We start from the raw sequence: 144,179 nt of genomic DNA, 5'->3' as shown, positions 1-144,179 counted from the left end.
ATGAAGTTTGCTTTCTTGCATTATATGCCTCTACTACTGCTAATTTCTTCTAAGCTGCTTTGGTGACTTGTTACTGTAGGTTTCTGTGTGCCCTGCGAGAAACATAGAGTAGATAAAAATCAATCATCTCATATAAATCTATCATTCCACGCATTTTTCCTCTGACACTAGTCTCCCCAATTCATCTGACAACTATTTACGTCTAAATCTTGAACAATATCTGTTCCCAAAATGTGGTAGCGGAATGGTAATTTAAATAAACGAGGAGAGCCTTTATACATTTCCTAATGAAAGGTCAATACCAGGGATTTTACAACAGTAACTGTAGCCAACTGCATGGAGAGGAGGAGAATGCGAGGCAGTGAGGTACAAAATCGAGAACTTCTAACCAGTACACAATTGGGCAACTGGCGTTTAGTATAACACACGCAAGAATTATTAGAATAAAATAAAAAATTAGGATTTAAAGTATCCGTAAGTTTGGATACACTTGGAGTTCATAAATTTTTAAGTTGCAAAATAAACTTCTCACACCTCGAGTAACAACATAGCAACAGATAATGATTATTATCTAACTCGTCTCACGATGTTTTTACGAAATACCATTCCGGTTCACTTTCTTTAAATAAGGCAGTCATAAATCTAACATCCATTTCACACAAACGTTCCCCTTTGCCTGTACCTGCTTTCAAATAACCTACAACTCCTCCAGTTGCAACTGCAGCAGCAAAAGTAGCAGTAACGGGATCAAATTTTATAGAACTACCCATAATTTTGAAAAAAATCAAATTTAATACCGAACCAAGTATCAAAGAGACACCTACACACAAATATAACTTTACATTATGCAATCCCGATCAAGCGATGATTATACAATAATTAAAATAAATATAATTTTAGTTACAATTAATTAGTATTAGTATTAAAATAGCCAAATGTAAGGAAGTGAGCTTTTTATGCATCTGCCAAAACACAATAACACAATGAAATATAATAAAATAAAATTAAATCCTCAATCACTCACTCTTTCCTAGTTGCTAAAAATTGACCATCTAATTACACTTTAAATTTAAACAGCTTCAGCCTCCACCACCTTGACAAGCATTTTATTTCAATTAACGGTAACTTTGACGGATGGTAAACTTCATTAGATACAGTTCTATTACTTGCTAAGACTAGAGATGTGTAAATGTATCCATAGATCACAAGGAGTGGAGGGAAAATCAAACGGTGATATGCACTACCGTAGCTACCCTTTTTCGGGCCAGGAGACAAACAACATGTTCGGGTCCCTACTTAATTAATGAAAACTGCAAAAAACAGGAGACAGCCAAAGACTCCGGGAACCTAAAGACTCCGGGAACCTAAAACAGCCAAAGACTCCGGGAACCTGGAGGCAATTGCCTGCCTACATGGTGGCTACGCCACTGGTGATATCAATAATTACGGACCTGTTAGCCAAACTCCTGTACCAGGGAAAATAATGGAGACACATTTTAAAGAAGTAATGCATGACCATCTACAAAGGAATGTGTTTATGCTGCAATCCCTGCATACATTTATTAAAGGGCGATCTTGTCTGACTAATCTGATTCGCAATAACAAAGGAACTGGATGCGAAAAATAATTTCGAAATCATATAGAGTGTATGTAGATTTCAGAAAAGCATTCATGGTGTTGCGCGTAAAAGATACTCTACAAATTGGAGCAGTACGGCATTAAGGACAAGTGACTGCTATGGACAAAGGGATAGTTTAGTGCGAGAAGAAGAGAGTGGTTATCAGTGGTCACTGCTCTTCTTGAACTAATGTTATTAGTGGACTAATGTTAATACCCACAAGGCTCATTGCTGGGCCCATCGTTGTTTTATATATTTATTAATAATATTGATTAAGGCTTATCATGCTTAAAGTCTAAGTATGCCGATGATACGAAGGTTGGAAGGGCGGATGGGCTGAGAAGTGGCAACTGAAGTTTAACATTGACAAATGTAATGCACATTGGTAGCATCAATGCCAAATTAAGAGCCAACTGTGTGATACCACATTCAGAGTAGGTGACAATGAATAAGAACTGTAGAAACTTTTGAAACGAATGGGTGGGTGAAATGGGAAGGTTTATTTTTCATTTTATCTTTGATTTATTATTTTTTTATTTTATTTTTCATTTTATCATTTTTTTCTGATGCAGTATAAGCTTGCTTTCTTCCATCATATGCCTCTACTAATGCTAATGCTAATGCTAAGATCTGGGGTAATTGTGCGGTCAGATATGAAGTTCTCTGTGCAGACAGGCTGCCAGCACGGCTCATGAGGTTTTGTTAATGGCATACAGGAATTTTGCAAGCAAGGATAAGGAAATGATTATACCATATCATCAGTAATGCATACAGGTCTAGAAGAGACGTTTTAGGATGTGATTTTTTTGGAATGGGTGCAGAGAATAGTAACGAGGTTAGGGAGAGGAACAAAAGGGTGATCGTACCAGGAAAGTCATCATTTCTGCAAATTGAAGCGTCTGGAAACTAGACACTTTTGAGGAGATCTGATTGAAAATGTTTTGAATGAATTGAGCAAGCTCAATCTTGATGGAATCCTTTCTTGCTCACACTACACACAAAAGGACAAAAATTCAAATTGAATAAGGATGGCTGTTGGATAGATGCATTCCTTCACCAAGCAGGTAGTTGGCTGTTGAAACAAATTTACACCTGGTGTTTTAGAAGTGGGTAGTTTGAATAAATTCAAACTTGATGTACTATTAGATTTTTTGGACAGTTGATATGGGATGGGTTTTTTTGGCTGATGCTATGCTAATACTGCACTGTTCTACAAAATTAACATAATACATGTTGATTTTGTCGTGCAGCTTGCAATGAAGCGGGACAACATTAGGTATGGTGGTGGTGGTGGTGTACCATAGAATAACGATGAAAGCAGGAGACAGCGAGAAACATCGAACAGATATAACGGACATTTATAGGGGTTGTATGGGAATTATCAATAAGGTCACATCACAGAAGTCGATATAAGATGCTTGCAAATATGACTTCCAACGACTAAACAGACCTGAAGTAATGAACCATGCTCGATATAAGGATATCTACAAGATTCTGTTGTAGCAAGTTCCATTCTTCCACCAGCGCAGATCTTAGCCCAGTGACTGAGGAGTTGGCCGACAGGATGAAACGCGACGTCCTAGGGCGTCCTACACAAGTTCGATCCGATTTAAGTCTGCTTATCGTGCTGGCCACGGCAGTCGTTGGATATCTTCAGTTTGAAGATATTCCTTCACTGGCGTTGCTGTACATGAAAGAAAATCAGGGACAACTGCATCCCTAAAAATCGCACATAAGGTTCGAGTATCTGCTCTCAGTACCTTTGTGCAGTTATGGTACTCTATCAAAAACATGAAGTGGGAGACAAAATCATGCAATCGTCGCCTGAGACCAACTAACTCAGCCATTTTGTGAAAACGGCCCATAAAAATTCCTCCCGCCATCGACAGGACTTGAATCAGGTCTTTTCCACCTGGTGTGGGGAGGACGGCGATCCTATCTATCATTGATAGATAGGTTATTTATCGATGATATTGATGAAGGTATATCAGGCTTAGTGTCAAAATTTGCAGATGATACAAAGGTTGGCAGGGTTGTTAATGACAGTAATGGCAGTGTGCTACTGCAACAGGATCTAGAAAATTTGGGCAGATGGGCTGAGAAGTGGCAACTGAAGTTTAATATTGGCAAATGCAAAGTACTGCATATGGGTAGAAGTAACCCCAGAGAAACATACCAACTGTGTGGTACTACACTTAAGGTGGTAGAAAATGAAAAAGACCTGGGAGTAATTGTGCAGTCAGATATGAAGTTTTCTGGGCAATGCAGACAGGCTGCCAGGAAAGGTCATGGGGTTTTGTCAATGATATACAGGAATTTTGCTAGGAGGGAAAAGGAAGTAATTGTCCCTCTGTATAAGGCAATGGTCAGGCCACGCCTTGAGTACTGCGTACAGGTCTGAAGGCCTCATTTTAGGAAGGATGTAAATTTGCTTGAGCGTGTACAGAGAAGGAAGGGCAACAAGATTGGTGAGGGGAATGAAGGGATCCTCTTACCAAGAGAGGCTTAAGTTCTGCAAATTGTAGCAGCTGGAGACTAGGTGCCTGTGAGGTGATCTGATTGAGGTGTATAAGGCCTTGAATGGGTTGAGCACGCTGAATTCTGATGGGATTCTTCCACTTGTTCAGATTACGAACCTAAGGGGGGCATAAATTCAAATTGAGAAAAGATAGATTTTGAATAGATGTGCGGAAATTTGCCTTTAGCCAGCGGGTGGTTAATTGCTGGAACAAACTTCCATCTGTCGTTGTGGAAGTTGATAGGTTAAATAATTTTAAGGAGGAACTGGACAGGCATTTGGAGGAAACGGTGTGATTTTTTTTTTTTTTTTTTTGACTGATGCTGCATAAGCTCATACACTTGCTTTCTTGCATCACATGCCACTACTACTATCAACTGTGCTACCAACGAGGATCCCTTTCTCTGATGTTGGTGGGATGGTACCGCATTCCTCGTTGTTTCAAGATGAGACAACGTTTAGAATCTCTGTTTGTAGGCTAAAACGGGACTTATCCCTGAACAGGACTGTACCCCATTTATCAGAGCTCCAAGTCACATATTAATGACACCAGTTTAGATGAGCTCTGCAGTGGTATGGGGTTAGTGGGATACAAACCACTGTCTTCCTTGCGTAGAGTCCACATGAGTTGAGCCTTCTTAACACAGATTGATTTCTATTAGATATTCGAAATTTTCATGCCAGGATGCCTACTATATCAAGTATTTGCCTTCGGCGACACTGTTCGCTTTAAAATATTCATGAAAAACATTTTATTCTGTTAATTTTGTCAAGCAGTGTAATATTTTATATTTGTGACCTCTAGTTCTTGTCTCTCTTGCCAATTAAAATATATGAAGGAAGTATATTTTCACGTGGCAAGACAGACAGTGATTTCCACCAGGGCCATATACACAGATAGGCTGATAGGTTTTGATGCTGTTGGCTCCCAACAATATTTGCTCCATCTAAAGCATTTATCATACTATGACTTTTTCGATCATCCAAATTGCTGCTAAATCAGGCAGTGATCGACGCCAGGCTGCCTTGTCCATTTCGCCCTCTGTCAATATACCTTAATGAAGTCCACCCAAGATGCTTAGTAGACAAACTTTGCATTTTTCGCACATTCTAACTCATTCTTCGCATGGACCTCGATTATTATATCGCGCTAGTCTCGATAAGTTTGCCCTTCTTCGAATCCTCTCTCTCTCTCTCTCTTCTTCTGCACCAGACCTGAATACAATATTCTAAATACTGTCTCACCATCGCCTTATGCAGAAGGACAATGATATCCTTCTCCCTACTTGCAAAGGCTCTATAAATTGTGAACAGGACATTAGTTGCCTACCTCTCCGCCTGTTTACGCTGCATGATAAATTGACATCTGATTGTACCATAAACTCTTAGTATTTTTCATCCTGAATCACTTTTATCCACTCTTGCCATAGCTGATAATTGCCTATTATAGAAATGGAGTTAAAAGACCAATTTGAAAAATCGTAAGACTCTTTGCAAAATGTGTGTGCTGTAAAAAAATATGTAGGTATCCATTAAAATACTAAGCAAATTACAGAACATAAAAAGACATATTTGCCTTATACACTGTCCACTGAAAACATTATGACCACACGTGTTTTTACAATCAGTCGTTTCTCCATGAATGCCTGATGCCACATGTGCCACTGAGAACCGGTAAACGTAAAATGTTGGTTCAGGCCATACGGTCCATACGAAGTACCTGATCGAGATCAACATGGGCAATGGACGTGATTTGACAAACTTCGAGAAAGGATGATTGTCATATACCGGTTGAAGGGTGGCGGTATTGCGCGAATTGAGGTCATCTCGGGGTTCGCAATTCTCCAAATTGCGAACCATGTGGACTGCTGTTCGCTTAGTGCTATAGTTAAGGTATTCGAAGAGTGCACAGAAAGTGAACCAATGACGGAGGTTCGTGCCTCATCGATGACCACAGTGAATGTAGGCTTTCATGCCTTGTACGAGCAGATAGATGGAAAATGGTGGAATGGCTGACCATAGATTTTGAGGTCCCCACGTGTAGCGCAGTAGTTATAATTACTATCCTCCCCTACGTCGAAAAGGCTCGGATTAGAATCCCGTCAATGACTCAAGGAACCTTTATGGACTTTTTTTTTCATAAAGTAGCTGAATTAGTCAGTCCCAGATGATGGCTGGTTTTTCATTCAGCAAACAGGCTAATCAACCATAGAACGTAAGAAATTTACTAAAAAATACGAAAACTTGTTGGAAAATCAACCATAGAACAAACAAAATTTGTTGTTGATGATGTATGGGTTTTAGGCGCATCAGCGCTTAACAAGCAACAGCAATGACATATATATATATATCAGAGCTTAAACCCCTGTATCAACAACAACAATAGCAATGACCTAAAAGCAAAGGTAAATGAAAATGAAGCTCGAATTTAGCTTGAATTTTGATAATATTAAAAGGATATTACTAGATATAATTAAATTGAAAAACTCAAGTGTATAAATTAATGGTCGGAAATGTAGTAATGTACAAGGAGAGTTAAGATTTAACTGTGAATTATTACAGAAATAAAGAATTTTCTAGGTCTAAAGGATACAATCAAAAATTAAAAGTAAAACCAGTATGAGAACCAACTTCAGCAGACTACAGCCGTCCTTCGAACCTCCTTATCAACGTAGACAATGTACGGTATAAAGTTGATAAGGATTGGTTAAACAAAGAATTTAGCAGATCAACATAGATAAGGAGGATAGTCCAGACATTTATGTGAATGATAGTCAATTTTAATTTATTAGATAATGACTAAAATGAAACTGAATACACACAACAAGATAAGTTGAAATGCATAATAATATGTCAATATAATTGAAATGTTAAACAAGACTAATTAAATAGAAACCTGGTAGCGGTGGAAGTGGAGGAAAGGAGAAACGAATCAATAAAGGTAAAATAAAGTAAAGAAAAGGACAGTAAAGAAAATGGTATTGTAAACTACGCTAAAAGTGTTAAAAAATGACAGAAAACTTCTAAAAAAAGATATGAACCCCTGAGTCTTACTTAACACAATATTGACGAAATATGATAAATAGCACCAAAAAAAGTGATTCCGTTTATAAGCTTTTCATAAGCACTTCAAGTGCTTGTTCTTTAGGGTTAGTCCCTTTGAAAGCGCTATAACAGTGTTTATATAGGAGATCACCTGTCTGAGGACTATTTTCATATTTTGTCAATACTTTGGTAGATATCGATTTTTCAGTTTCTTTTTTTTTTTCTTTTTTTTTTTTTTTTTTTTTTTTGTTGTGATTTTTGTTCGGCAAGTTTTTGTTAAGCAATAGTTAATAAATAAGTTGAAAATCTGTACGCTTAATGCATTACGTAATTGTAATGTTTTATATTTTCATACATTTTTTTCTGAAAAAATTTCGAATAATTTTAATAAATTCAACTGAACATATCTTGAATATTGTAAATATGATGCATGATAAATGTAGAAATCGCATAATAATAATAATGCTGCTCTCATTAATGAAATTTATTGATTCCATACAGAACACACACACTGATTACGGTGCAAGACAAGGAAAGTTGACGAATAATTTAAAACAAAACAAAAAGCTGAGAAAAGCATATGACTGCAATAATAAACGCCCAGACACCGAGTAGAAAAGAGGGACCTGGTTATCTTCAAAGCTTCCAGTTAAGCGTAAGCAAGCACAAGCTTCCTTACACTTAACTGGAAAGCGTCCAAATGAGGAATTTTTTGGGTCTGTTGACTGAGTTCGTTGGTCTCAGGCGCGGGTAGCATGGTTTTTATCTCCCAGAAACTTGAGTTTTTCGTTAGCAAACAGGCAAATCAGCCACAGGCAACGTGCAATTTACAGTAATAATATATACGGCATAATATTGCATAAGTTACTGATGCACATAAACCCTACAACAAATCAAAACAAAATGGATGTAAGGTGTACTTGAGTGCTATACTAGATAGTGCAAGGAAGCTACAGGCTCTTGTTGCCCTGGTCAAAAAAAAAAAAAAAAAAAAAAGAAAGAAAGAAAATGCAAATTATGCGCTTCCCTCCTCAAGTAGTAACTATCTAGTTGATCTTTGAATTTATTCAAACTTTCACTCTGACCTACCTATGTAGGCAACTTGTTTGAGTAATGAACAGCTCGTTCGCTAAAAGAAAATTTCGTACAATCTAGTCTAAACCTCAAACCCTGTAATTTGAATTTATGGCTCCTAGTTCTTTATAACAGTGAAAATTCCGCCTTCATTCATTTTACGAACCCCTTTCCGAACCTTATAAACCTCAATCAGGTCCCCTGTAAGGTGACTGGCTGCCAAGCGCTGTAGCCCAAATAATCGAAGTCTTTTCTCGTACGGTCACCCTTCTGCCGATCTCACCTTGCGAGTTGCCCGTCTTTGTACCCTTTCAAGAAGCTCAATGTCTTTTTTCAGATGAGATCTCCGTATTTGGACACGGTGTTCCAAATGCGGTCTTACAATTTCCTCATACAGTGAGGAAATTGAGGAGATTATGATGTCCCTATCTCTACAGGATATTTTTCGATAAATCATCGATAGAACACAATGGGCTTTCCTGGCCGCCTGTTTACACTGCTCAGAAAACTTCTGAACTTCTGCTCTTATCGTAATTCACAAATCTTTTCTTCTAATACTGTTTTTAATTCACCCTCACCAAGTGTATAAGTTATTTTGGGATTGCTATTTCCCAAGTGTCCAAATTGGACCAAGAGATCGTCCAAGTACTTTATAAGGCAGCGAAGAGCACGCGTTTGCCGTTTTTTTTTTTTTTTTATTTAACTTTTGTAAGTTTATAGGCAAGACATCTAATGGTTAAATTTATTATTGCAGTCCCTTATTAGTTGTTTAAGGAGCCTAGAAAGCGTCAGTAGCATTCCTATAAATTGTGCATATTTAGGCTGGGCATGTATGTAGGAGTCAAAAGCTGGAATTTTCAGCAGGAAAGCGGTCTCTGCTGGAGATCGTGTAATGGTATTCCTTTAAATAGCCTTTGTAAAAGATTCTTTCATTCTTCCGATCCTTAACGCTAATCAAAACTCGAACCTTTTACAAATCGGTGGCAGGAAGATGTGTCTACTGCACTGCACTGCGGTGAAGGAGCTCTTTTCTTGTTGCATAATAGAAATAAATTTATCTCAGCAGAATTATGAATCGTTAAAGTTTAAAATATGACATTTATTGTTGTACAGTAAAAGCCATTTACAGCCTCAATGGCAAGTGTCTCTCATTAACAGGATACTTTTTTTCAAGTTTGTCAAGATAATGAGAAAAATTCTCATATTAGGGTTATCCTAGAACAACTTCATCCACTCATGTTTATTATGTCCATAAATTGTGTGTACTCTCTGGTCTGTTTGCTTGTTTTAGCTGGACAAACAACCTGAGGTTTCGGGAAAAAAAACTTTGTGTCCTCGTTTGTGCCCGACTAACTCAGCCACGGTGTGAAAAAAACGCCAAAAGCCTATAAAAGATCCTTGCGTCATCGATAGGATTCGAACTCAGACCTTTTACACCTGTTGAACGAAGGACGTGAGTCTAACCACCGTGCTACTCGCGAGGACAGGATAGAGCATTGAATCGATTCAATCGAACAGGAAGAAACATTTCTAACAAATAAGAAAAGGAATTCTAGATTAAGGAAAGAAGCAGAAGAAGCAAAAAATGTTTTTCCTTTAAGACAAAAAAGAATCCTGGAGAACGTTATGATGACAGTTGTCGACCAGTTTGGTTGTTTTGCTTTGAGAATCAACGCTGTTGGTTTCCATTATATGGATTGTTATAGTACTTTTCTTCTGTACTGACAATCTTATATGAATTTTTGAGGTGATTTCCGGAGTGTACACGAATATTTGGTATGGGAGGAAAGGCTGGTTTTCTCAAATGTACTACTGTATGTGGAAAACGTTTGGCTCAAAATGAAATAAGAGAGATGTTCCAGTGGTATATATGCCGGGGTAATGGAGTGTTAATGGTTCCTCGAATCATTTTGATGAGCGAGAGAGAGAGATTAGTATGAGCTATGAAGTATGTTTAGGCCATTTATGTTTGAATGACACTCAGCGAAGGGACCCGTAATGTTTTGGAAAAAAAAATTGCCTGATGTTGTTTATGGGAACAGTAAATACCCATAGTTTAGCTGTAGAGAGCTAATGGTAATGATACAAACAGACTTCCTTCGCATTTATGCTCTATCGCTATAGTGCTTGTTTAGCATTGTTTTAACTGACTTTTAATTATAATTATTGAATTATTACATTAACCGGTTAACTGGTATTTATACTGATGCTTTAATATTAATACTTTAAATTATTAAGTAAACTTTGCAAATTGAATAAAATTTCACACTGCACTTAGCCCCTCTGCTCCTTGTTTTAAGCTCTTTGAGTTGTTATATTTGAAGTAGAGGAGGTCGTCACCAACTTTTCTAAGTTAAATTTGGAAATTTCACTTGCAATTGTTCAAGTAAAATTATCAAATGGTCGGTAAGGTGATTGCTAATAATTTTCTAATAGTCTTTTCAAAAAAAAAAAAAAAGCTTGCTCTGTACTTTATTACTAATACTGTACTTTGTCATTCGTAATTATCAATTACTGCCATCTGTTCTCTTCGAGCTGCATATTGAAGATATCGAATTGGATACCTCAAGATATGATCATAAAATATCTCAAGTGTGTCAAGAAGTCCAATACCAGGAGAATTTTTTTTTTTTCTGGCGCATTTGCTGAGCGTGAATAATCTGCATGTGCCATATTCTCAGGTAGCCCGATAATCATATCAACATGATAAATTTTTAAGCAACAGGTTCACACGTTCACCACCCACTTAACTGTGTTATAAAATAGAAGGAAGGCATACACTCTTTTTCCTTCGTGTCTGGTAAGTAACACGGTGTAGTAGTTTAGTGATTACTGTACTTAAACTATACTATTCTGAGGGTTTTAAATATCAAAATGATAAAATATTCGAGATGTCATTTTGAAAATGCTTGCTAAGAACTGTAAATGTTTGTAGGCAAACATTTACAGTCGAGCCGATAGGAGAGGCAAAAAGGCGACCGCCTAGGAACCATTTTTGAAAGGCACCGGCTCTTTACTATTTAATTATAAATAATATATTATAAAAAGCGCAAAACTCACACCTCACCTTAAAGAACATATATATAAGGGACGCCATTTCGTATATCTCCTCAAGCGACAAAATGTCTGTGCTCAGCTCTGCATAGAAGACTGGAAATCTGGTCGAGAGGATTTCGATCAGATTTCCTTCCTATAGGATTTAAAAATTTTTGGCTCCTTTTCTTTGTCTGATTGAAATAGTAGGTCAAATCAAGTTCAGTGGTCCTGATTACCGATAGAGGCCACGAAAATAAAGATTAGACAGATAAAAGGCATACTTTAATCTCTCTGTATTAGATAAGCAAGCTGTGTTTACGCAATAAATAAAAGATGTCTGAAATCTGAGAATTTAAATGTTACCTCGGGAGTCCTAGCAGATGGAAATCATCATCATCCTATTCTTTATTTTCTGCATCATTCACTGCTTGATATTATTTTATAAAAGTCTTAAACGTAGTTCTTAATGATTAGCTTTAAAAATCTAAGCTCATCTCATGGCATTGTTCAAGGATTTTGTTTCTCTGTTGAGGTCAAATGATTCTTATGGATCGATATCTGCCGGTCTCGAAAATTAAAACGAAATTTGTTCATCAACCACGGTTTGTGAGCAGCTTACATTTTATTTATTTATTTAATTATTTATTTATTTAGTTAGTTAGTTATCTATTATTATTTGTTTTCTTTTATTTTCGGGCTTCGTGGGTAGCACATTTGGTAGAACCGCCGTCCTTCCCACACTGGAAAAGACCTGAGTTCGAGTTCTGTCGATAACGTGAAGAAATTTTATGCTTTTTCACAAAGTGGCTGAATTAGTCGGTCTCAGTTGATGATGTTTTCTAAAGCAAAACAGAAAATGGACCACAGAACACAGAGACAGTATATAAGGAGCAATATGGCCTTAGTCGAGGATGCTCCTAAAACCCTATAATAACAACTACTTCCACTTTTGGTACTCTAGAATCTCCTATATAAAGGCGTCATTATGTCTTTCCTCATCTGAGGTTAAAAAAAAAAAAAATGATATTAGGCCACTCGTGAATTACCTCATCTACCCGTGTGTATTATGTCCGTAAATTGAGTGTGTTCCTAGTCGGTTTGCCTCTATTGCTGGACGAACCCGAGTTCCATAGAGAAAAAACCTTGCTATCCTCATCTGATTTTAATCATCCACTGAATGAAAAAAGCCCATGAAAGTTCCTCGCATCCTTGACGTGATTCGAACCAACGCCTTTTCCATGCGGTGTAATCCTTTTCCATAATGGAAAAGGTTTAATGGAAACGTGGTGTAATCCTTTCCCATAATGGAAAAGGATTATCATCAGCCATTTTCAATCCACTGCAGGATGAAGGCCTCTCCAGCAACTTTCCAGTTCCTTCTGTTTTGAGCACTGGCCATCCATTTACTACCCACAAACTCATGAATTTCATCTATCCATCTCCGCCTTTGTCTTCCAGGTTTTCTTCTAGCTCCTCTTGGGTACCATTCTGTTATTTTCTTAGTCCATCTGTCATCATGTCTTCGAGCTATGTGTCCTGCCCAAGACCATTTTAGTTCTTTAGTTTTGATAAGAATGTCCTTTACTTGAGTTTGCTGCCTAATCCATGTGTTTCTCTTCTTATCTAACAGTCTGATTCTCAATATAATTCGTTCCATTCTTCGCTGTGTAGTTCTCAGCTTCTCTTCCATTCTTTTGGTGAGTGCCCAAGTTTCACTTCCATAAGTCATGGTGGGGAGTATACATTGGTACATTATTTTACGTTTCAGACAAACTGGGACATTGCTCTTCAGTATGTGACTATATTTCCTGAATGCTATCCATCCAAAATTTATTCTTCTCTTGACTTCCAGCCATTTATCATTATTACAGCTAATAACTTCTCCCAGATAAGTATATGACTCCACCTTTTCAATTACTGCTCCTTCAATCATTATTTCCCTTTCCGTGGCATACTTGTTCATCATTACTTTTGTTTTAGCCATATTCATCTTTAGTCCAAAATCCTTACTAACTGTGCATAACTGATTAAGATTTTCCTCTAATTCTTTGGGATCGTGGCTTATAACCACAATGTCATCTGCAAATCGTAAATGGTTTAGGTACTCTCCGTTCACATTGACTCCTTTCTGCGACCAGTCTAATCTTCTGAAAGCTTCCTCAAGGGCAGCAGTAAACAGCTTCGGAGATATTGTGTCTCCTTTTCGAACTCCTTTCTCGATTTTAAATTTGCTACTGTCTTTGTCTAGTCTAATAAAGGAGGTAGCACTCTCATATATTTTCTTCAAAATCATAATATATGGGGAATCTATGCCATGTCTTTCCAGTGCCCGAAACATTGCCTTATGCTGTATAGAGTCAAATGCCTTTTCATAATCCAGAAATGCCAGGCATAATGGTGTTTTATATTCATTTGCTTTCTCCATTAGCTGTGATATTACATGAAGGTGATCCATAGTTGAGAATCCTGTCCTAAAGCCAGCTTGCTCTTTCGGTTGATTCAAGAATTCTTTCTAATCTGTTAGTAATGACCCTTGTGAACAACTTGTAGATGTGGGATAACAAGCTAATTGGTCTATAATTTCCAATTTCTGATTTATCTCCTTTCTTATGCAGCAAAACTATGATTGCATTATTCCACTGCTTAGGCATCACACCTTTTCTAATGCACTTTGTGAAGAGCCTTGCCATTTTTTGTGTTATGTCTCTTCCTCCCAATTTTAACAACTCTACAGTAACTTCATCTTCCCCCGGGGCTTTCCGATTCTTCATTTTCTTCAATGCATGTTCTACCTCATCGGGAAGAATATCGGGTATGTCGTATGCGTTGCTACTTTGCAATCCATCTTCCCTACTGCTGGTATCATTCCCAATTTCGACGTTTATAAACCAATAGCTCCTTTTAACTCAGTTTTTATGCTCATTTCAGAAATGCTTTCGTTTTTTTTCTACTATCACACTATTTTTCACAAATCACTTAATTTGACGTCAGGAGTTCTATTATTGAATGTATTAAGTTAGGAGTAAATTCTGGGAATTTGTAAACTAAATCGTCACATGTTAGCAACATTGCCTTCAATAATTTGTTTCTTAACTTTAACAACTCCACAACACTTGAATAAAAAAATATTTTATGCAAATGTTTGAACAATCCGAATTTATTTTGTTATATTTGTGGAAGTTATGTAGTCCTCAAGCAAAGAAAAGATATTACAGAATTTGTAAAAAAAAATTATGTACCGTACTTATTTTTGAGTGAAGTTCGGTAACCAAGGTAAACAATGGGCTCTACGCATCCAGATCTTTTACCATTGAAAAGTTTATAATTCCATTTAAAAATTGGTTTCTACATTTATTCTCTATTTATTTCATATTCAGTTTTGCTAATTCCTTAGTATTAAACTTACATCTGATTTATTTTTCTAATTGTTATTATTATTATTTTTTTCCTCAGGAAGATATTACAAATTCTTGCACCACCATGAAGTTTGTTCTCCTCTTCGTAAGTAATAGTCAGCATTTAAAATTGTACATAAATGTTCATCTTTGCTGTTTCTCAAACCTAGTCCATGATGCTTTCATCATCATCTACTCTTTTTGAGAAACGATACGGCATTCTGTTTATCAACAATTAAATATTGCATATTACCAATTTTTATTATTTTTTTATTTTTTTGAAGAACACATGATGAGAGTTGAAGCCCTAATGTGCGTGTGTGTGAACACATTTATGACACTAAACAATGCTTATAATGGACAATGTGATGTAAATCCAAGACAGTTATATATACATTGAGTAATAGTCTTGGCATGGAGTCGTACAGGTATCGAAAATCCTCTTGCGGTATTCCCCATCAAGCTTCTTGCACCTGGTCTCGCAGAACATCCGTAGTTTGTTCTGACTGCGGGTAGATCTGTAGATCGCGTCCAATCATGGCTCACATGTGTTCGATGGGGAGAAATCTGCGCCCAGGCTGCCCAAAATACGTCCACACTACAAAGCACTCAGAGAAAACCCCTGCGGTATGTGCTCAGGCCTTTTCTTGCTGCAAAATAGCATCAGGAACCCCAGTAAGAAAGGGGAAAGCAACGGATTCCAGAGTCTCAGAGACTTAGCGGCGAGCAGTCAGATTGCTGTTGACGAACACCGACGACGATCGACTATCAAAACTGATCTCTCTCCACAACACAACACCACCAGGGCGTGCAGTGTGGCTTCAACGACTCTAGGATCATTGCGTTCACCAAGTCGTCGCTACATATGAATGCATCGGAGCTCAAGCAGAAGTGCGATTCATCGCTAAGTCCACTTGACGCCTTTCTGTATCACAGGTGTCCCGTGCGCTGCACCATTCTAGATGCTGTGAACATTGGGAACATGGACAGAGGACAAAAGCAATCAACGTAATCAGCGTGCAATGTACAATGGTTCTACTGGTTACCAGCCAGCTGATGTCACAGCTGGATAAGATGATCCTCCCATTCTGCAGTCCTCCATCGTGCTTCAGTCCCATTCTACGAGCAGTTATATCTTCCCGCAGCCATTGTTGCCAACATCTGTTCACTAACAAACCAAAACAAACTATTATATTAGGCCACCCGAATATTTAAATTCATCTGCCGTGCATTGTGTATTATGTCTGTAAATTGCGTGTGTTCTATGGTCGATTTGCCTGTTTTGGCGGACGAAAAATACCCAGTTTCTGGGGGTAAAACGTTGCTATCTACGCCTGAGACCGACTAACTCAGACACGGAGTGGAAAAAAGCTCATTAAAGTTCCTCGCGTCATCGACGGGATTCGAACCCGGGCCTTTTCCACTCGGTGTGGCGAAGACGGTGACGATACCACTGTGCTACGCAAGCAGACATCTGTTCACTGTGGTATTGTTACGGCTGCCATGTTTGGCAAGGAAGCGACCATCCAGTCTCCCGAAGGGCGATAATCCGCCCTCTGTCCAAGTCGCCGAGTTACTGATATCGGTATCGAACGTGGCCTTGGTGTTCCGATAATTCCTTCTGGGTGCCGCAATTTAAATGGAATGTATTTTTAAGTACCTATATAACAAATCCGTTATGTCTCTCTGTCCGGTATGCTCTTTGAACTTGAATAACTCAAAGACTAAACAAGCTTTTGACCTGATGCCTTTTGCAATAGGATTTATTTAGCAATAAAACTGATGGGGGGAAAAAATCCAAAAACTTTTCCGACCGATGTTGAAACCCCTAGAATTGATATAGCTCCCAATGAAACTACACTGGTCGACAAAATTAACAAAACAAAATGTTTTTCATGAATATTTTATTGTAAACAGTGTCGCTGAAGGCAAATATTTGATATAATAGGCATCCTGTCATAAAAATTCAGTGTATTCAATATAAATCGATCTACTACTTTATAAAAAGCAAAATATGCAAATTATTCGTGCCTATAAAAACACGGGTTACGACCACATCACTTCATTCCCGTTTTTGGCTTGCTCAGTGGGATAGCCACATCTCCAGTACTCAGGATGGCAAGTCATCGTCGTTTAGTTGATTCTTTCAGATGGCGGGAAATTGACCAAGGTTGCCCGAGGGCTAAGTCGACCGGACAGACTGCTATCTGGCTCTAAGAGCAAGACAGAACCCTACGATGTCCTGTTATCCACTGACTCTTAAGGTTCTTACGACCACAGGTGAAAATATTTCCAACCGGACTACGTTAAGAAGGCTTAATTCAAGTGGAATCTACACAAAGGAGCCAAAGGTTTGTACCCCATTAAACCCCAAACCACCGCAGAGCTCGCCGAAACTGGTGCCATGAAGATGTGATGAAGATGCGAATACGAGTATACTTCTTCTACATCATTAGTATATATATGTGCGAAGTGTCAATATTTCACACATTATGATCATGCCATTATCTTCGAATGCTTTTGATAACAGTGTACGTAATATAAGAGTTATTTACGATCCTTTCTCGCCTGGATTTAATTTCTGGTAAGATGTACCCAGATTCAGAAAATGTACGCAGAAATGAAATCCAAGTATCCAGGATATGAGCATAGTGGCATTTGTCAACGTCATGATAAATTTTATAAAAGGTAACTAGTTAAGTCACAATTGTTGATGTCAAAATTTAATGAAAAATCTAATCAAATTTAATTTAATCAAAATTTGATGAAAAATCATTACTGCTTGCAATCCGTCCAGTCTCCCGAACCCCAGGTATACTTACTGCAAAGATTTATCATTATTTCATTCTAATCAAAATAATCAAATAAAATTAACCAGTCATTCAAATCAAATGTTCATTTTTTTTTAATTTACAGGCTGTTTTTGCTGTATTAGTTGCAGCGACCATAGGTAAGTAAAAGTAATTTCAATTCACATTTCTGACTATTACTTCTCTCTCTCTCTCTCTCTCTCTCTCTCTCTCTCTCTCTCTCTCTCTGTATGTATGTATGTGCACACACACAATGATCCATGAACTGTACCTAACTACTTAATACCGTATTAGACCACGGTTCGCACCAAAAACAGCCGCTATTCGCCTAATCATTGACTTCAGTAGATGTGTGAACACGTCCTTAGGGATTTTCAGCCACGCTGCCTGCATGGCTTTCCACAGTGTCGGAATAATAGATAAGTTTGTACTTGTGTACGTTCATCCTTAGGTGCCTGCAGAGATATCATCGCAGCAATCGGAACATGATCGGACGGGAGGAAGTTCTCAGTTAAGGTCAGGGTTTCCTCTACTAAACAGTTTGAGAAGATGCGCTGCAGGGTGGCATCGCCGTGTGAGGGAGGAACATGAATAAGACCAATGCCCATTTCCGAAATGTTCAATGACAGAGTATCTATGAGCTTCTTTGTGGCTGGCAGTGGAAGGTTAAAGTCTCCGAGGATGATGAGCTTTTGCCGATAATTGATTGTGGATGACAGCCATGCTGTCAGATTAAGGACAGAATCCTCAGAAACTGATGGAGGTAAATAAACGGCACACACAGAGATCGACAAACCAGCAATTCGGTGCGGCATAGTCCATTACGGATGGGGTGGTCACAATTCAGCGATCACTGAATATATATATATATATATATATATATACCCAGTGCATGTATATATATATATATATATATATATATATATATATATATATATATATATATTAGGAATGGCAAATATAGGTATGAAAATGGTGGTTTGCTATGATCTGTACAGCGAACACAGCAGCCCAAAGTTTTCATACCTATTTTAATTTGTCACTCCTAATACCTATACTTTTCAAGCTATTTTCTTCCTATTCTGCTTCCAGTTCTACAGCAACCTTACCTCACATCTTCCTCCGTTTACCCCTTTTTAGGTTAGTTTGATTTTACAATTCATTTTAAATTTCTTAGTATATACAGGGTCGTCGGAAAAGGTGTCCGTGATTTTCGTTTTAATTATCTTCGGAAATATTTGATCGATTGCTGTGATCGTAGCAGCAAACAGCGTGGTAACTCACTAAGTTTTATTTGACACCTCAACAATGACCTTGGCTGCGCCGTGAGTATGCCCAGAATCTCCAACGCGCACCGCCCCAGTCAGTGTCAGTCAGTAAGATGGTCAATGCCAGTTTCCTTAAGCTGGTTAAACCAACGTATTATAGTCTTGTCTGTGAGTACGTCGGTATTGACGTTGCACTGTTACGACAGATTTAAATTCAGCGCACTAGAAAACACACTGCGCTTTCTGTTGCACAGTCGCCATCTTATTGACACTGACTGAGGCGGTGCGTATAGGAGTCATTCTACGCACACTCACAGCGCAGCCAAGGTCATTGTTAGGTGTCAAATAAACCATAGTGAGTTACCACAATGTTTGCTGCTACGATCACAGCAATAGGTCAAATATTTCCGAAGATAATTAAAATGAAAATCACGGACACCATTTTCGATGACTCTGTACTTATGAGCCAAAACATTACGACCATTTAACTAATAATGTGTTGGGCCGCCTTTCATCGTGATAAATGCTTGAACCTGGCACGGCATCGACTCGCCAGACCGCAGGTTACCTCAGGTATCCTGAACCAACTGGATGTCCAGGAATTTGGCAACGGGGCGAGACACTGGCGAATGCAGAATTCCACCGCATCCCATAAATGTTCGATGGGATTGATGCCGGCGAATTTGGCGGCCAGGGGTGCACACGAAATGCTTATACCTGATCCTCAAACTATTCTTACATTAATGCGGGCCTTGTGACACGGGGCGTTCTCTTGCTGAGAGTGTAGTGCCATTTGGATATAGTCACCATGTAGACCAAAACTTGGTCAGAAACAATGCCAGGTAGGATCTGGCAGCGAGGGTGTGTTCAATGGGGATATCCATGAAATCATCCTCCAAACCATAATACCACCGCCGTTTTCATCTAATCCTGCTGTCTGGTTGCAGCTGCGCGTCATCGTACAATGTCATGAAGGAACTGGAATATTGTTTCATCACACCAGGCAACTCTTTTCCAGTCGTCCAATGTCCAGCAATGGTATTCCCGTGCACACTGCAGGCGGATGTGTCGATGACGGTCAGTCAACACGGGCATATGAGCAGGTCACTTACTGCATAGGTTTATTCAAAAAAGCATCTGCTGGACATTGTGCCTGGAAACGTTTGTCTGTCATTCCTGGTTGTATTCTGCTGTTGAGGGATCATTAGTAGTCTGTTGTCCCGGACAGAACATTCCAACTGCCGTTCATCTCGATTGTCAATCAGTGGTCGTCTCCCCAAGGGTGGCTGTATCCCTCTTTGGACCATTCGCGCCACACCTTCACTACAGTTTCCCCCGAACAGTTGACAATGCCTGCGGTCTTTGAGATGCTGACCCCCTCCTTCTTAGCGCCGTAAATCATTCCTCGTTCAAACTGCGTCAGTTCCTTCCCTTTCCCCTTTGTAAATTGTCATCCTTATCCGTTTCATAGGGAAAAGAATAACTGTACCGTTTTAAACACACAAAAAATGGAAAGGTATTTAAATTGTCCAGCAAAAGTCGAGATTTAAATCCTATGCTTTCATATTCCACTTACAGACTGTTTCTATCGAATCAGTTAAAATAATTCTTTCCAATTCATTTTGCAGCTAAAACACGGTGTGAAGAAGAACGTGAAAGAGAAGAAAACAGTGCGGCTAATGATTTATTCAAGCTAATCCCTGAATGCGACGAGAATGGCGATTATAAAGATAAGCAGTGCTATAAAAACAGCAAGTTCTGCCGCTGTTTTACCAAATCTGGAGAACACGCTTCCTGGCCATCTGCTATTCTTAAATCGTGCAAATGTTTAATTGAGAAACACGAAGCAGGAAAAGGTAAGTTGAAGGAATTTGCAGTAGAATTATCTCAGCAGTAGGTTAAAGATTTACGTTATAACACCGCTACTTAGAAGATCAATAGATTACTTGCATTCTTTGACGGAGGAGGGGTGAAAATGAAAATATTTCCACGTCTAATGTGGGCCACATCGTTGCTCAACCACACGATTCCACACCACCGAATCAAAGACAACAGTAGACGGTGAAAATCGTTCATCCATCTCACCAGCACTACAAGCAGGGTGAAATGACGCAATGTGACGTTAAAATTTCTTAGATTCTGGACCACTGTTGATTAAATTTCTTCAGAGTGATGTGTCAATTGGTGCTCAAAGATGTGACACAATAGCACATTTATACTAAACTCTCTTTCAGCCTAAGTTGACTGCAAATTAATAAAATGTATTAATGCATACTGCTCCCATTAGTAGCATATCACATTATATTTTGTCAATATAAATATTAAAATATGTTTTTAAAAATATATATTCAAAATGAATGTTAATATTATAAATACAAATTAATATTACAAAACTATCACAATACATGTTCATAGAAAATTATATAACTTTAAATGCTGTTAATGCCATTGTAACCAATTTTTGAATGTTGGAGTATTACATAGAAATAAATTGGCTGCGATAGGCTTTTCTTTGGTGTCAATTTAGGGGAACAGTCCAGCAAGTACAAGCAGGGGAGGACGTCCCGATGGTGAAAGGGATGCAGTGCGCCCGAGCGGCAACGTTCAAGGGACACCTGAAAATTACATACACATATGAAGAAAATTTTAAAGGGGGAGCGCCACATACCCTAGGAACGCTCCTGAGTACAAAAATCCAGCCATTTATACCCTGAAGGTGACATCAAACACTTTCAATGAGAAGTACTGAAATACCACGTTCCAGTTCCTCTTAGGCTGTGTATAATCTCAACTTAGTACTTTATTGCTCATGACATTTTGAGTGAAAAAATAAAATAAAAAACTACTGCACTCTCGTTCATTCAGTGCTGTGTCAATAATATCCTGTTTAAAAAGGCTGATGTATCCAGAGCTGCAAAAAAGCGAGGCACTAGGGGGCCTTTCCATTAGGAAAACCTGATATATTCAAACTTATCCCTGAATATGACTAGAATGGCGATTATAAAGAAAAACAGCACCATGAAAAGAAATTCTGCTTGGCCAACTCGTGAAGAACACACTTCCTGGCCGTCTGCTGTAATTTAAGTGACAACTGTCAAATTTAGATATCTTGCAATTGTAGGATTTTTGGCCGATCAGCATCTATTTGTATTGACGATTTATTGTAAACTCTACTGACTTGGTTGTCGTGCCGGAGTATAAACAGAAAATTTATTTATTTATTTATTTATTTATCTCAAGCCATATTGCACCGTATATAATGTCTGTAAATTGCGTGTGTTCATGGTCGGTTTGCTGGTTGAAATACCCGAGTTTTCTGGAGAGAAAAACATGTCCCCTTTACTTAAGATCGACTAATCCATCCACATTGTAAAAAAGATCCATACAAATTCCTCATGTCATTGACGGGATTCAAACTAAAGTCTTTTCCGCTCGGTGTGGGAAGGACGATGATTATACCATGTTACCCACGAGGCTCAACAGTTGTGACTCTACGCGGTAGCACGCCGGGTGGAAAAGGCCCGTGTTCGAACCCCGTCGATGACGCAAGGAAATTTTTTGGGCATTTTTCAGTTCGTGACCGAGTTAGTCGGTCTCATGTGTAGATGGCAAATTTTTCCACTTCTGAATTTGGAAGTTTTTGTTTAGTAAAAAAGGCAAATCGATCACAGAACGCACTCAATTAACCAGTGCGTTCAGGTGGCCTAATATAATAGTTTGGTTTGGTTTTTGGTTAAAAACTCAATGATTTTCCTGGATTAATTTGCAAGCAAATTTTTCGACAGTAGATAACTCGTAATCTCAGGATGTTCCTGATTGCGTGACTGATTTTGATGATTTCTTCCAGGCTGAAACGTGTATTTTCAGATCAGCGTAGCTAATTAGGTCAGGTTTATTACTGACCAGGGGATGTAGGGATTGTATGACGTAGGAAAGAGAAGCCCAGAGAGTATGCCAGTTGTGGAACAACTGTAGTTAGTTTTGATGAATAGTGGTGGCAACATCACACAGCTTGATGGTTCATTCTTAAACAGTGCATGGAGAAAATGCAGTATTTCTTCTATCTGAATGTGATCGGCTAATAGACTAAGCAAGAAAAGAAACTTACAACCAAATTTATATTCCAGTCAATATACTTTATTGCACCTTCTGAATGGTTGTCAGAAACAGTTAATATAGTTTTGGTCACTAATGGTCACTAATGTTTGTGATGGCGTATCGTGTGAGGCACAGAAGCCTTTTTTTCTCTATAATTTTCAGAATGCTACAGGAGTTTGAAATGAGCCTGAAATGAAACTGATGTTGGTTGGACCTTTTTAATCCAATTTCATAATTATTCCACTGAGGTGGAAAGAAGCATTTGAAGCGGACATTATTCATGATGGCAAGGAGGGGGGGAGTCAACGATATAACCTAGTCATTTGGGTAAATAATAATGAATAAAAGATGCCATCCAGTAATCATTTGCGGTTTAGTCCATTTAATCAAACGCGATACAGATATGCAACTAATTTAGGTTCTTATTTCTATTAAATGCAGCGTAGACGTTCCGAAGATTTAAGTAAAGGATGGCCATCGGAAGGAGTCACAAACTTAGGTGATTAGAGCTTTCACCATGCCATAAATGTATCAACCTTAAAGTTAAGATGACAGTAACAGATAAAAGTATCTCAAAGTCAAGTTCAAAGTCATCCAAGAGTTAAAATATCCCAGGATAACCATGATCTCATTCAGTTAATAGCAAGTAATCACAGAAGGACAAATGGTGTCTATTTCAGACTCTCAGAATCCTCAGTTAAAGGGGATAGTTTCAAGTAAAACAGTGTAGAGAAAGCTTCAGAAAAGTAGCTGGATGAGAGACGGAGATGGTTTGCATTCCCTTCATTTTTTTACCCAGAGATTTGGTTTGATTTGATGCAGGCAACACTGTCTTTATAGCCCAGACCAATGTTCTCTTTACAAATGAATCAAAATGAGATGGTATGTGTGTTGCGTCTTATAAAGAATGACTCCCATCTCTCTGACATCAGGGAAATGGTTCACTATCAAGGCGGTGTATAATCTGCAGAGATATCGTGAAGAACTGAAGCACATTTCACCTATCTGTGAGGCAGATACCTTGAATATCCCAAAAATATAGAAACGAGATTCTTTAGCACCACGAGGCTTTTTCAGAGGTGCCAAAGACCCTGAATTGATTTTCAGTAATAATGATTTTCCTCACAGAGGTCAGGTGATCTAGGAATTCCCCCAAAATGTGGATATTCTAACAACGTAATGGCCATCCAGATCTTTCGACCTGAATTCAACAGAGCATATCTGTAAAGCTTGGCAGGGAAATGCACCACGATGTACGGTTTTCAGTTTGTGCCATTTTTATATTTTTAGCATAATTTACTTCAAAGCATTATTTGAGATATCAGTTATTTAAAATGTCCATAAGGTAAGAGGATAAATTAAAGACATAAAGAGAGCGACAAATCTACTAGAAAAGAAAACAAACAACTAACAGCAGTGAATAAAAACATCATTGGTTGCAGCATATGTCTGGAAACCCAGAAACGGATAAGAACCTCAAATGCATCAAGCACTGCAATTGGAAATCGAAACTCTTCTGAAACCGAACAGTAGAGTAGCGAAACTACAAAAAAGCAATATTCTCAACACTCCCTCCTGTGCACTATAACCACCATAAAAAATCAACCGAGTAAGCCCCTTGATGTGAGTCCCCTTGCGGTATAGTAGTTTCATCATGGATGCCAGAAGAACAATTTCAATCTAGAACAGGGCTCGGAATAGAATGTGAAGCACCAGAACATCATTTAGTTTCGTCAACGCATCGATGTCACGTACATAATTGATTATTAAAAATAAGATATTTTATTAATTAGTAGACTTCCATTTCGTAATTTTTTAAATTTTAATCCCTGATCTAAAACGAGACTTCTGAATGATCTATTGAAAGATAAGGGAATGAAGTCAGAAATTCTACCCAAATATAATTAAGACATGAAGCCAAAAATTCTCAAAAACCAAATACAACTATTGTTCAGTGACAACTACATGTGAGTTTTTCAACTCAACAAAATCTTAGAGAAGACCTACAGACCAAGAATTGAAATTCAAAATTCTGACAAACGTTTTTATACTTCATTTGACATTAGTTCTTCCTGAATTAATGTCAAATCCAAGCTTTCACACACTAAAATTTCAGAGGTAATACTGGAATTTAAATTAACATAGAAAAAGTATAATAAAATAGGCCCTTCGTAAGGTAGATTCGCTCATTTTTTTTATCATTGTGTGATTGGTTATAAGTTAGCAAAACAATAACAGTTATATTCTTATTTCTTTCAGATAACAGAATTGGCCAGTTCATACCTAGCTGTGAAAGTAACGGTGACTATTCTAAAAAACAGTGTCACGGTTCCACAGGTATGTGTTGGTGCTCTGACGAAGAAGGAAACAAAAAAACCGAGCCAAAAAGAGAAGATGTGAAATGTGATTAGCTGACATGTTGTAATAAATTTTAAATAAATATTGATTCTGAAGATTATGAGCAAACATTTTCTACTTCACAACGCCTAGGGACATTTTGTACTATATTTATGTGAACGCCTTGCAAACCACGTTTTTCAAAAAGAAAATTAAAACTTAAATTAAACAAACAAAAACATGGATCATGTTAGGGCTAAGAAGAGCAAAAAAACATGCACGTTCACTTCCATGTGAAGTAAACATGCATGTTTACTCCCAGGTGTATAGTAAACAAATTTTATGAATTTGGAGCACTGGTTAAGCCTTCAATTTGGACATTAGGGATATCAGAGACATGGTGCTATTCAAACATAATGGGTGAGGAATTTGAATATGGGGGAGTACAATGTGTATCGAGAGTACAGCCAGGGGAATAAGTGCTGTGCTCTTAGTTAGGAAGCACAAAGTCTAAAGCAATGGATCTCAATCTTCTATCATTCGTAACATAAAATTAAAGAGGAATATTCACGGCACATCATAATAATGACTAAAACCAAAAAGGATTTGGGGGATCCTACTACTACAAAATTTTGTGTATTTGGATGTATATTTCAGCCGTTTTGCCTCCAAATATTGGGCCCTTATCTGTAAAACCACCATTAAATATTATACAAGTTTATGCCTGGCAGCAATTAATACCCTCAGGGCCTTTTGACACCTGCCATCTCTAGTCAACAATTGGAACACAATTACAGTCAAATTCAGTTGTAGCATCATTGCCAAAGTTACAATATTTTTAATGTTTTAACTGATGTTGACTTTTTTTTTAATTATACTGAAATTAGTAGAAATTTAATTAATGAATATTAGCATTAACAGAGGCATATGATGCAAGGAAGCGAACTTATATATCAGCCAAAAAAAAAAAAAAAAAAAAACCCTTCCCATTTCACCAATCCATTCGCTTCAAAACTTTGTCCACTTCTTCTCTGAATTTATTTAACTTATCAACTTCAACAACGACAGATGGAAGTTTGTTCCAGCGTTCAACTACCCTCTGGCTAAAGGCAATTTTCGCACATCTCTTCTACAAATGTCTTTCCCCACTTTGAGTTTATGCCCGCTCAAGTGAGTAATATGGACAAGAAAAAGAATTGCGCACGATCAAACCATTCAAGGCTTTATACACCTCAATCAGATGACATCACAGTTGCCTAGTGTGCAGATGCTTCAATTTGCAGAACTAAAGGCTTTCTTCGCAAGAGCACCCCTTTGTTCCACTCACCAGTCTTGTTGCCCTTCTCTGTACTCATTCAAGAAAATCTACACTCTTCCTAAAATGAGGCCTCCAGACGTGTACGCAATACTCAAGGTGTAGCCTGACCATTGCCTTATACAAGAGGATAATCAAATCCTTATCCCTGCTGGAAAAATTCCTGTATATCATTGACAATGCTCCATGAGCTGCTCTGGTAGTCTGTCTGCACTCTCAGAAAACTTTATATCTGACTGCACAATTACCCCCAGGTCTCTTTCATTCTCCACTACTTTGAGTGTAGTACTAAACAGTTGGTACGTTATTATGGGGTTACCCATATGCAGCACTTTGCATTTGTCAATGTTAAACTTCAGTTACCACTTCTCAGCCCTTCTAGATCCTGTTGCAATAGGCATACTGTCATTAACAACTCTGGCAACTTCAACATTAAGACAGATATACCTTCATCAATTTTTAATTTTTAATTTTTTTTTTTTGTTCTCGCCTTTTTCCCATTATATACATGAGGTCAGCGTTTTTACTGTTTTGGGATGAAATTTTTATGGCCGGATGCCAGTAAAAGTCCGTGATGGGGACATACAGTGGTCATTCCCTGACCTTTCACATCCTCCGAATTTGGTGGACACGGGCTCGATCCCCGGTCTAATCACGAAGCGTGTTCTACGCACTGCTGCTCCTGCCCAACTGACTACGGAGCCACCACGTACCTTCATCAATATCATTGATAAATATATAAAACAACAATCAGCCCAAAACTGAACGCTAGGGAACTCTACTAACAACATTAGTCCAGGTAGAGCAGTGTCCATTGATTACCACTCTCTGTCTTCTTCCACTCTACCATCTCCCTTATCCATTGTACAACTTGCCTTTAATGCCATACTGATCCAATTTGTACAGTAATTTTCCATGTGCAACAATAACAAAAGCTCTACTGAAATACAAGTATATTATATCAAAATTATTTTTTACATCCAATTCCCTTGTGATCACATCATAGTATCCAATCAAACCGGTCAGATAAGCTTTCCCTGAACTTACCCGTGCTGTGTCTGAATTATTACTGCAGCATCGTCTAGATCATCCTGTAATGCTTCTTTAACTCTATTACAATGATTCCATTATTTTTCCCGTAACAGACGTTAAACTAATAGTTCTGTAATTACTCATGTCACCCTTTGATCCCCCTTTGTGAACTGAAGATATACTTGCATAACTCCAGTCCGTGGGTTCTTCCCAAGTCCTAACTCAACAATGCTCTCATAATTACGGTTAAGAGTTTGCTTACTTCCTTTGCCTTCTCCTTTAATACAACTGGATAGATCCCATCCACCCTGAAGCCTTTCTTATGTTTAACTTCGACAATTGTTCCTCCACTTTGCTCTCAATTATTATAAAATCATTTAGCTCCCTGTTACAATTTAATAAGTTTCTGTTCTCCACTTCCCTACACAATTTGTCATGTGTGAATGTAGATGCAAAATACTCATTCAGTTTGTCAGTTATCTGAGCAGGATCATCAACAATTAGACAATCGATATCAAATAGACCAATCTGATTCATTCCCATCCTTCTAGAGTTTACATAAGTAAAAAGTCTTTGCTGTTTTTCTTTGCATCCTTTAACAAAGATTTCTTGTAATCTGTCTTCAGTTGCCTGATAATTTATATGCATCCCATGCATTTTTCTTCTCTGCCATGAATCTCATTAGTTCACCTGACATCTATTTAAGCCTAAACCCCAAATAATATTTTTAGTTTGGAAAAAAAAAGCCTAGTAGCTTCCAAGATTATTTCCTTGAATTTGTTGTCGGTAACATCATCAGTTGTTCCCATTGTATGGAATTTAAAAACTGTCTGAGACCATTGTAGTCACTTTTACGAAAGCAAAAACCCTTCCCTTTACCCCATGATGGTAGTTACTTCTTTGAGTAAATCCTAAGTCAGCACACTTTGATCACTGCCGCCTAGTAGTTCCTTTCTCTGCAGATTCTTAATGCACGAAGGATCACTGCTGATAATCAGATCAATAGTATTATTACTCCCTCTGATTGCCTCTCGAACATTCTTCTGTAGAAAGCAATCATCCAACAAATCCACAAAGCCTTGCTAGTCTGCAAGTGACCAGTTCCAGTCCATATTTAGGAAGATAAAATCCCCACTTTTACTGGCCCACTCTATTTCTCTGTATAGGTGCTCTATGTACGCTTATAATACACTCCTACTCTCAATTTTGTTTTCCCAGTGCTTATGTCACAGCAAACTGAATCAACACTGAACTGTTCACCTATGTCTACTGGATGTACTTCCTTAGATTTTATAAATTTGTTATGTTATTTCCATATATTTTGTCACTCAGAGTAACACTTTTCATATAGTGGTTTTGCAGTCTTGAACATGGAATTTCATATCAACTGCACAAGTTTATTTGTTGTTTTGCTGCCTCATCTGCATTTTCATTTTTGAATATTCTATAATGGGCTGGGATCCAACAGAATAGCACAGTATGTTGTCTGTCTTATAGCTGGATCAATTTGAATTTTACTTGTTTTAGCAATGGATAGTCACTGGGTGTTCTATTCTGCACTGAGTTGAGGGAGCTTAAAGAGTCAGAATAGATGATATATGCTGTCAGCTTGTTTGAGAATCTAATTTTGCTTAAGAACTAGGCAGAAGGTAAAATGTCCTGCAGAGAAATTGCTACTCTGTTGACAGAGGCAGATTATTTATGGAATACACTCTTACTGTCTGTATCCTTTGATTTATGAAATCAGCATCGATCAGTTGTCCATCTCACCTTGTTAAAGGCAACATATGTATAAAATTCTCATCAAATTTCACATATGAACTGAAGATTAACTAGTTTGCCTTTGCAAACTGCCGTAACCTGCAAGGTTAAAAAAAATAAATTTTCTGTTTATACTCGAGGACGACCACACAGTCAGAGTTCACAAGATAGAGAGAATATACAAGAAACAGCACGATATTCAGCAATTATGGGCTTGAACCCCTGCCACTCAAAGCATGTGTTTTGCTGATAGCAGTGCGCAGATTATTCGGAAGTGAGTACTATTTAGTGGATCCTGGTAAACTGACAATTTGAAATTTGGACAGAGAGGGAGAGTAAATGGATAGGTCAATTGCAGAAGATGACCACTAAAGTGTGATGTTGCCTTTAACAAGGTGAGATGGACAATTATATTTTTGATTAACCGCCTGAATCCATCTATTTCTGTAAAAACTCACAAGGTTGGTCCATTAAAGTTCACAATAGACAAATTGGGAGTGGCAGTTGTCTCACAAACCATCAAAGTCCTTTGTGAGCAAAGAGATATTCAACAGAAGGTAAATTGAAACCAGTTAATTATTCCAAAGATGCATATGAAACTACTTCCAGTGAGGTCTGTGAAAAAATTACTTTAGATGGAAAATTGAAATTGATTAAGTGTGGCAATATCATAATGAGCGGCTTGTGAATCATTTGTCTTTTCTATATGAGGTATAACTTTTTATCATAAGATCCACTGAATGAAGTATGTCATTAATTCTTCTTGGGATAGAAGGATGAATCTGACTACTTTTTGCTGTTATTATTATGCTTATGTTTCTGTGTTAGTTCATTCATTTCAGGAAAATAAAAAGTTCTTCTGAATTCATGTTTCAATGATTAGTTTTTGCTCAAATTAGTTAATGAGATCTTTGAGATCAATAGCAGTCATATTTTTGCATTTTGACAAGTGTGTGCAAGTGCATATTAAAAACACAAAGCAAACTGAGGCAACAATATATCATGCCTATAAATTACATACATTTTGATTTGTCTGTGCTAGATGAAACACTACTTTTTGGGAGAAAAAAAACCATACGACCCTCAATTGAGATTCACTAAGCCATGTTGAGGAAAAAATTCCATAAAAATTCCATGTCACTGATAGAATTCAAACCCGAGAATTTCTACCTGGTGTGAAAAGGACGGTAATATCCATGCACTACACGCGAGGGCACAATTAACAATGACCCACTTACTATAGATCGATAAGCCTGTTGATAGATTACTCTGCATTTACTTGATTCATTTTTTTTTCGCTATTGAATGAACCACATGTTCAATCAAATATCGAGATGTTGGGTGACAAAAGGAGTCTTTGTTGCAATAGCCTGCATCAGAAGGAATACAGCATAAGGTTTGAAAGTGACAGGTGAGATACATTTTCTAGCTTCTTGGAAAGTTTTGTTCTTTACATTTTTTCACATCCTCAATCTTCCAGCCTTCACAAGAATGAGTTCCATTGCAGCAGTTTGGACATTTCATTATCTGTGTTGGACATTGATTATGCTCAGCAGATATATAGGAGATCACCTGTCTGAGGACTATTTTCATATTTTGTCAATACTTTGGTAGATATTGATTTTTCATTTCTTTTCTTTTCTTTTTTTTTTTTTCGTGATTTTTGTTTGGCAAGTTTTTTTGAAGCAATAGTTAATAAATAAGTTGAAAATCTGTACACTTAATGCATTACATAATTGTAATGTTTTAAATTTTCATACGTTTTTTCTGAAAAAATTTCGAAGAATTTTAAAAAATTCAACTGAACATATGTCGAATATTGTAAATATGATGCATGATAAATGCAGAAATCGCATAATAATAATAATGCTGATCTCATTTATGAAATTTATTGATTCCTTACAGAACACACACACTGATTACGGTGCAAGACAAGGAAAGTTGAAGAATAATTTAAAACAAAACAAAAAACTGAGAAAAGCATATGGCTGCAATAATAAACGCCCAGACACTGAAGTAGAAAAGAGGGACCTGTTTATCTTCAAAACTTCCAGTTAAACATGAATTATATAAATGTCACCTAAACCAGAAACGATTTCTGTGAAGTAACCGAAGTGGAATAAAGCCATTGAAAAGCTCCTTGTATTACTGACGAGATTCGAACCAGGGTATTTTCAACCTTGTAGGGGAAAGATGGGGATTATAACCATTGTCCTACCCACAAAGGCAATACGAACGGGTATCATGCCATAATATCATAAACCACTAATTTATTCATGCTCTAGAGATGGATGATAGTCAGTCGCTGTTCAGCCTAGGTCATGTTCAGCCGATCAGGTGAGCATTTTTTACTAGTTAGCATTTACGGGATATGCATGTTTTAAAATTATAAGTGAGTTCGAAAGAACAATGGTTAAATTTATTATTGCAGTCCCTTATTAGTTGTTTAAGGAAACCCTAAGAAGCGTCAGTAGTATTCCTATAAAAACATTTGTAAAAGATTCTTACATTCTTCCAATCCTTAACGCTAATCAAAACTCGGACCTTTTCCAAATGGGTGGCTGGGAGATGTGTCTACTGCATTGCACTACCGTGAAGGAGATATTTTCTTGTTGCGTAATAGAAATAAATTTATCACAGCAGAATTATGAATTGTTAAAGTTTAAAATACAGGATACTGATTCATTTTTCAACTCCTTATCAAGATAAGGAAAAAAATCTCATATTAGGGTTCCCCAGAACAACTTCATCCACTCATGTTTATTATGTCCATAAACTGCATGTATTCTTTGGTCCGTTTGCTTGTTTTAACTGGACAAAAAAACATGAGTTTCCGGGAGAAAAAACATTGTGTTCTCGTTTGTGACCGACTAACTCAGCCATAGTGTGGAAAAACGCCAAAAGCCTATAAAAGTTCCTCACGTCATTGATAGGTTTCAAACTCAGACCTTTTACAGCCAGTGTACGAAGGACGGTGATTCCAACCACCGTGCTACACGAGAGGACAAGACAGGGCATTGAATCGGTTCAACCCAACAGGAGGAAACATTACTAACAAATAAGAAAAGGAATTCTAGATTAAGGAAAGAAGTAGGAGAAACAGATTTCAAAAATGTTTTTCCTTTAAGACAGAAAAGAATCCTGGAGAACATTATGATAACAGTTGTCGATCAGTTCGGTGGTTTTGCTTTGAGATATTTGAGCAGGATGATGAGACTGTCTTCGCTATTGATTTCCTTTATATGGATTATTATAGAACTTTTCTTCTGTACTGAAAATCTTGTATGGATTGTTGAGAATCTTTGTCTATTTCCTGAGTGTACACGAACATCTAGTATGGGAAAAAAAGTCTTAGTTTTCTCAAATGTGCTACTTCATGTGGAAAAGGTTTGGCTCAAAATGATAAAGAGAAATTCTCCGGTGGTAAATACATTGTATGCCAGAATAATGGAGTGTTATGGTTCCTGAGATCATTTTGATGGCGATTTTAATGAGAGAGAGAGAGAGAGAGAGAGAGAGAGAGAGAGAGAGAGAGGAATTAGTTATGAAGTATGTTTAGGCCGTTTATGCTTGAATGGTACCCAGCGAAGAGGCTAGTAATCCTTTGGGAAAGAATTGCCTGATGCTGTTTATGGGGGCAGTAAATACCCATATTATAGCTGCACAGAGCACAATGGTAATGATACAAACACAGACTTGCTTCGCATTTATGCTCTTTCGCGAATAGTGCTTTGTTCAGCAGTGCTTTTAATTATAATTATTGAATTTATTATATTAACCGGTTATTTTATTTATTTATTTTTTTTATGAAAACCCCAAACACGAGAGGTATTAGAACTTATAGTACTTAGTACCGTGCATGGGTTGGAGGTTGAGAAAACGAAAGAAGATATTTGTTGACATTAGACTTGAACTTCTGTAATTTTGAGTAAATACGTATGAAGGAAGGTTGTTTCAGAAAATGGGAGTTGATGAATAAACGAGGAAGATGAAAAGTTGGTTCTGTGAGTTTGAAGTTGGACAGTAAATGGATATTGGTTGGTGGCGGCACGTGTTCCGACTGTTTTGAAAGAGAGAGAGGGGGGGGGGAATTATAGAAGCCAATTCAAAAGAACAGGCCCATGGAAGTATCTGTACAAAGAGCATGCAGCAGACACAGTACGTCTATGAGATAGAGAGTGGAGAGACTGTTAGAGCTGATTCATAAATTAGCCTAACTGCGAAAGAAAAAACAACGTTTTTCAGATGCAGAGGAAGCAATATTTGTAATGTGCTTGTGCCAAGAGAGATTAGAAGTCAGGGTAATCACAAAAAGAGATATATCATCTTGCCTAGAAATCGAAGTGTTACCAAAGATAAGCATAGCAGCAGAAGAATCCTTTTTGTGAGATATAAGACAGGAGTGAGTTTTAGAAGGATTGAAATCAACTAAGTTGTCTTTGCCCCACTGGAGATCGGAATTTAAGGAATTGGTAGGGGATATTCCAGAAATTGAAGCTGATTAAACAGAGCGAATTTTCTCAAACTGGAAAGTGGAATGCAATGTGCTATCATCAGCAAAACTATGGATAGAATTTCCGGTCAATGAAAGAAGGTCATTAATATACAAGAGGAAAAGAGTGGGGGAAAGAACTAAACCTTGGGGGATAACAGCATTAGTGGAGAAGTTAGAAGACAGAGAGCCATCTACCATCACCCTCAGTGAGCGGTCAGACAGAAAACTGGATAACCAATTACAAAAACAGTATGCAACCATAAGATGGAAGCTTGTTTAGAAGACCTTTAGGCCAAACACGATCGAAAGCCTTTGAGATGTCAAGAGCAACTGCTTGTGTTTCACCGAACGTTTCCATTGAATTTGTCCATAAATGGGTAACATAAGCCAAAATATCACCAGTAAATCGACACTGACGGAATCTATACTGGCGATCGTTGATCAGACGGAAGGTTTCTAGGTAATTTAAGAGTTGGCGGTTAATTGATTTCTCCATTACTTTAGAAAGAGTTGAAGTAATTGCTATGGGACGATAATTGGATGGGAGGGGATTCTGTCAGAAAAAGTACATGGGATTTGGCAGACTGGAAGTGGAAATGGACATCATTGAGATTAGAACTGAGACCACGAATATTTGTGAAATGAACTAGGAAGTTTGGGAGGTTTAGATCTCTTCGCAGATCAGTTTGACAATTCATGGTGTATTCAATAGTAAGAAAAAGTTGGGGCGGCACATGCTGTATGAAATAATGAAATTTTTGGATATGGCGTGCACGTGGTAAGAATATATCCAGATCCTTGACATAGCGTGGCCTCGGCAATGCCCCCTCCCCCGCATACACATTTCTCGGACTCTCTCCAGTCACTGTCTGGTAGAATAGAGGTCGCAAGATTAGACTCTAGCAGATCCAGAAGCCTCCTAGAGTTACCAACAAGTTCGGTCCGGTGCACTAACTAGCGGACACCGTTTTAGAGCACCCTAAAAATGTAAAGAAGTTTGGATCTCGCCATGGTGATCATCATAACCTCAAAAGACATCAATCATACTGCATGATGGAAGAGATGGGGAAGGGTTGACCGGAACTTAGCTCTGGAGACTAAACATGGGTTCCACCGCTTCAAGCCTCCAATAAGCAAATTGGTCGTATTGTACCGGTTAATGAGAGTCATATACCACCTAGTAAACTGGTATTCATATTGATACTTTAATATTAATACTGTAAATTATTAAGTAAATCTTGTAAATTGAATAAAATTTCATACTGCACTTAGCCTCCCTGGTCCTTGTTTTAAGCTCTTGAACTGTTTTATTTGAGGTAGGGGAGGTCACCACCAACTTTTCTAAGATAAATTTATAAATTTCATTTGCAATTGTGCAAGTAAACTTATCAAATGGTTTGTAAGACGATTGCTGTTACCTAATAATACATAGTCTTTTCAAACAAAAAAAGCATACTTTGTACTTTATTACTAATATTGTACTTTGTCATTTGTAATTATCAATTACTACCATCTGTTCTCTTCGAGTTGCATATTGAAGATATCGAATTAAATACCTCAAGATATGATCATAAAATATCTCAAGTGTGTCAAGAAGTCCAATACAAGGAGAATGTTTTTTTTCTGGCGCATTTGCTGAGCGTGAATAATCTGCATATGCCACATTCTCAGGTAGCCCGATAATTATATCAACATGATAAATTTTTAAGCAACAGGTTCACACGTTCACCACCCACTTAACTGTGTTATAAAATAGAAGGAAGGCATACACTCTTTTTCCTTCGTGTCTGGTAAGTAAGACGGTGTAGTAGTTTAGTGATTACTGTACTTAGACTATAATATTTTGAGGGTTTGAAATATCTAAATGATAAAATCGAGGTGCTTGTTAAGAACTCTAAATGTTTGCCTAGAAACATTTAGAGGGTCGAGTCCATAGGAGAGGCAAAGAGGCGCCTGAGAACCATTTTTGAAAGGTACCTGGTGTTTACTATTTAATTATAAATTATATATTATAAGACAGTGGTTTTCAACCTTTTTTATTAACAATGGCACCCCTAAGTCATTTATTTTATTTTGGGGCGCACCTACTCAATTTTCTGCCTGTTAGATCCGATTCTCTCTCTGTATATATATATAATATTAAAAAATATATACAGGTTATAAGTAAACATCAATTATAGATTACCATAAAATTAAAAAGATACACCTTTTTATAATGAAATAAACATATAATTTAAAAATAATAATAATAAGTTAAGTAAATTAAACCAAAATTACATTGCACCACTCGAATGTTGTTGCGGCACCCCGGTTGAAAACCACTGTTATAAGAAGTACAAAACTGACACCTCACATATATATATAAAAGGGACACCATCTCTTACCTCTCCTCAGGCGAAAAAATGTCTTTTCTCGGCTTTGCATAGAAGACTGAAAATCTGGTAGAGCGAATTTCGATCAGATTTCCTCCCTAAAGGATTTAAAAAATTTTGGGTCCTTTCCTTTGTCTGATTGAAATCGTAGGTCATGTCAAGTTCAGTGGTCCTGGTTACCGCTAGAGACCAAGAAGATTAAGATTAGACAGACAAAAAACATACTTTAATCTCTGCATATTAGATAAGCAAGTGTTTACGCAATAAATAAAAGATGTCTGAAATCTGAGAAATTTAAATGTCACCTTGGGAGTCCAAGCAGATGGAAATCATCATCATCATATTCTTTATTTTCTGCATCATTCACTGCTTGATATTATTTTATAAAAGTCTGAAACGTCGTTCTTAATGATGAATTGACCTCGTGAAACAGAAGCTATAAAAATCTACGCTCTTCTAATGGCATTGTTCAACAAGGATTTTGAAAATTAAAAGGAAATTTGTCCTTCAACCACGGTTTGTGAGTAGTTTTCATTTTATTTATTTATTTAGTCAGTTAGCTATTATTATTTGTTTCCTTTCATTTTCGGGCCTTCGTGGGTAGCACATGTGGTAGAACCGCCATCCTCCCCGCGTGGAAAAGAAATGAGCACGAGTTCCGTCGATAACGTGAGGAAATTTTATGTGCCTTTTATACCAAGTGGTTGAATTAATCGATCTCAGCTGATGGTAGATGATGTTTTCTCCAGCAAAACGGAAAAATCGACCACAGAACACACAGATAGTATATAAAGAGCAATATGGCCTTAGTCATGGATGCTCCTAAACTCCTATAATAATTACTTCAACTTTCGGTACTCTAGAATCCCTTACAAAAAGGTGTTATTATGTCTTTCCTCATCTGAGGTAAAAAAAAAAAAAAATCGTATTAGGCCACTCGTGAATTGCTAATCTATCCATGTCTATTATGTCCGTAAATTGAGCGTGTTCTTAGTCGGTTTGCCTCTATTGCTGGACGAAAATACCTTGCTATCCTTGTCTGATTAAGTCACCCACTGAGTGAAAAAAGCTCATGAAAGTTCCTTGGGTCCTTGACGGGAGTCGAACCAATGCCTTTTCCATGCGGTGTGGAGAAGAAGGTGATTATAACCACTGTGCCACCTCCAAAGACCTTATCTGGGATAAAAAAAATTCAGACTGCGTTATATTTTTCTCTGAAAACATGATTTAGTTCTTGTAATAATGGAAAAGGATTACACCACTCTGAATGGTTGTCAACGTTTGTAAACTAATATCTGCTTTTAACTCAGTTTTTATGCTGATTTCAGAAATGTTTTCGTTTTTTTCTATCACATACGATTTTTCATAAATCACTTATTTTGATGTCATGACTTGTATTAAGTTAGGAGTAAATGGCGAGAATTTGTAAACTAAATCTTCGCATTTAGCAGTTACCTCCAATAATTTGTTTCTTAACCTTGACAGCTCCATACAGCAGAGTTTATCAGTGTGAGCTAAGTTTATTATTGAGGTTATTGTACCAAATTTGTGCTCAAAAGTGAGCAAAATGTCTTTATGCAAGTGTTTGAACAATCCGAACTTATTTTGTTATATTTGTGGAAGTTATGTAGTCCTCAAGCAAAGAAAAGATATTACAGAATTTGTAAAAAATATGTACAGTACTTATTTTGGAGTTAAGCTCGGTCACCACAATAAACAATGGGCTCTACGCATCCAGATCTTCGACCATTGAAACGTTTATAATTCCATTTACAAATTTGGGTTCGACATTTATTCTTTATTGAGTTTTCATAATCAGTTTTGCTAATTCCTTAGTATTAAACTTACATCTGATTTATTTTTCTAATTGTTATTATTATTTTTTTTCCTCAGGAAGATATTACAAATTCTTGCACCACCATGAAGTTTGTTCTCCTCTCCGTAAGTAATAGTCAGCATTTAAAATTGTACATAAATGTTCATCTTTGCTGTTTCTCAAACCTAGTCCATGATGCTTTCATCATCATCTACTCTTTTTGAGAAACGATACGGCATTCTGTTTATCAACAATTAAATATTGCATATTACCAATTTTTATTATTATTATTTTTTTTTTTTTTGAAGAACACATGATGAGAGTTGAAGACGCTAATGTACGTGTGTGGGTGTGAACACATTTAATGACACTAAACAAACAATGCTTATAATAAACAATGTAAATCCAACACAGTTGTATATACATTGAGTAAGTGTCTTGGCATGGAGTCGTACGTGTCGAAAAGCCCCTTGCGGTATTCCCCATCAAATTTCTTGCACCTGGTCTCGCAGAACGTTCGTGGTTTGTGCTGACTGCGGGTAGCTCTGTAGATGGCGTCCAATTATGGCCCATAAGTGCTCCATGAGGAGAAAACAGCGCTCTGGCTGCCCAAAATCGCCCACACCACGAAGGCACTCTGAGGAAACCCCTGCGGTATGTGTTTGGGCCTTTTCTTGCTGAAAATGGTATCAGGAACCCCAGTAAGAAAGGGGAAAGCGTTCCAGAATCTCGGAGACTTAGTAGCGAGCAGTTAGATTGCTGTTGACGAACACCAACGACGATCGACTATCAAAACTGATCTCTCCCCACAACACAACACCACCAGGGCGTGCAGTGTGGCTTCACAACGACTCTAGGATCATTGCGTTCACCAAGTCGTCGCTACATGTGAATGCATTGTAGCTCAAGCAAAAGTGGGATTCATCGCTAAGACCACTTGACGCCTTTCTGTATTACAGGTGGCCCGTGCGCTGCACCATTCTAGATGCTGTGAACATTGGGAACATGGGCAAAGGCCAAAAGTAATCAACGTAATGCTAGGTATGCACGCGGCCCCCTCTACCATTTACCGTACAATGTGCAATGGTTCTACGGGTTTTTGGGTTAATAGTCAGCTGATATCACAGCTCGTTGAATGGTAGTCAGCGTGGCTGTAGATGCAATGTAAACCTGTCGATGGAGAAGACGATCCACACATTCTACGAGCAGTTATATCTTCCTGCAGCTATTGTTGCCAACTTCTATTCACTGCGGTATTGTGACTGCAGACACGTTCGGAAAGGAAGCGACCATCCAGTCTCCCGATGGCCGATAATCCGCCTTCTGTCCAAGTCGCCGAGTTGCTGATATCGGTGTCGAACATGGTCCCAGTTTTCCGATAATTTCTTCTGGGCCACAATTTAAATGGAGTGTATTTTAAAGTAACTAAATAACATTTCCCATATATCCCTCTGAATGCTCATTGAACTTGAATAACTGAAAGACAAAACAAGCTTTTGACCTGATTCCTTTTGCAATATAATTTGTTTAGCAATAAAAACTGATGGGTAAAAAACCCAAAAACTTTTCCGACCGATGGTCAAACCCCGAGAATTGATTTAGCTCCCGCTGAAACTATACTGGTGCACAAAATTAGCAAAACAAAACGTTTTCATGAATATTTTATTGTGGACAGTGTCGCTGAAGGCGAATATTAGAATTAGGAGACGCATATGATGCACGAAAATCAGCTTATGCAGCAACACCAAAAAAAAAAAACAAAAAAAAAAAAACACTCCCATTTCACCCCTCCATTCGTTCCAAATACCTGTCCAGCTGAGCCTTAAATTTATTTAGGCTATCAACTTCCACAACAAGGGATGGAAGTCTGTTCCACCAACCAACTATCCGCAGGCTTAATGCAAATTTCCGCACATTTATCCTAAATCTGTCTTTCCTCAATTTGAATTTATGCCCTCTCAGGTGATTATTCTGAGCAAGAGGAAGAATCCCATCGGCATTGAGCACGCTCAAACCATTCAAGGCTTTATATATCTCTCTCAGATCACCTCGCCGGTGCCTAGTCGCCAGACACTGTAATTTGAAAAACTTTAGCCTTTCTTCGTAAGGGCAACCCTTTGTTCCATTCACTAATCTTGTTGCTCATCTCTGTACTCGTTCCAGCAGCTCAACATCCTTCTTGAAATGAGGCCTCCTGACCGGTATACAGTACTCAAGGTGTGGCCTGACCATTGCCTTATACAAGGGAATAATCACCTCCTTATCCTTTCTAGAAAAATTCCTGTATATCATTTACAAGACACCCTGAGCTACCATTGCAGCTCGTCTGCACTCCTCAGAGAACTTCATATCTGCCTGCACAATACAGTATAGTACCACAGTTTATACGTTGCTCTGGGGTCACTGTTTCCCATATGTAGTACTTTACATTTGTCAATGTTAAACTACATTTGACAGCTCTAAGCCCATCTGCTCAACCTTTCCAGATCCTGTTGCAGCTGCATAGCGTCAGTAGTGTCCTTAACACCCCTGCCAACCTTTGTATTGTCTGCAAACTTGGACATTAAGCTTAATATACCATCATCAATATCATTTATAAATACAGAAAACAACAATGGACCCAACACTGAACCCTGAGGGACTCCAATAATAACATTAGTAGACGATGAGCAGTGTCCATTGATTACCACTCTCTGTCTTCTCTCCCTCAACCATCCCTTTATCCATATCAGCAATTTTCCCCCAGTGCCACACTGCTCCAATTTGTGCAGCAGCCTTCCATGTGCAACAGTATCAAAAGCCTTTCTAAGATCCAAATATATAATATCAAAGTTATTCTTTGCATCCAGTTCCTTTGTGACTACATCATCGTATCCAATAAAATTGGTCAGACAAGACTTTCCCTTAACAAACCCATGCTGTGTCCGAGCTATAACTGAAGTCTTGTCTAGATGATCACGCAGTGATTCTTTAACCAGTGCCCCCATTAGTTTTCCTGGACCAAGTTAAACTCACAGGTCTATAATTACTTGTGTCAGCCTTCGATTCTCCTTTGTCAATTGGAGTCACATTTGCACATCTCTAGTCTATGTGTACCTCCCCTGTGTCCAAAGAAGCTCTCATAATTATGGCTAAGGATTCGCTTACTTTCTTTGTGGCCTCCTTTAATATAACTGGATAGATTCCATCCACCCCAGGTGCCTTTTTTATGTTTATCCTCAACAATTTCTCCTCCAATTTCCCCTCAGTTATTACAAAATCTTCCAGCTCACTGCCAGAGTTTACTTCACCTCTGGCATTCCCCTTCCTGAATAACTCCTGTGTGAATGTAGATGCAAAATACTCGTTTAGTTTGTTAGCCACCTGAGCAGGATCCTCAACTGTTGAACCATCAATACCAGTGGACCAATCTGATTCATTCTTTTCCTTCTAGAGTTTACATAGGTAAAGGACTCTTTCCTGTTTTTCTTTGCATCCTTTGCCAAGGATTTCTCATAATCTGCCTTTTCCTGCCTAATCTCCTTTGTAACTTGCTTACAGACTAGTTTATATCTATCATAGGCTTCCCTGTCACCCATTAAATTATATGTATCCCATGTAGTTCATCTGACATCCATTGATACCTAAACCTTGAACAATATTTCTTAGTTGATATGTAAAACCTAGTAGCTTCCAAAATAAGTTCTTAGAATGCTTCCCATTTTGAATTTGCTGTTGGTAACATCATAAGTTGGTCCCACTGTATAGAATTTAAATACTGTCTCAGACGATCATAGTCACCTTTACGAAATCAAAAATCTTTCCCTTTAACCATGATGGTAGTTACCTCTTTGAGTAAATCCCACTGCCACCTAGTGGTTCCTTTATCTTCAGATTCTTAATGCATGAAGAATCACTACTGATAATCAGATCAAGAGTATTACTCCCTCTATTTGCCTCCCGAACATGCTGATGTAGAAAACAATCATCCAATAAATCCACAAAAGTCTTGTTAGTGTATGATGACCAAGCCACAAATTCCAATCAATATCTGGGAAATTGAAATCCCCCATTATAAGACTCTCTGATTTACTGGCCCACTTTATTTCCCTGTACAGTTTCTTATTATACTCATCAGAGTCATTACGCCTATAGCACACTCCTACTCTCAATTTTGATCTCCCAATGCTTATGTCACACCAAACTGACTCAACACTGCACTGTCCAGCGATGTCGACTGGCCTCACTTCCTTGGATTTTATGTGTTTCTTAACTAATAGCATAACCCATCCTCCCTTTCTGTACATATTGTACTCCCCAAATTCCAGTTCTGCATTCCTATATCTGTGTGACACCACGTCTTTGATATCCCAACAATATCCGCCTTTGATGCTTTGAGCAATACCTCAAATTCATCAAATTTATTTATCAAGCTCCTAGCATTGGTGTACACACAAGTATACATGCACCTGTTCCTATTCTTAGCTACCCTAACATAACCCATTTGTTTTCTTGTATCGCAATGACTCCCAGCCGTCTCTGAAATATCCTGCATCTTGTTTTCCAGGTTGCTGCTCATTCCAATAGAAGCAGTCTAAGGATCACTTTCACCTCTGCTAGTGGGTACTGTTAATCTATTAGTCCTTGTATCTCCCGAATCTAGCAGTTTTCCGACCCAACACTGCCTCGATAGCATCAGCAAATATTCTCGCACCCTTTCTATTTAAGAGTATCCCATCCCTGTAGAAGCAGTCTCTTCTGTTAACAAACAGACCAGGCTGAAAAATATTCTAACCATTGAACCTTGCACTATCTTTTGAGGGCCGAATTGATCGACAAGGCTCTGATCATATACTCCCTCCTATCGTGTCTGGGCAGAATTGCAGACACTTTCAAATTCGACCCTAATTCATGGCTTTTTTTCAATAGTGACCTGTACTAGTTAAGTTATTCTGCCGGTCTCCTACTCTTAATAAGATTAGTGGGCAACGTGTACAACTATATCACCTTTTCTGCCCTTAAAAGATGATATCCGCTCTACAACGTCATCAACCTTTGCCCCTGGCAGACATACCCTGGTCCTGTTCCACTTATCCTTTTTACAAAGCATGTTCCCCGTTTCCCTGTCAATAGTCACCAATAACTACTAGTTCCTGTGGGACCAGCGTATTCTGCATTGGGGTTGCCGCTGTGTTGCGTGATGACCAAGTGCAAGCTCTTGCATTGATGTGGGTAGCTGAGAGCTTGATGGGCCCCTCAAATTAGATCCTCCGAGGGCATTCACCGTCTTTCAAGCTCCCGTATAGGCCCATAACAACACTGAGTTGTCGCCTGATTTCCTTACATCGCACACACATAAAAAGACATCCCCCAAAGCAATATCATGTCCAGTCCCGATTGCTTCACAAACGTCATGCAAGCTGTGCATTTTAAAAGGCTGTGATTCTGAGGGCAACTGTCACCCTCAGTCCTCCCCTAAGCCACAGAACTCCCATTAGCCTGTGCCTTTTGCTTTGCTGCTCTGGTCTGAGTCATGATTTCGATTTAATTTCAATAAAATTTCAATTTCAGTACAAAATTATAACCCTAACCTTGTATCCCAACACAGTTATAACGGTATATATATTTTTCAGTATCGAGAATTATCTACGAGTTCCGTTTATACAACTTCTGTATCAAGTTATGTATAAATTAATTATGTTACGTTTGTAATCTAATTTGTTATATGTATTTAGTTAAAAAGTACAATTTAATTTACAATGAAGTTTAACAAGATTAATAGATTTTACTGATTAATTGACAATACTATACTATACTAATGCCATCTAGTTCGTGATATAATGTACGTATAACTATGGCGACAAGTTACGAACGGTAAACGGACACTTAAGTATTAATTTACTTCCAAATCTCGCTGTGTCAATTCAGAATAAACTAAGGATCCTGACTAGGTCTATAAACTACTTATAGAAAATAATTTAATATAACAATTGGTCAATGAAGCGGCTAAAAAAACTTCTCGTTCAGCGGAGCTGCAACTTGTAACACATGGATTTGATACCCTCACCCATACTAAGTAATACTTACAAAATCTCTATCTAAGTTAAACTTTAAACTAAGTATCGTAACTAGGAATATAAAGCTACTCTAGAAAATAAGTTAATATGCCAATTTAAGCTAATAAAACAGAAAAAACTTCTCTATTCCAGGAGCAGTAAAAACTTCGCCTGCATTCGTTCTCTACTACATCTCTATATTTGAGATAATAGGTATCCTGGCATAGAAATTCAGAGTATTCAATAGAAATCGATCTACTACCTTATAGAACACCAAAATATGCAAATTATTCATGGCTATAAAAACATGGGTTACAACCACGTCACTTCATTCCCATTTTTTGGCTTGCTCAGTGGGTAAGCCACATCTCCAATATTCATGATGGCAAGTCATCGTCGTTTAGATGATTCTTTAAGATGCTGGGAAATTGGCCAAGGTTGCCCGAGGGCTAAGTTGACCACAGCAGACAGCTATCTGGTTCTAAGAGCAAGACAGAACCCTAGTAATGTCATCCACTGTCTCTTGAAGTTACTGCGACCACAGGTGAAAACATTTCAAACCAGACTGTGTTGAGAAGGCTTAATTCAAGTGGACTCTACACAAAGGAGCCAATGGTTTGTATCCCATTAACCTCAAACCATGCAGAGCTTGCTGAAACTAGTGCCATGAACATGTGACTTGTAGCCCTGACAAATGGGGGTACATTTCTATTCTCTGATGATTCCCGTTTTAGCCTACAGATTCTAGATGTTATTTTGCAGACGAGGTACCATCTCACCAACATCAGACAAAGGGACACTTACAGTAAAGGTGTTCTCGTGTGGGGCAGAATAATGATCCACACCCGCACCCGTCTTCATGTTTTAGATAGGGGTAACGTAACAACGCAGAGGTACCGAGAACAGATCCTCGAACCCGATGTGCGACTTTTTAGTTGTGGTTGGTCCAGATTTTCTTTTCACGCACGACGCCACTACACATAGAGCTCAAGTGGTGGAGGAATATCTTGAAACTGAAGATATCCGACTGCAGTGGCCAACACGATCGCCAGACTTAAATCGATCGAATATGTGTAAGACGCCCTTGGGCTTCACATTGCATGCAGACAACAAACTCCTCAGTAATTTGGTGAGCTTAGGTCTTTAGTAGAAGAAGAATGGAACTTGTGACACAGAATGCTGATGGGATTCTTCCTCTAGCTCAGAATAATCACCTGAGAGGGCATAAATTCAAATTGAGGAAAGACAGATGTAGGATAGACGTGCGGAAATTTGCCTTTAGCCAGCGGGTGGTTGGTTGGTGGAATAGACTTCCATGCCTTGTCGTGGAACTTGATAGCCTAAATAAGTTTAAGGCTCAGCTGGACAGGTATTTTGAACGAACAGAGGGGTGAAGTGGATGTGGGTTTTTTTTTTTTTGGCTGATGCTGCATAAGCTTGCTTTCTTGCATCAAATGCCTCTACTAATGCTAATCTTATAGACACCCTTATATCGTGCATGGTTCACTGCTGTCAGGCCTGTTTAGCCTTTGGAATGGATCATATGCCATGGAAACAAATTTTCGAGCATCTTGTATCGACTTCTGCAATGTGATCTTTTGGGTAATTCTTATACAACCCCTATGCACATAGAAAAAATTTTCACAACAAACGTTTTATGCTGTTTACAACGCTGATGAGAGTCTTGTAGTAATAATTGTCACTCCTGTACAAGAGCAATCCTTAATGAATGGAGGTTTTCTCAGAGGGATTCGAAGTGCTCCATTTCGTTTCCATAAATTATCTCAGAAATGTTCAATCAGGTTCGAAGCAGAGAAGGATTTATCACCTGATGTATTGGCATCCCAAAATCATCCCAACATCACATCTGGTATGGGCTTGGCACACTCAGGATCCTAAGCTGGATATCATTATACTTCTCTTTCTTGGTGATTCCTCTCTCTCTCTCTCTCTCTCTCAGGGTGACAGGGGAATTTTTTTTTTTTTTTTTTTTTTTTTTTTTTTTGGCTGGTGCAGCATTAGCCTCAGGCTTGCATGCACCATATGGCTAATATTAATAATATCCCAGATGTACATGGCCAAAATCCAAAAAGAAATAGTATATTTCTTTTGGAATTTTGAAGAAAGTTCAAGAGAGAGAAAGTGAATAGAGTAGGATACAAACCTGAAACCACATCCATAAGTGAGAGAGGATATTTTACAGTTACTATTCCACCAACCGGAAAACAGATTTCAATAGCTGGCAGCATGATCGCAAACTATAATTATGACAGAATTTGGCCTTTTTGCAATGAGTTGTCGCATAGCATACGGATCTTCCTTCTTTAGGGCTCTAATCATGTATCTGAATGTGTTATAGAGTTTCCTTATGCGCCAGCTGCAGGATGACAATTATGGTGACCTTATTTTCCAATATGACAGAAATCCACCACATTACCACAAAGAAGTTTGTAGATACCTGAACACAATGTTTTTCAGGGCAGTGAACTGGAAGAGGAGGACCGAGTTTGTGGTCTCCGCGATCCCCAGATCTCATTTCTTTTGATTTATTCTGAGGATTCGTTAAAGATAATTAAAGATATCATCTGTCATCTAGACGTGGTTTCATGTTGTATCACATACCCTATTATCACAATAATGTTTTAGTTCAGTAAAGGGAGTTTGTGGACAACCTCTACTTATCGGAACATTTGCGTAAGTCAATCAGAGCGAGCGCACGGTCACCAAAGCAATAAAGACTGTAAGAGTTAATATACTATGCTTCGAGAGGAAAAAAAAAAAAAACATATAAAAGTTCTTCCCACCTGAATGGTATTCAAGCTTTCCATACCGTACGGAAGAATGATGTTCTTAAACACCCTGCAAACTGCGAGAGCATGTATTCTGCAACTCAATTTATACTCATTTTAGAAAGGATGTAGATTTGCTCGTGCGTGTACAGAGAAGGGCAACAAGATTCGTGAGGGGGCATGCAGGAATCCTCTTACCAAGAAAGGCTTAAGCAGATTGCAGTGGCTGGAGACTAGGCACCTGCACGGTGATCTGATTGAGGTGTATAAGGCCTTGAATGGGTTGAGCACGCCGAATTCTGATGGGATTCTTCCACTTTTTCAGATTACGAACCTAAAGGTAAAGTGCAGCCATTATCAACCCACTGCAGGATGGAAGCCTCCTCAACAATTCTCATGTTGAGGGAAATGGACCATAATCTGGCACGCTGGTCCAATGCGGGTTGGCAGATCGACCGTATTCAGCAGTCAGGGGCTTGAACCCCGGTCAACTCAAAGAGTGTATGCTACTGCACTCCCGCTCCTGACCACTCGGCTACGGAGACGTGGGCATAAATTCAAATTAAAAAAAGACAGAGGTAGAATAGATGTACGAAAATTTGCCTTTAGCCAGCGGGTGGTTAATTGCTGGAACAAACATCCATCTGTGGTTGTGGAAGTTGATAGCTTAAATAAATTTAAGGAGGAACTGGACAAACATTTAGAGAGAATTGTTTTGTAAATTTTTTTTTGGCTGATGCTGCATAAGCTCATACAGTTGCTTCCTTGCATCACATGCCACTACTACTACTAGTCATTCGCGAATACAAGTATACTTCTGCTACATCATTAGCATTAGCATTAGCATTAGTAGAGGCATATGATGCAAGAAAGCAAGCTTATTCAGCATCAGCCAAAAAAAAAAAAAAAAAAACCCTCTCCCATTTCACCCCTCCGTTCGTTCGAAATACCTGTCCAGTTGAGCTTTAAATTTGTTTAGGCTATCAACTTCAACAACAAGTGATGGAAGTCGGTTCCACCAACCAACCACCCGCTGGCCAAAGGCAAATTTCCGCACATCTATCCGACATCCGTCCTTCCTCAATTTGAATTTATGCCCTCTGAGGTGATTATTCTGAGAAAGATGAAGAATCCCATTGGCATTGAGCATGCTCAAACCATTCAAAGCCTTATACACCTCTATCAGATCACCTCGCCGGTGCCTAGTCTCCAGACTCTGTAATTTGCAAAACTTAAGCCTTTCTTCGTAAGAGCAACCCTTTGTTCCATTTACTAATCTTGTTGCCCTTCTCTGTACCCGTTCCAGCAGCTCTACATCCTTCTTGAATCATTAGTATATATATGTGCGAAGTGTCAATATTTCACACATTATGATCATGCCATTATCTTCGAATGCTTTTGATAACAGTGTACGTAATATAAGAGTTATTTACGATCCTTTCTCGCCTGGATTTAATTTCTGGTAAGATGTATGCAGATTCATAAAATGTACGCAGAAATTTAATCCAAGTATCCAGGTTATGAGCATGGTGGCATTTGTCAAAGTCGTGATAAATTTTAGAAATGGTAACTAGTTAAGTCACAATTGTTGATGTCAAAATTTAATGAAAAATCTAATCAAATTTAATGAAAAATCATTACTTCTTGCAATCCGTTCAGTCTCCCGAACCCAAGGTATACTTACTGTAAAGATTTATCATTACTTCATTCTAATCAAAATAATCAAATAAAATCAACCAGTCATTCAAATCAAATGAAAATTTTTATTTTTTTATTTACAGGCTGTTTTTGCTGTATTAGTTGCAGCGACCATAGGTAAGTACGAGTAATTTTAATTCACACGTTTCTGACTATTACTTCTCTCTCTCTGTATGTATATGTGCACACACAATGATCCATGAACTATACCTTTCTGACTATTACTTCTCTCTCTCTCTCTCTGTATGTATAGGTGGACACACACACACAATGATCCGTGAACTGTACCTAACTACTTAATACCGTATTAGACAACGGTTTGCACCAAAAACAGCCGCCATCCGCCTAATCATTGACTCCAGTAGATGTGTGAACGTCTGTAGGGATTTTCAGCCGCGCTGCTTGCAAGGCTTTCCAGTGTCGGAATAATAGATAACGATTGCATGTACATATACCTCACTCTCAATTCCGAAACATCCCACAAGTGTTCAATGATATCTTGACTGTGTTCCTCGAACCACTCGTACACAGTGGAAGCCCAATGACAAGGCGCATTATCAACTTCGAAGATCACGTTTCTGTCCGGGAAAAATTGCAACGTGGCAGGGCACACGTGGTCTCCTAAGGGCTGCCAATAGATCTTACCAGTGACGCATTGGCCCATACGCAACATGGGTCCTAATTCTTAGCAGCAAAACATGCCCCATATTAAGCAACCACTGCCACCTACCTGCATAGTGAACACCACAGATGATGATTCCACAGACTCGTCTTTGCATGCTTCACACACGAAACAGTCCGTTGGCATGTAACACATACTTGGACTCAAGCGACAATTTCCACTAGCCCTCATCGGTAGCACAGTTGGTAGGTTCACAGTCCTCCCGACACCAGGTGGAACGTACTTCTTGTCTGGGATAATGGATCCATTACCGGTGACACTGGCGACCTGAATGAAGCACTCTAGCTCACTTCACTTTTAATCACCATCCCTTGGGCAGGGGGGGGGCCGATTTTCTGTCCACTCGCCTGCCCTCTTTTCTGCTGGTGGGACTTCTTCGCACTGCCCAGTTTGTGGTTGTCTTCCCTATCATCCCCATGGTTCTACCTGTCCCCCCTCCTTCAGACTTTACCCATGCTCTAACTTTTCACATTTTTTTTTACTTTATTTGTTATTATTATTTTTGGGCCCTTGCCACTGAAATCTTCGAAAATTAGGTGTCAAGGCCTGCCAGAGCACTTAAGCGATTCCTCTAATGCCTGACTTGCCTCCTCGGGGATAAGTGTGGGCAACGGGGGGGGGACCACTAGGATCCAATGGCTAAATGGTCAGAAGAACAACATAAGACACTACACAACGCTAACACACACATTACACTTTTTAAACCTCTGGCCTTCACAGAGTTCCATGATACACAAAAATAGAGAATGCAAAGCAGAGATGGGGGAAACCCGTGGGGCCGTTAGACATCGAACACTTCATACTTTACGCCAGAGGGAAAAATAATGAGTTCGAGTTCTGCTGGACGAATTTTTATGGGCTTTTTCATAACGTGGCTGAGTTAGTCGGTCTCAGACGAAGGTAGCTTGGATTTTTATCTAGGAAATTCGGGTTTTTCATCCAGAAAATAGAAAATCGACCACAGAACACAAGCAATTAACACATAGTACATACGGAGCAATATAGCCATATTCGTTGATACTCCTAAAACCCTACATCGTTTTCAGTCCTCCGGTATCCAACAACCATGTTATTGATATCACTATTCTCCGTCAACCATGATTGATGGGGAGGAAAGGGTGTATGTTGATTTGTCTGCTTTGGAAACCCATACATCTGAGTGCATGGTGCATCGTCATTTGGGGTATTCTTCTTGCATTCCTCATATTGTATAGAGATGTCAACTGTTGCACAATGACGTGCCACTGAATTCGTACGTGTTACGCTCTTTGGTCACCAGAAACCTTGCGTAATATTTTAGAGTTCTATCGGCGGTAGGTGGTTTGACCATTCTTTGTACACGTCAACCAGTGAATAGTGAGCAAGCGACAAGACCTGCCATTTCTGATATATGTGAGCATCCAAGCACTATTAAAACCCTACGTTTTCAGTCCTCCGGTATCCAACAACCATGATATTGATATCACAGTATTCTCCGTCGACTATGATTGATGGTGAGGAAAGGGTGTATGTTGATGTCTGCTTTGGAAACCCATACGTCTGAGTGCATGGCGCATCATTTGGGGTATTCTTCTTGCATTCCCTATATTGTATAGAGATGTCAACTGTTGCACAATGACGTGCCACTGAATTCGTACAATGCGTTACGCTCTTTGGTCACCAGAAACCTTGCGTAATACTTTAGAGTTCTATCTGCAGTAGGTGGTTTGACCATTCTTTGTACACGTCAACCAGTGAATAGTGAGCAAGCGACAAGACCGACCTGCCGTTTCCGATATACGTGGGCATCCGACACACGAGCTCCCACAATCATGTCCTTTTGAAACTCCGTGATGTCTTTATTATATGCCATAACTACTACTTTGTCACTTAGACTTACAAGACCAGATGCAAAATACTACTCTAGCATACAAAGCTGTTTGGTTTACTATACTGCAAGCTATACGGCATAGTCCATTACGGATGGGGTGGTCACAATTCAGTGATCACTGAGTGTATATACTAATCAGAGTAAATATATATATATATATATATATATATACCCAGTGTATGTATATACATACATATATATATATATACACAAATTAGGAATGACAAATATAGGTATCAAAATGGTTTGCTGTGATCTGTACAATGAACACAGCAGCCCAAAGTCTATACTTTTAAGCTATTTTCTTCCTATTCTGCTTGTTCGACAGGAACATTGCCTCGTATCTTCTCCCATTTATCCCTTTTAAGCTAGTTTGATTTTACAAATCATTTTAAATTTCTTAGTATATATACAGGGTCCTTGGAAAAGGTGTCCGTGATTTTCGTTTTAATTATCTTCGGAAATATTTGATCGATGGCTGTGATCGCAGCAGCAAACAGCCTGGTAACTCACTGAGTTTTATTTGACACATCAACAATGACCTTGGCTGCGCCATATGCGCAGAATCTCCAACACGCACTGCCCCAGTCAGTGTCAGTCAGTAAGATGGTCAATGCCAGTTTCCTTAAAATGGTTAAACCAAAGTAATATCTTGTCTGTATGTCAGTATTGACTTTGCATTGTTGTGACAGATTTAATTTCAGCATACCAAAAAACACGCTGCACTTTCTGTTGCACAGTTGTCATCTTACTGACACTGAGGTGGTGCGCATAGGAGTCATTCTGTGCACTCAGTGCACAGAATGACTCCTATGAGCACCACCTTAGGTGTCAAATAAAACTTAGTGAGTTACCACAATGTTTGCTGCTACGATCACAGCAATAGGTCAAATTTTTCCGAAGTTAATTAAAAGGAAAATCACACACACCATTTTCGATGACTGTACTTATAAGCCAAAACATTGCGACCATTTAACTAATGTGTTGGGCCGCCTTTCATCATGATAAATGTTTGAACCTGGCACGGCATCGACTCGCGAGACCGCAGGTATCCTGGACCAACTGGATGTCCAGGAATTTGACAACGGGGTGAGACACTGGCAAATGCAGCATTCCACCGCATCCCACAAATGTTCAATGGGATTGATGTCGGCGAATTTGGCGGCCAGAGGTGCCCACGAAATGCTTATACCTGATCCTCAAACCATTCTTACATAACACGGGCCTTGTGGCACGAGACGTTTTCTTGCTGAGTGTAGTGCCATTTGGATAGTCACCATGTAGACCAAAACTTGGTAAGAAACAATGCCAGGTAGGCTCTGGCAGCGAGGGTGTGTTCAATGGGTATGAGTACTCATTGCATTGATATCCATGAAATCATCATCCAAACCATATCACCGCCGTTTTCAACTAATCCTGCTGTCTGGTTGCTGCTGCACATCATTGTACAATGTAATGAAAGAACTGGAACATTGTTTCATAACACCAGGCGACTCTTTTTCTTTTAGTCATTCAATGTACAGCAATGGTATTCCCGTGCACAGTGCAGGCGGAAGTGTCGATGACAGTCGGTCAACATGGGCATATGAGCAGGTCACTTACTGCATAGGTTTATTCAAAAAAGCATCCGGACATTGTGCCCGGAAACGTTTGATTCCTGGTTGTATTCTGCTGTTCAGGAATCATTAGTAGTCTGTTGTCCCGGAAAGAACGTTCCAACTGCCATTCATCTCGATTGTCAATCAGTGGTCGTCTCCCAGAGGGTGGCTGTATCCCTCTTTGGACCATTCGCGGCACACCTTCACTAGTTTCCCCCGAACAGTTGACAATGCCTGCGGTTTTTGAGATGCTGCCCCCTCCTTTGCGCCATAAATCATTCCTCGTTCAAACTGCGTCAGTTCCTTCCCTTTTCCCATTGCATGGGTTTCGTATTGACGAACTGATAATTACTATCCATGGCGCCACTATATATATTTCCTGGTCAGTGACATCAATTCTAAGTGTTGACATCTTACCTTTTATGCAATGGATTTAAAGGATGACAGTTTACCTTTGTAAATTGTCATCCTTATCCGTTTCACAGGGCAAGGTCTAACTGTACCATTTTAAACTGGCACGAGAAAAAAAAAATGGAAAGGTATTGAAATTGTCCAGCAAAAGTCGAGATTTAAATCCTATGCTTTCATATTCCACTTACAGACTGTTTCTATCGAATCAGTTAAAATAATTCTTTCCAATTCATTTTGCAGCTAAAACACGGTGTGAAGAAGAACGTGAAAGAGAAGAAAACAGTGCGGCTAATGATTTATTCAAGCTAATCCCTGAATGCGATGAGAATGGCGATTATAAAGAAAAGCAGTGTTATAAAAACAGCAAGTTCTGCCGCTGTTTTACCAAATCTGGAGAACACGCTTCCTGGCCATCTGTTATTCTTAAATCGTGCAAATGTTTAATTGAGAAACATGAAGCAACAAAAGGTAAGTTGAAGGAATTTGCAATAGAATTACCTCAGCAGTAGGTTAAAGATTTACATTATAACACCGCTAATTAGCAGATCAATAGATTACTTGCATTCTTTGATGGGGAAGGGGTGAAATTGAAAATATTTCCACGTCTAATGTGGATCACATCATTGTTCCCCAACCACACGATTCCACACCACCGAATCAAAAACAAGAGGAGACGGTGAAAACCGTTCGTCCATCTCACTAGCACTACAAGTAGGGTGAAATGACGCAATGTGACGTTACAATTTCTTTGATTCTGAACCACTGTTGATCAAATTTGTTCAGAGTGATGTGTCAATTGGTGTTTTAAGATGTGACACAATAACACATTTATACTAAACTCTGTTTCAGTCTAAGTTGACTGCACACTATGGCCATAGTTGCCGATGCACCTAATAAATTCCCAAACAAACAAACCTAAGTTGACATCACTAGTAAGGTAGAGTGTCTCCCAAACTACATATGGCAAAATGTATTAATACATATTGCTCCCATTAGTAGCATATCACATTATATTTTGTCAATATAAATATTAAAATGTTTTTAAAAATATATATTCAAAATGAATGTTAATATTATAAATATTACTTATATTATAAATACAAATTAATATTAGAAAACTATCAACACTTGTAATTTTTGATCAATACAAACCTAACTTCCAATTTATCTGCCTTTCTTAAAAATGTTTTTAATTTTATTAACAAGAATTTATGCACTCCATGGAATTGCTTGTCGAAGTTTTCTTTACAGTATACTCTCAATATTTCCGAATTTTATTTAGGAGAAACAGACTTTTCAGATTGAGATATTCACGGTGAACCTTCACACGTTTTTCCCATGTTTTAAAACTCTGCTCTCTCAGTCAAAAGAAAGACATCGTTCATAGGAGTAAAGTCATTTGTACACACAGACGGATATATTAAGAGAATAAAAAAGTTATGTTCATTGTGCCAGTTCTTCGATAAAAATATATACGTGTTCATAGAAAATTATAGAACTTTAAATGCTGTTAATGCCATTGTAACCAATTTTTGAATGTCGGAGTATTACATAGAAATAAATTGGCTGCAATAGCCTTTTCTTTGGTGTCAATTTAGGGGAACAGTGCAGCAAGTACAAGCAGGGGAGGGTGCCCCGAAGGTGAAAGGGATGCACTGTGCCCGTGAGGCAATGTTCAAGGGGCACCTGAAAATTGCATACACATATGAAGAAAATTTTAAAGGGGCAGGCCGACATACCCTAGGAATGCTACAGAATACAAGCATCCAGCCATTTATACCCTGAAGGTGACATCAAACACTTTAAATGAGAGGTACTGAAATACCACGTTCCAGTTCCCCTTAGGCAGTGTATAATCTACTTAGTACTTTATTGCTCGTGACATTTTGAGTGAAAAAATAAAATAAAAAACTACTGCACTCTCATTCATTCAGTGCTGTGTCAATATCCTGTTTAAAAAGGCTGATGTATCCCGAGCTGCAAAAAAGCGAGGCTACTAGGGGGCCTTTCCATTAGAAAAACCTGATATATTCAAACTTATCCCTGAATATGACTAGAATGGCAATTATAAAGAAAAACAGCACCATGAAAAGAAATTCTGCTTGGTCAACTCGTGAAGAACACACTTTCTGGCTGTCTGCTTTAATTTAAGTGACAACTGTCAAATTTAGATATCTCACAATTGTAGGATTTTTGGCCGATCAGCATCTCAAGCCATATTGCACCGTATATGTCTGTAAATTGAGTATGTTCTGTGGTCCATTTGCTGGTTGAAATACCCGAGTTTTCTAGAGAGAAAAACATGTCCCCTTTGCTTAAGATCACCTAATCCATCCACGTTGTGAAAACGATCCATATAAATGCCTTGTGTCATTGACAGGATTCGAACTAGTCTTTTTCGTTCGGTGTGGGGAGGAGGGTGATTATACCATGTTACCCATGAGGCTAAACAGTTGTGACTCTACGCAGTAGCAGAGTGGTATCGTCGCCGCCCTCCCCACACCGGGCGTAAAAGGCCCGGGTTCGAATCCCTTCGATGATGCAAGGAAATTTTATGAGCATTTTTCAGTTCGTGGCCGAGTTAGTCGGTCTCATGTGTAGATAGCAAATTTTTCCAACTTAGAATTTTGAAGTTTTCGTTTAGTAAAACAAGCAAATCGACCACAGAACACACTCAATTAACGAACATAAGACGCACAGCATGACATACGAATTTAAATATTCAGGTGGCCTAATATAATAGTTTGGTTTGGTTTTTGGTTAAAAACTAAATGATTTTCCTGGATTAATTCGCAAGCCAATTTTTCGACAGTAGATAACTCGTAATCTCAGGATGTTGCTGATTGCATTACTGATTTTGATGATTTCTTCCAGGCTGAACCGTGTATTTTCAGATCATCAACGTAGCTAATTAGGTCAGGTTTATTATTGACCAGGGGATGTAAGAATTGTATGACGGCGGAAAGAGAAGCCCAGAGTGTATGCCAGTTGGGGAACAACTGTAGTTAGTTTTGATGAATAGTGGTGGCAACATCACACAGCTTGAGGTTCATTCTTAAACAGTGCATGGAGAAAATGCAGTATTCCTTTTATCTGAAAGTGATCAGCTAATAGACTAACCAAGAAAAGAAACTTACAGTCAAATGTATATTCCAGTCCATATACATTACTGCACCTTCTGAATGGTTGTCAGAAACAGTTAATATAGTTTTAGTCACTAATACATTTGTGTTGGTGTATCGTGAGGCACAGAAGCCTTTTTTCTCTATAATTTTCAGAATGCTACAGGAGTCTGAAATGAGCCTGAAATGAAACTGGTGTTGGTTGGGCTTTTTTGACAGAATTTCATAATTATTCCACTGAGGTGGAAAGAAGCATTTGAAGCTGACATTATTCATGATGGCAAGGAGGGGGGAGTCAACGATATAATCTAGTCATTTGGGTAAATAATAATGAATAAAAGATGCCATCCAGTAATCATTTGCGGTTTAGTCCATTTAATCTAACGCGATACAGATATGCAACTAATTTAGGTTCTTATTTCTATAAAATGCAGCGTAGACGTTCCGAAGATTTAAGTAAAGGATGGCCATCGGAAGGAGTCCTAAACTTCGGTGATTAGAGCCTTCACCATGCCATGAATGTATCAACCTTAAAGTTAAGATGGCAGCAACAGATAAAAGTATCTCAAAGTCAAGTTCAAAGTCATCCAAGAATTAAAATATCCCAGGATAACCATGATCTAATTCTGTTAATAGCAAGTAATCACAGAAGGACAAATGGCGTCTATTTCAAACTCTCAGAATCCACAGTTAAAGGGGATAGTTTCAAGTAAAACAGTATAGAGAAAGCTTCAGAAAAGTGGCTGTATGAGAGACGGAGTTGGTTTGCATTCCCTTCATTTTTTTTCCAGAGATTTCGTTTGATTTGATGCAGGCAACACTGTCTTTAGAGCCAAGACCAATGTTCTGTTTACAAATGAATCAAAATGAGATGATATGTGTGTTGCGTCTTATAAAGAGTGACTCCCATCTCTTTGACATCAGGGAAATGGTTCACTATCAAGGCGGTGTATAATCTGCAGAGATACTGTGAAGAACTGAAGCACATTTCACTTGTCTGTGAGGGAGATACCTTGAATACCCCAAAAATATAGAAACATGATTCTTTAGCACCACGAGGCTTCTCAGAGGTGCCAAAGACCCTGAATTCATTTTCAGTAATAATGATTTTCCTCACAGAGGTCAGTTGATCTAGGAATTCCCCCAAAATGTGGATATTCTAACAACGTAATGGCCATCCAGATCTCTGGACCTGAATTCAACAGAGCATATCTGTAAAGCTTGGCAGGGAAAAACTGGGAAATGCACCACAATGTACGGTTTTCAGTTTGTGCCATTTTTATATTTTTAGTATAATTTATTTCAAAGCATTATTTGAAATATCAGTTATTTGAAAGGTCCATAAGGTAAGAGGATAATTTTAAGACATAAAGAGAGCGACGAATCTACTAGAAAAGAAAACAAACAACTAACAACAGTGAATAAAAACAGCATTGCTGGCAGCATGTCTGGAACCCGAGAAATGGATAAGAACCTCAAATGCATCAAGCACTGCAACTGGAAAACGAAACTCTTCTAAAACCGAACAGTAGAGTAGCAAAAGTACAAAAAAGCAATATTCTCAACACTCCCTCCTGTGCAGTATAACCATAAAAAATCAATCAAGTAAGCCTCCTAATCTGAGTCCCCTTGTAGTATAGTAGTTTCATCATGGATGCCAGAAGAAAAATTTCAATCTAGAACAGGGCTTGGAATAGAATGTGAAGCACCAAAACATCATTTAGTTTCGTCAACGCATCGATGTCATTTCCATACTCGATTATTAAAAATAAGATATTTTATTAATTAGTAGACTTCCAGTTCATAAATTTTTTAATTTTAATCCCTCATCTAAAACAAGACTTCTGAATGATCTGTTGAAAGATAAGGGAATGAAGTCAGAAATTCTAGCCAAATAGAATTAAGACATGAAGCCAATTCTCAAAAAACAAATATTAAACAATACGACTATTATTCAGTAACAACTACATGCGAGTTTTTCAACTCAACAAAATCTTAAAGAAGACCTACAGACCATTTGACATTAGTTCTTCCTGAATTAATGTCAAATCCAAGCTTTCACACAATAAAATTTCAGAGGTAATACTGGAACTTAAATTAATAGAAAAAGTATAATAAAATAGGCCCTTCGTAAGGTAGATTCGCTCATTTTTTTTATCATTGTGTGATTGGTTATAAGTTAGCAAAACAATAACAGTTATATTCTGATTTCTTTCAGATAACAGAATTGGCCAGTTCATACCCAGGTGTGAAGGTAATGGTGACTATTCAAAAAAACAGTGTCACGGTTCCACAGGCATGTGTTGGTGCTCTGACGAAGAAGGAAACAAAAAAACCGAGCCAAAAAGAGAAGATGTGAAATGTGATTAGCTCACGTTGTAATAAAATTTAAATAAATATTGATTCTGAAAATTATGAGCAAAAATTTTCTACTTCACAATGTCTAGAGACATTTTGTACTATATTTATGTGAATGCCTTGCAAACCACATTTTTCAAAAATAAAATTAAAACTTAAATTAAACAAACAAAAACATGGATCATGTTAGGGCTAAGAAGAGCAAAAAAACATGCACGTTCACTTCCATGTGAAGTAAACATGCACGTTCACTTCCATGTGAAGTAAACATGCACATTTACTCCCAGGAGTATAGTAAACAAATTTTATTAATTTGGAGCACTGGTTAAGCCTTCAATTTGGACATTAGGGATATCAGAGATATGGTGCTATTGAAACATAATGGGTGAGGAATTTGAATATGGGGGAGTACAATGTTTATCGAGAATACAGCCAGGGGAATAAGCGCTATGCTCTTAGTTAAGAAGCACAAATTCTAAAGCAATGGATCTCAATCTTCTGTCACTCGTCACATAAAATTAAAGAGGAATATTCATGGCACATCATAATAGTGACTAAAACTAAAAAGGATTTGGGGAGTTTCTACTACTACAAAATTTTGTGTATTTGGATGTATATTTCAGCCGTTTTGCTTCAAAATATTGGGCCCTTATCTGTAAATGCACTATTAAAAGTTATACAAGTTTATGCCTAGCAGCAATGAATACCTTCACGGCCTTTTGACACCTGCCATCTATAGTCAACAATTGGAACACAATTACAGTCAAATTCACTTATAGAATCATTGCCGAAATTACAATATTTTTAGTTTTAACTGATGTTGACTTTTATATTAATTATACTGAAATTAGTAGAAATTTAATGGATATTAGCATTAACAGAGACATATGATGCAAGGAAGCTAACTTATACATCAGCCAAAAAAAAAAAAAAAAAAAACCTTTCCCATTTCACCAATCCATTCGCTTCAAAACTTTGTCCACTTCTTTCCTGAATTTATTTAACTTATCAACTTCAACAACGACAGATGGAAGTTTGTCCCAGCATTCAACTACCCTCTGGCTAAAGGCAATTTTTGCACATCTGTTCTACAAATGTCTTTCCCCACTTTCAGTTTATGCCTGCTCAAGAGAGTAATATGGGCAAGAAAAAGAATTGCGCACGATCAAACCATTCAAGGCTTTTACACCTCAATCAGATGACATCGCAGGTGCCTAGTGGGCAGATGCTTCAATTTTCAGAACTTAAGGCTTTCTTCGCAAGAGCACCCCTTTGTTACACTCACCAGTCTTGTTCCCCTTCTCTGTACTCATTCTAGAAAATCTACACTCTTCCTAAAATGATGCCTCCAGACCTGTACGCAATACTCAAGGTGTAGCCTGATCATTGCCTTATACATGAGAATAATCACATTCTTATCGCTGCTGGCAAAATTCCTGTATATCATTGACAATACCCCATTAGCTGCTCTGGTAGTCTGTCTGCACTGCTCAGAAAACTTCATATCTGACTGCCCAATATCCCCCAGGTCTCTTTCATTCTCCACTACCTTGAGTGTAGTACTAAACAGTTGGTATGTTACTACGGGGTTACTGATACCCATATGCAGCACTTTGCATTTGTCGATGTTAAATGTCAGTTGCTACTTCTCTCCCGATCTGCCCAAGTTTTCTAGATCCTGTTGCAGTAGCATACTGTCATTAACAACTCTGGCAACTTTAACATTAAGCCAGATATACCTTTATCAAATTTTTTTTTTTTTTTGTCCTCCTCTTTTGCCCATTATATATATGAGGTCAATGTTTTAACTATTTTGGCATAAAATTTTTACAGCCAGATACCCTTCCTGAAGCCAACCCTCAATCTTTATCCGGGCTCGGGACATGCAGTGGTCATTCCCTGACCTTCAGCATCCTCCGTATTTGGTGGTCACGGGCTCGAACCCCAATCTAATCACGAAGTATGTGCTACGCACTGCTGCTCCTGCCCACCGGACTACGGAGGCGCCATGTACCTTCATCAATATCATTGATAAATATACAAAACAACAATCAGCCCAAAACTGAACGCTAGGGAACTCCACTAACAACATTAGTCCAGGAAGAGCAGTGTCCATTGATTACCACTCTACCGTCCCCCTTATCCATTGTAGCAACTTGCCTTTAATGCCACAGTGCTCCAATTTGTACAGTAATTTTCCATGCAACAGTAACAAAAGCTTTCCTGAAATCCAAGTGTATGATATCAAAATTGTTTTTTGCATCCAATTCCTTTGTGACCACATCTTAGTATCCAATCAAACCGGTCAGATAAGGCTTCCCCTTAACAAACCCATGCTGTGTCTGAATTATTACTGCAGCCTCATCTAGATCATCCTATAATGCTTCTTTAACTCTATAACAGTGATTCCATTATTTTTCCCGTAAGAGACATTAAAATAACAATTCTGTAATTACTCATGTCACCCTTTGATCCCCCTTTGTAAACTGAAGATACATTGGCTAAGGGTTTGCTTACTTTCTTTGCCTTCTGCTTTAATACAACTGGATAGATCCCACTCATCCTGATGCCTTTCTTATGTTTAACTTCAAGAATTGATCCTCCACTTTGCTCAGTTATTATAAAATCATTTAGCTCCCTGTTACAGTTTAATAAGCTTCTGTTCTCCACTTCCCTACAGAATTTGTCATGTGTGAATGTAGATGCAAAATACTCATTCAGTTTGTCAATTTTATGAGCAGGATCATCAACAGTTAGACAATCGATATCAAATGGACCAATCTGATTCATTCCCATCTTTCTAGAGTTTACATAAGTAAAAAGTCTTTGCTGTTTTTCTTTGCATCCTTTAACAAAGATTTCTTGTAATCTGTCTTCAGTTGCCTGATAATTTATATGCATCCCATGCATTTTTCTTCTCTGCCATGGGTGAACTGCATTGTTCACCAATGTCAACTAGATGTACTTCCTTAGATTTTATAAATTTTATAAGTTGTTATTTCCATATATTTTGTCACTCAGAGTAACACTTTTCATATGATGGTTTTTCAGTCTTGAACATGGAATTTCATATCAATTGCACAAGTTTATTGGTTGTTTTGCTGCCTCATCTGCATTTTCATTTTTGAGTATTCTTTAATGGGCTGGGAACCAGAAGAATACCACAGTATGTTGCGCCTTGTAGCTGGATCAATTTGAATTTGACTTGTTTTAGCAGTGGATAGTCACTGGGTGTTTCATTCTGCACTGAGTTGAGAGAGCTTAAAGAGTCAGAAGAGATGATATATGCTGTCAGCTTGTTTGAGAATCTAATTTTGCTTAAGAACTAGGCAAAAGGTAAAATGTCCTGCAGAAATTGCTACTCTGTTGACAGAGTCAGATATTTATGGAATACACTATTACTGTCTGTATCCTTTGATTTATGAAATCAGCATCGATCAGTTGGTGCAGCATAAAATTCTTATCAAATTTCACATGTGAACTGAAGATTAACTAGTTTGCCTTTACAAATTTCCGTAACCTGCAAGGTTTAAAAAAATAAACTTTCTGTTTATACTCCAGGACGACCACACAGTCAGAGTTCACAAGATTGAGAGAATATACAAGAAACAGCACGATATTCAGCAATTACGGGTTTGAACCCCAGCCACTCAAAGCATGTGTTTTGCTGATAGCAGTGCGCAGATTATTAGGAAGTGAGTACTATTTAGTGGATCCTGGTAAACTGACAATTTGAAATTTGGACAGTGAGGGAGAGTAAATGGATAGTTCAATTGCCAAAGATGACCACTAAAGTGTGATGTTGCCTTTAAAAAGGTGATATGGACATTTATGTTTTTGATTAATCGCCTGCATCCATCTATTTCTGTAAAAACTCACAAGGCTGGTCCATTAAAGTTCACAATAGTCAAATTGGGAGTGGCAGTTGTCTCACAAAACCATCAGTCCTTTGTGGGCAAAGTGATATTCAACAGAAGGTAAATTAAAACCAGTTAATTATTCCAAAGTTGCATATGAAACTACTTCCAGTGAGGTCTGTGAAAAAATTACTTTAGAGGGAAAATTGAAATTGAATAAGTGTGGCAATATCATAATGAGCATCTTGTGAATCATTTGTCTTTTCTATATGAAGTATGTCATTAATTCTTCTGGGATAGAAGCATGAATCTGTTATTTTGCTTATGTTTCTGTATCAGTTCATTCATTTCAGGGAAAAAAAAATTCTGAATTCATGTTTTAATGATTAGTTCTTGCTCAAATTGGTTAACTAGATCTTTGAGATCAATAGCAGCCATGTTTTTGCATCTTGACAAGTGTGTGTGCAAGTGCATGTTAAACACATAAAGCAAACTGAGGTAACAATATATCATGCCTATAAATTACATACATTTTGATTTGCCTGTGCCAGATGAAAAACTACTGTTTGGGGAGGAAAAAAAATCCCATAAAAATTCCATGTCACTGATAGAATTCAAATCCGAGAATTTCTACCTGGTGCAAAAAGGACATTAATATCCATGCACTACCCGTGAGGGCACATTTAACAAAGACCCACTTGCTATAGATCAATAAGACTGTTAATAGATTACTCTTCATTTACTTGATTCATGGGTTGTTTTGGTATTGAATGAACCACATGTTCAATCAGATATTGAGATGTTGGGTGACAAAAGGAGTCTTTGTTGCAATAGCCTGCATCTGAAGGAATACAGCATAAGGTTTGAAAGTGACAGGTGAGATACATTTTTTAGCTTCTCGGAAAGTTTTGTTCTATACATTTTTACCCATTCTCAATCTTCCAGCCTTCAGAAGATTTAAGAGTATGTTGAATGAGTTTCATTGCAGTTTTGGACATTTCATTTATGATGGACATTGATTATGCTCAGAAGATTCACATCTTGGGAAGGACTGAAATTCCATGATACATTTTTTGGCTTTTGTCATATCTTAGCGAATTAGAAATGTATGGATGTACTCAACAGTTTAAAGCCAGCTTTTACCTAGTTTGGGGAACAAACATTTGCTTGTTTACACTTGGGTGCTATTCATGACATCATTCTGGTTACACACTGGAACAGCACAAATGGGATGGAAACTTTACAAAATCCTTCAAGTATGTACAATTTATGGTTCCAAAATCGGCTGATGCAAAAGTGAAAGGTGGCATATATAAGGTGTGGCAATAGTTCCTCGACTGGTGCAATAAAAAGAACTTGAAGGAGCTCACAAATGGCTTTATTTTTATTCAAAGTAATCACCACCTGATTGAATGCACTTACTAAACCTTTTTAAAAGAATCAACAAAGCCATCCAAAGAGATGCACACTTCTTCTTTGTTCACATCCTGAAATCTTTCCTTTGAGGGCATTTTTGACCTTGGGAAAAAAGTAAGTCCACTGGTGCCAGACTGGGAGAGTAGGGAAGATGATTGAGATGTACAATGTATTTCATCAGAAATGTCTTCACAAGTGCAGAACAGGCAGGGAACTTTTCATGCACAAAAACTAGCTGTTTTTCTCAAAATTATGGCCTCACCCAGAAATGCACTTCAAATATTTGAAACAAATTGTACATAGAATGCGGCATTGCCCCTTTCCCCTTCAGGTTGAAATCCCTTACAAATCACACCATTTGTCAAAAAATATGATCAGCATCATCTTGATCGTGGACACAACTTTTTGGGCCTTGATGATGATGATTTTGAAGTCTGCTCTGATGCTTCATCTCTAAGTTGTACTGAAACACCTAATACTCAGCTTCAGTGACCACAGTCAAGGAAATTAGGATTGTCTTTGTAAGACTGGATGAAGCCAGTCACAATGACACTCTTCGCTGCTTCTGTTCAGCCCTTTTCTCTAAATCTTCTTGCAGAACTTGATGACTCACCTCCTTATTCATATCCAATTCATCAGCCATCATTCTGATGGTCAATGACAATCTCTCTCTTTCTCGTCACATTTTCCAGAACCTTTGCAACTCTGTTCTCATTTTAAGAGGTTGACAGATGCCCACTTCTTTGTCATGAAAAACATCCTCAGATCCGTCTTTGAACCACTTGAACCATTCAAACACGGTAGAATTTAATGTTTCATTAACATAAACACTTAACCTTTCATGTTTCTGTTGCAGAATTCCCAGTTTAAAGCAAAATTTTATATTCGTTCGTTGCTCCATTGCAAAATCGTGACATGGAATATTCACAGTACTAACAAAACTAGTTATCATTTTTAACCTCTCTGCCTACTGGACCTCTGTACCACCATTCATTGAACTACAGAATACCATTTCCATTTATTTTCAAACTTATTGAACATGACTGCAACAGCACCAGTCTGGGAACTTTATTGCCACACACCCCATAGAGTAATGTATTAGCTCCTCAAAGGGAACACTTTTTTTTTTTTTTTTTTAATTTGTTGGGCTGTTTTAAAAAAGACTGCATTAAGGACATGAAGAGTTGGTGTGTAGTATCTGTATATTACATATATCCTATGAATGGTGACAAAGCTGTTCTGTAGAAGAAAATCAGTTTCTGGTAGGGAAACCATGAAGAAAGAACACATCTTGATTCAATGTAGATAAACTCCTTCCACAATGCTAGTTACTAAAACTTGCAGACAATTCAATAAGTTAAGTTCTATGGGTTCATATTTTAATTTAACCATTAATGTTTCTAAATATTTTCAAATAAGTACTTCAGAATTTGTATTTATAATCACTGAATTTATAATTTTCACCTTAACAAAACACTAACACTCATATATCTTTATTTCACGAGTACATTATAACTCTTATTTTAAAATAAAGGTTCTGGAAACTGAAATGTTACTTCCTTTCCAGTTAACTTCTTATATACAGCAGCAAAAATGTCAATCTGTAAAAAATATAATAAAAAGAAATCAAATATATAGTACATTACTGAAGGCAGAACTTTATAATGAAAGAAGTTAATTTCACAAGTGCATTCATGATAATGTTTTTTTTTTTTTTTTAATTCCAAATCACCAATAAAGATATACACCATCAAAACATCTTGTTCTTCCATGATCGTACCCTTCAGTCTTTCATCTACAAATACATGTCATACATCTGAAAGGTCTCAACAAGGAATCGAGTTTGATATTAAACAAAATTAAATAGATTAATTTTTAATTCAAAATTGCATAACTTACATCAAATTAAATGTAGTTCAAGGTTCAGAATGAGAAAGATTTAAGGATTACAATACAGAACACATGAAATTTCCCATGAAGAGTCAGGATATTATCAATGAACTACAGGATCTTTTCTAGTAAGGACAAAAGGATGTCATTATTACTCTTTATAAAATGATGGCAAGATCACATTTGGAATATTGTACTCAGAATTGGAAGCCTCACCTGAAGGACAAAAACCTTATAGAGAAGGTCCCAAGAAGGGCAACTAGATTGGCTGTGAATGTTAAGGGCTGTCTTTACAAGACTCACCTTAGAATATGCAAACTGCAGAATATGAGACTAGACTGTGGGGCCAATTTGATAGGAGTTTAATGTTTTTAAAGGAATAAAAAAGAATGAACAAGGGAGGAATTTTTGAACTGGTAGGTGAAACTAGAACAAGGAGACAAATGTAAAATTTTGGGAAGTAAGAGAGGATCGTGAAGTTCATCTTCAGGAAGCATGTATCAATCACTGGAATAAGCTGTCTCCCAAACAGCCAAGGCAAAGTTCAAGATAGAACTGGATAGTTACTTCTTTTTTAGCAATCGACAAATTGTGATAGACTTAGGGTTTGACTAATTCAAAATATGTTTGCTTCCTTCCTTGCCTCATATACAGAAATTGAAAAATTTCTAAAACGTTTGAAGAAAACAACATTCAAAATCAATTCTCAGACATGCTGCACAATTAATGAAAGTAAAATGGAAAGAGGAAAATGTACATTAGACATAAAATTGTGCAATTCAAAAAATACCTCTCCCAATCAATCAAGGGTGCAATAATCTTTAAACTGTATTTCACAATGCATTAATGTCAATATCACATTTTCTCCCACTGTCCTTCAAACTTTTTTTATTAAGTTATGAGTGATATATGTAAAGTGGGTCTACTTAAAACAACATATAACTATTTTTAGCAATCAACAAATTGTGACAGACTTAGGGCTTGACTAATGCAAAATAAGTTTAATTCCTTCCTTGCATGATATACATAAGTTGACAGAAATTGATAATTTTCTAAAACGTCTGAAGAAAACAACACTCAAAATCAATTCTCAGAAAAGCTGCACAATTAATGAAAGTAAAACGGAGAGAGGAAAATGTACATTAGACATTTTACAAAAAATGTAAGAAAGTTAGGGCCATAACTGTGTACTGCAACCTCTGCTTTTACCTGCTAAAAAAAAAAAAAAAAGAGTCGGAATAACCTTTTTCCCTTTAATATGCCTTCATAACCTGAATATGACTGGAGTGGAATCTCCCTACCACTGAAAAATTACATACTAATATGTGAAATGTAACAATACGTTGTATCTACTGTACTATATTTCTGAATAAATGTGATATTTCTTATAAATAATGTCTTCAATGATACTCTCTGGAAAAAATTCATTTTTATTTTTGCAGTACACATATTTCACATTTATTTATTTATCACTGATTTTAAAGTCATTATTTAAGTAAAAGCAGTAATTTACTATTTCTAATACTGCATTTCAAAAGTACAGCCAAATTTATTTGAACAAATAATGATTCCTTTGAAATAATTTTCATATTCATTAGCACAAAATTTTGAAACAGCAAAATGATTATTTGTGAACCCCACTACCAAAGATCATTGTAATAGGATTTTACTTTACTAAGATACCTTGTTCTCTGTGCTATATATATATATATATATATATAACAAGTAGGCCATCTTTTGCCAGAATAAGGGCAGTCACATGGCGAGGCATTGAGTCCACTAGTTCACGAAAACGTTCACGGGTATTTCCAACCATGCCTGCTGTCCATAATTCCATTGCATTCCTGGGTGGAGGATCCAAAGCTCAAATGGACCTTTCCACAGCATCCCAAAGATGCTCCACAGAGTTCATGCCTGGTGAACTAGGAGGCCATTCCATAGTGGTAAAACCTGCGGAATGCTCTTCAAAAAATGTTGCAGTCACCATGACTCTGTGGGGAGGCACATTGTCTTGCTGGAAGAGTCCATTGACTTCAGGTGCACGATGACCATGATGGAATGCAGGTGGTCTGCAAGGATGGACACATAACCTGGGCCATTCAGAGATGCATCTAGATGTACCAGAGGTCCCAACGTGTGCCAGTTGAACAAGCCCCAGACCATTACCAACCGTCCACCTGACTAAACAGTTCCTTGTTGACATGACAGGTGCATAGCTTCATGCCGTTTCTGCTAGATACACATCCTCCTGTCCGCTCGAAATAACTGGAAATGAGACTCATCAGACCAGAAGACCCGTCTCTAATCATCCAAGGTCCAGTGCCAATGTTCTTTCGCCCAGCTGAGGCATAGAGTCCTGTGTCGTGGTGTTGGCAATGGGACTCTGGTGGGTTGGCAGCTCCCATAACCTATTGCAGCTAATGATCACCTGATGGTCTTGGCTGAGACATTTCTGGCACCTCCCTTGTTGAAGTCGGCAGTGATTTGTGCCACTGTCGTTCTCTGGTTGGCTGAAACAATGCGAGGCAGATGTCAATGGCCATGTTTATTCACCACCTTTCTCGCGCCCACAGCGCTGTCAACAATGAGATGTTATTCTGGAAATGGAGTATTCCCAATACACTCTTGATACTGTCACAATGGGATAGTGCAATTTCTGTATCACCTCCGCGACAGAGTGACCCATGCATCGGGCACCCACTATCATCCCTCTTTCAAAGTCAGTTAACTCACGATGTTTATCCATACTAACCTTGAATTACCATCTACGTGAATGCAGTGTATCTATATACCTGTCAAGCAGTGGGTTCATCCACTAGTGAGAGGGAAGGCAGCGTCGCATTGCCCAGGAACCTGGTATCCCATAAATTCTATCCTCTCAGTGTATCTATATATATGTAGGACTCCAGTCACCTAAGGGTGGATTTGAGTCCGCATTGATAAATTATTTTTGTTAAGTCTGCAAACCATAAAATGTGTATATTTGGAAAACAGTGTGCAAACTTTGACTAAAATCCAGAAGGAAAGCAAACCTTATGTAACACCAGAAAAATAGGGATTTACATATGCAGGTAGAAGTGTGGGTCACACTTGTAGGTAATAGAATCTATTTTGTAGAGACAGGATACATTTGAACAAAGGTGATGCAAGGGTTTTTTGTTGCAAATATCACTGAGTTGTTAATTACTGGAATAAGTTGCCTCCATAGGTGGTTGGCTGACAGCTTTGGGAAATTCAAAGGTCAGCTGTATGTAAGGAGGGAGTCAACTGTTATTTTATATTTTTTATAATTATTATTATTATTATTTTTTTTTTGACTGGTGCAAGGAAGCCTTGGGCTTCCTGACACACTGGTTAATACTAAGGCTCAATTTCCATAAATTGTTCTAGGAAAACCAGAAAAGGTGCAATGCATACGCTTTATAAAGAAGTTTAAATAACATCAGTATAATGGCAAAAAATATACATGTATGCTATCGACACTTTAGCTTGAATTTGTTCAATGGATTTTTATCCTTGTAGGAATAGGTTATTTTTATTTTCTTTTATATTCTGAATCTGTCCAACTTTTTCGTCAGTTTTAGCATAGAATTAGGAAGTTTGCCAAATTCGTTATCAATTACAAGTTATGCAGGTGAAAGTAGTTTTTTTATATATTAAAGAAGGAATAAAACACCTTTAACCTACATGAGATGTAATACCTGTTTATTTTCAATTGGAAATTGTGCGCACATGGTAATCATACATTTCGTGGTATGTTCTTACCACTTCATCAGTGACTGCTGTTGTTGCTACATCACCTTACAAAGAAACAGAATGACCAAAGGTCTGAATTATGTAGTGTGACAAGATTTTCACAATGGAAAAAAAAAATTCTGAAGGAAAATTGGGATATTTCTGGGACTTGACTATAAAAACCAGGATGATATAATTTTTACTTCCCTGGCTCTTCTTGGGCATCCTAACATCAGCAAAGTTAATATTAGTATAAAACAGTGAACAAAGATCTAATTCTGTTTCTGCTCCAAGTAAAATTATCACTCATTAAACTGTAGGAACACGCTTTCCATTTTACATAAGAATTATTCTTGCTATTTAGACATTTTGTTGTTTCCATTTATTTCTCAAGGATAGTGAATATACTAATATTTTACTTAGCGGGTCACGAAAGTGCTAAATCTGTTACCAGTTAAAACCCATTCATCAGAAGGAAATAACTTTTTGTATAATACAGTTTGATAGTGAACTCCTATATTCTCAAACATCTTTCTGGTGTTCATACTCGAATGGTATAAACAGAGATATGTGTAAATATTTTTAGTAAAATGTCCTTTATGCCAAAGACAATCTATATGTTTGAGTACAACCAAGAATTATGAGCATGATAACTGATACTTTCTGAAAGGTATAGAATTATGCCTCTCAAGCACCACTATGGTGTTTGATAATACTATGCATAAGCAGGTTAACGGTACAGCCATGGGCTCCCCCATTAGCGCAATTATAGCTAATTTAGCTATGGAGGAGATCGAGGCTAGAATATTTAATGTTAGTGTTCTCCCTATGCATCCCTGGTAAAGATACGTGGATGATATGTTTTCAATTATTCGAAAGGGAAGTGAAGATCAGGTGTTGAATATTTTAAATGGCTTCTCCCCATTCATACAATTTACCTCGGAGGTAGAAGGAGGAGGCGTTTTGCCGTTCCTAGATGTGTTGGTCTGTAGGGAAGACCAACAACTAAAGACTAAGGTCTATAGGAAACCGATGTGTAAAGGTCAATATTCGCACTACAATTCAGCTCAGGCCAGCCATCATAGGAACAGTGTGGTTAGAACACTAGTTGACAGGGCAAAATCACACTGTAGTACCTCCGAGGATAGGAAGATAGGAGTATGAACGTGTCACGATGGATCTTACAAAATGTGGCTACCCTCAGTGGATTATAGAAAAATATATTAAAGGAAATCAGAGGAGAGGCGAATCTTTTACGCCAGTATCCACTGCATACATTCCCTACTATCCCGGTCTAACCAAGCATTTAACTAGAGTACTAAGAAATTATCAGATGCGTTGTGTGCAGCTTCCGGGGCGGAGGCTGCACACAATCGTGTCACAAGTAAAGGACCCCATTCAAAAAGAGAATGCAAGTGGGGTCGTATATAGTATTAGATGTCCGGATTGTGGGGAGTGTTATGTACGGGAAACAAAACGCCGTCTCAAAGATCGTCTGAGGGAGCACACTAAGGCAATAAGAAATGCGGAGTATGGTAAGTCCGCCATGGCCGAGCATTTTTGGGAGAAGCAGCACCAGATCTCCCCAGACGATGCTGTTATCACCGATCGGGCACATAAGTTCTGGGACCACAAGTGGCTCGAGAGTTTGCGGATGTGTTCCACAGTGAACATTAATAGAGATAGAGGAATGCAGATCCATCCTCTTCGAGGCTATTTTCCTCAGAAGGGATGAACGGTTCCATATGATCCACTTCCGGATCCATAACACAAGAGAATGGAACACGTGGGAACGAAACACGTAATGAGTACCGTGAACCTGCTGGTATTTAAAGATGCACCGCAGAACAAAGAAAATACCGCTGAAGAAGGCAGGAGCCTTCGAAAGCTATGGTTTTATCGCTTTTAATTTAGTATATTTTAATGTATATATATATATATATATAAATATTTAAAATATACATTAAAATATACTTAACCCAGTATATTTTAATGTATATTTTATATATTTTAGTTGTAAAGTTAAATATAATTTATTGTAAATACAGGCAAATATAATTTATTATAAATATATAGTTATCAAGATTCCAGTTTTCGTTTTCGTTGTGTTTTATTTCTACATAAGGTTGGTGGAAAAGATTTAAAACTACAATAGGATTTATACTGTTTTTATGTATTTTTATATAAAAATAACCTGTTTTTGTAAAACTGAGAAATATACAAAATAAACCAGAAGCACCTCCGCCAATATTATTATTATTATTTTGTTAAATTCTGACAAGATGGGGCAAATTTCAAGTAACTTGTCAATTTTCCATTAAAAATGAAGTTCACATTTCTTACTAGCAGTAAAACATCAGGGAACTCTTCTTAAAATGCAGGTTGGTGCAATTTATTGAATGTTTGTGTGCAGAGTTACAGAGATCATAATTATAATGTTCAAGACAATTGTGAGAACCCAAAAAAAATACCCAAAAAACAAGAAACAAAAAAAAAAAAAAAAAAAAAGAGAAAGACACTGAGCTTCTTGAAGCAGTCTGAAAAAGGGCACCCGTCGTATGAGAAAAAACTGAATATTTAGACTAAGAGTTTGGCAATCAGGCATGATTGAGTTCTATACAGTTCCAAGAAGAAATAGCAAAATGAAGAGAAATCGTCAGTTATAAATGATTCCAGAACTATGTGCCATGAATTAAAATTACAGGGAAAGAGATTTGGACTGGATTGCAGAAAATTTTATTTTAGCCAGTGAATTGTTCATTACTGAAATAAACTGCCTCCCCATGGTATCAGTTGAGGCTGATGACATGGGATTTTCAAATGGATAGTTACTACAACAGTGAAACAATAAATAGTTTATTTTCTATATATTTTTTTATTATTATGTATACATTTTTTTATGTTTACAGTAAACTCTGTAAAACCTGGGACTTTACAACCCAGAATTCTTTAAAATTAGGGCATATTTTACAATCTTGAAAGATTAGGAAAGCAATGTGCACTCATACTAATGATCGCCTTTGTATTTAATTCATGCAAAAGAAGAGTGACATTTCTTTCTTTCTTCATAAGATACTTGGAGGACTATCTTTTCCTTAATCTGCTTTTGCAGCCAACAAGATTTAAACTTTGTGGTAATGCAACAATAGTCTAATTCTCACAAAAAAAACTTGCCTTGGCAGCATGTCAGTCTGGTAATTTTGCACTACTTTCAAACAGGTGGCCTCACTAAAAGTTTAATCAACCATTTGTTCAAAAGATGAGATGGCTATGACATCCTATTTTAGAACTGATCCTTTATTACACAGCAGGTTGTGTCTAGTGGCAACACTAAGACAAAACAGTTGTAAAGAAGCTATTCAATGTGAGCAGCCATGTAGTATACAAAATCAGTTTTCAAAGCTGTAACATGGCTAAAGCTAATCTGTTGAAAGGAGTTCAATACCAGGGGCAACTTATTATAAAGGCAAGTTTCTTATGCTTAATTAAGAATTAAGACTATTGCATTATGCATGAAATTTAAATCCTGCTGTCTACAAAAACACAAGAAAGTACAAGATAACCATGTTATATGGATGTTTTAAATGTTTACAGATGCTAATAAGTTTAGCTGTTCATTGACTTCGAGGGCACTTTCGACTCACTAGGGTGGGAAGCACCCTCAGGTCATTGCGTGACTAACTGTGACAACTACATTTGTCGAGTGATCAGATCTTACTTCCATGATAAATTATTAACGTCTGGGCAGGGCACTTAACTATTCCTCAATTATTTCCAGAGAATGCCCCCAAGGGTCAGTCTTGGGGCCTCTCCTATGGAACACAGTGCTGGACCAGTGGCTGGTCAAAGATCACGAGGACACCTCAAAATAGCTTATGCCGACAATCTGGTTATTGGAATGGAAAGGCGGTCAAGGAGGGTAATTGAAGAGCAAATCTAACCCATCCTGGACAATCTTTGGCTCGGACACAAGTGAATAAACTAAAAATCTCTACCAGCAAGACAAATTTTATGATTTTTCGAACTCGTTTGGCCTACAACGGACCTCCAAAAGTTCTAATAAACAACTCTCAAATTCCCTATGCGTCAAGCAACAAATATTTAGGTGTAACACTGGATGACAGATTATCATTCTTGCAGCATGCATCAAAACTGTTAGAAAAAATCAGCAACTTCATTTACTCCATGGTCAGAATCTCTAAAAAAGAATGGAGGTTGACAAAGAAAACCCTTTCACTATACTATAAGACAATATTCTTACCGATCGTGTCTTATGCCGCCAGTGCATGGTTCAGAAATGTTATCAAAGTGAAAATACATACCAAACTGATATCTTTACAATGCTCTGTTCTTTTGGCTATCAACTATGCTCCTAGAACAGTATCTAATAATGCTTTACAGGTGTTAGGGGGTATGATGCCCCTTGTTATCACACAACTTTGATACAAATTATTTTGTATCAAAGATTCAAGTTTCCCTGTGGTTTTCACCCTCTATGACTGCATCTTATTTACTCACAGGTCATGGTTCACTCCGTTCTAAGCTCTTCGAAAGAGGACTGAAATCTGATCCTTATTGCACCTGCAGAGGCTTAGAGAAGTGGGATTACGTACTTTTCCATTGCCTATTATACTCACAGGCCAGATTGGCCCTACTTCACTGCAGTTCCAGATCTCACGGAGGCGAATGTAAACATACTTGTGGAAATTAAAACTAATTTCAAGGCACTACATATTTTCTCCACCTTGGCTTTCAAGAAGAGAATTGAGCTGAGAGCTCAAACTACTAGACAATTTATTTAATAGATCTTGAAAATCTAGAGTAATAGATGGAAATCAGCTTTGGGACATAGATGCCACACTTACAAGAAGATAAGAAAATGAGTATTTGGAAATGAAGATGTTGACAGTGACACAAACTCAGTATATTTTCCAACATAGGATATTTAATTAAAAACTCATATTCTTCAGACTGTTTTTTGAAAATTAAGACTTCTGGTTTATAATAAATTCTGATACTTCACCTAACCTAGAACCACAGTATAAAACAACGGGTGTGATTTCTAGATCTGATGTGACTAGGACTCTATTCAGTGATTTCTTGGACATGGACTTCAGGCAAAATGCATTCAACGGTTCTGTATACTATCAACATTGCTGTTTTAGAAAAAACTGGAGACACAAACGAACTTTCTGCCTTTTTTTTTTTTTTTTTTAATATTACCTATTGAACACATTTTTTTTTTAATATTACCTATTGAAGTGATAAAGCCCAAGAAACCTATAGGGAAACAGAAATCCAAAGAAGAAAAAATTAGTCAAGAAACACTTGTCATGATGAACCAAAGACGACAAATGAAGAGCAAGAAAAACACTGACAGGGAGAAAATTGAGTATACTGAGTTATGCAAAGCCATTAGAAAGAGACTCAGAGAGGACATAAGAAGATTTAACACAAGAAAAGTAGAACAAGCATTAAGGGAAAACAAAGGATTTAAATCAGCAGCCAGAAGCAGTAATACAGAAAGACAAATGATACTGAAACTGAAGAATAGCGATGGTGTACTTATAAACAGCAGAGAAGGCATAATTCAAATAGCAGAAGACTACTATAGAGAATTATACAAGGAGCGAGGGAATGATACCAGCAGTGGGGAAGATGGATTGCAAAGTAGCAACACATACGACATACCCGATATTCTTCCCGATGAGGTAGAACATGCATTGAAGAAAATGAAGAATCGGAAAGCCCCGGGGGAAGATGAAGTTACTGTAGAGTTGTTAAAATTGGGAGGAAGAGACATAACACAAAAACTGGCAAGGCTCTTCACAAAGTGCATTAGAAAAGGTGTGATGCCTAAGCAGTGGAATAATGCAATCATAGTTTTGCTGCATAAGCAAGGAGATAAATCAGAAATTGGAAATTATAGACCAATTAGCTTGTTATCCCATATCTACAAGTTGTTCACAAGGGTCATTACTAACAGATTAGAAAGAATACTTGATGAGAATCAACCGAAAGAGCAAGCTGGCTTTAGGACAGGATTCTCAACTATGGATCACCTTCACGTAATATCACTGCTAATGGAGAAAGCAAATGAATATAAAACACCATTATGCCTGGCATTTGTGGATTATGAAAAGGCATTTGACTCCATACAGCATAAGGCAATGTTTCGGGCACTGGAAAGACAAGGCATAGATACTCCATATATTATGATTTTGAAGAAAATATATGAGTTGTTTTTTTTGTTATTGTTTGGTTTTTAGGAGCATTAGCAACTAAGGCCATATTGCTCCGAGGATATGCGGTGGTCATTCCTCTGACCTTTCCGCATCCTCCGTATTTGGTGGTTACGGGCTTGAACCCCAGTCTAATCAAGAAGCGTGTGCTATGCACTGCCGCTCCTGCCCACCTGGCTACGGAGGCGCCTAAGAAAATATATGAGAGTGCTACATCCTTTATTAGACTAGACAAAGACAGTAGCAAATTTAAAATCGAGAAAGGAGTTCGACAAGGAGACACAATATCTCCAAAGCTGTTTACTGCTGCCCTTGAGGAAGCTTTCAGAAGATTAGACTGGTCGCAGAAAGGAATCAATGTGAACGAAGAGTACCTAAACCATTTACGATTTGCAGATGACATTGTGGTCATAAGCCACGATCCCAAAGAATTAGAGGAAAATCTTAATCAGTTATGCACAGTTAGTAAGGATTTTGGACTAAAAATGAATATGGCTAAAACAAAAGTAATGATGAACAAGTATGCCACGGAAAGGGAAATAATGATTGAAGGAGCAGTAATTGAAAAGGTGAAGTCATATACTTATCTGGGACAAGTTATTAGCTGTAATAATGATAAATGGCTGGAAGTCAAGAGAAGAATAAATTTTGGATGGATAGCATTCAGGAAATATAGTCACATACTGAAGAGCAATATCCCAGTTTGTCTGAAACGTAAAATAATGAATCAATGTATACTCCCCACCATGACTTATGGAAGTGAAACTTGGGCACTCACCAAAAGAATGGAAGAGAAGCTAAGAACTACACAGCGAAGAATGGAACGAATTATATTGGGAATCAGACTGTTAGATAAGAAGAGAAACACATGGATTAGGCAGCAAACTCAAGTAAAGGACATTCTTATCAAAACTAAAGAACTAAAATGGTCTTGGGCAGGACACATAGCTCGAAGACATGATGACAGATGGACTAAGAAAATAACAGAATGGTACCCAAGAGGAGCTAGAAGAAAACCTGGAAGACAAAGGCGGAGATGGATAGATGAAATTCATGAGTTTTTGAGTAGTAAATGGATGGCCAGTGCTCAAAACAGAAGGAACTGGAAAGTTGCTGGAGAGGCCTTCATCCTGCAGTGGATTGAAAATGGCTGATGATGATTGAACACATCTGAATCACTTTGGAGACTGAAGCAAGCATGTACTAATTACAATTACACTACAGCTATGATTTTGTGTAAGTACATGGTCTGAGGTTAGGACTTGTAAAGAATCCTTAAGTTTGGGAGAAGATATTAAACGTAAGATGCTATGTTGGTTGCTGTTGTGTTTGCCTGAGATGGTCCTTGGCAAAAACTAAATGTTTATATTGTAAATAGTGCATATAATGTAATGTTAAAAGCTATACTGGTTTTGGTGCTACTCCTGGCTTTGTTTGGACTCGGCACTATTATGAGTAAACTTAATAAGTATTTAAGTAAAAAGTGTAAAATGTTCATTGTCTAATGGCCCCAGGGGTTTCCCCCCATCTCCACGCTGTGTACTGTTTGTGAAACACAGAACAAAGTGAAGGCCAGAGATTTAAAAAGTCTAAGGTATATATATATGTTGTGTGGTGTAGTGCTGTGCTGTTCCTCTGACCTTTTAGTCACTGGGCCCTTAGTGGAACCCCACCCCCCCTCATTGCCCACACTTTGCCCCGCCGAGAAGGCAGGTCAGGCATAGAGGGATCACATTAGAAGTAAATACTCTGGCAGGCCCTGCTACCTAATTTCCTAAGATTTCAGTGGCAAGGGCCTATATATATATATATATATAAAAATGTATATATTCAGTTAGAGTAGGGGTGAAGACTGAAGAAGGGGGGAACAGATAGAAGTATCGGAATGATAGGGAAGGCAACCCCAGAAAAGGGGAGTGGCAAGGAGGGGTAGGAGACAGAAACCTATCTGTCTCCTGGGGGTTTAAAGTGAACTGAGTTAGGGCACCCGATTCAGAATGCCAGTTGACATCTAGTGGCATGCTGGTGGTGTTGTCAGTCCGTGCGGTTGAAGTGTTCATTTAGAAGATTGGGTTATTGGTCACATCCGTGAGAGTCAAGTCCAGTAGTATATGAACCTTTTGTCGTAGGTTGTCTCTCTCTTCACAGATTTTGGAACATTTTGATGGGGGTTCCTGGACTAGTTCTTCACTTGGTAGTTGTCTTTGGTAGGTGACATCTTTGGAGCATCAATGATGGTAATGCTGAACAAGTTTTCCTGCCTTGTTCCAGTACCATCAGGGTCACAGGGTTCAATTAGTTGAGAGTTGTTCTTGTTATTTGGTTTTTAGGAGCATTATCAACTAAGGCCATATTGCTCCGGGGATATGCGGTGGTCATTCCCTGACCTTTCCACATCCTCCGTATTTGGTGGGCATGGGCTCGAACCCCGGTCTAATCAAGAAGCGTGTGCTACGCCCTGGTGCTCCTGTCCACCTGGCTACGGAGGCGCCATTAGTTGAGAGGGTTATCACGTTGCTGTGATTAATCGTCTTCTCCTCAAGAAATGCTGCTGTGCATAGTTGGTGAGAGCTTAATACTCTTCCTTAGTATCCCGTAAGTGGTTTTCTTTGCCTTTTGGTATATAACTCAGCTTTGTGATGAGTTGGCAGGAGGCAATCGTAGAGGGAGAAACTGAGGGAGAAACTGGGATCACCTCATGCATGAGGTGATCCCAGTTCTCAGTTTCTCCACAGGAGAACACTGGATCCTCCTCTAGGCCAAAGGTTGTTAGTTTCGCCTTTATTGCACCATGACCAGTAAGCAAATATATGGCGTATAGGCATGGAGAAAACCATTCGGGGATTTACGTAGTGATAAATGTTAAATTGCTATAATTTAAGCATTGAGTGCCATGTTTACCTAAAAATAGGTAGTGGTACTACTATGGGTAACTATGTCACTAGTTTTTTTTTTTTTTGGTGGCTCCCAGGCCTGGGCAACCCGGGAGTTGAATTGCTGGCACCCACCGGTATTGCACTACCTCTGGTGAGTGTGGGATTTTGTGCACATAAGCACATATAGGATAGTAGACCCAGGCTGAGCTTATCGTGCCTGGGGAAGGGTGCCAGGAGGCAGCTGCCCAGGTGTTGGCTGCTCCCTGGTAGCAAATTGGACTAGAGTTTCTGCACCATCACAGAGAACAAAGGTGGAGGTGGGTTATTGCCTTGCAGCCACCATGATACACGCACACGCACACACATAAGTGACTAATTTTACAGCTGAAAGCTTGAAGTACTGTTGATTATCTATTAAGATTCTTAGCAAAGCTTATTATCGTAGTACTCACCTCTAGATCTGTATTGGTTAGGGTTAAATTTACATAAAAGAAAGTAAAGAGAGTAAAAGTAAAAACTTTTACTCTCTTTACTTTCCTTTATGTAAATTTAACCCTAACCAATACGGATCTAGAGGTGAGTACTAAGATAATAAGCTTTGCTAAGAACTTATATTAAGTGAAATGTGATCCTCTATAACCACTCAACTACTAGGTATACCCTCTAATATCCAGAAAATTTTAAAAATCAGGCATTTCCAAGAGTACTGAATTTTAAAGAGTTTACTGTGTTATTATTATTTTTTGGATAGTGCAGCAAAAACGTGTGATTTCTGTGCAATACACAGCTAATACTAATCTGATAAGGATTCCCTTAACAATTTCAGATGAAAACAGCTCATACCTTGATTTCTTTAAGGAGAAACTGCATCAGAATGTTTAAAATATTATAAAAGTTAAAATTTTACACAATACACACCTTATGTTCAATGTTTGTCTGCTGGTTCTTATCCAGGTGAACTTTAGTTATGCGTGACCCACCTAATCTGATACGGATTCTCTTGCCAACAATTTCAGCTGGAAACACTAGATCTTCAAGAATTGCATCGTGAACAGCTGTTAAAGTTCGGCTGAAATTTAATATATAATTCTCCATAAAATTTCTTGCTATTAAAGCATACATCTCTTATATTCTTATGCTCTCTATCCATCCAAGTTACCAAGAATAATGGGCCATTAACATATATTAATAATTTACACACACACACACACACACACACACACACACACACACACACACACACACACACACACACACACACACACACAATAAATAATATAGCAGCACTTTAATGTTATATTACATGATTTTACTTATTACAACTGTTTATTTTAAACTCTGTCTGTATTTCTAAACAATATATTTTGAAAATGAATTTAATAGTGAAAACCAGTAAAATAAAGGCTTATTGTATATTTGTATTTTCCAAATGACAATTCTGTTCACTTTCTATTTATTTTTCACTCATTTACTAATAGGTTTCTATAAATAAATAGTGTGCCTAAGAGGCCTAAATATGCTATGAACACTGGGGGTGAGGGAGGGGAGAAGAGAAGTGAGGCAATGATCATAGATAAGTCTGTGAAGCATCCTATCAAAGCTGCATTAGAGTCAGGCCAACAACCCTGGACACCCTTATCACACATGCACATACACACAACTTAAAATTCAATATATTCATGCATTTTTATAAAAATCACTTTGGCAAATGCAAAATAATTCCTATAAACCATTTCCCTGAACCACTTATCCATAAATAACAATGGTTACAATCAAAAATTACTAGTTTCACCACATAGCAGCAAATTCTCATACAACTTTGACATAAGCAAATATTAATGAAAAACACAAACTATTCATAAAATTTTTATGTGGTTTAATGATGTAAGTGAAATGAATAATACAATGGCATATGAACAACACAAAATAAACATATGCACTGATGAAAATCAGATCTGCATTTCGTGGCCAGATTGCCTCAATACCATGCATAGATAAACTATAGAAATACTAGAAATGTATCATGAATAATGATCAATAATTATATACAATGAACTAGTTCGATTAACTTTTTTGGGGTGGAAGAAATCACTGCTGTAGTCTAATATCATTAGCATAGGCACATGATGCAAGAAAGCAAACTTATATAGCATCAGCCAAAAAAAAAAAAAAAAAAAAACCCTTATTTCACCCATCCACTCGCTCCAAATGTTTGTCAAGTTCTGCCTTGAATCTGTTTTTATGCCATCAACTCCTACAACGACAGATGGAAGTTTGTTCCAGCATTCAACCGCTGGCTAAAGGCAAACTTCCACACATCTATCCTACGTCTGTCTTTCCTCAATTTGAATTTATGCCCTCTCAGGTGATTATTCTGAGCAAGAGGAAGAATCCCATCAGCATTGAGCATGCTCAAACCATTCAAGGCTTTATACACCTCTATCAGATCACCTCGCCGGTGCCTAGTCTCCAGACACTGTAATTTGCAAAACTTAAGCCTTTCTTCGTAACAGCAACCCTTTGTTCCATTCACTAATCTTGTTACCCCTCTCTGTACTCGTTCCAGCAGCTCTACATCCTTCTTGAATTGAGGCCTCCAGACCTGTATACAGTACTCAAGGTGTGGCCTGACCATTGCCTTATACAAGGGAATAATCACCTCCTTATCCCTGCTAGAAAAATTCCTGTTTATCATTGACAAGACACCATGAGCTACTCTTGCAGCCCGTCTACACTGCTCAGAGAATTTCATACCTGCACAATTACCACCAGGTCCTTTTCATTCTCTACCACTGTCAGTGTGACACCACAGAGTTGATACGTTACTCTGGGATTACTGCTTCCCATATGTAGTACTTTACATTTGTCAATGTTAAACTTCATTTGCCACCTCTCAGCCCATCTGCTCAACTTTTCCAGATCCTGTTGCAGCATTGTACTGTCATTAGTGTCATTAACAACCCTGCCAACCTTCGTATCGTCTGCAAACTTCGACATTAAGCCTGATATACCATCATCAATATCATTTATAAATACAGAAAACAACAATAGATCCAACACTGAACCCTGAGGAACTCCACTAATAACATTAGTCCATGAAGAGCAGTGTCCATTGATTACCACTCTGTCTTCTCCCACTCAACCATCCCTTTATTCATAGCAGCAATTTGCCTCCAATGCCACACTGCTCCAATTTGTGCAGAAGTCTTCCATGTGCAACAGTGTCAAAGGCTTTTCTAAGATCCAAATATATGATATCAAAGTTATTCTTTGCATCCAGTTCCTTTGTGACTACATCATAGTATCCAATCAAATTAGTCAGACAAGACTTCCCCTTAACAAACCCATGCTGGGTCCAAGCTATAACATCAATTCAAATCTGAGCAGAAAAACATTTCAGAAAAATAACTATCAAAGAAATAACACATATTTTACTTCATTACTTGACATCCTAGCAATGACTAACCACTGTATTAAATATTGCCATTATTTGCTGATAAGTAATCATCTTTCTGATTTAGTCTGCTTATGTAATCAACTTAGAAATGGATGATTTAACAACCGCTGGTCTAACAAATTTATTCAACACATTGTGGAGTAATGAACTCAGTAAATTTATATGAGGCATATCCAAATGAGGCTACATTCGGATTTCCAAACACTGTCATAAATACTTAGAAGGAAAAAGCAAAATACTTTATTCAAGTCAAACAAGAAGAACATGAACAGCCTTACTACATGTGAGAATAACTTACCTAGTTATCAGCCTGCATGCATGGACTACATAGTATTGCCTGCACCAGAAGTTCTTTGGCTCGAGAAGTTCATAATTTGTCTTTTTCAGTTCTGAACAAACATCAGTGCCATCACTCACTAGTGATTAATTAAAGTGCTCGTATGGTTTTTCATACCACTTCTATTCTCTTCCTGAAATACTTGTTAGAAGTTACTACCGTTCTACAAAGTGATGTCTGAGGGATGAGTGGTGCCATCTAATGTTGCTCACACATAACTATCACCCACTATTGGATGCAAAAAGCTCCACAGTTGGATGAATATTATAAGTAGAAATTTTGAACATACTGCATCGAATGTGGTGCAGGTTAAAGTAACTCGTGTTTAGGCCTTAGGCAGAGTGGGCAATTCAAAAGGTCAGAGACAGTCGTAAGAAAGATAGTGGAGCAAATAGCTACCACAGGGAAGCGCAAGGTCATCTAATTCAACCAACTGGAAGTGGTCCTATGCAGCTGCAATAGTGACTGCACAAGAAGTAAGAAAGAAAGAACCAAAGCATGAACTGGAGCAGCAAAATGAATACGTTCATCATGCGAGCATACTATAAAGCATGCTAAGTCAGAGAACAACATGACAATGCATAGAATGAAACCACTCAATGCGACTGGAATGATTCCCAATGTTACGTTTGTGCAGTGTGTGTGCTGCATTGTTTCCCTGTTTCTGGTCACTTTGCCACAAGGAAGCAATCACCTGGAAAGCCTACCCGCTGCCAGTCTACATCACAAGGAGGTGGGCCACAACTAAGCACAAAATGTGGTGGACCTCAGGTACTCAAATCATTGTTCTGCCCTCAAGGGCAGAATTCAACACCTACTGGAGGTAATGTAATATTAGTAGGTATCAGCAACACTTACCGGTATTTGCACTGTGTGTGTGTGTGTGTGTGTGTGTGTGTGTGTGTGTGTGTGTGTGTGTGTGTGTGTGTGTGTGTTGTTGTTGTTGTTGGCGCATCGGCTTCTGTGGCCATATTGCACCTCCCAAGTTTTTTTGCATTTTCTACTGTGATCCAAGCCTGAGATGAGATTCAAACTCGCAACCTTTGGGTTGCAAGCATGTATGTGTGTGTGTGTGTGTGTGTGTGTGTGTGTGTTGAGGTGTTGTTTATGGACCATAACCACCTTTGCCACTAGGAGGGCAATCACCTGGAAAGCCTGCCCAGTGCCAGTCTACATCACAAGGAGATGCGGCACAACTAAGTGCAAAACATGGTGGACCTCAGGCAATAAAATTGTCTGCCCTAAAGGATGAAATTTATTTTATTTTACAACAGAAAAAATAAAAAATAAAATAAAATAAAAATAAATAAACAATAATAATAAAATAAATAAACAATAATTAGGACGGCTTTATTTATAGGAAGTCAAAAACCACTACTCACATCACATAAGTGACTTTTGATGAGGAAAAGTGGAAAAAGCAAAATTTTGAAAGGCAATAAAATTAGCCTAGTTTAAAAGAAAGATGGACTCATGATTTTGTAAGATTATGCCGGTGATAGAAAAAAGGGTTTGACAAAAATCATCATAAATAGAACATGTAAATAGAATAAACAGAATGTGGCAAAGTCTCAACCTCACCACAAAAATAAAGACTGGAATCAGAAAGATTAAATTGGGACAATTTCGCATTTTCCATGCCCTGAAAGAAGGAAACACGAATACAGATTTGGCAAAAACCATTTCAACATACATTTTTTAATGGCAAAATTAAAATTGCTGATAAAAGATTTAGTGACTTGACCCTTAGGGAAGTCAATCCAATGTGGTGTCACCTTGACATAAGAATATTGAAGACTTAATTTTTTTTTCTCTTTTCAGATCATTAGATTGATCAATCTGAATGCCATCAAAGGCAAGAGAAATAATCTTTTTAATGAAATAGCAAAATCCTCAAAAAACTAAGAATAGGTCAACAGACATGGAACCAGACAACACTTGTAAGGCAGGAGTTGACAGTTCTAGAAGTTTTTGATATTATTGTTGTATTATTGTAATACTCCACATTTAAAGGTCCTATAAGTTTGTGACTGGAGAGATCTTCCACAGGATTATCATCTAAAAAGTGACAAAAATAAAGATTGGAATCAGAAAGATTAAATAGGGACAATTTCGCATTTTCCATGCCCCAAAAGAAGGAAACACAAATACAGATTTGGCAAAAACCATTTCAACGTACTTTTACTGACAAAATTAAAATTACTGATAAAAGATTTAGTGACTTGACCCTTAGGGGAGTCAATCCAACATTGCTGTCACCTTGACATAAGAATATTGAAGACCCTAATTTTTTTTCTCTTTTCGGACCATTAGATCGATCAATCTGAATGCCATCAAAGGCAAGAGGGATATTCTTTTTAATGAAATAGCAAAATCCTAAAAAAAACTAAGAATAAGTCAAGAGGCATGGAACCAGACAATACTTGTAAGGTAGGAGTCAAGACAGTTCTAGAAGTTTTTGATATTACTGTTGTATTATTGTAATAATCCACATTTAAGCAACATACTGCTGGCGAAATTGTTCAACACTGGTCAGGGACCAAGCACTTATGAACCAATTTATGTAAATTAGTTAAATTTTGGTTCCACCAGGGAGTAGTAATGTTTATTTTAACTTTCTTTTTAATGGCTTTAGTAGCTGCCAAAATTATTGCATTTTGGAAGGAATTGTTACAATCAGGAAGATCGGAAGATTTAACATGTCAGAAGTCGGCAAAATAAGTGTGACAAGGTTGAGAAAAAATTTTCCCAAGAAACTTTTTTTTAGTAGAAATATCAGATAATTTTATTTAAAGCTGTTGGAAACTGGAAGAAGGAATATTAAGGGGAAAGACTAAAGCACAATGATCAGACGTCGAGTCTGTAAAGACATTCCAAAAACCTACAAAATGAGTCATGTTAAAGGAAGCCAAAGGGACACCAATGCTTGAGCTGCCAAGGGAATTTGAAAAAGGTATCAGGTTCATTCAAAATAACAAAATTGTGATGAAGGACAAAATCATCCAAAAGTTGTCCTCGTGTATCAACAGACAAACTAAACCAAGAGTACCATGGGTTCAAAGGTAGCAAGCACATGGAGCAAAATAGATGGAAAAAATATATGTAAAGCCAAAAGTGCAACATAAATACAGTAATATAAATACAGGTTATAAATTGGGTGCATAAACTAGAAATTACAGCTATATCTAATGAAATGTTAAAAATCATTATGGCCGATCTCAGATGATCGTAATTGGCCTGTATAACTCTGTCTAAAGAAGAAAAGACTTTCTTTTCCTTTAATATAATATGGTTCTTAAATGAGTGTAACATCAATTGACTGTTCAAAAGCAGTGTCTAATTTCAATCACTGACAGTTCTGGTTTTATGAACATTTATTTATCTGTAATATTTTAAGAGATCCATGAGTAGATTGGGAATTACTGTGAGGAACTGTGAAGCAGGAGATAGTGAAGAAGAGGATAAATTGAAATTATTAATTATTGATTCTAGAACATGTCAGTTCTAGTGCTTTTAGGTATTCAGGGCAATGCACATCTCTGATGGAATGATGAAGCTCCTTTCTTCGATGTTTACAGCTAATTAAACATGGAGGCTCGGTTTTATTTTGGTTGTCTGCAAACACCAGTATTGTTTGGGCACAGTGACACAAGATGGAGAGTTGTGTGTGCAAAACTGCTTAGTATAACTTAGCATACTGACCATAACCCAACTGCTTAGCATACTGACCATAACCCAAGCGCTGAAAACATCTTGTTACAATGGTAAAGAGTCAATGAAGGTGCAAGCTTCAGCCCAAGAAATGCGTGGAGAAAGGCTTATTACTCAATGCACTGTTTGAATAGATTTACTTTTAGTATTAAATCTAAAAAAAATTTCTTCTTTAACTTCTTCAAATGCAAATCCAAAGGCTGAAAATTTTTTATTAGATAACTCCTCCATAATTTCTTATTTTGAAAAGACTTAACCAAAATCTGACAATAGAGGCAGAAATCAATAAAGGTACAACATTTCAACAAAGCAATTCAAAATTTGTGCAACCCGAAGTGAAAAACCAAATTTCACTCGTTTTGGTACCATACACACTTCTTACTCTTACAAGACTACAACAGTGACAATATCACATAGCACCATATGCAGAACACTAGAGCTGAATTTAGAGAAAAATATCCCAATTCACCAGTAACACACAAATCAACAATTTCATGATTAGTTAACCAGTTTCCATATTATTTAGATGAGAGGGACAGCCTATTACTACAAGTGTTCAATTCCCTCTTTTAATACCCTTGCTACTCCAGTTTTCAAGACTACTACCATAACAGGAGTATTTTTACTTTCAACACTAAGTACGAGATAGTTTTCTCAAGAAATCCCATACGCTTTTAGGTTGGTCAAAAAATGCCCAATACCTTGTAGGGTGCTTCCAAAATGGACACTGAGAGCAAGCAGCTTTTAACTCTTTTGTTCTCGCTCTCTCTCTCTCTTTGTTTGTTAGAAAAGGTTGCGTAATGGCATACAGCTTGGAATCATTTTGATTACTGTCACCTGTAAAAATCAAAAACGGCCCATTTTGAAAGCCATTACATCACTACTACTACTTTCCCTCTCTGTCCAATTTTATTAGCAACGCCTTCTGTTTTTATTTTTTCACAAACTACATTTCTAAAGTACACACTATAATCAGCACAGCTCTGAGGAAAATTTATGACAAACTATATGAATAAGCAGCTAAGGTAAAGAAAGCCAATACGAGACCCACAGCAAACTTTTGGAAACTTACTAGACAAACTGGTTTCCCGCTACCGCAGTTTCTCCCTGCATTCTTGGTAAACAGATGGTGCGTGTTATCAGTAGTAGTAGTAGTAGTGGCATGTGATGCAAGAAAGCAAATGTATGAGCTTATGCAGCATCAGCCAAAAAAAAAAAAAAAAAAAAAATCACACCATTCCCTCCAAATGCCTCTCCAGTTCCTCCTTAAATTTATTCAACCTATCAACTTCCACAACGACAGATGGAAGTTTGTTCCATCAATTAACCACCCGCTGGCTAAAGGCAAATTTCCGCACATCTATTCTACATCTGTCTTTTCTTAATTTGAATTTATGCCCCCTTAGGTTCGTAATCTGAACAAGTGGAAGGATCCCATCAGAATTCAGCGTGCTGAACCCATGAAAGTCGATAACAATGTATTGATTAGTTTTTTCTCATTATTAAAAGCAGATTATCGGAGTTGATGAGTGTTTTCATGGCTGAAATTTACTTACGGGTACACCCTCCAGACTGCCTCAGTTTGAGGGTGTTTACCCCATCCCCCACCTTCAGCTGTTTTAAAACAGGAAAACTTCTAATGACACTGCTAATAACATGCACCATCTATAGTAGTCATTTTCCAATTTTAAAACAGTGGGAAATGGGAATAGACACCTTAAGAATGAGGCAGTCTGGAGGGTGTACCTGTACGTAAATTTCAGCCATGACGGCATTACATTCATGAACTCCAATAATCTGCTTTTAATAATGAGAAAAAACTAATCAATACATCGTTATCAACTTCTACTGCCACACCTGATAAAATGCACCATCTGTTTACCAGTTTGTCCAGTACATTTCCCGAAGTTTGCTGTGGTTCTCGTGTTGGCTTTCTTTACCTTTGCTGAATAAGAAATCAGCATGCATAACACTATGCATGTTTAGTTGTCTCTAAATGTCTGATGATATCATATTTCCCAACATCTGAAACTGAAAAATTACATCTAAATAAAATTCCATTTTGTCGGAAATTTTCAAAAATTTCTAAATAAATTTGTTTTTCTCTCTATGCTATCTTCTATTGCATAATTGCAGAAATATCACCTTACTGAAGGGTTGTGAACTGTTTCTTAAATTAAACAGTATTTTATTCCAGTGAGGGTGTCTGACAATTGTAAACGTCGGATAATATCATATTTTCCAATGCCTGAAACTGAAAAATCACTTCTAAATAAATTACACAAAGCAAACATTGTTACATTTTCCAGATTTCATAATACTGGATGCAGAAAATGTTGCTAAAGAAACACTGCATCATATTTCTTGGTCATCTTAGACAGACATTTTCATATAAAATTTAGCTTTGCCCCATATATATATAAAGAAAATGCAGTTTAACATTATATTTCTACAATTTTGTTTTGCACTTTCCACCTATTTGATGCAAGATATACTAGAACAGCTGAAGACCAATTGTTAATTAGAAATGAACAACAAAATATCGTGCACAAATTCACAGAATGTTTCAAAAACCAATTTTAATAGTGAAGCTACACTTTTTTGTGCGAAAAAGAAAGAAAATCAATAAAGATGATAAGTTGAAGAATGGTTAAAAAAAAACATAACTTCCAAGATAAATGCAGAGGCAGCTATGCTGAATAAAACTATCTTCTGGATTTGTAACAGAAAAAGTGTACAAACATGCTAATGCCAATATATGAAACAAAAGGCATATTAAAGCAGTTTATTTATCCCTTATTCATTCCTGCTGAGCGTTTCATGCTTATCAGCGTAAACCATAGCAGCTACTCTCCAGTAAACTTAGAATTTATCCCCCACCCCTTTCAAGTTGTCCAAAGATAAGATTCCATAGTGAATCCAGAAATATCACCATTTACACATGTTTAATGTTTATCACTGTTTGGTGACTAGGTGCAAGACTTTGCAACTAGACACCAAACATTTAAAATGTGTAACGTACCTGCCCCAACATATACAAATATGAGTTTTTTCACTTCAAAGCCCTAGCAACATCCCACTTTCCTTTTTATTATTTTCCAAATTCTATTCCATTCTTTATTAGACAAAACTAAAAACATTATCAAATTCTACATTCCTGTGAGGAACAATGCAGATAGACAAAATTTCAAGTATTCCATCATGCTTAAATTCTATCTGCTCCATGAACATTGGTTAACCTAGCCCATTTTGTCTCAATACTATCTGTTGCATAATTGCTGAAATATCACCCTACTAAAGGGTTATGAGGGTGTCTGACACCTGATATATCTGGGAAAAACAGTACTCACAAAAAATAAATTAATCTTCAGCAAGCAGCACATTACCAATATATTTTTTATTAATATTAATATTTGTATTAATATTCGCTGGAGCAAGGAACAATTAAAATACTGAGGAATAATTTGTAGTAGCATTTGTTAATCTTTGCAGATATATTCCAAAATCTTAACATTTAAGTACATCATAATATGTAAATTAAGAGTTAGGAAAAATTTACCTTCTAGGTCTCTTCTGTTTATTCTTAACTTTCATTTTTCGTGTTGGTTTCCTTAGCATCGTTCTTTTTGCAATAAAAACAACATGTTTTCCACTAAATTTCTTTTCCAGTTCTCTAACTAGTCTGGTCTGAATTTTGTGATATGCTTGTAGCTGGGGTACAGGAACAAAGATGATAATAGCCTGTAAAAAAAAAAAAAAAATTACAAAGCTAATCTGAAAGTTCCAGTCACAAGAAGAAAAATCTGAAGTGTATACTCCAGAACTGAATCACTGATGAATACAGATGCATATTTAAAAAAAAAAAAAATTACAAGATTTTTATACTTCAGTCACATGTAGTTGTGAAAATACGAGTGTTTGCTTTGCCTGTCAGCATTAAATTCATATAACTTCCAACATCCCAAAACAGTCACTGTCAATCAATTCCATGCTATGAGGCGCCTCCGTAGCCAGGTGGGAAGTAGCAGCAGTGCGTAGCACGAGCGTCTTGATTAGACCGGGGTTCGAGCCCATCACCACCAAATAGGGAGCATGCGGAAAGGTCAGGGAATGACCACCGCACCGGAGCAATATGGCCTTAGTTGCTAATGCTCCTAAAAAAAAAAAAAAAAACACCAAAAAACCAAATCCATGCTATGACATTTGATGATCCAACAATAATTAAAATAATTAAACTCTGTAAAAATAAAAATCTTTAAATTTCTTTACATTTTTATCTATATGTTAAATTATTTATAAATTATATACTATCAGTAGCACACTAAAGGAACACAAATCAAAAACGTGCAAGAGAGAGAATAAATTACTTGGCCATTCTCCAAGCTGCAAATGCCCAAAAATTAAATATATTCTCTAAAAATTAAAACAAAAGTTGGAAATCTGTCGGTTTTTGCTACATTTTGGATGCCACCACCACGAGGTTAATAATGGCTACTACAAATGCATCACCCAACAATGTGACTCAGACTGAAATGGCCATAGGCAAATCCCAAGTTCATTACTTATATAGCCTATAGTATGTATTCCAAGGTAAGTCTAGTAGATAATTCTAGCTCAACTGAATTCCTTTCTTTGTTCCTGATGTAAGAAGCATACCAATTTCAAATTAAAACTTAGTGCATTAATAGATGAATTCCATCATTTGAAAGAAACACAACTGCCTAGGGACCAATAAAACTTGGGGCTTGTTAGGGACTCATGTGTCTGCGTATTGCTCTGGTTAAAGACAATTTAGTTTCATTGGGATATACTTACTCCATTTTCGGGGAAATAGACTGATGGAAATGGATTATTTATTCATTTTATTATAATTTAACTTTCGTCAACGTTTAATATAATTTAATAGTAATGGGTCGATATGCTAATTTAGCAACGCTTGTGTCACCATCTATTTTCCTTTTTTCTTCTATATAAGCTGATTCAGCTTACAGTATGTCAGTGGTGTGGCTCTGCTCTAGAGTGCTGTCTGTTCTATAGTTTATTTTTCGCTGCATAAGGACCACCGCCGTGCAAATCCTCTGCATTGGTGGATCGATCGGAGGAGGGAGGGTGAATTGGTACTTCAATCTTTTCACCATGGCGACGATTTGTATAGCGATTGAAATGCAGCGATTCCATGACCATTATTGGCCTCGTGGTCCTCTGTCGATATGGGGCATAATGGTCAGTCTATTTTATTTTAATTTATTTTGATTTTGTTATCGTTTGGTAGTTCCTTTAACCCTCTTTTGGTGATATTTCACGTCTTTCGGAACTGGTACCTCTCGGGGGGGGGGGGGGGGTACCACTAAATTTATATGTAATTGGCATTATCCTAAAATTTGTACAGTTTTTGTTAATTGGATTTAAAACTTGAAATTATATAAGGGTTTCCTGGCTACTATTTATGTCTATTCTTTCTTTTCGTTCATTTGTTTATTTGGGTTATTTTTATGTTAATTTTCGCTCTACAGTTTTTGCCATACTACTGGCTTATATTTTATTTTATTTAATTTAAAATACATAGATTATATACAGATAATATACACATTCGTACGATATACAGATAATATACTGTACACATGCGTATGATATACAGATAATGTACTGTACACAATTGTACGATATATACAGATAATATACTGTACACATGCATATGATATACAGATAATGTACTGTACACAATTGTACGATATATACAGATAATATACTGTACACATGCATATGATATACAGATAATATACTGTACACATGTGTATGATATACAGATAATATACTGTACACATTCATATGATATACAGATAATATACTGTACACATTCGTATGATATACAGGTAATATATATTTTCATATGATACACAGATAATATACATTCATATGATATATATGAAATATAAATCAGAAATATAAATTGTGGCACAAGGAATCACAGGACAAGAACATGGTACAATGAGCCATATGACATCATTAACTACCAGGTCAATTACACTAATGCCTTATATATGCAGTCTAACTGTTACACAGAATTCATGTCAATAGTCTATAAGCCTTCTACTGCTCTTTCCCCAAATTCAAACAGCACTAATCTTCTCTGGAATAATTTCTTGGAAAATTTTTAAAAAGTCTGAAAATCTTCCTCAGTCTTAATTAATTGAGCTTCATTGCAATCAGTCAGGTGAGCAAGATTGGGACTAGCAAATAAAAATTAATTTCTGAGATCCAAGTACTCAGGACAATAATATAAAACATGACACTGTCTCCAGAGCCGTGCAGTGACACTGCGACATTTCTGAAACACACAGCTGATTCAGCTTTACTAAAAATGAGCCATAACGTTAATAAAAACACAGTTTGTAGATTATGCACAAACCATTTTTCTGGTAGAACATCAACAACAGAGGGAAAGAACCTGTGAGTTATTTCACTTTTATTTGAGTTAGCCCATCTATGATTCCAAATAGTCATTAAGATATCTAGATTCGCTTGGCCCATTCTTAGGATCATTAGCCAAATCCAACTCAAGATCATGAATAATAAAAGGAGTTCCATGCCAAATGATGAAAGTCATTACTTTGTAAATCAGAAAGAGGTCAACTGGCATTTTCCTTGTGAAAATCTGTAGCGCATCAGTGGAGAGAGTTCTACAAACTAGAGCCATCTTCAGGAGCATCATCCTCTGAGTGAAATACAGTTTTCTTATACAGCAGGCCCCGTTATAACGCGGTTCACTTTACGCTGATTCGCTATAACGCTGTTCTTATATTATAACCCATATCTGACTATAACGCTGTCTCAGATCATTATAACGCCCTTTCACAGATTGCATTTTTCGCATATTTAAAGAAATCATTTCGTTTGATGGAGTCAATAGCTTGAAAATGAATAGTAAAACAGCATTAAAACGTTTCCCACGCTCGGTGAAATTTTCTCGCACGCTAATTTAATTGCAGTACAGTGACTTGTTACATAGTTCCGAGATAAACATTTTAAAAAATGATCAAGTATATTGCTTGTAATACTGCGTTATATGCATTTATCAGAAGTCTAGTCATCACTCAGTACAGTATTAGACATTGTGCAAAACGGACAGTTTACTTGAACATTGTATCATAATTATTCCAACCAATGCAGTTACATTTTAGAAGAGTTAATAAAGGCCGATAAGAATGAAAAAGCAACGTCTGAGCGCAGTACGAAGACTATAATTGTAAGAAAAAGACTGAATTTGAAAATTAAATTAGACGTTTTGAAGCGAATCGATTCCGGTCAACGACAAGCGAATGTGTGCCATAATTTAGGACTTGCAAGTTTAACTGTAAGAACAATTATAAAAAAATAAAGAATTAATTTTAGCAGCGTGAAAGATAGCTGTTCCACTGCAAGCAACTAGGGCTAGGCTGGCTATTAGGATTGAAATGGAAAGACTTTAATTTTATTGAAGATAATATCCAATGCAGAATTCAGTTAAGTTAAATATTATAAAAAAAAAAAAAAAAGAGAGAGAGAGATTAGCCAATATGATTATCTGAAGAAAACTCACCTAAAAAAAAAAAATATGGAACCATTTAAAACTGGTAAGGGCTGGTTGAATAGATTTAAAATCCAGGGAGAAGTGGCAAGTGCAGATCAAGGAGTCGAAACTTGCAAAAAAGAAGTTAAAGTTATTGAAGAGGGGTATTATGTGTTATACTTCTCAACAAATTTTTAACATAGATGAAGCAGGACTTTTGTGGAAATGAATGTCTAAAAGAAGTTTCATATTGAAAGAAGAAAAAACATGCCAGGTTTCAAAGCGGCGAAGGATTGGTTCACTTTATTGTTGGGTGGTAATGCTGTGGGGAATTTAAAATTAATACCCATTTTAGTTTATTTAGAAGTTCAACCCAAAATCTACACATTTTTCAAGATTGAATTCATCAATTAAATTAAATCAATCAAAATCAATTTAGATCAATTAAATTCATGATTTTAATTGGAATTTTTAGTTTAATTTTGATACGCTATAACAGCGTTATAGCGTATCAAAATAGTTAGCACATAATTATATACATATGTAATGCAGAATATTTTATTTATACAAATATTTGAATATTAAATATTTTGACCGACATTTGTGCATCTTTTCACTACCATTTATTATTGATTAGGAAATATCCTATGGCACCGACCGCAACTGACAAATACATATGTTACCTTATGGGAATGCGGAGCTCACTTAGCACGGATTCACTTAGCGCTCTGTTTTTCCGGAACGAATTATCAGCGTTAAGCGGGGGTCACCTGTATATATTTTTTAAGATTAACACAGTCTATCCAAGCTGAGATACCATAAGAAACAACAGGAAGGAAAACACAGTCATGAAGAAGAGATAGTGCCCAACCTCTAATACCCCATTACTTCCTAGTAATTCTAGTAAAGTATCATATTAACAAATTTTGCAACCTTTTCAGATATAAAATTGATATGAGTGTCAAATCTAAGACCTCTGTCAATAAAGACTCCAAGATTAACATTCTTAACGGACTTTAAACTTTCACAACCAATCAGCACATGAGGTTCTCTACAAACAGATAGGTTCCCCTTTGGCAATAATATTTTTGTTTTTGACATGAATATTATTAATTTATGGAAGTTACACCAAGCATTCAGATCTTTTATTTCATTAGATCGCTGTTCAGTTTGTAGCCGTGAAGAGCCTTCAACAAAGATTACTGAGTCATCCCCATATGCAATCATATGAACGTGACTATTCCTTTTGTAACCAATCCTCTAATATCAATTTCCACATTAGTGACTTAACCGTAAAAGATCTTTCCTTAAAATAAGCCACTATGACGCTAAAAAGCTGATGGGAGTTCAAGTACAGGGAACATAGAAGGGTCATGCTTCTTATCAAAAGCAGCCTGAGTGGGACAAAATCCCAGATCCAAAACTACACAAGCTGGCATAGAATCTATATGGTAAAGCAGGATACAAAGTTAAGTAATAGGGTACAAATGTAAAAATGAAAGTGGGGGAGAACAGAAGCAAGCAAGTGTGAATATCCTATTACTAGTAATTTTAATTTGCCTCTTATTGACTAAAGCAAGTGGTAGGGAAACTCACCATGACACAATTTTTAAGTAAATTCAATTATTATTTTTATCAACGCAGAAAATACCAGGAGTAAGAATATTTTCAACCTGATCATTAAACACAAATCAGATGATATAATAGTACTCATAGTAAGGAACCATTAGCAGGAAGTAATCAGCTCTAAGTAAAAGGAATGGGCAATTTCAGAACTGTTTAAGATGGTACATGGCCTCTATGAACTAGGCAGATAGCAGAGGGAGGGTGAATATTGTTTTACAGAATACCTTTAAAAAAGATGGCATGACAATATAAAGTAATGAAATGCAATAGGCCATCAATATCTATTCCCCAATCATTAATTTCTCATACATCAACTATTTAACATCATTATCCTCTTATCTGTTGTTCTCTTATCCATCTTCATATTGCCACCTCTTTCAGCCATAAAACATTGAGTTTGTTGCAACAAAAAAAAAAGCAGAAAATGAGTAGAAAACTGACCTTAAAACTTCTCTGTGGAATTGTTCCTGTAAGACAGATGCTGCTGAGCAATTAGAAGTTAGACATGATGCATGATGTGGAGTAATGGAAAAAAACAATCAATTTCTTGAGAGAAATTGATTTTTCAGTTTTTATCATATAAGTAATTAAGTATGCAGGTTAGCAACCATAATAATAATAAAAAGGTTGGTCTTCCATGAATCAATTTTTTCAAGGCCCAATTGGAATTCTCTCCTGGTTAAGCCATATCTGGAATACTGTACTGCAGAAATAGTTTTTAAAACTGCATTTTTGTAAGGAAGTAGATCTGCTGAAAAGAGTACAGAGATAAAGATAAAAAATATTCTTACCAAGAAAGACTGGGGTACTCTAAATTGCAACAACTAGAAACTGGGCATCTGCATAGCAACCTAACCGAAATGTTGATGAAATCTTTACTTTTTCTTAGACCACACACCAAGGAGACGAGTTTTAATTGAAAACAGATAGTTAAGAATAGATGTATGGAAATTCTCTTTCAGCCAGAGAGTAACAGGAGCGCTATGGCTTGGAAGAGAGCAGTTCTACAAATAATGGCTTTATAAAATATACTACTTGTTCAATGTTTATAGATTCATCTGGAACAGGATATGATACAGTCAAGTGTGTGTGTGTGTGTGTGTGTGTGTGTGTGTGTGTGTGTGTGTGTGTGTGTGTGTGTGTGTGTGTGTGTGTGTGTGTGTGTGTGTGTGTGTGTGTGTGTTCAGTGCAAAGAGTGCAAGGAAATTAAGCACAAACCCAGCATTATGATGGTTTATAAGAGCCTAAAGAACAAGGTTGGTGCCTTTGAAGGAATTAAAATGGTGGACCCTTCAAACACTCAGTTGCCCACCACAGTGCCTGAGTTTATTTATACTCATGCATCAGACAACACAAAGATAGTGACAATCCCAATGGCAGAAAGTACTGGTCCCACAGGAGGTAACTATGTCAGGGAAATACATTATGCAAAAAAACATAGATGGAACAAGATTGGGGTATATCTGCCAGGAGCAAAAGTTAATGATGTTGTAGAGCAGTTATCATCTCTGAAGGGTACAAAAAATGATACTGTAAATGTTCGAAATACAGTAATGACATTAAGAATAGATCTGGGGATTTACTAGACAGGTATAGGCAAAATGTCAGATGTTAGGATTAAATTTTAAAGTGACAATTCTGCATAGACAAACAGGGAGTACATTATGACGGCCTTGTCAATTAATTCAGCTGTGCAGAGACTGTGCAAAGCTCATGAGGTAAAATTTTCTCAGAATGGTCTGTACTTGTTAACAGGGGTGTTTTTACAGTGATGGAATACACTTAAATAGAAGGGGTTCAAGAACATTTGCTGATGCTAATGTGACAGTATTTGGTGGGTTGGAAAACTTCTAGCTTCGGGAAGGGAGGATACACAAACTAATAGTTGTTTTACAGCAGCAGATAAATCAATTTTACCTCTGTAGGGCAAAGGTAAAATTGATTCTTGTGCTGCTTCTATCAAGTCACAAAGCAGCCCTAGGAAAGCAAGGTATGGGTCATTACAAGATCAACCTGCAGCCCTCATAGGATGTGTTCGGGTTACCAGAAGCAAAACCAGATGCATATATAATTGCTTGTACACTAATGCTAGGAGCACAAATATTTCCCCAACCAGGAGTTATCCAACCAAGAATTTTGAGGAAAAACAGTTTTATATTTATATAAAAAATAAATAAACTTACAATCTGTACTTTTTTCCCCTTTTCATTTTAACATGTACATGGTTCAATCCATCTCTGAACCACTTTCAGGTTAAACAAAAGAACTCAATTATTGTTCCTACCTCCCATATATCATTACAGCTGGTCTAGTTGCCAATGCAGAGGGAGGGAGAAATATATACAGCAAATATTTACTCCTGAGGGTATCTGTTTATGACCTACTTTGGTGGAAAACTTCCCAGTACCGCATATACAGAATTGCACATTAACACACTGTAGCCTCTCTAAGGATTTTTTTTTCCCCCAGACATATTTTACGCTAGTTTTTGTAATACTTTAAAGGTTACTGTGTTTGTCATTAATTAATATTTATTATACTCGTTATTGTACCCACTAAAATTTCAATTAATGCTGAAAGTTATTGCTTCAAAAGAGCAAGGAAAGTTATAACACTGCAACAAAAAAGAAGTGTTCAATAGACTTGCATGTGGAGAGCCTGTGGTATTGGCAGGGTGCCTATTATTAGCATCATCAAGAAAATAAGGCTGCTATAGAGAGGTGTTGCATATGAAAGATTCCAAGTCCAAAGTGTCTTGCATGCCACATGACCATAACTTAGAGAAAATGGAAAAGTTCCTAAATATATGAATAGAAGACAGCCTCTTAAAAAGATGCTCTTAAGTATTGTGCCAATATGAGAATGCCAAGTGTTTACAGAAGTACCAAAACTTCAAAGGAGAGTGCAAGTACAGGAAACTTTTAAACCCACCACCTTTTAAAAAACTTTAAAAGGGTGGTATAGTCTGCACAACATAAAATTAATGAGAATCTGCCTCAGCAGATAATTACACGCCACTGAAAAGTTTCCTGATAACATGAAAATAATGATTCAAGAGAAGAGTTATATAACAGATGAAAAGCATTTTAAGAAAACTAAACTATTTTGGAAGTGGATGCCTTCTAAATCTTTTATTTTAAAAAATGAGAAAATTACACCAAATTCAGAGTAGACAAGGACAGATTGGCTCTTCTCTCTCCTTCTGCAGCAAAGCTTCTGGAAACTTCTTCACAAAACCTAGGTTAGTTGACCTACCTGTGTGTAGGTCAACTAACCTAATATGCTAAAGGGGAAAATCAAGGATTATCTCACAATGTGCTAAAGGGGAAAATCAAGGATTATCTCAGTCTTTTAGAAGTCTAATTTCAAGGCATGGATTACTGCAGCTATATTCCATGAGAAAATAACTAATTAAAAATTAGTTATTTTCTCATGGAATATAGCTGCAGTATAGATTTAAGGTGCTAATCCTCTGACAATGCACCCAGTCATTCGGAGATGCTCAAATTCACTCATCCAAATACTGATATTGTTTTTTCTTCCTAACATGTCACTTATTCAGACCTTGGACCAAGATGATAATATCTTGGTCCAAGATGATAACAACAGTGAAGAGTTTTTACACTTGTCATGCATTTACGCTCATCTTGGATGTTGCAGCCAGAGACCCAACACCAACAGTGTCACAGTGCTAGAAAAACAATAACATTGAGGATTTTCATAATTATAAAAGATGCCAGTGATGAGATAGTCAATAAAACTGAATGCCTATTGGAGAAAAATTTGGAAGGAGTCAGTGAGAGTCTCAGGAGGAATTTCCCCAGTTGCTGCTAAGGTGCAGCACATTTCAGAAGTAGCAAAATGTTTGGAAGACAGTGGGATCACTGACATGCAGCATAAGTTGAGGAGCTCCTTTAATCTCACGTGGAGGAGTTAACAGAAGAGGTCCTTAAAGGTCTGATTCAGTCTTCTGGTAGTGATGAGGACAACGTTACAGAAAAACCACATATGACTCTCATTAACCTAAAGGAAATGCCGATGGCATTTACAGAAATTTATCCAGTTACAGTGTGTAGCTTAAACTTCAAACAAGGATGGGGAGAATTATTGAGCCCTATAAAGGAGGTAGGTGTAGAGAGATTTCAGAAGTAAAATGAGTCAACTATCCATTCTCAGTTTTCTTGAAGAAAACAAAACAAAAACAAAAACAAAAAAAAAAAAAAAAAACAGAAAACCAAGATTCTGCTGTACCAACTGAAGATGCAACTTAAGGTACTCAACTTCCTACCATGTATGGCATAGGTAGAGAGTTTTTACTTCATCACCTTGTTCTTATCATTTTTTCTTATTGCATTATAAATCTTATCATTGTTTTTATGCTGCAATAAACAAAAAATTAAATTTGCTATGTATGTCTTTATATATTTTATTAACATATTATTTTTTCCTCTAACCCCTTATTTTCAATAGGACCTTGGTCTCATCAACTACAGTTTTGCTGCTAAACACTGTACTTTTCAGGAACATATCAGTGTCCAAATGGCAGCAGGAAATTATATTATTTTTTATAATATATAATTTCCTAATATATAATATAATAAAACACCAGAAAATCAGGTCTATCTCCTATTTAAAAATAGGAGACAGACCAAATTTTCAAGTCATGTGCATAAGAGATTACGGCTAGATTACACTGTAATGATGGAGTTAAGAATCAAAAAAAAAGCAAGGCATACAAAGTATAAGGATTCAATAATATATGATTCTAATCGATTTCTTATTCTCTAAGCAGAAGATTAATTTTTAAGTTAGGTTAAGAATATTATATTGAAGGAAAGCTAACAAGTGACAAATTTTGAGGGACAGATCACAAGAAACTTTTGAATGGCCTTATATTTTGAAAGAGCAGCACATAACTGTATAATATCTCAATACAAATTACATCCTTTAGATCTGAAAGTTATTTTACTTGTCAAGAAATCGTTCTAAAAGGTAAGACCTCATATACAAATAATTTTAAGTGCATGACAATGCAAGTTTCAAACTAACAAGATTTCATTTCAATATCACACTGTAAACTTTATATCTGCCCTAAGCATCTCCTAATGCATACTGGGTAATGCTCAAATGCATCATTTTAATAGCAAACAAAGTTTGCAGTACAGCACTATTACTACACCATCTCACATTGTGAAACCTTTCACAATGAGTTTAGAATAAGTAATTCAGAAAAAAGTAATGCTTCCCAGAGAGAGAGAGAAGACTACTGTTACTTATTCTCAGTTTAGTGCCATTATCTAGACCAGGCCTAGCCAACCCATGGACTGCCACATTATTTTTTGCAGACCGCCAGATGATTTTTATACTACTGACTACATCAGTAGGAAATCATTCACTAGCTGCACTAGGCATGATAAATAACAAGAAACATAATACTAGACCAGCCGTAATTCCCCGAATTCCCACCACTCCTCTTTTTCAAACCACATTGCATCGTGGAAACGCCAGGGAGGAAAAACTCTGTCCCAAACAGTATTCATATCTTCTTGTGCCAGTCGAGCGAGCTACTCAATAGGTACAAGTGGAGAGAAGACTGGACGTCTCAAAAGGAATAAAACATTTTTTTAAGAGAAGTATTTCCAGCGGAAAAAGTTTAAATATGTAAGTAGTGCAGATGCACTTATTGTCATTAAATATATCTATAAAATATTAATTAATAGATTTATTTTTGACCTTTTAGAATGAATTAAAAAAAAAGAAAAGTTTCAGAAGAAAACAGACAGTTCAGCAACCAGTGGGAAGACTATTACTTCTTCATAGTACAGAACTCCAGATTAACATGTTTGATTTGAAGACAGACAGTTGCTGTATTTAAGGAATACAGTGTTAAAAGACATCATAAAACAAACCATGACAAGTATGTGAAATTCAATAAAGAATTGAAAAAACATAAGCTGGCTGCACTTAAATCTGAATTAAAGGCTCAGAAAACAATGTTTAGTTCATCATTACAACAATCAGCTAACATTGTCAAAGCAAGCTATTCTGTCGCACTGTTAATTGCAAATAAAATGAAGCCATTTTTGGATGGGGAATTGGTGAAAGAGTGTTTGGAATCCATTATAAAAGATGTTTTGCCTAATAAAAGTAAAATATTTTCAAGCATAAATCTGTCGCATCAAACAGTATGTCATCGCATTAATGATATTTCAGCTGAAATAGTGGTGACTTTGCAAGATCAGATTCAAGAATTCGAAGCTTATTCTTTAGAGTTCAACAAAAGTACAGATATTTCAGACACATTTCAACTTGCAGTATTCATTTGTGGAGTTAATGATTCTTTCCAGAAGAAATGCTAAACCTTTTAAGCTTGAAAAACACCGCTAAAGGTGAAGATGGTTTCCAAGTCATAAAAAAGTGTTTGCTCGACAACAGTTTGCAATTCAGAAGTGCTTTCCAGATTAACAACAGATGGAGCACTGGCTACAATAGGGAAAAATAAAGCAGCTGTAAAGTTGTTTATGAATGCGTTGGAGGCAAGAATCATCAAAACCAGTGATGTATTTGTCATACACTATTTAATACGTCAGCAAAATTTATGCACTCAAGTGTTGTCTATGAACCATGTCATGGATGTGGTTATAAAAACAGTAAATTACATTCGATCGCATGTGCTTCAACATCGCCAGTTCAAGGAATTCCTGAACAAATTATGTTCCAAATACAATGACACCGTGTATTTTACCAATGTAAGATGGCTGAGTTGCGGAAAATGTTTAAAATGATTTTTTAAGTTATGGGAAGGAATCAAAATTTTTATGAACAAGGAGAAAGTACAAATTCCTGAATTAAATGATGAAGAGTGGTTGTCGGACCTATGTTTTCTGGTAGATAAAACCGAAAAAATTAATCAACTAAACAAGAAGTTGCAGGGGCAAGATAATTTAATTACCAATGCTTGTAATCAGATCAAAGCATTCCAAATGAAATTATGTGTATTGTTGTTTGAGTGCCAATTTAGAAATAACAATACTCAACATTTTTCATTGTTAAACGACTTCGAAAATGGTCATCATAGGAATTTCTCAAAGTAAGCCAATGAAATTAAAAATCTTTCAGCAGCATTTGATCATTGGTTCTCAAAACTCACAAAATATGATAAAATGTTTAAGATATTTTGTTCTCCGTTTCATGTTGACATTTCCACTGTCCCAGAAATTCTGCTGATGGAAGTAATTAATTTACAGTGCTACAATGAATTCAAACACATTCATGCCACAAATTAAGATCTTTTGCACAAAAAATGGTGAGTGCCTTCGGATACACATACATTTGTGAAACTTTCTTTTCAAAAATGAAATTTATTAAAAGTAAATCCTTCGAGATTAAAATCTGGAAAATCAATTAAGACATGCAACTACCAATATTGAAGTAAATTTTAAAAAATTGAGTGATCACAAAGAAAAGCAAATATCTCGATGTAGATATATAATAAAAATTAATGAATAAAATAAATTTTTATGGCATTTGATTTTTTATTTTTAAAAGACTGTTTTATTTTATGTGTGGCCCACAGAAAATTGTAGTTCATCAAGATGGCCCATAGAACAATTTGGATTGGCCAGACCTGACCTAGACAGCACTGCTTTGGGAATTTTTGTCCCCCTTCAGCAGGCATGTAGGCACTGTGAGTTTAGGAGTAGATAACCTAGAAGCGAAATAGTTTCACAATATGAGAGATGCCAAAAGGGTGTATGAACCTAATATGAAGCATTTATGACCTTTTTGGGCCTCTGACTGTGAGAATTTACTAATACAAGTTGGGTATGATCAAAAAGGTAACATCTTAAAATGAAGTAAACTTATGAAAAGAGCAAATAAAGTTTGCAATATAGCACCATTTAGTATATTAAGTGATGCCATACTGCAATTAAGTTGCCTAGCCTTGCACTTTCACTGTTATTGACTATTGTTACTTATTCTCAGTTTAGTGCCACCATCCCAGCAGCACTCTTCTAGCTAGGCCAGGTAACTAACGAAAGATTTCACAATATGAGATGTTATACATGACACTGTATTGTATAACTTCAGCATAAAGGTGTTCAAAACAATCTTAAAAAAAAACAAAAAAAAACATCTAATTCATAAGTTTACATATTAAACTCATGAGGAGCAACACAGTAAGCCTCTGACTGCAGGAATTTACTAATATGCATTAGTAAATTCCTGCAAATCAGAGACCTGAAAAGTCCATAAACGCATCACATTAAATTCACACACCTATTGACATATCCCATATTGCAAAAATATTTCTCTTCTACACTCATACATTCACATGAGTTGGGAGTTTGTCTACTTTTACACTCATGGTGCCTACCTGCACATTGAAGAAGGAATAAAAATAGTGAGTGATTGCAGTAAACTGAGAATAAGAAATAATAATCTTCACTATCCAGGAAGTGTTACTTATTCAAAAGTGCAAGGTTAAGTGGCTTAAGGATTTCACAATATGACATGTCATAGCAATGACATGCCAGATGACATACAGCAAACTTCCATCCCTTTATCCATAGCAGCAATTTGCCTCCAATGCCATACTGCTCCAATTTGTGCAGCAGTATCAAAAGCCTACCTTCACTCAACCATCCCTTTATCCATAGCAGCAATCTGCCTCCAATGCCACACTGCTCCAGTTTGTGCAGCAGTCTTCCATGTGCAGCAGTATCAAAAGCCTGCCTACTGTATGTTAAAATGTCTCTGAACACTACCCTATATGTATTAGTAAACTTCCATAGTCAGAAGCCTAAAAGAGGCATAAATACATCACACTAGGCATTTTCTTAATAACAGTCATTTAGCTTACAATACACACAAACTTTGAATCAATCTGTGAGAAAATTGCATACTTTTCATATAAAATTAAACAACAATAAATTTTTAAAAAAGGTTTGGATACTATGATGTCACAAAGGAACTGGACGCAAAGAATAATTTTGATATCATATATTTGGATCTTAGAAAGGCTTTTGATACTGCTGCACAAATTGGAGCAGTGTGGCATTGGAGGCAAACTGCTGCTATGGATAAAGGGATGGTTGAGTGGGAGAAGACAGAGAGTGGTAATCAATAAACACTGCTCTTCATGGACTAATGTTATTAGTGGAGTTCCCCAGGGTTCAGTGTTGGGTCCATTGTTATTTTCTGTATTCATTAATGATATTGATGATGGTATATCAAGCTTAATGTCCAAGTTTCCAGACGAAACGAAGGTTGGCAGGGTTGTTAGTGACACTAATGACAGTACACTGCTGCAACAGGATCTATAAAAGTTGAGCAGATGGGCTGAGAGATGGCAAATGAAGTTTAACATTGACAAATGTAAAGTACTACATATGGGAAGCAGTAACCCCAGAGTAATGTATCAACTGTGTGGTACTACAATGACAGTAGTAGAGAGTGAAAAGGACCTGGGGGGTAATTGTGCAGGCAGATATGAAATCTTCTGAGCAGTGCACACGGTCTGCAAGAGTAGCTCGTGGTGTCTTGTCAATGATATACAAGAATTTTTCTAGCAGGGATGAGGAGGTGATTATCCCCTTGTATAAGGCAATGGTCAGGCCACACCTTTTAAGCTTGAAAAACACCGCTAAAGGTGAAGATGCTTTCCAAGTCATAAAAAGGTATTTGAGTACTGCAAACAGGTCTGGAGGCCTCATTTTAAGGAGGATGTAGAGCTGTTGGAATGAGTACAGAGAAGGGCTTAAGTTTTGCAAATTACAGTGTCTGGAGACTAGGCACCTGCGAGGTGATCTGATTAAGGTGCATAAAGCTTTGAATGGTTTGAGCATGCTCAATGCTGATGAGATTCTTCCTCTTGCTCAGAATAATTGCCTGAGAGGGCATAAATTCAAATTGAGGAAAGACAGCTGTATGATAGATTTGCAGGAGTTTGCCTTTAGCCAGCGGGTGATTGATTGCTGGAACAAACTTCCATCTGTCGTTGTAGAAGTTGATAGCTTAAATAGATTCAAAACAGGACTTGACAAACATTTGGGGCGAGTGGATGGGTGAAATAAGGGGTTTTTTTTTTTTTTTTTTTTTTTTGGCTGATGCTATATAAGCTTGCTTTCTTCCATCATTTGCCTTTGCTAATGCTAATGTTTTTCTGTATTTCTTAGTGCTTTTTTTTATAAATTTCAATATGCTGATTCTGGATATAGCTTTAGTTTTTATATAGCAGCAATGGTTTGCCCAGAAATGAAAGAAAAGTAAATATGTAATAATACTATCTGATTTATTAATAATGTTGACTTCTGCACAAAAACAAATAAAATAATGTTGACTTCTGCACAGATTGATCAAAAAAAAAAATTCCATAAAAATGTACGTAGGAATGCCTTTGCCTTTTGTACTCAGTGTGATCATCCTGAACCAAGAACTAGATATAGTCATTCATCACAGCTTCATCCCACCCTCCTTGGTACCTCTTCTGCATACTGTATTGTTGTGGTGAGTAGAATCTCTCTCCTCATATTCTTAACTAACACTATCCAGATTTGGTCTGAAAACATCTGGTTAAGTAATGAAACTTGAGAGACATTCTCGATCCCATTTTTATTTAATTTTTGCTCAATCTTACCAAGAAAGCAATTTACTAGAAGGAAAAAGACTGCCAAATTATTTTTTCAGTTTCAGTCTTTTTGTTTTTCATTTGTTGTGAAGCCACCATTTCTTTAACCTGTGGACCAATAAACAGGCAACCTTTCACGTCTGCATCAAACTGTTTCTTGGAGCCAAGGGATTGTTTACTACATTATGTGCTACGAGGCTGCAATTTGATTCGGGCAGACCATTCTCTTCTCCTGCAGTTCTGATCCATTGTCCTGCTGTCCCACAGATGCAGAGAAACTCACAAACCCTGAAGGACTTCGAGGTATTCGAACTCCAGCACCTTTACATCTCTACCAACATCTCCTTTATACAGTCATAACTGATCTTCTTTACCACATACCTTCCATTTCTACAGTTCTCTTTAACAAGAACAGAGTGTGCAACAGAACTAGATGGGGTTCCACTTCGCTCAATCTTACCAAGAAAGCAATTTACTAGAAGGAAAAAGACTGCCAAACTATTTTTTCAGTTTCAGTCTTTTTGTTTTTCATTTGTTGTGAAGCCACCATTTCTTTAACCTGTGGACCAATAAACAGGCAACCTTTCACGTCTGCATCAAACTGTTTCTTGGAGGCAAGGGATTGTTTACTACATTATGTGCTACGAGGCTGCAATTTGATTCTGGCAGACCATTCTCTTCTCCTGCAGTTCTGATCCATTGTCCTGCTGTCCCACAGATGCAGAGAAACTCACAAACCCTGAAGGACTTCAAGGTATTCGAACTCCAGCACCTTTACATCTCTACCAACATCTCCTTTATACAGTCATAACTGATCTTCTTTACCACATACCTTCCATTTCTACAGTTCTCTTTAACAAGAACAGGGTGTGCAACAGAACTAGATGGGGTTCCCACTTTGAAGTAACACAGCGGTCAAACTTTAACCTGAACTGTCTTATGAAAAGACATCATTCTTCTGGATTACGACTAATACTGCTTTCATCTTAAAGAACAATCAAATTAAAACAATAGCAAAGGGATTTTACAGTAGTGTAAAAACATGCATAAGTGGCTTGTATTGTTCCATATGTAGACGTCTTGCAGCTGAGAGATCCAGAGGCTCCTACTCTTTTAAACAAGATATCAAGAGCTCTGTGATGGATTTGGTTGGGCTGCGATTAAGTGATCCAATTCTTGCTGATTTGGGAAATGTGGTGCTTTATTTGAACAAGCATATAAGGCATAATCCCAATTATCTTCTTCACCAGATTCATCATCCAATTCTGAAGACTCTTCTCTGGAAGGTGGATTGGGAATTTGAAGATCATCAGGGTTTGTTAGGGTTTGTGGTCCCCATACTTTAAACTTTGATATGTCCACCATATCAATGTAGAAATCATTATGATGATTTGTGAGATCTCTATATTCAAGATATAGCAAAAGGCATCATCATCATCATCAGCCATCTTCAATCCACTGCAGGATGAAGGCCTCTCCAGCAACTTTCCAGTTCCTTCTGTTTTGAGCACTGGCCATACATTTACTACCTACAAACTGATGAATTTCATCTATCCATCTCCGCCTTTGTCTTCCAGGTTTTCTTCTAGCTCCTCTTGGGTATCATTCTGTTATTTTCTTAGTCCATCTGTCATCATGTCTTCGAGCTATGTGTCCTGCCCAGGACCATTTTAGTTCTTTAGTTTTGATAAGAATGTTCTTTACTTGAGTTTGATGCCTAATCCATGTGTTTCTCTTCTTATCTAACAATCTGATTCCCAATATAATTCATTCTATTCTTCGCTGGGTAGTTCTCAGCTTCTCTTCCATTCTTTTGGTGAGTGCCCAAGTTTCACTTCCATAAGTCATGGTGGGGAGTATACATTGGTTCATTATTTTACGTTTCAGACAAACTGGGATATTGCTCTTCAGTATGTGACTATATTTCCTGAATGCTATCCATCCAAAATTTATTCTTCTCTTGATTTCCAGCCATTTATCATTATTACAGCTAATAACTTGTCCCAGATAAGTATATGACTCCACCTTTTCAATTACTGCTCCTTCAATCATTATTTCCCTTTCTGTGGCATACTTGTTCATCATTACTTTTGTTTTAATCATATTCATCTTTAGTCCAAAATCCTTACTAACTGTGCATAACTGATTAAGATTTTTCTCTTAATTCTTTGGGATTGTGGCTTATGACCACAATGTCATCTGCAAATCGTAAATGGTTTAGGTACTCTCCATTTACATTGACTCATTTCTGTCTAATCTTCTGAAAGCTTCCTCAAGGGCAGCAGTAAACAGCTTTGGAGATATTGTGTCTCCTTGTCGAACTCCTTTCTCGATTTTAAATTTTCTACTGTCTTTGTCTAGTCTAATAAAAGAGGTAGCATTCTCATATATTTTCTTCAAAATCATAATATGTGGGGTATCTATGCCTTGTCTTTCCAGTGCCCGAAACATTGCCTTATGCTGTATGGAGTCAAATGCCTTTTCATAATCCACAAATGCCAGGCATAATGGTGTTTTATATTCATTTGCTTTCTCCATTAGCTGTGATATTACATGAAGGTGATCCATAGTTGAGAATCCTGTCCTAAAGCCAGCTTGTTCTTTCGGCTGATTCTCATCAAGTATTCTTTCTAATCTGTTAGTAATGACCCTTGTGAACAACTTGTAGATGTGGGATAACAAGCTAATTGGTCTGTAATTTCCAATTTCTGATTTATCTCCTTTCTTATGCAGCAAAACCATGATTGCATTATTCCACTGCTTAGGCGTCACATCTTTTCTAATTATTTTTTGTGAAGAGCCTTGCCAGTTTTTGTGTTATGTCCCTTCCTCCCAATTTTAACAACTCTACAGTAACTTCATCTTTCCCCGGGGCTTTCTGATTCTTCATTTTCTTCAATGCATGTTCTACCTCATCAGGAAGAATATCGGGTATGTTGTATGTGTTGCTAATTTGCAATCCATCTTCCCCACTGCTGGCATCATTCCCTCGCTCCTTGTATAATTCTCTATAGTAGTCTTCTGCTATTTGAATTATGCTTTCTCTGCTGTTTATAAGTACACCATCGCTATTCTTCAGTTTCAGTATCATTTGTCTTTCTGTATTAGCAAAAGGCATACACGTACAAGTACTATAAAACCATCCCTCTAATGTTGACCTGCAACTATCACAGCAGAAATGAAGCACCCACAACTTGTTTTGATCATCTACAGGCATTCCAAAATAGGCTTCATGTGGATTTCAAAATTTGTTGCCACCTATGTCATGCTTCATCTGCTTTGAACCTGTAACACTTTGTGTGTATTACTTATGTGATACACACAAAGTGTCACAAAAATAAGAAACCTTCGGCTGCTGCCAAAATAATGACAGGGAAAAACTAAAAGATACCGCTGGATTCAATGCACAAAATACAAATAAGAAGCAGTTAAATATATGATCTTTTAAGGAACACTTGAGACCAGAGCCTTTCTGCATTTTAGGTTCATAACAAGAAAAATTAGAATACAATTTATTATTATTATTTTTTTTAAATAAATAAAAATCTTATATTAAGATTTTAAATTATTTATCTTTTATATCTTTTAACATTTGCATTCATCATCATCAGCCATTTTCAATCCACTGCAGGATGAAGGCCTCTCCAGCAACTTTCCAGTTCCTTCTGTTTTGTGCAATGGCCATCCATTTACTAACCACAAACTCATGAATTTCATTTATCCATCTCCACTGTTGTCTTCCAGGTTTTCTTCTAGCTCCTCTTGGGTACCATTATGTTATTTTCTTAGTCCATCTGTCATCGTGTCTTCGAGCTATGTGAATTTAAATTTAAATTCTATAAGGTGGGACCAACTGATGATGTTACCAACAGCAAATTCAAAATGGGAAGCATTCAAAGAATTAATCTTAGAAGCTACTAGGCTTTTCATACCAACTAACAAATATTATTCAAGATTTAGGCCTAAATGGATGTCAGATGAACTAATCATTCATGTGACAGAGAAGAAAAATGCACATGGGATACATATAAAATAACAGGTGACACAGAAGCCTATGATAGATATAAGCTGGTCTGTAACCAAGTCACAAAGGAGATTAGGCAGGCGAAGGCAGATTACGAGAAATCTTTGGCAAAAGATGCAAAGAAAAACAGCAAAGAGTTCTTTACTTATGTAAACTCTAGGAGAAAGGGGATGAATTAGATTGGTCCACTTGATATCGATGGTTCAACTGTTGATGATCCTGCTCAGGTAGCTAACAAACTAAATGAATATTTTGCATCGACATTCACACATGAGGAGTTATTCAGCGAGGGGAATGCCAGAGGTGTATTCAAATCTGGCAGTAAGCTAGAGAATCTTGTAATAACTGAGAGAAATTGTGGAAGAGAAATTGTTGAAGATAAACATAAGAAAGGCACGTGGGGTGGATGGAATCTATCCAATGATATTAAAGGAGGTGACAAAGGGAGTAAGCAAACCCTTAGCCATAATTATGAGAGCTTCCTGGGACTCAGGGGAGGTACCCATGGACTGGAGATGTGCAAATGTTACCCCAATCCACAAAGGAGGAGATAGGTAATTACAGACCTGTTAGTTTAACTTCTATTCCAGGAAAATTAATGGAGGCACTGGTTAAAGAAGCATTGCAGGCTCATCTAGACAAGGCTTAAGTTATAGCTCAGACACAGCATGGGTTTGCTAAGGAAAGTCTTGTCTGCCCAATTTGATTGGATACTATGATGTAGTCACAAAGGAACTGGATGCAAAGAATAATTTTGATATCATATATTTGCATCTTAGAAAGGCCTTTGATACTGTTGGACATGGAAGACTGCTGCACAAATTGGAGCAGTGTGCATTGGAGGTAAATTTTTGCTATGGATAAAGGGACGGTTGAGTGGGAGAAGACAGAGTGGTAATCAATGGACTCTGCTTTTCGTGGACTAATGTTATTAGTAGAGTCCCTCAGGGTTCAGTGTTGGGTTCATTGTTGTTTTCTATATTTATAAATGATATTGATGATGGTATATCAGACTTAATGTCCAAATTTGCAGACAATACAAAGGTTGGCAGGGTTGTTAATGACAGTATGCTGCTGCAACAGGATCTAGAAAAGTTGAGCATATGGGCAATGAGCAGAGTGAGAGAAAAGTTGAGCAGAGGTGGCAAATGAAGTTTAAAATTGACAAATGCAAAGTACTACATATGGGAAGCAGTAACCGCAGAGCAACGTATCAACCATGTGGTACTACACTGACAGTGGTAGACAATGAAAAGGACCTGAGGTTAATTGTGCAGGCAGATATGAAGTTTTCTGAGCAGCGCAGACAGTCTGCAAGAGTAGCTCATGGTGTCTTGTCAATGATATACAGGAATATTTCTAGCAGGGATGAGGAGGTGATTATCCCCTTGTATAAGGCAATGGTCAGGCCACACCTTGAGTACTGTATACAGGTCAGGAGGCCTCATTTTAAGAAGGATGTAGAGCTGTTGGAAAGAGTACGAAAAGGGCAACAAGATTAGTGAATAGAACAAAGGGTTGCTCTTACAAAGGAAGGCTTAAGTTTTGCAAATTACAGTGTCTGGAGACTAGGCACCTGCGAGGTGATCTGATTGAGATGCATAAAGTCTTGAATGGTTTGAGCATGCTCAATGCTGATGGGATTCTTCCTCTTGCTCAGAATAATCGCCTGAGAGGGCATAAATTCAAATTGAGGAAAGACAGTTGTAGCATAGATGTGTGGAAGTTTGCCTTTAGCCAGTGGGTGGTTGATTGCTGGAACAAACTTCCATCTGTCGTTGTAGAAGTTGACAGCTTAAATAGATTCAAGGCAGAACTTGACAAACATTTGGAGCAAGTGGATGGGTGAAATAAGGGGTTTTTTTTTTTTTTTTTGGCTGATGCTATATAAGCTTGCTTTTTTGCATCATGTGCCTTTGCTAATGCTAATGCATACTACTGTGCTATTAAATACTATACTATGAATTAGTATTAAATGTCTTGAAAATGAATTATTTTATACATAGCAAATACACAGCAACAATAGTATACAGTCAAATAAGTAACATATGAAATAAATGGAATCTGGAAATTATTAATGAAATACAAATTCAGCACCCATGGTGCTTTTTTTTTTTTCCTTTTTTTTTAGTCTAGCTAACCTATTTTCCCTTGTACGGTCAACTACCCCCAGAGAAATATTCAAACAGTACCAGATTTATGAAATTCTGGAATTATGAATTCTAGATTTTTTTTGTGGTTCTACTGTATATTCTTGCATTGCTAATAAATGAGTGAAACTGTTCAGCTGTTTCATTCACTTTTCCTTCTCCTATTTAAAATAAAAGATGGTATTACATTAATATCCATACCTTCTTGCCATTCACATCCATATTTTTTGCTCCAGTTATATGCAGCTCTCTCAGTTGGGCTTTCAAGTCACTGTTCATCTCTAATTCCCAAAGAGCCTAAGCAAGATAACATTTGAGACATAATTTAGAAATACTTAAGTTTACACTGAATGTAAAAATAAATACAAGCTGCAATAATTACATGTATATTAAACATAACATTAAGACTTTTGCAAAAAAAGTATGAATTTCAGATGGTCATGAAAATGCATCACAAATATTAATTAGTACTCTAATTATACACAGATATTGAATACTGTAAAAACATGAAATGAAAAATATAACTGCAGAGTAAGGATATTATATCTGTTATCCAAGCAAAGGAATAGTAGACAAAGGACAATACGTTGGAAGTCCAGCTTCGGAGACAAGCAACATGCTCCAGTTCAGTGCAGTTAAATAATAATTTGTAGCTGGACATTAGACCTGATATGGCAGGCTCAGTTGACAAAATATATCACTGTCTACCACTAGTTTGGAAAAGCCTTGGTTCAATTCCTGTCAATGACTGAAAGAAAGTTCTCTTTGATAAAGGTTGTTGTTAGCTGATCTCAGGCAGAATTGCTGGACGATGAATTCACGGGATAATTCACATGTTGTGTAGCACAGGAGTTTAGCACTCAAGAAAACTGAGTGTTAAGCTCTTGTACTTGCCTTCCATGGCAACTTCTTAGCTAGGATGATAAATCACCATCAGCCACTTATTTAGAGAAGTCCAAGCTTGATTCCCACTGATAACTGAAAAGTATTTCTGAAGTTTTATTCAATCAAGGGCTGTAAATCCTACAGCCCTCTGCCTATTTTTAAATGGGAAGTAAGGTATTAAATAAGGTATATTATTCTGTGTTTTTTTCACCCCAACATATCAAAGTGGCCTTAAAGTGTTTTTTTGAAGATATGTGCATCAGAAAAAGTTATCCCATCTATAACCTTAAATTATTCAGTTTTTAATGGCATCTTTATTTTCAATCTAAAACAATAGATCCATTTATATTAAAGACATATATTTAAATAATTAATTTTTTTAAAATAAAAATACATCTGCGGAGCTTTCGATGTGTGCTTTAAATATGTTTTTTTGATCACATCCCTTGGGAGCTAATTTCACTTGTTAACAGTGATATTGGTGAGAAAAATGCAAATCAAAAAACCCATACACTTCAATGAATGAATGACACCTAAAAAGACAACAAGCTTCTTCAAAAGACAGGCAACTCACTTGGTTATCAACAAAAGTGTCCATATCAAGAAAGACTTCAAATATGAAAAAAAAAAAAAAAAAAAATCTACAGAGCTTGGTATCTAGATACCTTAAAGCAGGAGGTGGCAACCTGTGGCTAGTGAGCCACATGCAGCTGTTTGAACATATAACTGCGACTCTAACTTTTAGCCCACATGAAGCACAATTTGAAATGCAGTTGGAGGACTTAAAAATCAAGGACATGTAGAGTGCAAGACTAAATGGCTTAAAACTGAAATCGTGGATTTGGAGAGGCAAAAGGCTGCCCTTGCAATTCTACACAAATGGACAGCAATAGACGAGTTGAAAAAGCAAGACCAAATTGTGTTCGATGTGTGGAGTGGCTTACCGGAGAAGTATATAAATTTGAAAATATTTACGTTTGGACTACTCTCAGTTTTTTTGTTTGACGTATTTCTGCAGGCAAATATTTTTGACCATGAACTACATTAAAAATAAATCAAGAAACCATCTGAACAATGCAAGTCTCTCAGCATGTTTAAAGATGAAAATTACAGCATACTTGCTTGATGTTCAGAGACTCACTCAAGTTCAGCAGCAAAAGTCATATTAATTCGTACCTGATTGGATGTTTGTTATGTTTTTTTCAGTATTAATAAATATTTTTAAAAAATATATATTTTTAATAAAATGCCTTCCCACTCAATTCCATTTCTTAAAAAACTCTCCCCCAGCTTGAGCTGAGGTGTGGCTCTTTGGATTCTCTCTTTTTTTAAAAATTAGATCAAAAATGGCTCTTCACTCAAAAAGGGTTGCCTTAAAGGGAACCTGATTGAGGCCAAAACAGTTCTGACAGGAGATAGTTAACCGAGAGTGAAATTTTCATAGTTACATGAGATACTAGAAATAGTAGATAAATTGATATCATGGGGAAAGATATATAGACTGAATGACAGTTTTCTTTTAGTCAGCAACTTGCAAATCACTGGAATAAGTTATCTCGGTGAATAATTACGGCTGGCAGCTTGGAAAAATTCAAAGGCCAGCACCTATGTGAAGAGTGGAACAGAAATTTTTTTCCCAGAAAAAACAGTTTCCTTTCACCACATGGCAGATACTTTACTTTGCACAATAATTTGGTGTCAAACATTCTTTAGGTTCCCAATTTTTTTTTTTTTTTTGGTAGTTGTCGGCGCATTGGCTTCTGTGGCCATAATGTACCTCCCAAAGTTTTTGCAGTACTTTGATCCCGCGACCTTTGGGTTGCCAGGCAGGCACTTTACCCACTCGGCTAGGTTCCCAATGAAAATCTATTTGAAACAACAAAAATGTTGAGTGAAGTTGTCGAGAACTTACAAAACTCTGGGAACAAGTTTTATGAAGTGAAAGAGGCCACTGAAGTTATGGCTCCAGGTATCAATTTATAAAAAAAAAATTTTAATTCAATCTTACAAAAAAAAATTTTTAAATTGCTGCATTAGTTACGTAAAGATCAAAGCCATACTGATTCTGAGCAATCTTTTAAAGTTAATGTACTTATGCAAATATCAAATACCTCAAATGAAACATTCTACATTCTTTAAAATCTTGTTGGGAAAAATTATAATCTGCTAACAACCCTTTCAGTACAATATTCTGATGCCTTCTGATTTTCCACAATTGTTTTAGTGCAAAATATACTCCAAAAAGATGTAATTAAAAATAATAAAGATTTCGTCAAACTCCTCAATTAAAAACATTTACTGCCCAGTGTTCCACTGGCACTGGAACTTACTTTACCAGTCAAAGCTGTAAATGTGATAAGATCACTCACAAGATTAATCAAATCTTTCTGCATGTAATAAGCAGCAAAGTGGATTGGACTTGGTAAATAAGAGGCAAACAAAGTAGGCTAAAAAAACATATATATGAGGAGTTTTTCCTTCTATAAAAAAATGAAGATAATCATTATGAAGTCTTAGAATCTTAAATTTAAATTTATTTCTTTTTATGTAAAAATAGAGTTATAATTATAATTGGATCCCTTAAATTACAAATGCTATTAACCCTTTCACAGGTGAGCTAGCCAAATGCACATGGGGATGCAGTTTTCCACTAGATAACCTATAAAAATGAAAACTTCATACATAAATGCTTTTAACTCTGCAATGGGTACATACATCCAAAATGTGCTAAGATGGTCATTACTTTTAAATAAAAAATTATCTATCACAGTAACGTCAATGTCAATTTTAGTACTGCTCATTTATTATCAATTTCCATTCAACCTGCATCATTATTTATTTTTTTAATTAAGAGTTTGGCCATGAACAAAAAATAACACATTTTTATTAAGCCTAATGTGTGTAATCATTAAAAAGTAGTGAACTATCACTGTGTGTTTTAGAAATCATTTTAGCAGCTTTAATTGTTGATTCACACGAGCTTACATAAAAAATTCAAGTACCAGAATGAAAGAGTTGCATTTTCACAAGTGAAAAGGATTCAAGTGCCAATAATGACAAATGCAGTATTTAGTTTCCACAAGTGCTGCTCTCCTCTAATCTGAAGAGTGCAATCCACAGAAACACATTCTTCTGCAACAAATTACAGCATGCCAAATTCAAACAAGAACACTCATGCCCCAATGGTGTTATTTAAAAAAAAAAAAAAAAGTAAATGTTTTCGAATATAAAAAAATGGACTGTTCACACAGCTGTATTCATAATAGGTAGCATCAAAAAATTTAACAATTCTGAATTATTTCTTGCAGATAAAAAGGTTTTGAAAACAGAACTTGAGGGATGATGCTTTCCACAGTACAATGGCAATTGCATGCTCACTGCAGATTTAATATTGATTTTTTTTTTTTATCTTTCCAATTCGAGAATGACATATTATACATGTGTACTCCAGAAAGCTGCAACATGCGTGCACGTCTATAAATAAATACAAACACACGTGTCTAGAAAAATATCCAAGCTGTCCATGGGAAGGGGGGGGAGTTTTGATATGCAATGTATATCAAAAAAGAGGAAAAAATCCTGAAAAAAGAGGCCATTTCAAATTCCAGTCTTGAATGAAATTTGAACCTATGCATTACCAAATGAGTAACAAGGAGTGCAGGGTAAATGCCCTAGAAGAAATTAATGAGGGGCCCCATCAGGCTCTCAGCTGCTGAGCTCAACAAGAGCTCACTCCTGTGCATCAGACAACACAGAGACAATCTCCAAGGCAGAATGCACTGGTCCCAAAGAAACTAATTATTGTTGGTAACTCTATTGTCAGGGAGATGGGGAATATACTTGGTAAGAAGGATAGGTGGAACAGGACCAGGGTATGTCTGCCACGGGAAAAAGTTGATGGCATTGTAGAGCAGATATCTTTTCAGGGCACAAAAGGTAATACTGTTGTACACGTTGGAACTAATGACATTAAGAGTAAGAGATCTGCAGATTTACTCAACAAGAACAGGTCAATGCTGAAAAAAAGTCGCGAGTCAGGGTTGAATGTGAAAGTGTCTGCAATTCTGCCCAGACACGATAGGTAGGGAGCATATGATGAGAGCCTTGTAAATCAATTCGGCCCTGGAGAGATTGTGCAAGGCTCAAGGGGTAGAATTTCTTTCAGACCGGACTGTGCTTGTTGACAGGAGAGACTGCTTCTACAGGGATGGGACACACTTAAATAAAAAGGGTGCAAGAATATTTGCTGATGCTATCGAGGCACTGTTAAGTGGGTCGGAAAACTCCTAGCTTGGGGGGGGATACACAAACTAAAAAGTTAACAGGAAGAGACAAAAGTAATTCTTGCACTGCTTCTATTAGAATGGGTAGCAGACTGGAAAGCAAGGTAATAGAGATTTCCAAGACTGCTGGGAGTCATAGTGGAACAAGTAAATACATGGGCTGTGTTAGGCTGTCTAGGAGCAGGAAGAGGTGCATGTATACTTGCATGTACACCAATGCTAGGAGTATAGTTAATAAATTTGATGAGCTTGAAGCTAGTCAAGACATCAAAGGCAGATATTGTTGGGAAATCAGAGACGAGGTGTCACATATATAGGAAGTGCAGAGTTGGAATTTGGGGAGTACAATGTAGTAGTAGTGGCATGTGATGCAAAGAAAGCAAGTGTATGAGCTTATGCAGCATCAGTCAAAAACAAAAAAAAAAAATCACACCATTTCCTCCAAATGCCTGTCCAGTTCCTCCTTAAAATTATTCAACCTATCAACTTCCACAACGACAAATGGAACTTTCTTCCAGCAATTAACCACCCGCTGGCTAAAGGCAAATTTCCGCACATCTATTCTACATCTGTCTTTTCTTAATTTGAATTTATGCCCCCTTAGGTTCGTAACCTGAACAAGTGGAAGGATCCCATCAGAATTCTGCATGCTCAACCCATTCAAGGCCTTATACACCTCAATCAGATCACCGTACAGGTGCCTAGTTTCCAGCCACTGCAATTAGCAGAACTTAAGCCTCTCTTGGTAAGAGGACCCATTCATTCCCCTCACCAATCTTGTTCCCCTTCTCTGTACACAATCAAGCAAATCTACATCCATTTTAGGAAAAATGAGGCCTTCAGACCTGTACACAGGACTCAAGGCGGGGCGTGACCATTGTTGCCTTATACAGAGGGACAATCACCTCCTTTTCCCTGCTAGAAAAATTTCTATATATCATTGACAAAACCCCATGACCTGCCCTGGCAGCCTGTCTGCATTGCTCAGAAAACTTCATATCTGACTGCACAATTACTCCCAAGTTTTTTTCATTTTCTACCACATTAAGTATAGTACCACACAGTTGGTACGTTTCTCAGGAGTTACTTCTATCCATATGCAGTACTTTGCAGTTGTCAAGGTTAAACTTCAGTTGCCACTTCTTAGCCCATCTGCTCAAATTATCTAGATCCTGTTGCAGTAGCACACTGCCATTACTATCATTAACAACCCTGCCAACCTTTGTATCATCTGAAAACTTCGACATTAAGCCTGATATACCTTCATCAATATCATTGATAAATATACAAAACAGTGGACCCAACACTGAACCCTGTGGGTCTCCCTAATAACATTAGTCCACGAAGAGCAGCACCCATTGATTACCACCCTCTGTCTTCTCCCACTTAACCATCCTTTTATCCATTGTAGCAACTTACCCTTAATACCAATCTGCTCCAATTTGTACAATAGTCTTCCATGCGCAACAGTGTCAAAAGCTTTCCTGAAATCCAAATATATGATATCAAAATTATTTTTTGCATCCAGTTCCTTTGTAACCACATCATAATATCCTATCAAATTTGTCAGACAAGACTTTCCCTTAACAAACCCATGCTGGGTCTGAATTATTGCTTGCAGTCTTGTCTAGATGATCCTGCAATGCATCTTTAACCAGTGACTCCATTATTTTACCCGGAACAGAAGTTAAACTAACTGGTCTGTAATTACTCGTGTCACCCTTCGATCACCCTTTGTGAATTGGGGATACATTTGCACTTCTCCAGTCAGTGGGAACCTCCCGAGTCCAAGGATGCTCTCATAATTATGGCTAAGGGTTTGCTTAGTAGCTTTGCTGCCTCCTTTAATATAACTGGATAGATCCCATCCAGCCCAGGTGCTTTTCTTAAGTTTAACTTCAACAATTTCTCCTCCACATTGCTCTCAGTTATTACAAAATCATTAAGTATCATGCTACAATTTGATAACCTTCTGCCATTTTCAAACCTTAATAATTCCTCATGAGTGAATGTAGATGCAAAATACTCATTCAATTTGTTTGCTATCTGAGCAGGATCATCAACAGTCGAACCATCGATGTTAAGTGGACCAATCAGATTCATCCCCTTCCTTTTAGAGTTTATATAAGTAAAGAAATCCTTGCTGTTCTTCTTAGCATCCTTTGCCAAGGATTTCTCGTAATCTGCCTTCGCCTGCCTAACCTCCTTTGTGACCTGATTACAGACTAGCTTATATCTGCCATAGGCTTCTGAGTTGCTTGATAATTTATATGCATCCCATGCATTTTTCTTCTCTGTTACGAGTCTCATTAGTTCATTAGATAACCATGTAGGCCTAAACCTTGAACAATATTTCTTAATAGGTATGAAACTTTTAGCAGCATCCACGATTAATTCCTTGAATGCTTCCCACTTAGAATTTACTGTTGGTAACGTCATCAGTGGTTCCCACTGTACAGAATTTAAAAACTTTCTGAGACCACTGTACTCACCTTTACGGAAGCAAAAACCCTTTCCTTTATCCCTGATGGTAATTAAATCTTTAAGTAAATACCACATCAGTACACTGTGTTCACTGCCACCCAGTGGTTCCTTTATCTACAAATTCTTAATACACGAATGATCACTGCTGATAAACAGATCAAGAGTATTACTGCCTCTAGTTGCCTCCCGAACATGCTGATGTAGAAAACAATCATCCAATAAATCCACAAAAGTCTGACTTGTGTGTGGGTGACCAATCCACAAGTTCCAGTCAATATCTGGGAAGTTAAAATCCCCCATTATAAGACATTCTGATTTACTATTTCTCTGTACAATTTCTCTGTACAATTGTTCATTGTACTCATTCGAGTAATTAGGCCTATAACACACTCCTACTCTTATTTTTGCTTTCGCCGTGCTTATGTCACACCAAACTGACTCAACAGTGCACTGTTCATCTATATCAACTGGGTGCACTTCTTTTGATTTTATGTTTTTCTTAATTAACAGCATAACACCTTCTCCCTTTCTATCCTTTCTGTGCACATTGTACTCCCCAAATTCCAGTTCTGCATTCCTTATATCTGTGTGACACCACGTCTCTACTATCCCAACAATATCTGCCTTTGATGTCTTGACCAACACTTCAAATTCATCAAATTTATTTACTATACTTCTAGCATTGGTATACATGCAAGCAAACACGCTCCTATTCCTATTTCACAATGACTGCCATCCGTCCCTGAAACCCCCAACACCCCTCGCTCCAGGTCGCTACTTATTCTAATAGAAGTTGTGCAAGAATCACCTTCACCTCTGCCTATGACTACTGTTAAACTATTAGTCCTTGTATCCCCAGCTATCAGTTTTCTGACCCACCTAACACTGCCTAGATAGCATCAGCAAATATTCTTGCACCCTTTCTATTTAAGTGTATCCCATCCCTGTAGAAGCAGTCTCTCCTTTTAACAAGTACAGACTAGGCTGAAAAAAATTCTATCCCTTGAGCCCTGCACTATCTTTCCAGGGCTGAATTGATCGACAAGGCTCTCATCATATACTCCCTTCTATCGTGACTGGGCAGAATTGCAAACACTTTCAAATTCAACCCTAATTCCTGGCTTTTTTTCAACAGTGACCTGTACTTGTAAAGTAATTCTGCCGGTCTCCTAATCTTAATATCATTAGTGCCAACGTGTACAACTACATCACCTTTTGTGCCCTTAAAAGATGATATCTGATCTACAACATCAGCAACCTTTGCATCAAGACATACCCTGGTCCTGTTCCACCTATCCTTTTTACAAAGCATGTTCCCCGTTTCCCTGACAATAGAGTCATCAACAACTACTCGTTCCTGTGGGACCAGCGCATTCTGCCTTGGGGGTTGCCGTTGTGTTGCGTGTTGATCAAGTGCAAGCTCTAGCATTGATGTGGGCAGCTGAGAGCTTGATGGGCCCCTCAATTTAGATCCTTCAAGGGAATCCACCCGTCCTTCAAGCTCTCATATAGGCCCATAACAACACTGAGTTGTCGCCTGATTTTCCTTACACTCCTTACATCGCGCACACACAAAGACATCCCCCATGGTAATATCATGTTCCGTTCCAGAGAGTTCGGCAAACATTTCACAAGTTGCACATTTTTTTAGGCTGTGATGCGTTGGAGAATCTTCCCCCTCAGTTCTCCCGAGTCACAGCACTCCTGCCACTTTGTGCCCGTTGCTTTGCTGCTCTAGTTTGGGGCATGCTATTTTAAATTAATAAGCTCAATAAATTAAATTAATTAAATGTCAATACTACGCTATCCAATAGAAACAGTAAAGCGTATTACTGTTTCTATAATTATACTATATTTCTATGTGTATAGGAAGGATAGACAGGACAGAAAAGGAGGAGGGGTTATGCTGTTAGTTAAGAAACACAAAGTCTAAGGAAGTGCATCCAAACGATGTTGGTGGACACTGCAGTGTGAGTCTCTTTGGTGCAAAATAACACTGGGAAAGAAAAAATGAGAGTAGGTGTGTGTTATAGCCTAATGAATCTGATGAGTATAATGAGCAATTGTGCAGAGAAATAGAGTGGGCCAGTAAATCGGAATGTTTTATAATGGCAGATTTTAACTTTCCAGATATCGACTGGAACTTGTGGATTGGTCATCGCACAGGTCATCGATTGGTCATCGCAAGACTTTTGTGGATTTATTGGATCACTGTTTTCTACAGCAACATGTTCGAGAGGCAACCAGAGGGAGTAATACTCTTGATCTGATTATCAGTAGTGATTCTTCATTCATTAAGAATCTGCAGATAAAGGAACCACTGGGCGACATTGATCACAATGTATTGATGGGTAAATTATTTAAAGATGTAACTACCATCAAGGCTAAAGGGAAGGGCTTTTGCTTTCCTAAAGGTGACTACAGAGGTCTCAGACAGTTTTTAAATTCTGTACAGTGGAATCAACTGATGATAATACCAACGGTGAATTCTAAATGGGAAGCCTTCGGGAACTTAATTTTGGAGGCTACTACGCTTTTCATTCGAACTAAGAAATACTGTTCAAGGTTTAGGCCTAAATAGATGTCAGATGAATTAATGAGGCTAGTGGCAGAGAAGAAGAATGTATGGGATGCATATAAAGTATCAGGCGATATAGAAGCCTATGGCAGGTATAAACTAGTCTGTAATCAAGTCACAAAGGAGGTTAGGCAGGCGAAAGCAGATTATGAGAAATCTTTGGCAAAGAATGCAAAGAAAAATAGCAAGGAGTTCTTTACTTATGTTAACTCTAAAAGGAAAGGGATGAATCAGATTGGACCACTTAACATAGATGGGTTGACTATTGATGATCAAGCTCAAGTAGCTGAAAAACTGAATGGGTATTTTGCATCTACATTCACACATGAGAAGTTATTCAATGAGGGGAGTGACAGAAGTTTATCAAACGCTAATAGGGAGCTAGGTGATTTTGTAATAACTGAGAGCAAAGTGGAAGAGAAATTGTTGAAGTTAAACATAAGGAAGGCACCTGGGTTGGACACGATCTATCCAGTTATATTAAAGGAGGAAGCAAAGGAAGTAAGCAACCCTTAGCCATAATTATGAGCGCTTCATTGGAATCAGGGGAGGTCCCTATGGACTGGAGTTGTGCAAATGTATCACCAATTCACAAAGGTGGTTCAAAAGGTGACACAAGTAACTACAAACCTGTTAGTTTAACTTGTGTTCTGAGGAAAATAATGGAATCACTGGTTAAAAAAGCATTGCAGGATCTTCTAGAGAAGACTGCAATAATAGTTAAGACACAGCATGGGTTTCTCAAAGGGAGGTCTTGTCGGACCAATTTGATTGCTTACTATGACGTGGTCACAAAGGAACTTAATGCCAAAAATAATTTTGATATCATATACTTGGTTTTCAGAAAAGCTTTTGATACTGCTGCACAGGATGCCATACCTCTCCAATTTGTTGTTACAAATTGGAGAGGAATTTGTTGTTACAAATTGGAGAGATATGACATCAAAGGTAAGCTGCTACAATGGATAAAAAGATGGTTGAATGGGAGACAACAGAGAGCGGTAATCAAAGGACAATGCTCTTCATGGACAAATGTTATTAGTGGAGTTCCCCAGGGTTCGGTGTTGGGCCCATTGTTGTTTTGTATATTTATCAATGATATTGTTGAAGGTATGTTAGGTTTGATGTCCAAGTTTGCAGATAATACAAAGGTTGCTAGGTTTGTTAACGACAGTAATGACAGTATGCTACTCCAACTGGACCTAGATAAGTTGGGAAAATGGGCTGAGAAGTGGCACCTGGAGTTTAACATTGACAAATGCAAAGTACTGCATATGGGTAGCATTTAATCAAAGAGAAACATACCAACCGGGTGGTACTACACTCAGGGAAGTGGAAAGTTAAAAAGACCTGAGGGTAATTGTGCAGCCAAATATGAAGTTTGCTGAGCAGTGCAGATGGGCTGCCAGGGCAGGTCATGGGGTCTTGTCAATGATATATAGGAATTTTGCTAGCAGGGACAGGGAGGTGATAATCCCGTTATACAAGGCAATGGTCAGGCCACACCTTGAGTACTGTATACAGGTCATGAGGCCTCATTTTAGGAAGGATGTAGAGTTGCTAGAACGAGTACAGAGAAGGGCAACAAGATTGGAGAGTGGAACAAAGGGGTGCTCTTACCAAGAAAGGCTTAAGTTCTGCAAACTGCAGCACCTGGAGAGTAGGCACCTGCGAGGTGATCTGATTGAGGTGTATAAGGCCTTGAATGGGTTGAGCAAGCTGAATGCTGATGGGATTCTTCCTCTTGCTCAGACTAAGAACCTGAGGGGCACAGTTTCAAATTGAGGAAAGATAGTTGTAGAATAGATGTGTGGAAATTTGCCTTTAGCCAGTGGGTAGTTGATCAGTGGAACAGGCTTCCATCTTTTGTTGTGGACACTAATAGCCTAAATAAATTTAAGGCTGAGCTGGACAGGCACTTGGAACGAATGGAGGGATGAAGCGGGAGGGGTTTTTTTGGCTGATGCTGCATAAGCTTGCTTTCTTGCATCGTATGCCTCTACTAATGCGGCAAAACAACTACATTTCCACAGATTACCAACATTTATGATCTTCAATAACAGTAGGTAAATCAAATTATGGATTTTTTATGATTAATTAGTAACCTCAAATATCACAATTTCAGAACTGACAAGAATAAGTCATTAACCATAAATATACAATAAAATAGGCCATAAATTTATTAAAACTTACTTGAGCAATAGAAAGTTCAAATTCATCAGGTTTCTCCCCTTGTCGCTTTGCAATTTTTGCACTTGCAGAATACATCTAAAATGTAAACAAAATTTTAGAATATAATTTCAGAATTATAGCATTTTTAACTATTTTAAGTACAGTCTTTATAAGCTGTATAACTACCCTGATGAGTGTTTTATATATATATAGAATCGTAATATTACGACGTTTAAAAGGTTAAAATAAAATAACATAAAATATTACATGTTAAATATATATGAGATCATGCTTCTGATCCCATAATCAGAAATTAAAATTTGCTTTAATATATGTACAAATAAAGGATAAAATACTGTATAAAATAAAAGCATATAAGCACAGCAGCAAAAAGTTACTCACACTGCCAAACAACTGTCATCTTCTGTAGGCACAAAAAAAAAAGTTCTTGTTTATACTCCGGCACGAGTACAAGATCAGTGGAGTTTACAATAAATCAATCAATACAAATGTTAATCATATTTAGCAGTCACAGGCTTGAACCTCAGTCTACTCAAAGAGTGCGTGCTGCTGCACTCGCACTCCTGTTGGTAATAATGGAATTAAGCATAAGCAGTCTGAGGCCAAATAGATTTCAAACAACGTTAAGAAAAATCTGCAAGTCAGATTTTAATTTGAAAGTGTCTATAATCTCGCAAAGCACAACAAGAGGGAATTCACAATAAGGGCATGGTCAATCAAATAGCCCAGAGAGAGATTGTACAAGGCTCGTGGGGTAATATTTTTTCTGTATAGCCCATGTTTAACAGAAGCAAGTTTTTGTAGAGATGGGATACACTGAATATAAAAGGTGCAAAAATATTTGTCAATAAACTCAGCACTAAAGAAACTATGGAAAACTGATGGAGTAGAGTTTTTTTCCACAGCATAGCCTGTGCTTGTTTTCACAAAGATGGAATACAATTTAAATAGAAGGGATGCAAGAATATTTGCTAAAGCTATCGAGGCTGTGTTAGGTAAGTCAGAAAACTGCCAGCTTGGGATGAATATACAGACTAATGGATTAACAGCAGCCACAGGCAAAAGTATAAGTGATTCCTGTACTGCTTTTATTGGAATCATTGCAGAAACTACAACAGTGCAAGGAAGCCTGAGGTTTATGCTGCACCAGCCAAAAAAAATTTCCAAGTTAGAGAGAGAGAGAGAGAGAGAGAGAGAGAGGGCATGCCAAGCCCATACTCACCAGATGTGAGCCCCTGGGGTTAATATAGCTGATGTTGACTTTTTTTTTTTTATTTTAATTATACTGAAATTAGCATTAGCATTAGTAGAGGCATTTGATGCAAGAAAGCAAGCTTATGCAGCATCAGCCAAAAAAAAAAATTAATAAAAAATAACCACTTCCACTTCACCCCTCTGTTTGTTCGAAATACCTGTCCAGCTGAGTCTTAAACTTATTTAGGCTATCAACTTCCACGACAAGGGATGGAAGTCTGTTCCACCAACCAACCACCCGCTGGCTAGAGGCAAATTTCCGCACGTTTATCCTACAACTGTCTTTCCTCAATTTGAATTTATGCCCTCTCAGGTGATTATTCTAAGCAATAGGAAGAATCCCATCAGCATTGAGCATGCTCAAACCATTCAATGCTTTATACACCACTATCTGATGACCTCGCTGGTGCCTAGTCTCCAGACACTGTAATTTGGAAAACTTAAGCCTTTCTTCGTAAGAGCACCCCCTTTGTTCCATTCACTAATCTTGTTGCCCTTCTCTGTACTCGTTCCAGCAGCTCTACATCCTTCTTGAAATGAGGCCTCCAGGCCAGTATACAGTACTCTTAAGTGTGGCCTGACCATTGCTTTATACAAGGGAATAATCACCTCCTTATCCCTGCTAGAAAACTTCCTATATATCATTGACAATACACCATGAGCTACTCTTGCAGCCTGTCTGCACTGTTCAGAGAACTTCATATCTGCCTGCACAACCAGGTCCCTTTCATTCTCTACCACTGTCAGTATAGCACCACAGAGTTCATACTCTGGGGTTGCTGTTTCCCACATGTAGTACTTTACATTTGTCAATGTTAAACTTCATTTGCCACCTCTCAGCCCATCTGCTCAACTTTTCCAGATCCTGTTGCAGCAGCATAGTGTCAGTAGTGTCCTTGACAACCCTGTCAACCTTTCTATCGTTTGCAAACTTGGACATTAAGCTTGATATACCATCATCAATATCATTTATAAATACAGAAAACAATAATGGACCCAATACTGAACCCTGAGGGACTCCACTAATAACATTAGTCCATGAGGAGCAGTGTCCATTGATTACCACTCTCTGTCTTCTCCCCCTCAACCAACCCTTTATCCATAGCAGCAATTTGCCTCCAATGCCACACTGCTCCAATTTCTGCAGCAGTCTTCCATGTGCAACAGAATCAAAAGCCTTTCTAAGATCCAAGTATATAATATCAAAGTTATTCCCTGCATCCAGTTCTTTTGTGACTGCATCCAATCAAATTGGTCAGGCAAGACTTCCCCTTAACAAAATCATGCTGTGTCCGAGCTATAACTGAAGTCTTGTCTAGATGATCCTGCAGTGCTTCTTTAACCAGTGCCTCCATTAAGTTTCCGGGAACAGAAGTTAAACTCACAGGTCTATAATTACTTGTGGCAGCCTTTGATCCTCCTTTGTGAATTGGGGTCACATTTGCACGTCTCTAGTCCATGGGTACCTCCCCTGAGTCCAAGGAAGTTCTCATAATTATGGCTAAGGGTTTGCTTACTTCCTTTGCTGCCTCCTTTAATATAACTGGATAGATCCCATCCACCCCAGGTGCCTTTCTTGTGTTTATTTTCAACAATTTCTCCTCCACTTTACTCTCAATTATTACAAGATTCTCTAGCTTACTGCCAGAGTTGAATACACCTCTGGCATTCCCCTCGCTGAATAACTCCTCATGTGTGAATGTCGATGCAAAATATTCATTTAGTTTGTTAACTACCTGAGCAGGATAATCAACAGTTGACCCATCGATATCAGGTGGACCAATCTGATTCATCACCTTCCTTCTAGAGTTTACATAAGTAAAGAACTCTTTGCTGTTTTTTTTTTGGACCCCTTGCCAAATATTTCTCGTCATCTGCCTTCGCCTGCCGAACCTCCTTTGTAACTTGGTTACAGATCAACTTTTATCTATCAGAGGCTTCTGTGTCACGTGTTAATTTGTATGTATCCCATGCATTTTTCTTCTCTGTCATATGTCTCATTAGTTCATCTGATATCCATTTCGGCCTAAACCTGGAACAATATTTCTTAGTTGGTATGTAAAGCCTAGTAGCTTCCAAGATAAGTTCTTTGAACGCTTCCCATTTTGAATTTGCTGTTGGTAACATCATCAGTTGGTCCCACTGTACAGAATTTAAATACTGTCTCAGTCCATCGTAGTCGCCTTTACGAAAGCAATAACCCTTCCCTTTACCCCTAATGGTAGTTACCTCTTTGAGTAAATCCCACTTCAGCACACTGTGATCACTTCCACCTAATGGTTCATTTATCTGCAGATTCTTAATGCATGAAGAATCACTACTGATAATCAAATCAAGAGTATTACTCCCTCTAGTTGCCTCCCAAACATGCTGATGTAGAAAACAATCATCCAATAAATCCACAAAAGCCTTGCTAGTGTGTGAGTGACCAGCCCCCAAATTCCAGTCAATATCTGGGAAATTAAAATCCCCCATTATAAGACTTTCTGATTTACTGGCCCACTCTATTTCCCTGTGCAGTTTCTTATTATACTCATCAGTGTCATTAGGCCTATAGCACACTCCTACTCTCAATTTTGATCTCCCAATGCTTATGTCACACCAAACTGACTCGACACTGCACTGTCCAGCGATGTCCACTGGTTCACTTCCTTGGATTTTATGTATTTCTTAACTAATAGCATAACCCCTCCTCCCTTCCTATTCTGTCTATCCTTTCTGTAGACACTGTACTCCCCAAATTCCAGTTCTGCATTCCTTATATCTGTTTGACACCACGTCTCTGAAATCCCAACAATATCTGCCTTTGATGATTTGAGCAATACCTCAAATTTATTTACTAAACTCCTAGCATTGGTGTACACGCAAGCATACATGCACCTGTTCTTTTTCTTAGCTACCCTAAGACAACCCATGTGTTTACTTGTATCCCAATGATTCCCAGCAGTCTCTGAAATATCCTGCATCTTATTTTCCAGGCTGCTGCTCATTCCAATAGAAGCAGTGCAAGAATCACTTTCACCTGTGCCAGTGGCTACTGTTAATCTATTAGTCCTTGTATCCCCCCAAACTAGCAGTTTTCCGACCCACCTAACACTGCCTCGATAGAATCAGCAAACATTCTTGCATCCTTTCTATTTAAGTGTATCCCATCCCTGTAGAAGCAGTCTCTCCTGTTAACAAGTACAGACCAGGCTGAAATTAGTAGAAACTTAATGGATATAAAATGAATCACACACACTTATTACTCCAGTTACACTAAATACAGTTTCATTTTCGGGGGTACTGCGCAACCTGTATAAAATAGGTATTTCATACACTGTATTCCTTTTAACAGTTGCCGTTCTATGTCCAAAAGAAGTGGTATTTTTTGATAATGTCTCCATAACTCACAATCCCTATGAAGTGGCTCAGATTCAAACAAGCCTGATGCCATCCAAGATTTTTATTTGCACAATATCAAACAGATAACTTTATTTTTGAAACATTGCCAATTTTCAGATTTTCCCATGACAAACATTACTTTCACTTTTGTGACATTCAAATTAGCACAAACAATGATTGTGATAGAATCTAGTCATATTTCACAGCCTATGTACTTTTTACTCTTGAATTTTAACATTTTGTCAGTGATTAATTTAAAATTGGTCCCTGTATAATCCATGTTAAAAAAGTCTCATCTTTTGCTTCACCTGTAACGTTTCCGACGTGTGGAACAACTTAAATCAGTCCGCATTAAAAAAGCCTCACATCTTTTGCTTCACAAAAAGTTGGAAAAGTTGACCACACTTTTCAGACATGTGGAACAACTTAAATCAGTCCATCCAACTAATGGAATACACAGAGTTCTCAATTACAAATAAAATTGGACCACTTAAAATGATATTTTTATTCCTTTATTGTTTAAAACACTTTAAAAGCACCTTGTCGACATCATGTTTCGGTTTACATATGCTTCCTTGGTTTTAACACATAAAAACCAAGGAAGTGAAGCCAGTCGACATCGCTGGACAGTGCAGTGTTGAGTCAGTTTGGTGTGACATAAGCATTGGGAGATCAAAATTGAGAGTAGGAGTGTGCTATAGGCCTAATGACTCTGATGAGTATAATAAGAAACTGTGTCGTGGAAGTTGATAGCCTAAATAAGTTTAAGACTCAGCTGGACAGGTATTTCGAACGAACAGAGGGGTGAAGTGGAAGTGGGTTTTTTTTTTTTTTTTGGCTGATGCTGCATAAGCTTGCTTTCTTGCATCAAATGCCTCTACTAATGCTAATGCTTTTCATTCTGCTCTAGTTACTTTCACATGACTCAAATTTTTTTTTTTTTAATTCCAAACTGTGTAAACCATTAAGCTCAATAACTTAAATTCACAAGAAACAACACATTTCTTCGGCTGTTTTCTATTTCTCTAATATCGAACAGGTAACTTTTTAACATTTTTGAAACATCACTGGTTTTCAGATTTTCCTATGGCAAACTACTTCCACTTATATGACATTCAAATTAGCAGAAACGACGACAATCTATTAACAGTTTTCATTTCATACTCAACTTTTCACTTGCTGTCCACTGTAAAAGTACTGTACTGTATGACGTAAAAACAATGTCTTAATCTTTGCAAGAGAATGATGCAAAGTGACTGTAATTCAAAATGAAAATGCACGTGTGGGCAGTACTATATGCTGGAGAGTTTACTTTGAATTCTCAGTTTCTATCGAGACTATCAATTTGTATAGCAACTGCAATTCCAAAATGGGCCACTGTTTAGAGAGAAACCATTCTGCAGTAGTACTAAACAAGCAACAGCTCAGTTACATAATGAAAACCACTCCCATATGCATATAACACCAACAAGAAAAATGTCACATCATCACACACACATGTGCTTGCTGGTTTTGGTTTTTGTGATCTACATAGCGAGTATCATACACTTACCACTTCCTACAGTTTACTGTGCTGGGCAATGAAATGCCATAATGTAAACTTTTAAAAGAAAGAGCAGAAATAATTGAATTAAAAGTAGACTGTGGTTCTTAATGCAGGTTTACTGTAACATCCCACTACACAATACACGAAAAATGATTGTAATAAAAAGGGACCAACTTATACAGCGAACACATATTGCTGATCAGTTTTCTGAAAAGTTGGACGTTGTAGCTGAAGTATGATGCTAAATAAGCTTATTTTCTTACATCATATGCCTCTGCTAATGCTAAGCAATTGTAACCGAGCTAAACAGCACAATTTACATGGGTATTTTTCTTTAATGACTAATTGTGACGGTACAGTGCCGGGTTGTTATTTCCAAGGTCGCTATAATCTAGTTTGACTGCTACCAACATCCCTCAATCCCGGAAGAAAAAAAAAAAAAAAATCAAAGTGAGTTAAGTTCAAACGACACGTTCTTCAGTGGGAAATACATTCGGAATTACAATGCCAATTTGGACTATAAAGCGAAGTAGTGCAATACCATGGCAACTCGTTGTGACGGTATTCACAATGTGAGATATAACTTAAAACGATGCCGCTTTGCTAATATTCTCTTCATTCAGATTTGGCTATGTATTATTGATGCTTTCGCACTATACTTATACATACATGCCAATTTGTTAACAAGGGGATCGGTCGAGAATTCCCGGTTAAAATATTTTTTATTTTTATCAAGGGTTCGGATAACTCCCAAAAATTCAACACAAAAATCTCGTCACCCCCTTGATTACGTTTACCTCACTTGCAGTTAACTTCGCAACCGAAATTATATTGAAACAAGAAATATGAATTACATACAGAAATATCATCTCTGCGTTCAAAGACATTGAGTTAAGTAATCGAGACACTTTACTGAAAATTACTGTATTTATTAGGTGTAAAATACTAGTAAAATGCTCAATTATCTCAAGTAAAAAAATTGTGATATTTATACTGAAATCTTACCATTTTGTTATTTATGGAGAAAAACAATAAACATTAGCCACAAATAACTCACGCAAAGAATACAAAAATAAGCATGCTCGCTTGCAGATATTTACATAATAAAAACACCAGGGGACGCTTAGGTAAGTGAATGTGGAAGTATCCAGGTAATCGTAAGTAGAAATCACTATTCCCTTGCTCTCTATTAAAGAAGGCCCAGACATCCAAATACTCATTTCAAACTTTATCATATATTAGAATTCAAAATGTTTCTAATTCAAATGAAATTGCAAATACTATAAAGTCAATGAATATCACAATTTATACATTTTAAATTGTTTTTCAGATATTTTTAAAGATTAGTCAAAAGAATAAGAGGAAATTTTACAACTTTCCTTACTCATAACCCAAGTGGCCCACATCTGGTGAGTATGGGCTTGGCACACCCAGGATCCTGAGCTGGATATCATCATTCCTCTCTCTCTCTCTCTCTCTCTTTCAAGGTAATTCAGAATTTTTTTTTTTTTTTTTTTTTTTTTGGATGGTGCAGCAGCATAAACCTCAGGCTTCCTTCCACCATACAGCTAATAATAATAAAACACCAAATTCTTGTGCACCTGAATCTGTATATGCAGGTGCAGAAGAATTTGGACATTATGTAGTGTCCAGGTAGATATTATATCATCACCATATCAAGCATTCATTGAACTTTTGAGAAGAGGTTGTTTGTTGTAGGGTTTTAGGCGCATCATCACCTTAATCCAAATGGATGACATATCTGTAAAAATTTTATATATTCTGTGGTCGATTTGCTGTTTACTGGACGAAAAATCAGTTTCCGAGAGAGAAAAAAAAATCCTATCCTCGCCTGAGACCGACTGACTCAGTCATATGGTGTTAAAAAAACACATAAATATTCCTTGTTTTCTTGACAGAATTTAAAATCAGGTCTTTTCCGCAGAGTGTAGGGAAAACTGATTCTACCAATGGTGCTACCCACAAGGGCTTTCAGGACAGCGCTAACATGTTACTCAGCCCCTAAGATGCACTAAAAAGAATTTGATGCAAAAAAATATTTTTATATCGTATACTTCGCTCAGTATTGCTTTCCACTCTGTTCCACGTGAAAGCCTGCTCTACAAGTTAGAATTGTATGGCATTAGCGGCAAGTTACTGCTATAGATAAAGGGACGGTTAAGTGGCAAAAGACCGAGGTTGGTTATAAATGGGCAATATTCTTCTTGGACTGAGAAGTTATTAATGCAGATCCTCGGAGTTCGGCTGGGGCTGCATACTCAAGAGTGTGCTGCCAATTTATTAACAAAGGACAAATTCGAGAATAAATTCAGCTAAGAGCCATCCGGGGGAAAAATGATGTATTAAAATTTATCAAACAATTTTGTTTAATAAGAGACTCCTATAATTACAGAGAAGTCCTAATTATAGACTCCTATAATTAGGACTTCTCTGTCTCCCATAACTCAGAAGAAATGATAGTCATTAAGCTTGTGTACTATTACAGTGCACCTAGTGCAAATTGACTCAGCACGTTGTAATCCCACATAATGGCACTTCATTGAACAATACAGGATTCAGTCCTCTATTTGGAATCTGTAATACAGTGCTCGACAAAATCAACAGCACGAAGAAAATATGGTGTAACTCGTGCAGCTGGAGATGAAGCGGGGAAAAAATTGGTATGGCGAGATACCGTAAAATAATGATTGAATGAGGAGAGAGCGAGAAACTTCGGAAAGGTATAACGGACATTTATAGGGTTGCATAAGAATTACCAAAAGGATCATGTTGCAGAAGTCGATACAAGAGGCTAGAAAACATGGTTACATGACATCAGTACGGCGTATTATATTCTCCACCCGATAAACAGGCCTGACAGCGGTGAACCATGCTCGATATAAGGGTGTCTCCAAGATTCTGTGACAACGAATACCATTCTCCCACAAGCGCACACCTTAGCTCACCACGTAACCGATGAGTTGGCTGTCGGGGTACAATGCAACGCCCAAAAAAGATAGACGTCGCACATACCTTCGATTGGATTTAAGTCTGGTGATCGTGGTGGTTACGACAGTCGTTGGACATCTTCAATTTCAAGAAATTGAAATTGAGCTCTATGTGCACTGGTGAGGTCTTGCATGAAAAGAATATCTGGGCCAACCATACACCTAAAAAGTCGCACATAAGGTTCGAGGATCTATTCTCGATACCTTGTGCAGGTTCGGTAGATAGTCTGCGCGGGAAGCACAGTTGTATCATCACCGTCCTCCCGCACACTGGGTGGAAAAGGCTCAGGTTCGAATCCCGTCGATGACATCGGTTGATTATGGGCTTGGCACACCCAGGGTCCTGAGATAAATATCATCTTTCTTCGCTTTCTTGGTGATTCCCTTCTACTTCTCTCTCTCTCTCTCTCTCTCTCTCTCTCTCTCTCTCTCTCTCTCTCTCTCTCTCTCTCTCTCTCTCTCTCTCTCTCTCTCTCTCGTGGTAATTCATAATTTTTTTCCTGGTCCAGCAAAAGCCTCGGGTTTCCTTGCACCATATGGCTAATAATAACAATAATAATGATGATAATGACGCGAGGAACTTTAATGGGCTTTTTTCACTCTGTGGCTGCGTTAGTCGCTCTCAGACGTAGATAGCAAGGTTTTTCCCCCAGAAACTGAGGTTTTTTCGTCCAGCAAAACAGGCAAATCGACAAGAGAACACACGCAATTCACAGACACAAAATACCGGTTTATGTAATAAATTATTATATTACGGGTGATCCTAATATAATAATAATAATTTGTGCAGGTACGGTGTCTGCGCGGGTAGCCCAGTGATATTGTCATCCACACCGGGTTCGAATCCCTTCGATGAAACGAGGAACTATAATGGGCTTTAGTCACTCCATGCCTGAGTTAGTTGGTCTCCGGCGTAGTTAGCAAGGTTTTTTCCCAGACACTAGGGGTTTTTCGTCCAGCAAAAACAAGCAAATCGACCAGAGAACACAAGCAATTTACAGACACAAAAACACAAATGGGTACATGTAAGACATTACGGGTAGCCCTAATATAATAGTTTGTGCAGGTACGATACCTCTATAAACATGAAAACGGGGGTTACAGTCGTTGATCATTATTTCGCCCAACATGAGAACATAGCCGCCACGGTAGGTGTCCCTTTCTCTGACTTTGGAGGGATCGTACCGCATTCCTCGTTGTCTCCAAATGAAAGAACCTCTGTAATCTGTTTGTAGGTTAAAATGGAGTTCATCAGACAGACAGAACCCTATTCCATTCGTCAGAGTTCCAAGTCACATGTTCATCGCACCAATTTCGACTAGCTCTGCGCTGGTTTGGGGTTTAATGTTATTAAAATTCAAATTATATTAGAGCCACCCATAATTTCTTACATATACCCGTTTATATATTATGTCTGGATCGTAGATATAGCTTAGCTTAATTTTAATAATAATTATCTAATAATTTAATAATAATAATCATCTATTCATTACATCACAGCACATAAGGACTCCTTAAAATATCATCAGTCATATTATGTCTGCAAAATGTATGTGTGTTCACTGGTTGATTAGCCTGTTTTGCTCCACGAAAAAAACCCTGGGGTTTTTTCGGGCAGTTTCTGGGGGAAAACCTTGCTATCTACGGTTGAGACCGACAAACCAGCTCCGGAGTGAAAAAAGTGATTAAAGTTCCTCGCGTCATCGACAGGATTCGAACCAGGGCCTTTACGACCCGGTGTGGGAGAAAGACAGTGACGATACCACTGTGCTACACGCGCAGACAAGTTAATGCTATTCAATTTATTATATTAGGGCCACCCGTAATTTCTTACATATACCCATTTATGTAATATGTCTGTAAATGGCGTATATTCTGTGGTCGATTTGCCTGTTTTGCTGAACGAAAAAAATCCCAATTTCTGAGGAAAAACCATGCTATCGACGCCTGAGACCGACCAACTCACTGAGTGAAAACCCCATTAAATTTCAACGCGTCATCGACGCGATTCTATGACGCGATGAAACTGTGCTACTCGAGCAGGCTGCTTTCATAGTGCCGACACGTTACTGCCTGACACATTAAGCCAACACGCCTCCTTTCTGCGACTGCCCGGCTTCAAGCTCTCCAACGCCATCTCAAAGAATCATCTAAATGACGTACAATCCTGAGTACTGACGATGCGGCCCTCACACAACATAACCAAAAAAAAAAAAAAAAAAAATGGAAATGATGCAGTTGCAACCCGTGTTTTCATAGGCATGGATAAATTGCATGATGTGCTGTCTGTAAGTTGGTAGATCGATTTTTATTGGAAACTCGGAATTTACATACCAGAATGCCTGTTATATCAAATATTCGCCTTCAGCGACACTGTTCTCAATTAAATATTCATGGAAAAAATATCAAATTATTAATTTAGGGTTGCCCATAATTGAAGACAATGACCCGTGTTTGTGTCTATAAATTGCATGTGTTCTATGGTCGATTTCCGTGTTTTGCTAGACGAAAAAACCCCAGTTTTTGGGGAGAAAAACCTTGCTATCTACGCCTGAGACCGACTAACTCAGCCACGGAGTGAAAAAAGCCCATTAAAAAATTTTCGTGAACAAAATTTTGATCTGTTAATTTTGTCGAGCAGTATATTTTATCAGTTAGTAATACAGTGATGAAATACTACATATTACGATTCACGCCACTTATTTAGATCTGAGATAATGTTATTTGTTTTTAAATTATTTTTAATATTCCTTTTGAAACTAATGGTGTTAATTAACATAAACATGACATGTTCACTTTTACTGATGTGTTTCTCGCAGAAACAGCGGACAGTCAAATTAAAGGATTAAGATGCATTTAGGGCTAAAGCCTCAAGCTGCAAGCAAATTTAGGCTACGTATATATATTAAGTGCAATAGCATCATTAATACACAGCCATTTCTGAATAACTTTATTGTCGCACACTTCGCGGTACAACAATAATCAACACTAAATTCTTGTGTCCTTGCTTCTTCGATTATTGTTATGAGTTGAGCTAAGTCCCAAAGTGATCCACTGTCACGACAATGTACAGTGGATGTCAACGAAGTCAACTATATTTTATTTTATTTTAGTTCATTTTCCATTTTATTTTATGTTAGCTTATGATTATGTTGTCTTATCTCTCTTTTATATTTCGATGCTATTTCTTTAATTTATGCTCTAATCAATTATTTTTCCTAACCTTCTTTATTAACTCATCATCATCAACCATTTTCAATCCACTGCAGGATGAAGGCCTCTTCAGCAACTTAGGACCAGGGTATGTCTGCCAGGGGCAAAGGTTGATGACATTGTAGAGCGGATATCATCTTTTAAGGGCACAAAAGGTGATATAGTTGTACACGTTGGCACGAATGATATTAAGAGTAGGAGACCGGCGGAATTACTTAGCAAGTACAGGTCACTGCTGAAAAAAAGCCGTGAATTAGGGTTGAACTTGAAAGTGTCTGCAATTCTGCCCAGACACGATAGGAGGGAGTATATGATGAGAGCCTTGTCGATCAATTCGGCCCTGGAGGGATTGTGCAAGGCTCAAGGGGTAGAATTTTTTTCAGCCTGGACTGTACTTGTTAACAGGAGAGATTGCTTCTACAGGGATGGGATACACTTAAATAGAAAGGGTGCAAGAATTTTTGCTGATGCTGTCGAGGCAGTGTTAGGTGGGTCGGAAAACTGCTAGTTGGGGGGGATACAAGGACTAATAGATTAACAGTAGCCACTGGCAGAGGTGGAAGTGATTCTTGCACTGCTTCTATTGAAATGAGCAGAAGTCTGAAAAACAAGATGCAGGATATTTCAGAGACTGCTGGTAGTCATTGCATTACAAGTAAACACATGGGTTGTGTTAGGGTAGCTAAGAATAGAAACAGGTGCATGTATACCTGCGTGTACACCAATGCTAGGAGTTTGGTAAATAAATTTGATGAATTTGAGGTATTGCTCAAAACATCAAAGGCAGATATTGTTGGGATATCAGAGACGTGGTGTCACACAGATATAAGTAATGCGGAACTGGAATTTGGGGAATACAATGTGTATAGAAAGGATAGACAGGACAGGAGGGGAGGAGGGGTTATGCTATTAAAGAAGAAACACATAAAGTCCAAGGAAGTGAAGCCAGTCGACATCGATGGACAGGGCAGTGCCGAATCAGTTTGGTGTGACATAAGCATAGGGAAATCAAAATTGAGAGTAGGAGTGTGCTATAGGCGTAATGACTCTGATGAGTATAATAAGATATTGTACAGGGAAATAGAGTGGGCCAGTAAATCAGAGAGTCTTATAATGGGGGATTTTAATTTCCCAGATATTGACTGGAATTTGTGGGTTGGTCACTCGCACACTAGCAAGGCTTTTGTGGATTTATTGGATGATTGTTTTCTACACCAGCATGTTCGTGAGGCAACAAGAGGGAGCAATACTCTTGATCTGATTATCAGTAGTGATTCTTCATGCATTAAGAACCTGCAGATAAATGAACCACTAGGTGGCAGTGATCACAGTGTGTTGAAGTGGGATTTACTCAAGGAGGTAACTACCATCAGAGGTAAAGGGAAGGGTTTTTGTTTTCGTAAAGGCGACTATGATGGTCTGAGACAGTATTTAAATTCTATACAGTGGGACCAACTGATGATGTTACCAACAGCAAACTCAAAATGGGAAGCATTCAAGGAACTAATCTTGGAGGCTACCAGGCTTTACATACCAACTAAGAAATATTGTTCAAGGTTTAGGCCTAAATGGTTGTCAGATGAACTAATGAGACATGTGGCAGAGAAGAAAAATGCATGGGATACATATAAATTAATGGGTGACATGGAAGCCTATGATAGATATAAGTTGGTCTGCAACCAAGTCACAAAGGAGATTAGGCAGGCAAAGGCAGACTACGAAAAATCCTTGGCAAAGGATGCAAAGAAAAACAGAAAAGAGTTCTTTACATACTTGAACTCGAGAAGGAAAGGGATGAATCAGATTGGTCCACTGGATATTGATGGTTCAACAGTTGAGGATCCTGCTCAGGTGGCTAACAATCTAAACGAGTATTTTGCATCTACATTCACGCATGAGGAGTTATTCAGGAAGGAGAATGATGTAGGTAAAGTAAACATTGGCAGTGAGCTGGATGATTTTGTAATAACTGAGAGGAAAGTGGAGGAGAGATTGTTGAGGATAAACATAAAAAAGGCACCTGGGGTGGATGGGATCTATCCAGTTATATTAAAGGAGGCAGCAAAGGAAGTATGCAAACCCCTAGCCATAATTATGAGAGCTTCTTTGGACTCAGGGGAGGTACCCATAGACTGGAGATGTGCAAATGTAACCCCAATTCACAAAGGAGGATCAAAGGCTGACACAAGTAATTATAGACCTGTTAGTTTAACTTCTGTTCCAGGTAAATTAATGGAGGCACTGGTTAAAGAAGCACTGCAGGATCATCTAGACAAGAATTCAGTTATAGCTCAGACGCAGCATGGTTTTGTTAAGGGCAGGTCTTGCCTGACCAATTTGATTGGATACTATGATGTAGTCACAAAAGAACTGGATGCAGGAAATAACTTTGATATTATATATTTGGATCTTAGAAAGGCTTTTGATACTGTTGCACATGGAAGACTGCTGCACAAATTGGAGCAGTGTGGCATTGGAGGCAAATTGCTGCTATGGATAAGGGGATGGTTGAGTGGCAGAAGACAGAGAGTGGTAATCAATGGACACTGCTCAACGTGGACTAATGTTATTAGTGGAGTTCCTCAAGGTTCAGTGTTGGGTCCGTTGTTGTTTTCGGTGTTTATGAATGATATTGATGATGGGATATCAAGTTTAATGTCCAAGTTTGCAGATGATACAAAGGTTGGCAGGGTCGCAAGGACACTACTGACGCTATGCTGCTGCAACAGGATCTGGAAAGGTTGAACAGATGGGCTGAGAGGTGGCAAATGAAGTTTAACATTGACAAATGTAAAGTAATGCATATGGGAAACAGTAACCCCAGAGCAACGTATCAACTCTGCGGTACCACACTGACAGTGGTGGAGAATGAAAAGGACCTGGGGGTAATTGTGCAGGGAGATATGAAGTTCTCTGAGCAGTGCAGACGAGCTGCAAGAGTAGCTCATGGTGTCTTGTCAATGATATACAGGAATTTTTCTAGCAGGGATAAGGAGGTGATTATTCCCTTGTATAAGGCAATGGTTAGGCCACATCTTGAGTACTGTATACAGGTCTGGAGGCCTCATTTCAAGAAGGATGTAGAGCTGCTGGAACGGGTACAGAGAAGGGCAACAAGATTAGTAAATGGAACAAAGTGTTGCTCTTACGAAGAAAGGCTTAAGTTTTGCAAATTACAGAGTCTGGAGACTAGGCACCGGCGAGGTGATCTGATAGAGGTGTATAAGGCCTTGAATGGTTTGAGCATGCTCAATGCCAATGGGATTCTTCATCTTTCTCAGAATAATCACCTCAGAGGGCATAAATTCAAATTGAGGAAGGACGGATGTCGGATAGATGTGCGGAAATTTGCCTTTGGCCAGCGGGTGGTTGGTTGGTGGAACCGACTTCCATCACTTGTTGTTGAAGTTGATAGCCTAAACAAATTTAAAGCTCAACTGGACAGGTATTTCGAACGAACGGAGGGGTGAAATGGGAGAGGGTTTTTTTTTTTTTTTTTTGGGCTGATGCTGAATAAGCTTGCTTTCTTGCATCGTATGCCTCTACTAATGCTAATGCTAATGCTAACTTTCCAGTTCCTTCTGTTTTGTGCAATGGCCATCCATTTATTACCCACGAACTCGTGAATTTCATCTGTCGACCTCCGTCGTTGTCTTCCAGGTCTTCTTCTAGCTTCTCTAGGGTACTATGCTGTTATTTTCATAGTCCATCTGTCATCATGTCTTCGAGCAATGTGTCCTGCCAAAATCATTTTAGTTCTTTAGTTTTGATAAGAATGTCCTTTACTTCAGTTTGCTGCCTAATCCATGTGTTTCTCTTCTTATATAACAGTCTGATTCCTAATATAATTCGTTCCATTCTTCCCTATGTAGTTCTCAGCTTCTCTTTCATTCTTTTGCTGAGTGTCCAAGTTTCATTTCCATAAGTCATGGTGTGGAATGTACATTGGTTCATCATTTTACGTTTCAGACAAATTGGGACATTGCTCTTCAGTATGTGACTATATTTCCTGAATGCTATTTATCAAAAATTTATTCTTCTTTTGACTTCCAGCCGTTTATGATTATTACAGCTAACGATTTGTCCCAGATAAGTATATGACTTCAACTTTTCAATTACTGCTCCTTCAATCATAATATCCCTTTCTGTGGCATACTTGTTCATCATTACTTTTGTTTTAGCCATATTCACCTTTAGCCCGAAATCCTTATTAACTCTGCATAACTGATAAAGATCTAATTGCTCATTTGCTCTAATTCTTTGGAATCATGGCTTATGATCACAATGTCATCTACAAATCGTAAATGGTTTAGGTACTCTCCATTCACATTGACTACTTTCTGCGACCAATTTAATCTTCTGAAAGCTTCCTCAAAGGTAGCAGTAAACATGTTCGGTGATATTGTGTCACCTTGTAGAACTCCTTTCTCAATTTTAAATTTCTTACTGTCTTTGTCTAGTCTAGTAAAGGAGGTGCGTTCTCATATATTTTCTTTAAAATCATAATATAAGGAGTATCTATGCCTTGCCTTTCCAGTGCCCGAAACATTGCCTTATACTGTATGGAGTCAAATGCCTTTTCATAATCCACAAATGCCAGGCATAATGGTATTTTATATTCATTTCCTTTCTCTATTTGCTGTGATATTAAGTGAAGGTGATTCATAGTTGAGAATCCCTAAAGCCAGCTTGCTATTTCGGTTGATTCTCACCAAGTATTCTTTCTAATCTGTTAGTAATGACCCTTGTGAATAACTTGCAAATGTGGGATAACAAGCTAATTGGTCTATAATTTCCAATTTCTGATTTATCTCCTTTCTTATGCAGCAAAACTATGATTTCATTGTTCCACTCATTGGGCGTCACTCATTTTCTAATGAAATTTTGAAGTCTTGCCAGTTTCTGTGCCATGTCTCTTCCTCCCAATTTAATAACTGTACAGCAACTTCATCTTCCCCCGGGGATTTCTGATTCTTCATTTTCTTCAACACATATTCTACCTCATCAGGAAGGATATCGGGTATATCGTATGTGCAATAATTTGTGATCCATCTCCCTACTGCTAGCATGAATCCATCGCTCCTTGTATAATTCTCTATAGTAGTCTTCTGCTATTTGAATGATGCCTTCCCTGCTATTTATAAGTACACCCTCGCTATTCTTCAGTTCCAGTTTGTCTTTCTCTATTACTGCTCATGGCTGTTGATTTAAATTCTTTGTTTTCTGTTTATGCTTGTTCTATTTTTCTTGTGTCCAACCTTCTTATGTCCTCTCTGAGACTCTTTCTAATGGCTTTGCATAACTCAGTGCACTCAATTTTATCCTTGTCAGTGTTTATCTTGCTCTTTATTTATCGTCTTCGGCTCATAATGACAATGAGTCAAGTGTTTCTTGACTCATTCTTTCTTCTTTGGATTTCTTTTTTACCTATAGATTTCTTGGGCTTTATCGCTTTCAGAAAGTTGTAGTGTTCTTCTGCGATATCCTTCTCGGGAAAATTCTGCAGAAGCTCAAACGTGTTCCTAAGTTCCAGTATGTACCGCTTTTTCTCCTCTTCTGTTATCTCAGAGACCTTCATATTATTTACTTGAGTCAGTTTTTTTTCCTTCCTTTTCTTACATCTATATCGAGTGTGCATCTTACCATTCTGTGATCGCTTCCATCATTTACCTTGTTGAGGATGGTAACATCATTCACCATATATCTTCTGTTACAGAGGATGAAGTCGATTTCATTAGTTGTTAATCCATTTGGGCTCTTCCATGTCCACTTTCTGTTCACCCTTTTCTTGAAAAAAGTGTTCATTACTTACATTCCTCGAGATTCTGCAAATTCCATAAGTTTTTCACCTCTTTCATTTCTTTCACCAATTCCAAAATCTTCTATAGTTCGCCTTTCTGCGCTGTTTTGTCTCTTTCCAACCTAAGCATTGAAGTTCCCGATAATGATAGTGTTGTGGGTTTTCTGCTCATCTAGAAGACTCTCAATTTCAGTGTACATTTCTTAAACCACTTCATCACCATGCCTAGATGTTGTGCATAAATCATTATAACCTTTAGATTGTACCTCTTTAGAAATCCTGAGTAGTAATCTTGACAATTTTGGTGATGTATTTTTGAATTCCAAAATGTTGTTTTTTATATCTTTATGAACTCCAACTCCACCTATGCTCCTTTCATTGTTTCCATTGGTGTACAGCAGATTTGCACTTGATCAACTTATAAGTGATTCATTTCTTCTTGTTGTTTCAGCCATACCGATGATATTCCAATTCACATTTTCTAATTTCTTTTCCAGCTCTAATATCCTATCTTCACCGATGAGCGATCTTATGTTGTACCAAACTATTATATTTAGACAACTCGAATAATTAAATTCATCTGCCGGACTGTGTCTTATGTCTGTTAATTGCGTGTTTGTAATTTCGTGTCGGTCGATTTGTCTGTTCACTGGACGAAAAATCCCAGTTTCTGGTAAAAATTCCTTGCTATCTACGCCTGAGACCGACTAACTCAGCCACGGAGTGAAAAAAGCCCATTAAAGTCCCTCGTGTCATCGACGGGATTCGAACCCGGTCCTTTTCCACCCGGTGTGGGGAGGACGGTGACGATACCACTGTGCTACCCGCGCAGACAATCTTACGTTCTCACAGGCCAAGTTCAGTTTCCGTGCATGGCAGCCTTGTCGTACCCAGAGATTCTTAGCACCCTCTGCTTCCACTCTGATCCTCTTGCTGCCGTAAGAGGGAGAGTGAAAGCTGCTGGGGACTGAGGGCTATTTGTATTGTTGTGCTGTCATGCTGGAGGGTTTGTTCTTTTCCTCTTCATGCTGACCTGGCGTCTTGAAGAGAATCACTACACGTTCGTTGCCATTTCAGTGACGTAACTGGGCTTACCATCGAGAAAGTGTGCATGAGTGGATTTTAGGGAGTAAGGCCAAAAGGACTTCTAAACCTCGAATTAGAAAGCTATTGGATCCATCAGTGTTTTAGACTGAGCGTCTGATAACACACAGAATGCCTTTCCCCCACTAAGCTCCATTTAAGGCCTCCGTAGCCAAGTGGTCAGGGGCGAGAGTGCAATATCACATGCTCTTTTGAGTTTATTATCTAACCTAACTTCCAATTACCTATCTTGTTTATCCTATTCTCAATGTCCCTCAAGGTTGAAACCTAGTGGCAATAATCGCCGTTTTTCTACACCAGGTGGAAAATTCCTGAGCTTTAATTCCGTCATTGAAGTTTGTGTTTATGGATTTTTTGTTTGTTTGTTTGTTTGTTTTTTACAATGTCGCTGATT

General features: G+C 37.6%; 4 protein-coding genes across 4 annotated transcripts in view; 2 read left to right on the top strand and 2 right to left on the bottom strand.

The window, feature by feature from the left end:
* The window catches only part of LOC150080990 (transmembrane protein 14C-like), a 36,790-nt gene extending 36,012 nt beyond the window's left edge, over window positions 1-778 (bottom strand). Inside the window, exon 1 of the mRNA XM_090381698.1 lies at window positions 683-778. Within this exon, the coding sequence (XP_090237824.1) occupies window positions 683-770 (88 nt within the window). The 5' untranslated portion in view covers window positions 771-778. The remainder of the gene's footprint in view (window positions 1-682) is intronic.
* A 16,145-nt stretch (window positions 779-16,923) lies between these two features.
* LOC150080989 (U20-hexatoxin-Hi1a-like) lies at window positions 16,924-25,315 on the top strand. Its single transcript, XM_090380878.1, has 4 exons — window positions 16,924-17,037; window positions 17,603-17,636; window positions 20,393-20,620; window positions 25,122-25,315. The coding sequence occupies exons 1-4, from the start codon at window positions 16,924-16,926 to the stop codon at window positions 25,271-25,273; spliced, it is 528 nt and encodes a 175-aa protein (XP_090237004.1). The 3' UTR covers window positions 25,274-25,315.
* Window positions 25,316-32,881: 7,566 nt separating this feature from the next.
* LOC150080988 (U20-hexatoxin-Hi1a-like) lies at window positions 32,882-58,565 on the top strand. Its single transcript, XM_090380877.1, has 5 exons — window positions 32,882-32,983; window positions 38,068-38,115; window positions 48,596-48,629; window positions 53,314-53,541; window positions 58,414-58,565. Exons 1-5 carry the CDS (start codon window positions 32,882-32,884, stop codon window positions 58,563-58,565), a joined length of 564 nt encoding a protein of 187 aa, XP_090237003.1.
* A 6,738-nt stretch (window positions 58,566-65,303) lies between these two features.
* On the bottom strand, window positions 65,304-131,770 carry LOC150080987 (small ribosomal subunit protein eS7-like). The gene is made up of 6 exons (XM_090381087.1): window positions 131,666-131,770; window positions 124,477-124,551; window positions 112,255-112,350; window positions 89,634-89,815; window positions 79,488-79,638; window positions 65,304-65,427 (listed from the first exon to the last, which is right to left on the bottom strand). Exons 1-6 carry the CDS (start codon window positions 131,666-131,668, stop codon window positions 65,350-65,352), a joined length of 585 nt encoding a protein of 194 aa, XP_090237213.1. The 5' UTR covers window positions 131,669-131,770; the 3' UTR covers window positions 65,304-65,349.
* Window positions 131,771-144,179: the final 12,409 nt, after the last annotated feature.

The sequence above is a fragment of the Mastigoproctus giganteus genome, chromosome 9, assembly GCF_048544385.1.
Source record: "Mastigoproctus giganteus isolate SK-2022 chromosome 9, ASM4854438v1, whole genome shotgun sequence".
NCBI classification, from domain to species: Eukaryota; Metazoa; Arthropoda; class Arachnida; order Uropygi; family Thelyphonidae; genus Mastigoproctus; species Mastigoproctus giganteus.
This window is presented reverse-complemented; position numbering and strand designations above follow the sequence as displayed.

Bases quoted from the DNA above. Each gene is read 5' to 3' on its own strand.
- LOC150080987 (XM_090381087.1), bottom strand. The intron at 112,351-124,476 runs GTAAGTTTTAAT...TATCTTGCTTAG, and splicing joins TTGAACTTTCTATTGCTCAA to GCTCTTTGGGAATTAGAGAT. The intron at 89,816-112,254 runs GTATGGATATTA...TTTTTTTTACAG, and splicing joins TGGATGTGAATGGCAAGAAG to GCTATTATCATCTTTGTTCC.
- LOC150080988 (XM_090380877.1), top strand. From the start codon at position 32,882: ATGGTACCCAGCGAAGAGGCTAGTAATCCTTTGGGAAAGAATTGCCTG. The intron at 32,984-38,067 runs GTAATGATACAA...TTTTTTCCTCAG, and splicing joins TAGCTGCACAGAGCACAATG to GAAGATATTACAAATTCTTG. The intron at 48,630-53,313 runs GTAAGTACGAGT...TTCATTTTGCAG, and splicing joins ATTAGTTGCAGCGACCATAG to CTAAAACACGGTGTGAAGAA.
- LOC150080989 (XM_090380878.1), top strand. From the start codon at position 16,924: ATGTCCTGTTATCCACTGACTCTTAAGGTTCTTACGACCACAGGTGAA. The intron at 17,637-20,392 runs GTAAGTAAAAGT...TTCATTTTGCAG, and splicing joins ATTAGTTGCAGCGACCATAG to CTAAAACACGGTGTGAAGAA. The intron at 20,621-25,121 runs GTAAGTTGAAGG...TATTTCTTTCAG, and splicing joins GAAACACGAAGCAGGAAAAG to ATAACAGAATTGGCCAGTTC.